Raw genomic sequence first — 118570 nt, forward strand, 5'->3', positions numbered from 1 at the left:
AGGTGACACCATAGAGGTGCAGCAGGATGACATCATATGCATTTGAGTGGTCACCAAAAGGTAAAGGTGTTTTACTGGACAAAACAGTAGATTCTCAAAATAAGTACTGCATCATTTGCATCCTGTATCTTCATCTATTTGTTTGTGTTTATCTATAATGTCATCGTCAACACATTATTATGGATTTGATTTTATCAAATCTGATTTGATATTTTTCTGACTGAATCTCGTCCTGGGTCACTGTTTGAGGGCGTCTGATTCAGCCTCTCTGCACAAATGTTTCTTGCCTGTTAAAACTTAATTCAGATCAGTTTGAGTTGATCAGCCTCCAGCTTCAAACTGCATGCAAGTGCTTGGACCTGGACCCTGTCAAACTTGCTTAAAGATCTAGTTAGGATGATTTTAAAGACATACTCCAAATGTATTACAAACAAACCAAATTGAAAACAAACTTTATTTAAAGGCTAAATAAACTGTTTAGCTTGAATACATTGCTTATAAAGATGCATGTCATATACTATTTGTGAAGAGTTTAGGGACACAAAGCACCAAAAGAACAGAGTAAGAAAAAGCAGTGATGAAACGGACACGTGGATCCTGTGCGGTCAGTCAGTACTCATGTTCCTCTAGGTCAGAACACTGGCAGGAAGCAGTGGTGCCAATGAATACGGTAAAATATTCAACTGGATATCTTATATCAAACAGTACACTGGTGAGGCTGGTGTCAGGGAGGGGTCCATTTACCTCTTTACTCATGGTAGAGTCCATTACTGCATTTTACTGTGAGGTGTTCCTGACAGATACAGTGTGTTACAATAGAACGTAATGTGACGATAAAAAAACCACTGACAAAGTATACAGCAATACACACAAGTTAAGAAAGTCCCCATTATTAAAAATGACTGTATTCAATTACATTATATCATACAAGTGTTACTGTGGCCCACCCCTGTATATTCAACATACAGTGACATGCCAAAATACGTTAGTGATGGAACAAGGCTAAAAAGCTCTGGCGGGATGATGGGTCACTGGTACCACCTTAGAAACAGGATTCAATACCAGGACCAGGTTTTATGACAGTACAGCCACTGGAACAATTACAGAGTCCAAGGATTTTCAGTGTCAGGCATTAAATGTTGTATAACATGCTTTCTTATTGTTTATGCTTTAAAAATATCCAGACTGGTTCTCTTCTGCCTAAAACTGACACACATCTTCATTCTTTGATTGCTTTGCTCTGAGGAGCTTCGTGACTTGACAAGGAGCAGTAAGAGGATGCAGGTTACACCCTGAAACGTTGGAGGAAACCTGTCAAAGCTTCACCACACAGAAACTGCTGCAGTGGAAGCAGATACATTTTTGTTATAACCACCGTTGTCTATGGATAAGAGCAGTCAATAGAGGGTAGATTACATCACCTAGAAGAATGTACGACATTTTACAGACAACTATAGAGAAAGATTCAGCATTTCAATCTTCAGGGCCTGTGGCAGCTCCTCAAGTACTTCAGACTGTTCATGTGTGATCTGCAAACACATCACTCCTCTGTAAAAGTTTAGTCTGTTCCTTCCTGTGAAGGTTAGAATGTTAGAACAGACTGCCCACCTACCTGCCCTGCTCTGCTTTTCTATGTGTTTTAAAAAGTGTTTTGGTGACAACAGATTTTACTGCATTTTTTTCATTGGACTTTGTACAGTCACTAAACATATTTTCCTGGCCTCTCTGGGGTTCCTACAAGATGATGTTGTCTCATCATAAAGTTGTCAAGACAAAATTAATAACTATACAAACAGAAGCAAAACAGGTTCTCCCTGAAAGACATTTCACTATCAGTAACCTCTTCCTCCTGATGTCTCTGAGCCTCCAGGACAGCATCCCCTCTCCTCACACAGCTGTCCTGTCGATTCCCAAAAGTATCTTCATAAAATATCTCAGAAAAAAGTCACACATTGTTCAGTATCACTCCCTCCTCTACATATCTTACACCTCTGCTTCTTCAAACATGTATTTTACCCCAAATCATTGCCACATGCCCAGGCTAAACCCCCCAAATCCCACCACCCCAGAACGCCAAGAGGAAGAAGGGAAAACAGACGCTTTCTGTTGGTTTTCCTTTGTCCCTGGGCTTCTCAGAGGATTCTTCGATTCAGTTCTTTGAGAGGGTTTTATCCTCCAAACAACAAACTCTAGATTAACACCCTCTAGAAGGAGCAGTCAGTCTCAGGAGGCTTTGAAGGGGTCTCCTCTGAAGGGGTCTCACGGGAGATCCCAGTATCTCCATTCTCTGGTCCATTGCTCAGTGACATCTTCTCCAGAGCTGCAGGGGGGGACACAGAGTCAGATCTTTAATTAGCACTAAAATGATCCTCACTCAACTCATTCAAGAGTATGTAAACTCTTGAGCTCCACAGGAACTCGTAACTCCAGCTGTCAGAGGACTGTAACGGAGGAAATATTCTAATATTTCCCTTTAAATGTTGTAAAGCAGAAGTTCTGTATAAAGTAAGAAAACTTTGAATGACTGAGTGAATTGACTGACATCATCATTTCATCAAGGACTGACATAAAAAGTTCAAATTATTGAATAAAACAAATACTGTACATTCTACACAATGGGAATAAAACCTTTGTCAGTTCCATGTGGTCAGGCGGAGGAGCTGGGCGTCAGTGACTCTGCAGCGCAGGTGTAAATGTTGGCAGGTGGATTCTGAGTGTCTCTAGAGTACAAAATCTTCTAGCATTCTACCATATGAAACTTAAACCAGGGAGCAACACAGATATTTTTCAACCTGGTCCTCTTCTCATACAGTAACTGTGGCCTTTGACTACAGGTCATTTAAACTTTACACCTGAACCCCCTGTTGTAAAAACGTGTTAAACACAAACTGTGATAATACAAAGAGGGAAACACAGTACAAGCATTCTAAAGCTTACTACATGAGGAGAACATTTGTATTTCAGTAGTTAAGAGCTGTGGAGGACTTTTTATGGATCTTGTTTGGTGTTTGGTGAAGTTTTGAAAACCTACCCTGCAGAGACGCAGAGCTGTTGCTCGGCGGCGCTGTGCTGCTGTCGTCCAGTTCGTCCAGGTAGAGTCGGTATCGATGACCACTGTCATCTTCATACTCCACATTCTCATCATCGCTGTCCACCTCTGGAGCCACGTACACCACTTCAAACTCTATCTGTCCTCGCTGACACACACACACACACACACACACACACACACAGAATGAGCACTTAAAGAAAAACATTGTGTGCATGTGTGTATGTGTGTGTGAGTGTGCGTGTGAGTGTGCGTGTGTGTGCATGAGTGTGAATGAGTGTGTATGAGTGTGTATGAGTGTGCATGAGTGTGCATGAGTGTGCATGAGTGTGAATGAGTGTGAATGAGTGTGTATGAGTGTGTATGAGTGTGTATGAGTGTGCATGAGTGTGTATGAGTGTGCATGAGTGTGTATGAGTGTGTATGAGTGTGTATGAGTGTGCATGAGTGTGTATGAGTGTGCATGAGTGTGCATGAGTGTGCATGAGTGTGCATGAGTGTGCATGTGAGTGCATGTGAGTGCTCGTCTGGGCTACCTGCTGGGACAGGATGGTGACAGCCTCCTTGTGTTTGGCGTCTCGCAGATTGATGCTGTTGACGGCGAGGATGGCGTCTCCTACATGCAGACCACCACATCTGTCTGCTGGCTGATTTGGATGGATCTCTGAAATCAAAATGGGAACGCCGTGCTCCTTCCCACCCTGACGAGAACAGACACACAACACTTGACTCAGCTCCTCTGGACGAGAGCTCCTACTTTGAGACAATTTCATGATGATGTCAGGGATGTTGTAGTCACGTCAGGGAGGCACTGACTCTATCTGTACAATCACTCACACCTAACCTGGCATCCAAATCCTCTGCAGTCACACATCCATGTTTTGTATGTATATGAACTGATGAACGGCACAATCAGAGTTGATTTCAGTTTTATAGCTCATCTCAGCTTCAACATTTCTGCTTATCACAGCAACACAGAGCGTCAGTCTCGACCTCCAATCCCACTACAGATCTGTAACACAACACAGGCTGCCACTATCCACCGACTGTAATTAGCTCCCGTGTGGTTTTTGTGGTTGCCATAGTCACACAGACAGCAAGTCGAAAAAGTTGAGCTGTACAGCTGTAAAAGTTATTTTACATACTCTTAAGAGGCAAATACAACTCAGCTACAATACAATACTAACAGACATTAAAGGTTCTGTTAACTAGATTTGAAACAATTACACAGCAGCAAACAACTATTTTCTCTGTAGAGATGTATTGGAGTCATGGTGTCCTGAGCAGAGAGCGAAGCCACACCCCCCCTGTGTGTTGTAATCTGAGCTTCTCTGGTCTTTCTTTTGGTAGCTGATCTTGTAGTGTGTCCATGTTAGTGCATGTGAGTCCCTCCTTTTAAACCTCCCCACGTTGGCCCTGCCCACAGGTGAGATGTCACAGTGTAGTGCGTAGCGTTCAGGTAACAGTGACCTTCCAGAATTTCTTCCACTGAAGACGAAACCAGGTTTTAACCTAAAAAGGCTCCGACAAAGACAGAGATGAGACCAGAGCACAGGAGGACTGGACTGAGGACTACAGGCTCAGATCCTGGTTGGTTGGTGAACTGTAAAAACATCCAGAAAGTTTTTGCAGTTTTTACCAGCCCCATCAGTGTCATTTGTGCAGCTGGTCCCAGTGGATCAGTCCAAGGCTGAAACTCTTACTCAGTCAGTCCGTGGATCCAGTCCTGGTCTGGTTTTACTGAGATGGAGAACCCTATGAGCTGCTAAAGGCTCCAGCCGGACTCAGAACTGGTTTTCTTCTCCTCCATGTGTCATGCTACATAATGTCTGTTTTCATTAGTGACGGCTACAGTAGCATGATAACGTTAGCTGACTGCTGTTACCAATATTATGAATATGTTCCGTAAATGTTGCTATCGCTAGCTAGCTAACTGTCTGCATTGCTGTGGAGCGTATCACAGCGTGGGCTAATGGTTGTGGTTAGATTGTTTTTTCTTGGCTCTCGTGTTCACAGTAACTTTATGTTTAGTGACACTTTCACTGGGCTTCATAACACCTTACTGAGAACGTGAATGGAGGGGGAGCGTGGGGTATGGCTGGCGAAGCATTTGTTTTGGTCTGATATCTAGTGGCAATGATGATTGTTTACAGAACCTTTAAAAATGAGCCTATTCTCAAATGTCACTGCTCTGTAACTTTAGTTCATGCACTTCAAAATGGAAAGAAATGAACAGTGATGTGACAGCCTCATGAAGCTGAGTGACGTCTCTGAGTTTGCTGCTTAGAGGACCTCATGATGCCAGGTTTAAGCACATCCTGAGAAGGTTGGAAAAGTCAGTTTAGCTGGTGCTGTGTACATGATCCGAATGGAGCAGTTACTACAACAGCATCTGTTCACAAAAGACTTCACAATGCAGCACAACATTACGAGAAGCCAGAGGTTAGTTCATTCCCTGCTGCCTGACTGTCATTTGACTTTAAACACATGCTGCTGACTTTAAACACATGTTCAAAAGGATCTTGGTCTAACTTAATGAGGCTGTCACAGCTGCTCTGAGGAAGAAAAAACAGCAGGGTCCTCTTACTGTGATGGAGATCCCCAGCCCCTCATGATCATCTTTGACTAGCACCACCTTTCTGATGGGGCCCACTCCCTGGGTTTTCTTCAACATGTCTGGGTCCTGAAATGACATGAACACATTCAAAGCAGGCACAGACAAAGGAACCAACAGTCTCAGCGGTTTTCTGTTTTACACTCACGTGCCCCACGGGGGCGGGGAGGGGTTTCTTAGGATCATTGCGACCTCTACATGCTCGGATCACAGTCTTATGGCGGTGAAGGTGGATCTCCGCCTCCAGCTGGTTCCACAGTTTGTCATGTGCTGGTCCTTTCATGTCACGGCCTAGTAACTGGATCTGCTGCACCCTGAGAGACAAGTCACAGTCTCATTTCAGGCAGTCCAGTTTTTTCTCATGCACATCCATGACAACACTTTCCATGGCAACATGACATAGAACAAGACCTTCATCTTGATGTGTTTCCTATGGCTGTACCTACCAACATTTATTACAAGCTGTGCATGTGAGACACCAACTGTACTGTGCGTTACCAGAGACAGTGGTGTGTGTGTGTGTGTGTGTGTGTGTGTGTGTGTGTGCATGTCACAACCTGCAAGATGCAGTCATGACATGTCGCAGTGTGCAGCTGAGATCAAAATAAAGGCCGACTTCAAAGATGGTTGTTATGAGTACTGAGTACTCATGTAATTAAGTAGTAATGAGTAGTGAGTAACTAGTCCTGAGTCAATGACAGAAGAAGGCGGCGGCACAGAAAACAATAACAACAACACGTGGAATGACAGCAGCAGGTACTACAACAGGTGAGGAAAAAACACCTGGGATGTGGAGATCTTTAGCAGCTCAGAGGCAGACATCAGGTCTGGACAGAGTTCAGGCTGAGTGAGACTATCAACATGTCGTCACCATGTTTCTGCTACTGTCTGTGAACTGAGACACTGACCTCTGTTGTAGCTATGCTCCTCACACACCCTTCACAGAGGCTAACGTTAGCTACTTAGTCCCACACTGGCAACAGTCCAGTCTAAACTCCTGAAACAGTTACATGGCATACTGTGACCAGGTATAAGGGTGTGGAGGGATGAAGAGAGAGAGATCATGTCTCAACACATCATGTGTAAATGTGTCATTTCAAACCTACATGTGTGTGAACTGAAGAGAGTTTTTAACACAGATGGACTAAAGTCCCCAATGATACTACTGTGGACCCATTTCTCTATAAGCAAGAACACATTGTGTAGACGGCCCCACCACTTATTATTATATTTGTTAATCCTCAGTTAATATATCATGTACAGCTCTTACCTGCCAGCCAGCTCCTTGTCCAGGTATTTGGCGGCCAGTCTGGCTCCGTACACCTCGGCCTGCAGTACAGCCATGTGCCTGCGGAGGGCCTCGTTCTCCTTCTTATAAAGTTTCACCTCGGCCTCCAGCCTGGCCTCTGCTAGTTTCTCCTTCTTACTGGCCTCAAGCTCCTGCTCCTAGAACAAGTACATCACATGTGAGCTCAACACACAATAACAGCAGTGCACTTCAATCTTACCAACATCCGCATTGCCTAATGTCAGTTCACACACACCACGTTTCCGGTAGCAATGACCATGAAGCCCTGAGAAACAGTTGCAGCTCATCCAGGTGTGTCACTTTTCCAGCTGTGTCAGGGTCAGAGTTTAGCTTTGACAGTGTGGGAAGGTTCAATTCAATCAGTGCAACTAACAGTAAACACAACAATGACATTTTATTGCCATAATGTTGATTACTGTGTTTGCAGCAGCATTAGTCCAATACCACCCCTCCTCCCCTCCAGCTCTGTTTGGTCTCCTCCAAAGAAAAGTTTCTGACTCTTCAGCTGCTAAAAGCTTCACTGTCTTCACCAGCTGGTCAAAGATTCACTCTGTTGGCTGTTTGGTAAGGGTGGCACGGTGATGCAGTGGTTAGCACTGTCGCCTCACAGCAAGAACCCAGGTCCTAGGGCCCTTCTGTGTGGAGTTTTCATGTGTCATGTGCGTAGGTTCTCAGGTACTCCAACTTCCTCCCACAGTACGCAGACGTACACGTTTGGTCTACAACTGCCTGTAGGTGTGAATGCGAGTGTGAATTGTTGTTTGTCAGCCCTGTGATAGACTGGCGTCCTGTCCAGGGTGTACCACCCAATGTCAGCTGAGATTGGCTCCAGCCCCCCGCCCACTGCAACCCTGTACCCTAGCTAATGCATGGCTGTGTGGTGCTGGGCAGGTGGTGGACAGTTTCACTGCTGTACCTGGACATGATGCAGGTTTCAGTGATGAGAATGAACCTCAACAGTAAAACAATGAGTCAGCTGACTGTGCCATGCCCAGTGTGTGAATCCAGCCTGAGCAGAAAATGAGTGGGTGTCAGATTATTTCCTGGAACTACAGACAGCAAAGTCACCAGTTATTGAGTGGAGTTGGATCATTATTAATTTATTTCATTTCTATTTTAGGAAGAAACATCCCAGTTTCTCCAGCAGCAGGAAGTTTGTCACACTCATCTGCGACAAGAGAGTGACAGTTAAAATGTGAATTTAAGTGGATTACAGGGGGCAGTCATATACAGTTACAGAAATATTCTGTAACTTTAATGATGGGTTTGAATTAAAAACTTAGATTATCTGTTATCCAACAGACTGAAGCAGTTCCTCAGGGTCCAGCAGAGGACGCCCTTCAAAGACATTATCAACTTGACCTCATATTCTCATGCAGATCAGATAATCACACCACGACAAAGAAGGAAACACCACAGTCCAGGCAGAAAGACCTGATGAATGTACATGTGTTTTCCTGGTTTACTCTCAGTAATGGTAATTTTAATTCTGTGCGGTCAATCCTGTGTCAGAGGAAAATAAAACCACGTTTGACGTGTCTTTGTGTGAATGGTCTCATTAACCCGGTGTGTCCCTGTGTGCTCTGAGAAACACATACACCAGTTGAGTCAAGTGTAGCTACACAATCTACAATACATCCAAACTAACTACTGTGTAAATCAGATTTTCTGCAGAAACACACCCACACACAAACTTACCATCTCGTCCACTGTTGGTGCAGACTTTAGGGGAGAGGAGGCAGAGGAAGAGGAGGAGGAAGAGCAGAGACAAGTCAGAGATTAGAGAGATTCAGGCATCAGAGACTGTGGTTAGAGTTAACCAGTCGGTACAAGTGGCAGACACTTTGAAGCCATGTGCACATCAGAACTGGAGGAATTAAAAACACTGGAAGCAGTGGGAGAGCAGAGCCACAGCAGCCACGTCATACACACAGCTCCTTGTCCTTATGACATACATGTGAAACTTTAATGACTGTGTGTTGGGCTAGGAATGCTTAAACACTAGTGCACAGCAGCTACTGGTGCTGACCACATCCCAGAGGACTGAAGCTGCTGCTGGTCTTCTTTCATTTCCCAGCTGCAGACAGAGGGCAGGTTTGACACCAGCAGGAGGTCGTTATATTATTATTATTCAATTATTTACATAAGTTTTAATAATCTTCCACAGGCAGCACCCCAGTGATGTATAAATGCATTAGCACTAACTGCATGACAGGCTTGTGCAGGAAAAGTGACACTGACACAAATATACTGAACAGTTACATGTGCTCACATTCAGCACAGAGATGTGAGTTCATTCAGTTATTACAGTCACTGTGTTGGAGAGGGAAAATGCAGAAGAAGAGAGCACTGAGGTTAGAGGCTCTGCAGTGTTACCTATAAAAATATAAAAATATGGATTTGTTAAAGTGCAGAAGCTGGGAAACGTTGGTTCATGTCCTACACTAGCAGCTGCTCCTTATATACATGGGTTAGTTTTCACTTTTGTTCATTACCTCAACAGCAAACTGTGGGAGGTCTGTTCACTTAGTCAACAGTCAATATATCAAATACACCTGCTCGACTGACAGAGAGCTGCTGCCCAAAACATCAGCTGCAACAAATATGACCCAATGAGTCCTGGTTCCAGACTGTTCTCCTGGGAACACTCAGAGCTTCAGAACTGGATCAAATATAATGTGCTTCTACTCTGTTTTAAGAGGCTCACTGTGAGTTTCCTCTGTGGTGTCTTGGTGGTGACTGTCGACCAGAGGTTATAACACGTCCTCTGAGCAGCTACGTCTTCAGGACAGACTGGAGGCTACAGTGGGGCTAGCCGGTTAGCCAGCCATGTGTGTTATCTCCACCTCTGGAGACACCTCTTCATGCCATTAACTTTGTATTTTTTTTCTCTCCCATAGTTTGTGCTTCTCCTCTCTCTCCCTCTCTCTGTCCTCATTCTGCAGGTCTCTCTGCCTCTGGAGCAGCAGGATCCAGATCCACCACTACTCATCTTTACTATTAACCACTGTTATCTGTCGTTATTATTGATAACACCATTACCTATACAGCTGTTCCTGGTCTCTCTCTCTCTCTTCTCTCCCCTCTCCTCCCCCTCTTTTTATCTCCTCCTAAACCCAACCGGTCGAGGCAGACGGCCACCCACCCTGAGCCCGGTTCTGTTGGAGGTTTCTTACTGTTAAAAGGGAGTTTTTCCTCCCCCCTGTCACCAAGTGCTGCTCTTTCTCTGTAACAAAGTAAGGTCTTGACCTGACCCTGTAAAGTTCCTTGAGATAATGTATATTATGATTTGGCGCTATACAAATAAAATTGAATTGAATTGAAATTGAATAGATGTTGGTAAGTAGAAATTGAAGCTTGATGCTGAACTCTCATTTTTTCCTAGAACAGTGGTTCCCAACCTGTGGGCCGGGGCCCTGTGGTGGGCAGCGAAGGTGGCCGACAAATCACTTGCAACAAAGAACAATTTGTTGTTGCTGCCAAACCACATCGGATATTTGTTTGCGACCTCGGTCTGAGTGCTCGCCAAGCGATCACAAAAAAAAAAAAAAAGAAACTAGAGAACCAAAATGGATAACTGTTTACCTGGTTAGGCCTCCATATTGCTGAGAAGTGGCTATGAGCTGGACAGGGTTGGAACCACTGTTCTAGACTGGTTAATGCTAATGTTAGCTATGTAGCAATAGCAAAACTTACAAATGGCTCCTTTAACTCAGTTTTCTCTGGAGTGACCAGGTTAAGAACTGCAGCACCCTCGGGTCAACTGCAGCTGTGGACCTGTCTTTATGTCCTCTGTCTCTCTGTATGTCTATTGTCTCTCACAAATAAAGGTAAAAAACTGCACAGCCTGAACTGACCCAGGGCTGTGAACAGCATCCCCTCCTCCCACCTACCAGTCTGCCTTTGATAGTGTCGGAGTCTTCAGCCTGTCCCTGCTTGGCGTGAAGCTGCAGCTGGAGAGCATGAAGCTGCAGGAGTTGGTCATGGACCTCCCTCTCCACCACTGCCCGCTCAGCCTTAGCCTCGTTCAGCTCAGAGCGCAGGTCCACCAGCTGAGCCTGGAGCGAGGGGGGTGGGGGGTGAAAGGAGGGAAAGAAGTGTAGAAGGAGAGGGGTGATGGGGAGGGGGGAGGGAGAGGTAGATATGTCAGTCAGAGTCAGTCTCTGGCTTCAGTCCCAGCAGCACTTTCTTATAGGGGCAGACCACCTGTCTTCAGGTGCTAAGTGGTCTGTTTACATCCTGATGTCTCCTTCGGCTCTGAAATTTCCTTCCTCATGCAAAGCATTTAAACCCTGCATTGTCCACGAGCTTGTAGTCTTCCCACACACACACACACCACAGGCATTATTAGTTCAATAATAGTTCAACAGAACTGTTTGAGGGAAATAATGCAGCTCCTACAGCAATAGCATCTATAGCTCATCTTTGGAGGCGACCATTACAAACATACAAAACAATGTTACAAACATTTGTATCATAATGTGTCTGAGCACACACTGTGTTTTCTAACAAAGAGCTGCAGAGTGTATTTCATCACTTCCACATTCAGCGTTTGACAGGTCTCAAAACACACCAGCAGGGTGTGATGCACTGCTCATGAGGTGAGGTTACTGATCCACAGATGAGGTGACACGTTGTGTTTTCCCACAGACATGGTAGCTGGCAGTTTTAAATTTTCTAACTGCAAAGAAGTTTAGAAAGATACAGAGGGAATGATTTAATGCAAGGTTAAAATCATGGATCTAAAATAAAGCAGCCCAGGACGAATGTGAGGGGCAGTCATGTGTCAGTCACACACATTAGACAGGATTATAATGTAGGCTGCAGTAGATAATGTCACACTGTCAACTGCAGAGGACGATGCTGGACAGTGACCTGCAGGAAGACTGTGGGGCAGCTCTTCATCACAATTTATTGTCAAAATATGTTAATAAATGATGATGAAGATGATGACGAAGATGATGCGGTGAACAGAATATTAGTTTTTTTTTTAAAGTTCATTTCTGTATCATATTTAACCTCGGTGAAGTCACTGCACAGTGGAGATGTGTCTCCCTGTTGTTTGTCAGTAGGATGCACATGAGCATGCACACGGGTGGCGTCACACTATTCCTCTGACCCACAGGGAGCAGTAATGCACTGAGATGAGTATCAATGAGCAAGAGGTAAAAACAGAAGAAGAGTGCTAGCGAGTAGCCTCTCGTCCCCGCCCCTTCCTGTCTGTGCCATTGAACCCTGAACCATCAGGTTTGTCCACAGAATGTAAACTGTGAACAAACCTGATGAAACCTGAAGATGAGGCCAGGAGAGAGAACCTGCTGTACTGTACCACAGCAGCCACTCGGAGGATTCTTGGCCTCCAGGAGACAAAAGTACATTTACTGAGACAGTAGCTATCCCTGAGACGTATTTCACACCACAGAGTTGTGGTTCTGGAAAGACACAAGTTTAGACAGGACTCAGAGAACTCATTGGAGGTCAACACGCTGAGAGATCAAGTTGTGGAAAAGTGTGCAAAGAAAAAACTGCAGGACAAATGAAGTGACTCTTGTCTACGTGGTAGAAGGGGAGGAACAGCCTACATATTTTTCAAAACTGTGAAAACAGCAACACAGGAAGGAGGACATGTTCATGGCACCAATGACGTGCTAATTTCCATGTCACACGACACAGGAAAGTAAAACATTTATTTTCAAGTGAAGGGAATGGGAAAGTCTAACATAGCAGACTCACTGTCACGAGGTCTCAGACTCTGAAGAAAGTGGACCACATGAGGACGAGGCAACACGATCTACAAGCTCTGACACTGGAGGACGTTAAACATGATGACGGAAACAGGAAAACAACAGAACCAGGTTCCACAAGAACTACATATAACAGATGCTTGTGGACATTTGATGGATTGATACTAAAGGGACAGGACTGTTACCAAACCAGAGAGACCCACCAGTATCTGAGAGGCAAATTCTAAAATGCTGAAAACTGATCAGAAACTGTTCCACCTGTGTGTTCAACAAGACGCTGCAGGAAAATCAATCTCTTCAGCCATTCAAACAGACCCTGGACCCGGACCCAGACACCAGACCCTGCACTACCTCATAGGTCCTATACACAACAACTGCATATTGACTCTAAGTGACTGTCATATGTCACACCTAGAGGCACCTGTCACAAATGACATATCTTCAGCTGCAGTCATTAGGAGCTGGTAAGCACATCCTCCGGAGGCGGGGTCACTGATATCTGGACCACGCTCCACTAAACTGGAAATGCTTGAGTAGGATTTCATTTGACAAAGCGTTTCTGAGATGACACAGCTTCTCTAGCCTTTAAAACTCTGTTTTAGCAACGCAGGAAACTCACAGACCAACTGCATGTGCTGTCAATCATATCAGCCCATCACTGCGAGACAGTGAGTGAAATACACAGAGGAGAGACCACAGACAACAGTCAGAGGAAAAAGTGGATATAAGAAGGAAAGAAAGAGGTGTTCAAGTGTTATTATAAGACTGGTTGAGCCTGTTCAGATGTGATATGGAGTTAAATAAAAAGGGGGGGGGGGGGGGGGGAACTCAAGCTGCACTTTTTATTTCAGTTTTCTGAAATTAAGCTCTTTATCTTTAGATGCACATTTTCCCTGCACATAATCCCTGCAGTTCACTCCAAACCCCCAAACAACATCCCAGACCTTTACCTGAGGACATTTCTGTCAAACTGGACCACTTTGAATTGTAATTGCATATACACCTATATACATCACAGACAATGACAGGGAATTTGAAGGACAGTCCCACAACACACAGAATCAAGCATCAGCTTATTAAAGAATAAAACGGCCTCAGAGATCCTGAAAGTAAGACTTCAGAGCAGCCGAAAGTGAAGGAGAGAAATGGAGAGAGCAAGATCCTCAACACCCCACAGAGCATGAGAAGAAACAGCAGCCAAACTGATTGGACGAGACATCCATACCAAGTTACCACACCTTGCTGAGGGACATGAAAAGACCAGAGGCATCCAGAAACACCCCACACAGGACACAGACAACATGAAAGAACTGTATAGCCGCAAAGTTGGTTGACATTGTCAATGATAAACTGGACTCTGAGTTCAGAGACACACCAGGATTACAAGGTGCGTTAGACATTGCCACACTCCTGTGGTGATGGACCTGGAGGCTGGAGAGAGTCCACAGGAAGCTGCATCCATTCCAGACCATCAGAGAGTCACCAGAAGAAGAGGCAGTCATCAAGAAAACAGCCAGACACAATGAAGATCAACAGGCTGAACCGGTTCACGGTAAGAAATACTGACTCAGTAAAGACTGATGCGACTGTAAAAACCAAAAGAAGACTTTTCCTTTGTCGTAATGTTCAAATGTTTCTAACTTAGAAAAACAGTAGTGACAGTTTTAATTCTAACAGGGGGGAATGTAGCCGATCATCTCGCGATAACTGAAGTACGTGAGAAAATGTGGGGGCGAGAGTGGAGAGTATGGAATAAGATGAGTAATAAAGGTAGGTGAAATAAAGGTCGCGTCGTTATTGGACGACACTGCAGTCGTCAGTACTGTCAGTGGTGTCACGGACAGTGGTGTGTGACAGAACCAGGCTGGATGTGTGTGTGTGTCGCTGGGACAGGAGCGGTAACGTTACAACGTCATCATCAGTCACTTCTCCATCTCAGCAGGGAAGTGAGCATGTCTCTGTGACGGTGACTAACGTTTACCGTTAACCGTTAACCGAGCGTCCTGCGGGAGTAACTAACCTCTAGCTTATGGTTGAGCTGGAAAACCGTCTGGGTTTTGTGACACAGCTGAGCGAAACAGGAGCTTAGGCTCGTCATCTTCTGCCGACCCTCGTACGTAATGTCGACTTGATCCGGGTCTATCTCTCCAAGCAGTAGATCCACGTCCACGAAGGCCTTATCAAACTCTTTCTCCAGCACTTCTAGCCAGCGAAACATGGACATGCCGGGGCCGAGGCCCGAGCTGTGGCCCGCCGGGGAGCATCCAGCCGAAGCGGACATGGCTAAAACACAACAGAGCCCTGACGTTAGCGTTAGCTCACAAGCTAACTTTAAAGGTGACTAATGTTAATGGATCCCCTCTCTGCTGACCGCTGCTGGAATAACAGAAGAAATGACAATGAAACCCGAAGACTACACTTCCTGTCGGTTGGCGGAGAGAAGTCTGATAGACTGCGTTTCTGATTCCAGTGGAAAACACAGTCCAGGACCAGGAAGTCCCTCATCAGACCGACTGTGTGAGAGGCAGCAGCTAGTCTGCCTCTCTGCAGGGAGAAGCAGTGGATAGCAGAGCCCGCTCTTCTTCTCTTAGATGATTAGAGGTTTGGACACTGTCTTACTGCCCTCCACAGGACGAACAACGACGCGACATGAATCACAGTTGATAAAAACATTGTGCTCCTATCTTTCAATTTTAATTCAATTCAATTTTATTTGTATAGCGCCAAATCATAATATACATTATCTCGAGGCTCTTTACATGGTAAGGTCAAGACCTTACTTTGTTACAGAATAAACCCAACAGTTCCCACAACGAGCAAGCGCTTGGTGACAGGGGGGAGGAAAAACTCCCTTTAACAGGAAGAAACCTCCAACAGAACCGGGCTCAGGGGGGGTAATGATGAGTAGTGGTGGATCTGGATCCTGCTGCTCCAGAGGGAGTTATACCTGTAAGGGAGGAGGATACAGTTCCCACAACGAGCAAGCGCTTGGTGACAGGGGGGAGGAAAAACTCCCTTTAACAGGAAGAAACCTCCAACAGAACCGGGCTCAGGGGGGGTAATGATGAGTAGTGGTGGATCTGGATCCTGCTGCTCCAGAGGGAGTTATACCTGTAAGGGAGGAGGATACCTATCTGTCTTACATTTACTACACTTTAGAAAATATGCTGGACTGTCTCAGGACAACACATTCACATCCCTACAGCTAGCAAATATTTATTTAACCCATAATGCCCCAGCCTCCCCAACCCTATTTAACTACATGCCTTTGGTTTCCATTATAATAAATTACTTTTTGACCACAGGGTGAAGACAGTAGAAGACTGTCCACTTTTTGCCTCACATTGTAATCACCACTCCCTCTCTCTGCCCTCTCTCATTTCAGCTTCCCAAAGGATACATTACCATCTACTCCACTTCATTATTGCTGATTTTGCAATACAAGCTGTCACTTCATTAGCCTCATCTCCAGCATGTTCAGGGACTCTGGATAGCCTCACTTCACAGCCCAGATTTCAAACTCTAAACAAACTGATTCAGATCTCATTAAGGTCAGATTGAAGTCTGACAGAAGCGCCAGCTCAACATCTGGGAAAAATGACCAACACACTCCATCTGCTATTGACAGCCTTCTTTTTCTAGTCTCAAGTTTTCAATCCACTGATTGATTTTATCCAAAAAGTTCTTACCAGATGTCCCTTTAAATAGGCACTGAGTTCTAACTGCTCTACAGCAGAATCTCTATGTATTTGGTTGCGCTGTATCTTTCAAGTACTGTCTGAACAGCAGAGCCATAAACAAAACATCCATAATCAAATACCAGCTTTATTGTTGCTTAATAAGTACAAACACTAACATCATAATTACATGCTAACAGAAAGTGGAGACCAACACACTTAATACAAATCGGACTGATGGAGTGCCCAGCATCTTCTCCTCCACCTCCTCCCTTCACCTTTTCTTTGACTCGCTATTAGTAGTTAGTGGTGATGTGACATCACTGCCACCTAGTGCACATTTTGTTGAATTAAGCAACATGGACTAAAACATTCTGTAAACATCAAATTTTTTCAAAACTACAACCAGCCAGTCAGCAATGGATAATTATTGATATTTATTCATATTTTATTGATCTTTTTTTTGCACAATGCACGTTGATTAATAATAGAGCTTAACTCATAGAGATGAATTTGTATTTTCATTATCATTATATATTATGAGTTGTTACTGACTTTATGTTTTATGGTGTTTTTCCTGTCTTCAGTGGCACCATTGAAATATTGTGATGGGAGTCGATGCTGGTCCCTAGAGAAAAACAGACAGTCTGATCACATGTGATCAACTGTTCTGTGGTGGTTCTCCCAGGTCTGATTAACACTTCAACATACAGCACCTACACTCTGAATTACAAACCTTCACTTTCAGCTACATTATTTAGTTTAATTCTTTTTTTTATCTATATAAAAGCATCCTGGAGCAGTCAGACTCTCCTGGTTGTTAGCAGAACTGTAACTGTGTTACACTCTATGAAGGAAAGACTTCATTAAAGATGTAATTTTCCTGAGTCACCATGAAAGTTTTTTTTCAGTTTAACTGATTAGTGAAAGTAAATTTCTAACACAACAACAAAATCGACACAGTAACACCAAGTAAAACAAAATTCTCAGTGTTTGTAAAAGCAGAAGAGTCAAGAGCAGCTGCCTGTGTGCTCTCCCGTCAGCCGCCTGCCCTCCTTCTGTCTGGCCTCAGTGAACTCCTGCTTTACCCTCTGCCGTAGCTCTGGACACAGCAGCATATCCAGCGCCGTCATGGCCAGAGCCTTTGCTGTCCTGATGGTGAAGAACTGGGCTCTGTCATCACCTGCAACCATGACACCAACACAAACACACTGTCAGCCAGGGAAATCAGAGTAAGTCAGACACTGATGTCTTTCAACTATCACAAGGCAAATTACTGTGTGTGTGTGTGTGTGTACAGGGTACACACCAGCAGCAACAGTATATTCCTCTGTGTGGTTGAGAGCATTAGAACCAATGTAGAAGTATGGGTGGATGCCAGGCACTACAAACGTCACGTTGCCAAAGTCTGTGGAGCCTGAAGGGCAGAAAAGTGAGAAGGTTCATGTTCAGAAGTCACTGATCATCATCCCTGTGTTTAAAGTCATGGCAAATATCCTCATTTGCTTCCCTTAAAGTTTACAAGTTGAAAAAACCCACAACTAATACTCAGTGATTGAAGAATGTTAAGGTGGTACTTAAACTAACCCCAGACTTTGAAACTCACTATAATGTTGACATTGTCTGCTCCTGTGTGTGTGACTTTGCCCTCTCCTACATATTTCAGTCAGCTCTTCATTTCCTCCTGCTCTCAGCATTGATACTGTGTGAGGTGCAGTGTAGAGACACAGAGGACGCCCACGTACCAGATTCATTACTGAGGACGTCTTTATCTGTGGTGAAGTCCATCCCCAGAGCCTGTCCATTTCTCTTGTACAGCCCCTCCAGCGTTGCATTGCGTAGCATGTTGTCATATTTATTTCTTGCAAATTCTACTTCAACCTGAAAAGCACATAGTTTAAGTTAAAGCTGCAGGCTTGTTAGAGGGACTGGGCTATAAAACCTTTAAATAAAATCAGGTATTGTTTATTTCTACGGTCTTGCCACAGCAGCTCTGCTGTACTAGAATATCAAATTCTGAAAAGCTGAAGCTAATTTTCCTTAATTACCAAAGAAATACAAATGATCATCCTTTAAATCCCCTGTGGGACAGACCTTATCAGGTCACTTTATCACACATCCAGGTCAGCTGTGGTTCAGCTCAACCTGTGCCAACGAGCTTCTTCATGTCAAAACACATGTTTCGACAGCGATGATGTTTAATCTTATAAACCCCTGCAAATTGGAGATTAGCTGAGCCTGTTCTAAATTACAGGTAAAATACTCAGTGATACAGCAAAGCACCTGTCTGTATAGGATTAAAACATTTCTACTGGTAGTATCAAAGCCGCTGGGTGGGGGCTGTGATGCAACTCATCCACTGATCAGAAGGTCCTCAACGCATGTGGAAGTGTCCTTGGCCAGAATGCTGAACCCAAAATTTCCTCTGATGGCCGTTCCTTCAGTTTGTGAGTGTGTGTTTGGTAGAAATGCTGTATCAATGTGTGTGAATGGGTGAATGTGGCTTGTAGTGTAAAGTGCTTGAAGTGCTCAATAAGACTAGTAAAGCTCCATATTCCGTTTACTGCGGCATCACATCCATGTGAACATCACATCCTCGATCTGTCTTACCTCACAGCCAGTTGCCATGGCAGCTGATCGAAAACACCTCTCAGCTTTAGCCTTCAGGACAGGAAGCTCCGAGCGTGAGGGGGTCCTCAGGTAGAACTCCAGCTCAGTGAAGGCAGGGATGATGTTGGGCTTCACTCCACCATGCTTTATGATACCTGCACAACACAACATGATTGAATCCCAGCTGTCTAAGCTCCTGAGAGCAGCGCACGTGCACAGAGGAACATCAGCTGTTCACCATGAACTCTCCAGTCGGGCTTCATCTGCTGTCTGAGCACCGACAGGTTGTTGTAGCACAGCACCGCTGCATCCAGTGCATTGACTCCCTCCCAGGGGTAGGCTGATGCATGAGACGCCTTACCATGGTACTTCACAGTTACACTGGAAAACATGAGACCACACCTCAGTCTCTCTGCTTCTCTGGTTTACTTACAAACACCACAGAGGAAAACAGATACATGAGAGGAAGCTGCATTAGTTTAGATTCACTTCTGCTGCTGGTCCAGTGTTCTGCAGGGAGCAGCACTCATGCAACATCACAAGTTAAATATAGTTCATAACCCAACAATAAATGTTGTACTTTGGGAAAGAGATTGTTGTATTCAGGACCTTTTCCATTCTGTTCTGGGCCTGAGTCATGACACAGGTAAAGCTACATAAAGAACAAAGTGCTGTAGCAAATTATCAGGCCTGGAATGAAGAACATGTGCAAGTACATGTAAACACGTTCACATTCACACATATTCATACAGGAAATGTGTGCTGTAGTAAAGCTTACTCATGCTCAGCCACACAGGGCAGGTATGTGGCATCCTCCTTTGATGGATGAGCCATAAACACCACGTCCAGACCATCAAACGCTCCCTCCCTTATCATGTCAATTTTACCTCCACCATCCTCCTCAGCTGGAGTCCCCAGCACTGTCACCTGTGGAGGTAAGTCCAGTGTCTACGTTAGTGTTATTGATCACACCTGAACAACCTGCAAGTAACATTTCTCATGAGCTGTTTAAAATGAGCTAAATGAGAGAAAGAGACAGAACCTCAGCATGGATCAAACCAATGTCTGCTGATCTCAGACTCTGAAGTCAAATATAAAAACTGGAAACTACGTGTGGTCCTCTGTGACTATGATAATTATTTTCTAAACTGTTTATCTTATCTTTAAACAGCACCAGATTAAAGCTGACATTCAGCACTATCAGCACTATCACTGAGCACAGTGCAGCTCAAATAAAAAACTGGACACATGATGCTTTGGGTTTTGACTCATTTCCCAGTGGCCTCCTAGACTCTGCCCTGTATTCTTTATTACTTCTTAAGAGGAGACTCACTACTTCAGGTGGTTGTTGTTAAATTACTATCTGCCCAAACAAACCAAACTACAAGACTTGATAGAAAGAAAAAAAAAACAGTCTTAAACTTGGATGAACACGTGTGAACATATGAACACAACATGTTGTGTAGTTGTCCTACCTGCACGGGGATGAGGACGTTCTGTGCGCTTTCCAGCACAGCTTTGAGCCCCAGAGCCGCAGCAGCTCCAGCCTCAGCTATCAGGTTGTGTCCACACGCATGTCCAATATCAGGCAGGGCGTCGTACTCACACAGGAAACCCACGTTGACCACGTCTCCCTGCTCGCTGCCTTCAGCTCGCCAAGTGGCTCGAAATGCAGTTTCCAGTGTGAAGTGGCTGTCGACCTTCCAACCTTGCTCCTGACTGAAAAACTCCACCAATCTGTCATGAGCCTTCCTCTCCTCATAAGCCAACTCCGGATGGCTCCATATGTCCTGACTGAGGCTGTGCAGCTTCGCTCTGGCCTCATCTACACAGCAGCCAACTCTCTGTTTCAGCTCCACCAGCAGCTCTGCTCCGTCAGACATCTTGTTCCATTCAAAAAACTTTATTTACACTTACAGTGATGAGTAGCTGGCACCACTCGTGTGAGGATGGTCCTTAACCTTTGTACTCACAGTAGCTGTAGGTCTCCCTTTACAGCCAGAGTCATGCAGACTCACTATCACATTACAGTGAACTGCCCCCAGCACAAGGCCTAAATTTGTAATAGTCTATTTTCAAATTAGCAAACACACAACATTGCATACATACAATATGTGTGTGTGTGTGTGTGTGTGTGTGTGAGTGTGTGTGAGAGAGAGGGAAAAAAAAATTATATATATATATATATATACATATATATATATATATATTGCCCCTGTCCCAACTTTTTCTGGAAACGGGTTGTGTGTACGCGTACACACACGCACACGCACACGCACACACACACACACACACACACACTCATGAGGAGGTTAAAGGTTCCCTCTGGAGTTTTCACATAAACAGACAGATAATGTTTCCATTCAGAGTCTGAAAGTCTAACTGAAGAAAGTTATAGCAGGTTCTAGGATGTAGGAACTATAAAAGAAGTTCATGTGAGGAACTAGCACATTATCAGTTGGCTCTGCACAGACTCCAGTCCTCATTAACTAACACATAATGAATAAAAACCATGACATTCATAACACAAGCTTTTATTTTACTCAACCACAAACTCTTTTTTTCACGCCTTGATTATTCATCCACTGATCTGGTCAAGTTGGTTTTGACAATGCCTCCATCTTTCTGTCCCCTCAGACCTGCCAGGTAGACCTGAGGCTTGGGGACGTTGCTCTCACCATCTCTCTTGCTTTGACAAGCAACGTCTTTAGGCAGCCAGGTCTGAGTGATGTTCTCCCGCCTCATGTGGCTCAGATCAGTCTGTGCTGAGTGTGTCGCTTTGGTCAGAAGATCAGCCTGGAATTATGAAACAAAACACCAGTTAGTCATTAAATTAACGAGCTTCTTCATGTCAAAACACATGTTTACGGTTTTTTCTTAATACACTGAAACATGATCACACCTCAACACAGCACAGTGGTTTGTCTATTCTCTGGAACATGGTCACAATGACAACTGTTTCATCTTTTGTCACGATGATCACAAGGTCAACAGTAGAAATAAAGATAGGAAGGAATGACCTGCACTGCTTTGCCGGGGCACCAGATCTGCACAGTCTAAACTCCAGACTGATTATCTGTCTAAAACTACACAGTATCTTCGGACAAAAAGAGCATCTTGTGAATTCAGGCTCACTAGTTTGATAGCTTTTCTTCTCAGCTCCCACTCGTTCCACTCATATGACTTAACGATGTTTGTCTCCACTGGGTGTGTGTTGGTTTGTGTGCCGCTCTCACACTTAGTGATGGGTTTCACCAATAAACTCTCTCCTGGCTGCATCTGCAAAACCAGAAGTCAAACTACTGTCACAGTGTACATATATTACTGTACATATATATAATATTTACCACCACAACATGCCACAGCGACACTGTCCATCAAATAGTGGGTTTAAGGAATGAATATGAAGGTGTGTTTAGGAGCCGTTACTCACCTCAGAGTACGGACTGACGCAGGAGAACTGTTGGTGCAGTTTGAGGAGCTGAATGAGCTCAGGGGAGAGTTTGGCTTTTTCTGCAACCTCTGAGATGAAGGTGTCTGGACAGGAAGCAAATTTCAAGGCAGCTTGTTTGGAGCTGAAAACATAGAGCTTCTCTTTATGCCTCAGGACTCCGATGTGTGGATTACCTGCAAAACAGGTGTCACATACTCAAATCCACACAGACCACATCAGGATGCTCATCATATTGTGTCCCTTTGAGAGAAATCATGATCAGAGGGCAGGCACATGCACAGATAGACCTCAGGTGGTGCTCAAGCACCTGACCCTTTGGCCCATGTCACAGGACATAAATTATGAGAACATTTCACATCACATATACATGGTGCCCAGGCTATGCCAAGGCACAGGAAGGAAGGAGTCATTAGAGGGTGTCCATCCAATCTACATGTGCTTTGTTTGTCTTAGTTCCTTTGTGAGGGGAGCGTCCAGTTTCCTGCCTCAGAATTGGATCTGTTTTCTGCAGTTTGCAGGTATCATACCTGAAATGGTGGATTCCCACTTTCACACTGGGACTGAGTCACAGCACCAAGTGAAGGAGTTCAAGTATCTTGGAGTCTTGTGAGGGCAACATCCCTGTACTGGACTGTCAGGGTCTTTTCTGCTGCTTCAAACTGAAATGAGTCAGTTGGTGGTTGGGGTTTCTGAATAGTGTGCCTCCTGAACATCTGCCTTTCCCCAGTTGGATATGTCTGGGGAAAAGCGTGAGGAGACACCAGGGTAGACTGAGACACTGGTGCCGGATGACATGGCAGGGAAGAGAGCCCCCTTACTTGACCTGCTGCCACTGAAACCTGAATCCAGATAAGCAGCAAAAAAAAAGGATGGATTTAGGGTCGAGGAGGTTGCTCACACGACCCTCTATGAAACCTGGTTTGTTTGAAGCAAGCTGAGGCTTTCACTCATATGCCTGAATTTGACAAAGAAGGGACATCCACATTCCCTCCCTGATGTCAGACTGGTGCATAATGAGAACTGTACCTGGAAGCAGAAGCCCGTCTCTGCTCACGAGCGTGTAGCCACAGACTCCATTATACTGAAGCAACAGATCCTTAAAACTGGCTGTTGTTTCAGGCAGGAGCCATTCCTGTGTCTTCATCTCCTCTGGAACAATACGCTCGTCTGAAAGGCACAGTGAAGAAAAACTGCTGCATTTAAGCTCAGCGCTTGGATTCATTCATTCATTCATCATTTCAGAGGCTGACATGTCTGTCTGTCTGTCAGCCATACCTGCAGACTCAGTCATCCTCTGCTCATCTGTCTTCACCTCTGACTCCTGCACCAGACCATCCAAATAAGCTTCAGAAAACATGTTGGCCTGAGAGGCGAGGAACGGCTGCAGATTGAGCCTGATGTTACTGAGGAAGTTGAGCAGCTCAGCCTCATCCTGGAGTCCAGACCACAGCTTTGATAGGGCCTTGAATCGTGGCTGAAAGACAATATGACAAATGACAACGATGAGGCTTTAGAAATAACAGAAACTGACTGAATTATTGTTCTTTCAAAAACACAGGTACACAGATGCTTCACAACTGATGAAAAACGTCCTCAATGAAACTTGATCGTACAAGTGAGAGGTACCACTATGGGAATCAGCCTAACCAGCTACAGACTCCAGCTCTGTGCTAAACACACACACACAGAAAACTGTATAAGTCATTTCAACTCACTCTCAAAATGAAAGCAAATGTGTTTTCCTCAAAATGTGGAACTATTCCTTTAAGAGATGAACTAACTAACTAACAGCTGCAGTTCCTCTAATGAGTCTGGCTCGAACAGTGGGTCAGTCCCCATAGACTCCCATGTTAAAATGTCCAGCTTTACAGCAGAAAGAAACATGTTTACAGCCTGGTACAAAAACTGTTTTGGTCTCTAGAGCTAATTTCCTCCTTCATGACAACTGTATGGGCTGAATTTTATATAACTCACCTGTTTACATTATATTGAGGACTAAAGTTATGGAGAATAGAGACATGGCCTCTTTAAGTGACAGGTGGATTCCATCACAGTTGGCTAGCTGCTCAGTGTCGAGCTGTTAGCTGTCTGCTCAGTGTCACCTCAGCTAATTCAGTCACTGGACGTGACCTCTTTGTGTTTGTGGCGTAAGAGCCTTTTGGAGGATTTTCCATACAAAGATCAGACAGATAATCTGACTTGTTCTTGGTAAATTGACAAAGAGAATGTCTGTGCTCCTGTTTTCTGCAATGATGTTAGCACTAATTAGTAGGTAACAGTGTCTGTGCTCACCATACGGCTTGTAATTTTAGCTTGTCAACTAGCTAATAAGCCAGCAAATGAATTAGCCTTGAGTTATCCTTTAAGCAAGATGCCCAGCTGTGCTAATGATGCTAACGGGATTATATGCTTGCCACAGTTATTAACCAGCATGCACCGAGTCACACCCCACCTCTCTGCCCATTTAGAGCCATGAGCCAGAGTCAGAGCCTACCAAGATGGTGACAGTGGAGCAGCTCACTCTGAGCTTCAAAACCGCTCTTCAGAAACCTGTGGGTGACGTCATGGAGGCTACATCCATCTTTATTTTAGTCTATGGATATGACAGGTCAGAATAACAGTTGCAGTGACACTTACAAAAACCTTTGCAGTGGGGATGGCTGTCTTCGACTGCACGGTGTCTTTCAGCAGCTTCATCTGTGATGACAACTCCATCTGCAGGGATTCAACATGCTGGGCACATGCACGTGCATCATCCTGGTGGTGAAAGGAAAACTTCCACTAAGGGACGTAACACATGATTTCACATGTCCTCTTTTACTTAATATGCTGCAAACAATGTGTATTGATTATACTGAAGATTGACAAAACCTATATGAGAATACCACAATTACACAAACGATAAGTAGCAGCTCCCAGCTGCTGTTGCTTCACCAGTAACATTTTGAGGAAGACTTCATGTTGTCTGATGTTGTAGAGAGCCTGTTTGAGGAAGACGCTGGGCATGTCACAATCTTCAGCCTGACTGACAGCATCCGTTAGCTTCTCCAGCACAGCTGTGTATTTCCATGCCAAACACTGAGACACAGTCAGCTCCTCTTCTATGCTTTTACTGACGACTGGAAGAGTTTCATTAAGAGCCACAGGCACTGCAGAGAGGAGTAACAGGAGGTATTATAATTACTGAATGAAGTACTGATGAAGATAACCCAGGCTGATGATGTAGCTGAAGACACAGCGATTGTTATATCGTGGAGATCCTAGCAGGTCCTCTCCCTACGAGAACTTATTAACCTGTAACCTACACACTGTGCTCTGAATGCTGTCACCTGGCTGACGACTTTAAACCCACTCTTCCGTGAACCAGCCCCACTTTGTGATCTCATCAGGAGGTAGGATTTCTACATAAATACTTGTCATAGCTTCAGTGTGAATATTCTGAAAAGTGTCTTGTTAACTCTGGTAATGTGTCTTATCTGTCAAAAAACACTATATTAACACTAATATTATTTTGCCTGATCACATCTCATAGTAACATTACCAGGACAACAACACAGTGCTTTATGTCAGTATGCTGTTGTATTGTACTTAGTTCATGGAGCTCAGGCTCCTCTCCTCCCTTCTTGCTGGCTTTGTTGAAGAGTCGGATCCCGGTGACAATCATGGTGAGCTCATTGAGCTGCTGCTCCTTGTCCCTCTTTAAGAGCACCATGAAGGCTCCCAGTTCAGTGTGGGGGAAGATGCTCTGCAGGGCAGCTGGGACAAAGACAAATCAAGAGTCAGGATGCAACATCTTTATAATAATGTGTCCTGCATAGCCAAAAGTATGTGCAGGGATTTACTCCCATTCAACACCAGCACATTAGTGAGGTCCAACACTGATGTTGTGTGGCAAGTTCTGGATCTAAGTCCATGTTCGTGTTCATCAGGTTCTGGATAGGGTTGAGGCCAGGGCTCTGTGCAAGCCAGAACTTCTGGTCAGACCAGGACTTCTGATCTGCACAGTCTTTATGGAGTTGACTCTGTGCACAGAGGTATGATCATGTTGAAACAAGAGACAAACACACACTGTTGACACAAACAAAGGAATGGATAGGTGGATAGGTCTGTCCACACACTGCCTGAAGCTGTGCTCATACCTGTTAGCAAAAGCTAGAAAGTAAACTTTAATCAAATGACTCAACGTTTAACAGTGACCCTAAAGCACAGGCTGTGATTTAAGAGAAAACTCAAAGTGTACAGTTGATTGACTGATTGATTGAGGAGAGAATGGCTCACAGACATGGCTCATGCTGTTTGAGGTACAGGAGCACCATCTGTGAGTTGTTAAAAGGGTGCCACTGCCCTTTATCCTACTTTCCTACACAGCAGTGTCATTTAACTGACTATAGTGAAAGAGCAGGTTGGTGTTAAACCTGTGGCCTCTTGGACAGTGTTGGCGTCTGCAGGTGAGCCCATGCTGGAGCGCAGCAGGATGTAAGTGATGATTTTACGGTACAGAGCATCTAATTCCTCCCGTGTTTTCACCCTGCTGTCAGTGATCTCTCTGCTCACTGCGTTTAGCCTGGACTCCACCACTCTGTGGATTTCCTCAAGAAACTCACCTGCACAGACACAAAGTCCCTGCTTAGTCATGACATTCAAATCATAACAGAATTTTTCTTACTCATTTGGGTGAATATGTGTAAATAAATACACAGTACATAAAAAAAGAACAATAGAAATCTCAAATCAAAACTGTATTAAATTGATTTATGTCTCTATTTATTGTAATATTTTATTTATGATGTGTATTAGTTGTTTTGACTACTGCTGCAAATCAACTTTCTGATCTAACCTAATCTGATCTAAAGGAACAGCCAGTCAGGGTAAAAATACTAAAACATGTAACATGGTGCAGTTTGTTTTGTACTGTCTGAAGTCTGTCTACATCTTATTGATTCGTACTGAAATAGAGTAGTGATTCATTTATATTGGGATTACATTTTAGCTGAAGGGTTTTGTGTTACAGGATAAAAACGGCACATCTGGCAGTACCTGTTCAATATTATGAACATCTGTCCTGTCAGAGTTAAATTAAAAAATGATTGTGAACTGATGATTTTCCATGTAGTTTTTGGCAGCTGCTGTTTGGTCAAAAATTGACAAAAAGCGTAATGAACTACCCCGAAGAATGTTAAGAATGTACTTTGAGAGCAGACAAAAACAAAAAAACATCAACACCATTAATCCACTAATCAACAAAAAATTTATTCAAAAACATTTGATTTATTGTTTATTTTATTGTTTCATCATCAAATAAAATGCCCAATTCTCTGCTTTTCTTCTCAACTGTGAGGACTTCCTGCCTTTCTATGTTATGTCACTAAATGTTTTCATCAGTTGGACAAAACAAGACATCTGAAGATGTCAGTGATGGACACTGTTTATTTATCCATTAAAAACAAACAAACAAACAAACAAAAAAAGATTAATTGATAATGAGGAGAATTATGAATAATCAATAGACCCACACACAAGTCAGGCCCTCAGAGTGCCAGAAACTTCAGACTCATGATATAAAAACTGCTTTAATCAGTGTAACAGCAAATTCATTGGGTTTGTGTGCCAGGCTCAAAAGAAATCTGAAATTATCAGTGCAGCAGCAGAAGACATTAGTATGAAAGTATCTTTTTTACTTACGTCGGGAGGTATAATTCAGATCAAAATACACCTGCATTTTGATTGTGTCAAGGGAGGGGCTGCACTTTTCCATGAGTCTATCCAGACACAGCTGTGACATGTATTGCAGATGGAGATTAGAAACTAGAAACCACATCCTTTGTATTTACTATAAAAACTTGATACATGTTTTTTTATACATCAAAATGCATTTCAACATAATGAAGAACATGAAAGGTTCATTTACAAAGAGCCAAGAAAAAAAAAACAAGCAACAGTCATCAGTAACTAACCTCCTCCAGTTTCTGGATATCTTGTTTGGTCAGTGTCCGGTCAACATTAAATCCATGTCTTGGGTCCAGCACAACAGATTTCACCTGAAGATATTGAAAAAGTCACCAGGAAGGACAGCACAATATTTTATTCTCAGAAGATGCAAAAATGACATTACTCATTTCACACATGACTGTATGTTAGTGTCATCAAAGGTTTCGTGAATAGCTCAGAAATTACTTTCTACCTTCCTTACACAGTGTGTACGAACTATGGAGCATTAACATCTACCGTTAGTTCGCTAGCTAGCTTTCATTTAACTCGGGTTACTGACCATGAAGGCCGCCAGGGTGTCGGACACGACATGTCCCCTCTCAGCGCACCCCTGCACTATTTCACGGATAATGTTTTTAATCACACTTTCTGCATGAGCGCGGGACATTTCTACCGACACAAAGTACCTAACTCTGTCTTAACTACAGTTCAATGATGCAGCTAGCCACAGCCAACAGCTTGTTGATAGCTGGTTGTCATGGTGACAGTTTAACGTTAGTTTCCGCTTGACTACGGTACAGCATTACGTCTCTAACTTTGTTTGCAGAAGATGAGTTACACGTCACAATACAATTAAAAATAAAAATTATTATATGCATACAAAAAAAAAGTTATACGTGTTTTCAAATAGGGCCTCAGGAACTTCGTTATGGTTGGTAGCACAACTTTCGTGCACGTCACACATTCTTGACCCATAGGAACCCTTGCACTTTAATAAAGACTACATAAAAAGACACAGTAACACCATATATATTCTTACTTCGCCACAGAGGGTAAGTGGAATAAGCCATGCTCTTTTGCAGAAAACTGTTTATTGAATTTAAGTTTTGTTCAATTTTAAAGTTTGGTGCCTGATGATGTATGATTTGGTAACTCAGAGGTCACTTGATTTATCATGTCCCTTGACTCTTTCCTTTTAACTCTTCCTGTTGCTAATTCTACAGTCTTTTGCCATGGATGTAATATTTAGCGCACAATCAGACTGAGATATTGATGAGGTCTGGACCAACGGCAACATAAAAGTTTGTCTTTTCAACATTTGATGTTTTTAAAGATTTGTTTCAAAATATTTAAACCTCCCACCCCAATGATGATCAGCAATTGGCATCGTTATGTGCATCAATGACTGACATTTGATGCACATGGATGGATCATTAAAAATTCTCTTTAGATATTTCCTCCTTAGCCAGGGCACTCAATCCATTTACTGAAAAATAAAGACCATGCAAAAAAAAAAAAAAAAAAAAATCAAATCACAATTTTATTAAAAATTATTTAAAATTTTATTATAAAAGACATGACATAAATAGCATGGTTTAGCTGACTGACTGTTACAGTCCATTAACAGGAGGAGGTGGCCAGACGAGGCAGAGCCTGCTCTCTGAAGGCAGACTGAGCAGCTCTGCCCTCACAAGAGGATCACACTGGAGCTCCCACAGTGACATTTCAGTCATCTCCATCCAGAGCTGAGCTTCAGGTCATATGACAACCCCATGCCTTTGTAAACTGCCTTTATAAAGAAAAATACAAAGAAACACATGCAGCCACAGGAGTACATGCAAAAAGGTGCAACTAAATTACATGCAACAAATAATTTCATGCAAAGGAAAAGTATAAATACAACAGGGCTGACAAAGGTTTTTCAGAATTCATGGTAAATGCAGCAGCTTTGGCTCCTGGAACACCTTTCCAAAAATAAACACTACTGTGCAAGTGTTAAAAAAAATCCACACAACTAATGTTCTCAGCCCAGAAGATAAAGACACAAAACACAGCAGTAAGACACTGCACTCCAACAATATTAAAGAGAACTGCAAATGAAGACAATACACAAACACTGCACCTGCAGCAGTAGCATTAGCATTAGCGTCACCTTCTTCTGCAACAGAAATAAAGTGACAGGCATTACCAGATCAGCACTGTGCTTCATTCCCTCCAACTGCATACAAACCTTCACCAACCTAAAGGCCACTCAGGTGGAGAATCAGACATGACTCAGCTACGGCTGTTCATATCCCACAAACCCTCACTTTCCTCCTCTCAGTTCACAGAACTGCAACAACAGCAAACACTGATCTTCTGCTTTGACTTAAGAGTCACCATATTTGAGGAGCATTAGAGCCACTGCTAGGACAAAACAAGTGCTGAAGTCATAATGTTACAGTAAAACCAGAATCTATTTTTTTTTTAAGTTGACAGTGTTATGACAAAAAGTCTCATGAGTCATAACATTACAGAGGAAATGAGGAATATTTTGGGGGGAAAAAAGCTGTAAAGTTATGACTACAAAGTCGCAGTTATGAGCAAAAAAAGTCAACATTACAAGTAAAAAGACAAAATATAAAGAAAAAAGTTGTAATGTTGTGTTTTGTGTTACATTTTAAAGAAAAATATTTTGCAGACAGATAAGTCATAACTGTTAACAGTGTCCCTAATGCACCATCATAAAGATCATACAATGTTGTTATGAAAAAGTTTTAGTTGTGAACATTGATCCACCTTTAAAAAATGATCGCAACCTTTGCCATGTTTAACACATAACACAAAATGATTATTATATCAAATTTACTTTAAATTGTATAAATTAAGCGATTTGATAATAGATCTACACATATGTATGCGTGTGTGTGTGTGTGTGTGTATATTTATATTTATATTTATATTTAGAGTATATATTTAGAGTTTCTTCTATACGTCCCTCGGTTACTTCAATCCCAGGCACTTAACCAGAGACACTGATACACTAACTCTCAGGACAGAAATACATTCCTACAAAGGGAAAGTTAAGACAGTTAAAGGTTCAGAATGTCATCCTTGGTGGATCTCAGTAGATTAAGGCATAAAGCAAAGACCAGGTCAACAGAAACCTGCACAGGTCAAGATCCACCCTGATGACAAGGGTAAAGTCGAGTCCACAGAAGAACTTTAGACATTTAAAAAGGTTGTAATGGCTCGAACCAGTCCATGGCACTGCATCAGAGCACCAGCTGTGTGTATATTGCACTGGGTGAAATAAATTTAAGGGTCCTTTGTACAGGAGTCAGACCTCAGTGGTCCTCCTCAGAAGCACTTCCTGAAGACGATCTGAGGGCCGAACTCTGCATATTCCTCCTGCCTGATCCATGCAGAGCTGAAGGTGGGCAGGTTGGCCAGCACTGCTCCTCCACTCCACACTGAGAAGTCTCTGTCTGTGGGGCTAGTGACACGAACACTCTCCCCCATGTCAGCAGGTACCAGGTGTTTGATTTCGGCCTGGAGCCGCTCAGGCAGGCCGGGCATCAGAGTGTTCCCACCTTCAGCAGGACAAGAAAACACCTGCTTCACAATGGTGACAAAGCAGGACAACCTGGCACAGAGCCGTCACACTGTAGTGTTACACCTCAACAACAACCAGCTGTTACCTGACAGTACAATGTTTCCCAGGAAGCTGCACCGCAGGTCAATGTCTGAGCTGAGGACTGACTTGAAGATGCTCTCGTGCATCCCACAATGCTCTTTTCCAATGAGCTCGGGTTTGAACAGAATCTCGGGGGCCCTGGATGAATTGGACACACACACACACACACACACACACACACGCAGTGTCCTTCTGTCTAACAGTTCCCATCGTTATCAGATTCATCATTAATGAGAATTAATGAGAACGTAAATTGAAAAATATCAGGGCTCCAGTGTTAATACTGACTTCATTTATAAAACGCCATTCAGTGGAGTGACTGTCCGTCTAAAGCAGGATCTGATGTGTGGTTACCTGAACCGCTCTGAGCTGAGGGTGACGATCTGTCCGTCTGGCATGGTGTAATACATTTCCCTGCAGGAGGACCCCCCCTGAGTCAGCTCAGCTTCATAGTCAAGAGCCACACGGCAGCACATCTCCTTCATCTCCCTCACTATCTCCAGCTCTGCTGTGGTCCTCATGCTCACCCCCTGCTCCTGCAGAAGCTTTAATCACATCAAAATTCATTCAGAGACCAGACCAGAGTCCACTCAGTCTGTCGACTGTGCCTCAGCCCCAAGCCCACTGCTTCCTTCTGAAGATGTGTTTTTAAAAAACGGCTCACTGATATACAGCTTTGATAAAATTAAAAATAAAGGCAGTATTTTTCCAAAATAGCTGGAGTTACTGTAGTTTTTAATCAAATCAGCGGATTAATCCATATTTGGTGCTGTAGTGAGTATGTGTGGCAGCAGGACGGTGTGTGTGGGACTGAGTCTAAATAAACCACAATGTGTGTTCATGGGGATCAAGGAACATGTGACCAAGTGAGAATTAGAGATGTTGAGTTACTGAAACAGTGGAACTCAGAGGCTCAGACACATCAGGCTGTCGATACACACACAGAGTTCTGCTGAGAAGGAAAACAGAACAGCACCGGACTGACTGATGGATCGGCCAGTCACACCACTGCCTGCGTACAGTGGTAAAACAACAGTGTGTTGCTGAATACCTTTTTAAGCTGCATTGTAACATCTGCACCAGCCAGATGGAAGCGATGCACTGCGTGAGGTAGACAGTAGCCCTCAAACACAGGCACACTGTGGCTCACTCCGTCTCCAGAGTCAAACACCACACCTGCGAGGAACAGTTGTTTTTAATCGAAGATACAAAACACACAGAACAAAAGGAAACAGACACATGAAGAGAGCAGAGTACCTGTGGACCTGCCGGCGGCGTACAGGGCCAGCACCGCCTGCATGGCCACGTAGGTGAGGGGAACGTTAAAACACTCAAACATGATCTCCACCATGCGCTGTCGGTTCTCCAGCGGATTCATGGCTGCCTCCGTCAGAAGAACAGGGTGGTCTTCTGGATCCATGCGCAGCTGCTGGAAGGCATAATGCCAAATCTGAAACCACAACGCTCATTAGTTTCAAGGCTTTGTTTTATCATGGAGGGACACTTTTTGTCCAACGGCCAAATTAAGCAATTGTGACTGTGCACCTGCTCTTTTTTTTTATTAACACGCACGCACAGTAAAGTTGACTTTACTAAACATGTATTTGTTGATATAACTTCCATGACGTTGCACAAAAAACAAAATAAATATTAAAAACTGAGCCTGCAGCTCACCTGTCTGTGACATAAGAGCTCACCTGTCTGTGACATCAGAGCTCACCTGAGAGCCTGCAGCTCACCTGAGAGACTGCAGCTCACCTGCCTGTGACATCAGAGCTCACCTGTCTGTGCGTCTTAAATATAATAACAGATGTTGTTTTTGTCCTGTGAAGACGTTTTCTTTTCTGTGACAGCTGAAACTTTTAAACATTTCCAGCTCCACTGCTGCTGCCAGGCTCACTTGAACACCACATCATACAGTGTGAACTCGAGGGTTGCCAGGTATGCTCAAGTACCCCCCATATCTTTGCAGTAAACGCCCAAACCTGGCAGCTCTGCAGAGATTTCACCAACTATGTGGAGTTAAAATGAAAAAAATCATTTGACATCGGTAAAAATATTTTTAGGTTGTAAGTTTGTAAGTTAGTAGGGTTAAAGGTTTTCCTGTGATGACATCACAGATACACAGTATACCTGCTTCTCTGGGATTCAACATAGAGGTGTAGTAGTTGCACAGCACAAGTGCAAGTCACTTTGAATGAATAATTGGTAGCGCTTAAGTGAACAGTGACATCACATCATCACCTTTTCCATTTCATCCCAGTTCCGAATGATCCCATTCTTTATGGGATGCTGCAGAGCCAGGACCCCTCTCATGTGTTGAGCCTCGTGTCCAATATAGATCTCCCTCTCAACGCTACTGTTCATGACATCCTACAAAGACCAAACACAAAGCTCTGATCAGAGAGGCCGCACTACAACACCTTCTCTAAAGGTCATGATGGAAATGAGAAGCACCCTCACCTCATACTTGGGCGTCCCAATTATTGTTGGGAACATGATGTTGGGACGGTCTTGATCTGCAAATCCTGCTTTCATCAAACCAGACCCAGTGTCCAGCACTATGGGGGTCTTAAAATCCATCATCTGCAATTAAAGCAAGAATCCATCAGTTTGAATGAAATGAAGAAAACAATGCTGCTGCTCACTGACATGACCTTTAATCACTTAGCCAACGTTTCAGGAAGTACACTTTTTTCTTAGAGTGAGATGAGGACATGGATCTGTGTGTGTGTGTGTGTGTGTGTGTGTGTGTGTGTTCAGTACAGGGCTGGACATGGTTAGCTTGGCTTAGCATGAAGAATGGAGGCAGGCAGAAAGAGCTAGCCTGGCTCTGTGTGACTGATGTAAGTATTTTCCATGAAGCTGAACTAAACTTCTGTTGCTATAAAGTTTCTCCCTGTGACTGATGTTAGTTTGAAGCACTGAGGTAAAGTGAAAGGTCTAAATGTGGCCTCTCATCGACTGAACTTAAAGTGGCTGATCCAGACTGTACCTCTCTGGTGTCCATGTCCAGCTGGGTGTGAAGCCCAGGTGACCCAGAGCCTGAGATCCTCAAGACCTCAGAGTTTTGATAACCAACCGGCCAGTCTTCATTTAGCTCAGCCTGGTCTGGAGGCAGCTGCTGATGTGGGCACTCATCTGGAGGGGAGACAGTCTGGATTTCCACTGCTGCATGCAAGTCTGTCTGTAGTAAACCTGCAGGTTCCACTGATTCATCTTTAGATGTCATTTCAGACCACAGGTCAAAGGACGGGCCACATTTCTGTGAGTGGTTATTGTTGTTGTTGCTCTGTTCTTGTACCTTTGGCCTGATAAAGTAGAGACTGACGGCTGGAGTCACATTCTCTGATCCAAATGATTCATCTTGTGGATCAAGTTGCACAAAACAGGGATCCGGAGCTGCTGAAGATGGATCTGGATCCAGCAGCTCTGTGGAATGAGAAGTTGTGCATTGTGTGAGGTCATCGTTCACAGGAAGTAAAGCTTGTCCACCCGGGTCAAACGCTCCACCCTCTGGCCTCATTTCAGGGGTTAAAGAAGCTTCTGGTTTAGAGCCGTCTAATCCTTCACCACAGACATGTCCCTGAGGTTCGATACCCAGCTCTTCAGAAGGTTGCTTCAAATCAAAGGTATCACTGAAGTTACATCCAGATGCAGCAGCCTCAGAGGAGGGAAGCTCCTGAACACCATCCTGCGATATGGTCTCTGTACCAACACCAGGAAGCAGTTTTGCCTGAGGATTTTCAGTCTTACAGGTATCCTCATTCAGGTCTACAACTGTGGACCGTGTTCTATGTGATCTGTTAGAGCCTTCTGATAAAAGCTCCTCACAGAGTGCTTGGTCCTCCTTATTCTCACCTCTAGCCTTGTCCATTATAGAACATTTGACGACCTTTCTAGCTCGGTCTTTGTGCTTCTTCACTTTACGCTCTTTGTCCAAACTCTTCTCGAGGTTCTCCACCTCTCTCTTTTCCTTCTCCAGTTGTAACCGGAAAGCCTCCCTCTCTTTACTCACACTCGACGGCCCGTTTGTATCTGCAGGGTTTCTCCCCAAGAGGTCCTCACCTGGGTTTTCTTCACAGCGCCGCAGCTTGTGGATCTTCAGGTTCTCCTCCATGATCAGTTCGTCCAGAACGTGGACGGTCCTTAGCTCCGTCAGCAGGTCCGGCCTGCTCTGAAATGCTGCTGTGTCTGCTTCAGTTGCAGCGTCAGTGCAGCACCCATCGTCTTCAGAAGTCTTAGTTTCACTTGCAGATCCAGTTGATCTGGGTTCACTGAGGTTGTCAGGTCCAGCAGGGTCGAGGTAGTCCCCAAGGGCAAGAACACCAGCTTCAATCAACTCACTGGATGACATCTTTAAAAAAAAAAAAAAGAGCACATGCAGATAAATCATGACACTGCAGGTTTATACAGGTTGTATGAACCATGGGTCAATGATGGTAGACACTGTTCTGTGGTCACAGAGGCCGACAATGTACAGGAACACAGATGAGACTGGTTTAACAATGGGACTCAACAATAGTCTGACTTCAAACAAGCACTATTACATAAAGAGATTCATGCATACAGTACAGTCTTTCTGGATACCACTGATGGTGTCAATGAAACGACTCAATGAAGACTGTGACTAAACATAGAACAATTTTTGCCTAAAAACATGTGAAAGATTGACCAACATTATTGTTATAAGTTCTGTTCAACAACAACCCATCTGCAGAATCAAGCCTTTATTGATCCGGATCAATGACTGTATATAAAATGGACGTAGACTCCGGGTCTATCTAATGACCATTGGTGGCGACTTGTGAAAAGAAGTCTGATTGAATTGAAGTCTATGTGAAAATGTCTCTACTTCCCACTTGATATATTACCATCCTGATGAGTTTGTGTCTCAGTCTCTAGTTTCAAGTCTTCTTCAATACAACATGATGTTCAGTTTTTAAATTATGCTCCATTTAGAGATAAATAGACCATAAAGTAGGGGATGGATTAGGGCGGGACTACTGTGTGATTGACAGACTGTACCACACACGGCGACCTGCCTGACAATCAGGATAGAGTACAGAGCAGGTCAGATCCACCTTCACACCTCCTCAGCTCCACCTTCTCCTCCAAATATGGTTTCTTCTGATATCAAAAAACCAAGATGGCGACAGACAAATTACAATCTGGAGGCTGTTCACAAACCAGTGGGTGGCATCAGTGTGTCAACTCTTGATCCTGATCAGTGTCAGAAGTAAGTTTCAACTGTGCGTAGTTTGACGTCCTCACTAATATTATGTGCCCTGAGTGCAGCAACATCTCTCTCTCTCTCTGAAAATTGAATTAAACAAGCTGTGATGAAAACAGATTTGATGCCTCAAACTGCAATTTGGCAGTTTACAACATGCTCAGGATGCTGAATCCCAAACCGACCCTGCTGATGAACCATCAGTGTGTGTGTGTGTGTGTGTGAGTGTGTGTGTAAGAGAAGCGCTGTCTGACTGTGTGTGTGAATCTGACCTGTAGTGTAATGCGCTCTGAGTTGAGTTCATTTACAAATTACCAGCTGATACTGTAAGGAAGACAGACAGACTGCTGACTCTGTCCTAAAAATTCACTGCAGAAAACCTCTTCAGGTTTTGTCGATGAAAACTCACACGGTTTTTAGTATTTCACAAAACTTTCAATTTCAATTCAATTTTATTTGTATAGTGCCAAATCATAATATACATTATCTCGAGGCACTTTACAGGGTCAGGTCAAGACCTTACTTTGTTACAGAGAAAAACCCAACAGTTCCCACAAAGAGCAAGCGCTTGGCGACAGGGGGGAGGAAAAACTCCCTTTTAACAGGAAGAAACCTCCAACAGAACCGGGCTCAGGGTGGGGGGGGGGGTCTGCCTCGACCAGTTGGGTTTAGGAAGAGAAAAAAGGGGGGGTGGGGGGAGGAGAGAGGAGAAAAGAGAGAGACCAGGAATAGCTGTATAGGTAATGGTGTTATCAATAATAGTGACAGATAACAGTGGTTAATAGTAATGACGAGTAGTGAGTCTAATCTAAAATCAACACAGTTGACTACACAGTAAGTTCCAGAAGAAGAAGTGATCCACTTGTTTGGACCAATGAAAAGACAAATGAGACACACAAGAGCGCTGATATGAGCTGTGAGACCAAGAGAGCGACACCTTAAGGACTTGAGTTCATCAGTGCTATCAAACCCATGGTCACTGATGAGCAGCATCACAGTGATGAACTTACCACACCAAGCTGGTCCTCACTGTCCCACAGAGGCCAGGGACTGTGCCCGACCTCTGACCTCAGCAGGGCCTCCAGCACGGCCTCCTGCGCCAGAACATTTTCTTCTTCCTGTGAGAGACGTGTGACTGCTGTTCAGATCGAGTCAGGAAAAAACTCAAAGTCGCATCAATAATACCCCCACCCCCCCACACCTCTTACCTCCAGAATTTCATCAGCCCTGCCCAGGATCTCCTCCACCTCCCTCAAACCCTGCTGCTCCTTCTCATCCCAGTCCTTCTGGGAGATATCGATCACACTGGAAAAAAGCAAACCAATGTCCCAGTGCGGAGATTATTTTAAACCCGTACATCAACAAATGACCTCCTGTTGCTTACTTCAGTCACTTCACTGAAAGCTAACGTCAGTCTGCAGCTTTTAGATGCTTCAACCTCTGGTTTGGTTTCTTTTCTTCTATGTGAGTTACTGTGAAGTACAAATGATTGGTGCATGAAAAACACACCTGCACAGAGCTGGTACATGTTTCATATTCAGTTACACAATACCACTTTTTAAAATGACCAAAACAGGAAGCCCCTCTGACTCTGCAGCACTTTAAATCACCAGTCAAGAGGAAATACTCACTCACTCACAGATGAAACTTTACACTCACATGCACTGGACTGACCACACTCAGGGGTGTTCTTCTACAGTCTCACTCAGTCTGGTTTGACCTGTAGTTTATGTTAAATGATGTTCTGCCGTGCAACTGAAAACAGTTAACCTGCTGGCGCCGTCTCTCCTCTGCCTGTGCTGCTGTTTACCATCATCTCATAACTGACCACCGGTTCAACATCACTCCTGTTATAATGACTGCCCAGCCCTGCTCTGTAGCTGAGGCTCAGCAGCCTGTCAAAGGGCTCTCAACCCGCACAGACACAAAGACGCTCAGTTTACTAACTAACTAATTTGTATTTTCTAACTACAGTAGTAATGTAGCCAGAGCCAATTGTGGCATCTTTAGCCAATCAAATGACTTTCTCAGGTCACAGGTTAATTTAGAAAAAGTCCCGTTGAGGTCCGGACCAGTCGCTGTGCCCCCCCCTGCTTGGGAGCTGGTCCTGGATGCTCCTGTATCTAATGTTGTGTCTCTGTCATGATCTACATTGATTGTGGGAGGGTTTCTCTCAGCTCATCAAACTCATCATCTGAGTGTTAATCTTTCAGCAGATGCTGTCTTCAGGCGAACATTGACCCTTTTACAGGATTCTCTGATCCAACTGCAGAACTGTATTTTCTCTTTCACCCTCTCAGTGCCTGGGGCCATAGAAATATCACAGAGTGACAAACGTTTCATGGTGTTGAGATGCTAACGAGTGTGAGCTCCTGTGTGGTATTTATCTGACACCACCTCAGGGACTGTACTTTAATATATTATTAAATCTAATGAGCGCTGTGGCCTCACAGGAACATTACCTTTCCACAGGATCCTGGTCCTGGTCATGGAGGTCATAAGAGTCCCAGAGAAGAGTAGGACCCCCCTCTGTGGTGCAGATGGACTGGTCTCTTCCATCTGTAATAGTGCTGGAGAGTATGTGGCTGATGGGACTTAATTCAAGATCCTCCAGAACGCAGCCTCGGCTCTGTGGCCCTGTGGGCTGTGTGCTGCACAATACCTCCTCCATCTTTGTGGGTGGATCTCGAGACCTGTTGGGGTTGGCATTGGTGTGGGGGTCTGAGGGATGGAAGAACTGTAGGTTGGACTTGTGCGGCGTGGGGTTGTGTGTGATGGTGACGGTGTACATGTTTTCCAGATCATCTAACGGCAGGCTGAGCCAGGGATTAGTGGGCAGTGCGGCTGAGCGCTTCACTTTGATCTCAAAGTTGAGGGAGTCCTCGCTCACTTTCGGGATGATCTGGATCCTGGCCTTTGATGAGCTCCCCAACGAGCCGCAGTCAAACTCCAGATCTGAAACACTGGAGATGTTCTCCTCCTGAATCAGAGGATGGCTTGTGGCAGGTCTCGCAGAGTCCCTGGTCCCAGCTGATCTCGACAGACCTTCCGCTCCTTCCCTCCCCCCCCAGGCCTCCAGCTGGCTGCTCCCTGCTCCATCGAAGCCTGAGTCAAAGGAGCTGAGGGAGGGGGGTTTGCCCTCAGCCGACACCAGCCCAGAGACGGCAGTCGAAGGAGATGCTTCAAGAGGACGGACTGCTTCATTACCACTCTCACACTGAATGAGACTGGACTCTGGGGGGCCATCCTGAACATCCTGGGCTGGTCTGTCTGTGGCAGTGTCACAGGACTGACTGACATGGCGGCTCCGCAACAACTCATACTGCCACTGTAAGGCCTGCTGGAGCTGAGCCACAGCCACAGGCCCCGAGGAAGTTACAAGTTTCCTCAGGGTCATGCACCTGAAGGATGAAAACAGATTTGGTCACGTAGCTGCGTCAGTAACCCGGTCGTCTGTTCAGCCACATGTCTACAACTGGAGCAGATGAAGATGTAAGCATGTGAGGTGACAGGGTGTGTATCACAGTACACACGTTTTTGTTATTGTGAATCATGATGACAGATTTTCTGCAAATTCAGATGAGAAACTGAAGGACGGAGAAATTTTAAACCATTTCACAAGGTTTACGGCACAGACAAGAAGTCATAGACCATATTCACACAGCGGCCATCTTCCTCTGACGTCAGCCTGAGAGAGGGACACCCTGAACATTTCAGTGTCTCTGAAGAAACCCTGTGGCTGAGATAGTGAAAAAAACTTGACTTGTTTATCTCCACTTCTTCTGACCACACTGATAATGTGCAGATGAATTTGCCAGAATCCACAGAGGATTAAAAAAGGATCCAGCAGTTGGACTGAAGCTCATTGTTGAAGGTCAGACACTGAAACACTCAAGTTTGCAGTTAACATAAAAGTAAAGGTGACAAATCATCCACTGGTCTGTTCAACATGAACTAACGTTATATAGTTTCATGATGGACCTGCATCAGTGATGCAGTGATATGACGACAGCGAACTGAACCCATCTTCGCTGTGAAATGAACCCTTGTTTCTGAGCTGTATCATGCTGTGAGCTCAGCGGATACAGTCCGTTTGTTTTGTTTTGATTTCAGTCACAGTTGAGGATCTCAGTTTCACCTCTGTCAGGACATGGGTGCACCTCAGAATCTGTAAAAACGAGCCCCCCCACAGGGTTCAGGTAATGAGTCAAGTCAGTGACAACAACAGGTTCTTGTTTGTTCAGCAGTTTGTTAGATTCTTTACATTTATATGACTTGATCACTACCTGGGTCACAGCAGTAACACATGAGCTTCCTACCCTCAGCATGATGTCAGAGGAAAATGGTCGCTGTGTGAATATGGCCTGGATGGAACCAGAATATACTGATCTCCATGACAACTGAGCAAACTGCTGATGAAGACCAGGTGGTACAGTTGAAAGATCCAGGAGAAAAAGCTAAAGGTGGACCCTGAGATTAGTGGAACTGATGAGCGGTTCAGAGACAGACAGACCAGCAGCTCTCTATCTCTCTGGCTTCTGACTCTTCTTTCACATCCCTTATACTATATGTAGGGGTGTGTGGTATTGAGGATCATGGGATTTTATTGGTGCTGGTATCATGACGACCCTGATGTCACAGATCCATAAGAAACTACTTCAAAAGCTAAGGCCAGACCCGAGACCACCACAGGCTTCTCTTCAGTTCTCTCACCGCTGAGACATCTGCTTGCCTGCCTGCTGGACCGTGTCATCTGGGATGACGTTGGACAGATGAGCCAGATGAACCAGCTCCTCCACATCTGGTGGACAATGCTTCTTGAGGAAGGTGGACAGTTTGTGCCTCCAGGCAGGGATCGGCCCCCGGGTCCTCCTCTGCCGCGGCTTGGGAGCGCCATCTGCATTGACCCCTGACAGCAGCTCCTGGAGGAAGTTCTCACAGAGAACCAGAGTGTACCAGGTGTTGGCCTGTGAAAGGAACAGGAACCAGGGTCAGGATACACAGTTCAGTGTTGTCTTGAAAAGGAAACGTTTACAGGTGACCTCTCAGGTTCAGCTGACACCAACATGCTGCAAGCTTGCTGTTTTCACCTATCGACTGGCTGCCAATCAGAACAACAGAATCATCATCATCATCATCATCATCATCATCATCATCATCATCATCATCCCACTGAACATGTCCAATGTGAAGAAGCTGGCAGAGAGAACCAGCTCCACACCGCTGACCTCATCTGTGTGTCTGCTTCTACTTGATCTGCAAACAACAAAAGGTCTCATCTAAAATATTTCACCTCTCATCCTTCAACTGACACTTCATCTGCTTTCAGTTTTTACTCAGTGCCAGCAGCTCTCACGGCTTAGACACCTCACAGTGACACTTTCTTACTGCTTTCCGTCCTGAGCTGATTCCTGCCATTTCACTGATGCCTCAACTCCTTTCACTTCATCTGCTTCAACTCAAAGAAAAATCTCTCACAATTCGAACCCGTCCAAAGAAATGTTCACCTTCAGCATATCAACAATTAACTAATCGACCAGTCTAACTGCAGGTGAGTGCTGGTGATCTGACTCACCCTGCTGAAGTAGTGGTGGTAGTTGGAAACTGCTCTGAGAGTCTGGAGGATGAAGTGAACAGCAGAGCTAAGTTTCTCCTTCAGCCTCTCCAGGTCTGAAACCCAACACTCCCTGCTGCGAGCGTCCACCGGCAGGAACTCCGCCAACCTGTGGATCACATCCTCTGCACAGCGAACCAGAGCCTGACAGGCGGGAGGGAGGGGGTCATTTTGACTGGACAACAAAACTTCACATGAATTACATTTTAGGGAATGTGACAGTGTGAAGTTAAACTCATATTAGAAATCCAGCGTGATCACAAACAACTGGACTGAACAGAGCACATTAACTAAACAAATACCACAGCAGGCGTGTGAATGGACGCCTCGAAGTGGGACACTGCCGCCACGGCCTTCATGGCGTCCTTTGCAATCCCTACTTTGTAAGGCTGGAGCTTCTCCTGAAAGAGACATTCGATCTGTTCTGTGATCTGTGAGCACAAGGAAACACATCAGTTACTAGAGGAGGAGTGACACCTTCACCACAGCTACTCATCAGACATTTTACAGGTCGGTCTGTCACACTGATGAGGTCATCACCTGGACCTGCTGTGTTAAATCCTTCAACATCCAGTGACAAGCACCAGAATCAGATTCTCTGGATGTGACTTGGATTTTCATCCACCACACTGACACTTTTAATCTGAAGTGATGTCAGCAGGAAACAGGTCAGTTTAAACCTTATTTTACTCATTTATGTCTCTTAAGGCTTGTGACAACAATTATCCTGATCTTTCCCACCATGTGACATTTTTCATAATACTGAAATACATTTTATTGAACTGCTGTTTAGTGACAGCATCACTTACACCTGAAACATGAAATACAATATAATTATGTATTATATAAAAAAACTTTTCCATTTAAAAACATTTAAATTAGTATATTTTGCAATATAAAAGAACGTTGTACTAGGGCGCCTCGGTGGCCCACCTGGTAGTGCGTGTACCATTAAGGCTTAGTCCTAGCTGCAGCGGCCCGGGACTCGTATCCTAGCCGCAGCGGCCTGGGACTCCAGTCCGACCCGCAGCCCTTTGCTGCATGTCATCCCCTCTCTCTCGCCCTGACTTTCCTGTCACTCTCTCACTGTACCTATCTAATAAAGGCATTAAAAGGCCAAAAAAATATCACTTTAAAATAGGAAAAAAAAAAGATAGTTGTACTTTGCCATATTAGGACTTGACTGTATTGAGAATGATACATGTTCTCACTCTGTTATGTCAGATCATATTTTACATTGTGATTTTAAAACTGTGCTGCTGAGCAGAGACTCTGGAGTTCTCAAAGACTCTAAACTGCCACAAACCAGACCACAGACCTCCATCTGATCTGATTCATGCTCCCAGTGTTTCAACCCATGACCCTCACACATTCTGTCGTTGTGTTACTGATGGATAAAATTATAGTGAAAAGAAATGATTCCCCTTTTTGGTGGGGACCCCAGGAACCTCCTCAAGGACCCCCGGGGTGACTGAGAACTTGAGGCTCACCGTTACTATGGTTGCCTGATGATTTGCATAAATCCATATGTTGTTTGAATAGATCACTTCCTTGACAATTCACAGGCAGAAAACCTTTAACGTGCAGGCAGACCATGACCCTCAGGTGGTCTCTGTCCTGATGTCACCTGAACCACAGTGACTGGACAAACTGCAAACAGCTGTCAGCTGACTCACCTGCAGAGCATCCTCTCGCAGCTGGAACACCTGCAGCTGCAGACGGGCTTGTGAGAAGGCCTGCTGCCAGAGCAGCTCCACCTTCTCCACAGCAGCAGTTATCCTGCACCAAGCAAAGAGACCTTTAGCAGCTGCTGTCATCACACTCCTTACAACCCACTGCACCCTGCTGGGTGCTCACTCTGACACTTACAGACTCATGTTCACTAAACGTACAGACGTAGCCTGGAGGTTTCCTGCTGTTACACACACACGTCAGTGTTTCCACATGACCCCATGTAAACGCTGGTTTTACAAACACAGCAGAGGCTGTGGAGCTGAGGATCAGCTGTGTGGCTCCTCCTACCAGCCAAGTGTCAGTGTCTCCTCATTATGATGTCACAGTGAAGTTGACCTTTGACCTCTTGGATATAAAATTTCATCACTTAATTTAATCCTGTTAGACATTTGTGTGATAATTAGTGTGTTGTTATTGGTAATAAACTCAACTGATAGGCGTTACTTGACCCATCTGTGATGCCTCCTGTCACAACAGTGAACTCTTGAGGTATGGACACAGTGATCTTTGACCTCTGACCACTAAGTTCAAACCAGTTCTTCCTTGAGTCCAGGTGAATGTGTATATCAGAGGAGGGTCCCTGAAGGCGTCACTGAGACATCAGAATGAGACAGACAGACAACCCATAATGCCTCTGTCAACAACTGTCACCAGCACAGAGGAAGAATGACCATAGACAGGTATGAGCAAGATTAACACAGACTTTATTAGCCAGACTCCTGTAGCCACTGTGGCTCTACCTGCTGTACAGCTCAGGTCTCTTGCATCACTGCTGTACAGAGCACACAGACGTGTCACATTAACAAGATTAACAGAGTGAGCAGTACCTGCTGTGGTTCTGCAGCATGTCGAAGGCCGTGTGGATGAAGAGGGCGGTGCCGGCCATCGCCTGGTAGCACGGCTCCTTCTCAGGGTGACGCAGCTTCCCCACCACACGGTCACAGTGCCTCAGCAGCTCGTCCAGCCCCAGTTCCCTGCACACCACCACACAAATGTTAAAGTCTCAATTTGTCACTTTTCCACATCATCTAAAAACAACTAGACCTGTGTTGTTACATGTTGTTGTGTCAGACAGCTAGCCAGCTCAGTTACACACCAGAAACAACATTTCTGAATGGATGCAAATAGCTGTGACTGTTTGGTCTCTAAGTGGCACAAGTCATTTCAGGGCATCCAGCCTTCATCACCACCATCTCCTCCTCCTCCTTCTCCTCACCAACCGGTGAAGTTACAGGACACAGGGTCACAGTCTCCTACCTGAGTTACAGTGTTGAATAATGACCAGAAGAACATTATGATGTCACAGTGACATTGACCTTTGACCTTTTGGACATAAAAGTCATCACTTCATTTAGTCCTTACAGACATTAGAGTTAAATAGTGTCATAAGTAGTGAATTAATTCATGAGTTACAGCCAAAAACATGTTTCGTAAGGTCAAGGAAGAACACTCCATAACACTGAACACACAACCACACAGTCTGACACTCAGCTCATCAACCTCCCTTTGAAAAGACTTATCACAAAAACAAGAGAAAATCAAAGTGATCAGTTTGTTACATCTTTGCAGCTAAAGGAACCAACTCATCACAGATCAATAAGTGCAGTCAGACGAGCAGCTGACCTCCTGAGCTGCTGGAACTTGGCCTCATTGGTGGAGCAGAAGTGTTGGAGCTCTCTGAAGGTGCTGGGCAGTGGCAGCCTGGACAAAGACTGCAGGGTGGAGACGTACGAGGGCAGCCTCTGGACCACGGACAGGAACTCCTGGAGAAAGACATGGATCTCCTGCAGGGAGGAGCGTGGAGCCAGAGGCATTTCAACATACAGGTCAAGTAAACAAGACAAGGTCATAACTATTAACAGGCCTCGTTCAGACCTGGTATTAACATGCGTCCTCAGAGATCAGAACACAACTGGTCAGCTCTGAAAACATCTATTCACACCTGGCTTTAAAATCTCCACATCTGTCTCCAATGACCACTTGTGATAAGATCTCACTTCCCTGCTTCATATGCAAATAACCAGGTATGTAGTGTTGTTTTTAGCCAATCAGACAGAGGGGTCCGTTGTCAATATGTGGTCCCATGTGGCCCAGACCACCTCCGAATCTGGTCAGAGAGATATGATCTCAAATGCTTCCTGAATGCGTCCTGGGTACCTGTACTTAGAGCTGACCACCTGTGACTGGATCACTCTGGATGGATGTTAAAAGCAGGTCTGAACAGGGCCTGACAGTCTCATTTAGGGCTAAGTGATATAAATAACATCACAATATCTCCATATTTTGAAATCTCCTCTGAAGCTTTTCATAAATGCACAATTTAACCCTTTGATGCATTTACAAAAGTCCCCACCATGATGATTACAGTCCCTGCAACATCTGTCTGCATTAAAACATTCTTGTTTAGTGTTCATTCTTCAGTGGTTTGTACTGGAATAATTTGCAGAAAGTGGGAAATCGGACCCAAACAAATGACAAGAATCCAGGAGAAAGACATTTAACACTTAAGGCCTGAAACACACTGCCTGCATGCCGTGTGCAGAAAGTCTTGATTTCATTTCAGCGACCATGATAAAAGGTTAGAAGGGACTCAGGTCCCTTCTAACCTCTGCCCCATCCTCTGCCCCACTGTCATCAGACTGTTCAACACCTCAGACAGAGACAGAGGATCATCATACTGACTAATGTTCTTTTTGCAAATATCCTGCTGGACAAGTTCATTTCCCCAAGGGGATGAATAACGCATCCATCTCTTCATCTATCACATGTGACGCGTGCAGTTCTCAGCATAAATACAGACATAGAAAACCTCTGATGATGGAGATACTGACATGATACCAGCAACATTTTATAAAACTGACACCTGTCACTATAGTTTCAATGTGTAGGTTGAATCTGAATTGAAAAAATACTTTCAACCATTTTAGCAGCTGTATGTGGAGACCACGGGTTCTCTGTAGGGTCACAGCAGAAACCCAGTGGAGGCTGAAATCATCTTAGAGTTATAGACAGACAGTAGCAGTGACACAGCCACCACACACACACAGTGTTCTGGTGCCGCTTCTTTTCTGAACCACTTCCTCCGTCTTCAGTTTCCGTTTGTAAACACGGATTCACACACACCTCCTCACCCATGTCACACATGCACCCAGGAGTTTTCTGGATGGGCGGGGGATTGTGTCTCACAGACACACTTACACTTGATGTTGGTGCTATAGTCATTTACTACATCCCATGGGGAACTGGCCACAACACAGTGAGTATATTCAATATAAGCCCTCCCTGCCCCTCCCTCTTACAATAACAGACTAATGTAAGACTGCTCTGATTTACACACAGAAGCTGCCCCCAACCTAAATGTAAGTCTGGTGGAGACTGTGTCTCTTGCTGTGGTTAATGAATCCTGACATCGTGGCCAAACGCCCCAGTTCAACATGACTGAATGTATCATCTAATGGAAAGAGGCTCCTTTCACTTGCTAATAAGGTCAGCTGATTACATAAGGCATTCGCACAAGCTTCACCAAGGTAACAAACAATGGATGCAGGCCGCTCGGATGGACCTCATGAATGGGTTCACAGATAAACCGTCTCTGATGGAGGGAACTGAGCATGCTCTCCATCACAGAGGCAACGCTGACCTGGAAGAAACACTTCAGCTGCAGCAGTGTACATCAGATAAACAGCGTGTGTGTGTGCTACTGTAGACATTAGACACAGACACAGACAGACGCACGCACGCACGCACGCACGCACGCAGAGCAGGACAATGTTACTTTGTGTTAAGCCCACTGATGGATCATGAGACCACTTCACTAGCTCTGCTTTGAATCAGACTCAGACTGGTTCACTTGATGCCAGTTTATTTCCTGTATATTCATGCTCATAATAGTTCATCTGTCAAATCATTACAGGCTGTTGCTGAGTGAATGTGTCACAGATCACAGATCAGCATCATCCGTGTCTGTGAGGCCATGTGTTCAGCTGCTGGTGGCTTCAACTTTCATTCACAAAAATCTCACTCTGGAGTAAAAAACAGACAAACTTCAGAGCAGAAATCAAACAATCAGATTAACAAACTGCTGAAGGTGTCAAACCTGTTGATACAGGTTTCCTGCATGAGGCTCACCATATTCTATGTGGTTTAGATTTTAGCTCAACTTGTTAAACTTGCCGATGGATGTATCCTGTTCGCACACAGAGGGAATGTAGCTAATCACCTTTCCTCCAGAATACTGGAGCGTCAACATTAATGCACAGTGTATGGGTCATAGTGTAACTGTGCAGGGTGGGGTTTATAAACAGGTAAATGTGAGCTGGTTTAACAGCAACCTGTCAGTTTGCTAATCATAGCATCTGATCAGCCGTCACCACTGCAGCAGCTAATCTAGTGGTAAGTCCTACATTAAAGTAAAGACATGACTCATGTTAAAAATAAGGTAGAAATATAAACGACCTTAATGAAGGAGACCCAGCTCTGGTGACAGTAGATCAGGTAGCCCCCCAGTGATGCTGTGAGCTGGCTGCGGTCGATGTAGTTGGACAGCTCCGAGATCTCTTTCAAGAAGACTTTCTGAAAAAGATGAAGTCAGTGTAACTCTTCGAGGTACGTACACACACACACACACCTATCTTTGTGAGGACACTCATTGACATAATGCATTCCCTAGCCCCTTACCCTAACCTTAACCATCACAACTGAGTGCCTAACCCCAACCCTGACCCTAACCTTAACCTAAACCTAATTCTAACCATAACTCTAAAACCAAGTCTTAACCCTCAACATGTGATTTTAAGGTGTCTCAAAAAGTGAGGACCGGCCAAAATGTCCTCACTTTCCCAAAATGTCCTCACTCTGTTAGTAAAATACTTTTTTTGGTCCTTATTATGTAGCAAGTACAAGTACACACACACACACCTTGAAGGAGGCAGAGTGAGACTTTGCTGGAGCCAGGAGTTTCTGCATTAGCTTGACAACATCTTTCTTCTTCGGCTGAACGATGTAAACACTGTGAACCGTCCGCTTGTGTAGCTGAAGGAGGGACCAGGAGAAAACTGATATTAACACTGAATCAAATGATGTGAGTTCTTAAATAGCAGTTATGAGTGAGGCTCTTCTCTATCCCAGCAGGTTGTGATTATAAAATAAAATGCATTAACATGTGGCTCTGCAGGCCGACCTCAGGACCACAGGAACCATTCAAGGTTTTTTCTTGCTGCAGTTGAAAAATGCAGCGTCCCCAACATAATTGTGCTCATTTAATTTAATTTCACTGAGGCTTTTCTATTAAATAACCCAACATGTGACCAGTCATGCATGTGAGCCCCCGGCGCCTTTCTCCCCTCACTGGGAAATTCCACTGTGACAGACATGTCTCTGAATGCAACTCCCAAACACTTCAGGAAAGACTCTGCAAAACACATACATGGGTCACTCTTCATGCCCCATATTAAATTCTGCTGTTAGAGTTTCTCCGCCCCCAGGAAATGACACATGAGAAGAAGCTGAGCTGACTCCAGCGGGCAGCAAGTCTCCTTGTTGTTTAACAAAAGGAAACTGAGGTGAAAATGTTGTGGTGCCAGCGAGCTGCAGCAGGACGGGTCCAATAAACGTCAGCGGTGTGCAATCATTCAAAAAGACCTCTTCATTAACACTGACGTGGAGCATCCCAGTGGCCTTTGGGTTTACAGTACTGATTATAGTGTTCCTGGTTCAGGTCTGTTGCATGTCATGACTGTCTTTCTGTCCTCACTTCCTGTCAGTGCTCTTTTGTCCTCAGAGGGAGAATCCCATATTTATCTATATTTGTCAGAATTGAGTTATTCACATATTTTTATTCTGTGACGACCTGTTCACATTGTGTGAGACGTTTGTTTTTTTTGGTTTTATGCATTTTTGGACTCCTTGAAACAAAAAGGTTGTATCTCCAAAGTGGAACTCTAACTCAGACTTATAAGGTTCACTTCTGAGCAAATCAGCTATTAGAATGTGAACATGACGACCAATCAGGTTCTGCGTCTCTGGCTTGTCCCCTCACTGACAGCTGAAAAACAGGCAGACAAGAAAGAAAAACTTAACAAATTGCAAGTTCAGTCTTTGTTCAATTTTCGATTTTTTTTGAGGAGCATATTTTCACTGTTAACAATAGTCTACGTTTGAATTTATCTTAATTACGCAATGAAAATCAATTTCATTCATTCATCTTTTTTTCTTTCCCCCCAAAATAAGACTATACATGTTTTGGTGCATCAGAGTCAACATTTCTGACATAAAACAAAACCTACCACTGCCTCTGTCCTGACCTGCTGCACTTAGTTGCTGTCTCACCAAAGGAAACTAATGGTTAATGGTTCTTATATCTAATTGGCCTCTGCACTGGACACAGTATTTAGTACTGACCTTTATACTTAACCTGCAATGCTTTTTTTGAAGAAGGTGACTCACCAGACACTCTGTTTCAACACCAATGTTCTGTGTTAAAACTAATTATGAGTAAACTATTTACTTATTTTTATGTTTTGAACCTTATAATTCCAAGATTATAGAGTTCATTTGACCTGTTCCAAAAACCCCATTTACAAATTTAATAGGATTTTGACATTGGACATGTAAAATACATTCAGAGTGTCTGTCACTCTCATGTATGAAAGAGACCTGTTCCAAATATCAGTTTTTCTATTTAGAATACAAAAAATTCAAAGCTCAATATCTCAAAACCGCTCAGATAGAACCTGATAATTCCAGGGGATAACAGTCACACATATTAATATATACATTAATAAAACATTTGACTGTGGCCTTTCTCTTCCTTTCACACAGGAGATATGACCTGATCCTTTTCACATGAACTGAGTTTTAAAAAACAGGCACTGATAAAGGATCTATGTATATCCGTTTCTACTGCACCAAACTCTGTCAAATAATTTTTACCAACAAGAAGGAAAAAGATGTTCACTGACAACCTCATCCAGATAAAACCACTGGGACTTGGATAAAGACAAAAGAAACATCACATGAGCACAGAGAGAAACAGAACATCATTTCCACTCAGAGCTGTTCACCACCAACATGCCTGCTGGCCTCAGGCTACCTGCCCCTCTGTATCTGTGTTAGTGGATTCACCATTGTGTCAAAGATAAAAACACCAACAGCTGTAGATCTCCAACATGTTGCACCAACAGTTAAAATACACACATTAACCATTTTACATCTTTAAGACCTTGTGTGTCCTCATTTTTTAAATGAGGATTTATGTGACCTGATGATGTCATTAGCTGTGTGTGTTTTTTAGAAGCTCTTTGTGCTTCACAACGTTGTTAACAAAACAAAGTTTCTTCTGTTTCAACCATCTTCCACTGAGCAGCGCAGACATGCCTGACGCTGTCCACGCTCATGCAGAACTGTGGACACTGTGCATGTTGCACCATGTGCTGGGTGAGCAGCTGTCACTGAAGTGAACAGGGACCATTTGAGTCCAGGATCCAGCTCCACCCATTTTTTTGAGTCATTACTGTCACATGGATCAGAACAACCACTGGAAACATGCTGCAGGCTAGTACCCAGAGCAGCACCGCTCTGCCATGACAGTACCTCGAGCAGGAGCAGAGTCTCAGCGATGAACCTGGTCGTCGGGAGCGAGGCCTGTCTCAGATCAGCCACCACTGACACCAAGCTCTCCTCCTCCTGCTTCTTACTGTTGAGAACAATCCAGCCATCAGCACATGTGGTTCTCCCACACACACACGCACATAAACACAACACAAGCTTGTCTGACTGTACATACTTGTGCAGACAGAGAAAATAATTTATGAAGTCCACCACTTCTGCTTTGCTGAGTTCTGAGGAGAGTTTGGCTTGTCCATCCACTGGGAACACAATCAAAGGGCAGCCATGTTGATCGAAAGCACCTGGAGAGACAGGTAACACAAACTGTCTAAAACTCACAGGGTTCATGGTAAAAAAAAAAAAAAAACTGGTATCTGGTAACCATACTAAGTTAAGAACTGAATTATTTTGGTCTTGCATATCCACTGGTGTTTAATGCAACAAGTTCTGGTCTCATTCTTGCCAACAGAACTTAAAGGTCCCATATTTTACACTCAAATGTTGATCTCCATCAGAAGATATATTTGTGGTTTTAAGAACCAAAAACCATCTCAGTGTAGTTTTACATCTCCTCTCTCAGGCCTCTCTCTGGAGCTCTAGTAACAACACGACAGTCAGCCAATCAGAAGAGAGGATCTGAGTCTTTCTTTCTCTTTTCTCTTCTGGTAGTGACTGCTTTGTTGTGACATCACAAAGTTCCAGAAGTCCTGGTTTTAAGGCTCAGTGTCTGAATACAGGCTGTGTGCATTTCTCTGTGGACTGAGGCTTTGATACTTTCACAGTATTAATATAGAACCTAGACCTGCTTTATGATCACAAACACATGGACATCTACCTTCTGTATGGACCTTTAAAACTCCAACATGATCATTGTCAATGTTATCATCATGTCACTTCACACAATAACTGTTACAATAAGTGTTGCGTTCACATCCCAGTCCCAGCTAAGTCTGCCTCTGAATGCAGCTGAACATGTAGACCAGGAGTGATGTGGATTAATATCTACCAGGGAACAACACAGCTCCAGAGTCGAGCACATGATCAGCAGGCAGCGGCGGGGAGGGGACACACTCGCACTGCGACCCCGGGACGTCTGAAACAAATGGTTATTTTTACTGAACAAACGCTCACAACAGAAGGTCCAGCAACCGCTGCAGTGTGCCCACAGGAGGACCCGCTCCAGCAGAGTCCTCAGCCCCTCAACACCTGTCTGATGAGCAGGAGCCCTCAGAGTTACCCACACCAGAACAGCCCCACGTTTATTACAACTTGTCCTTCTTACCTGTTGCGTGTCGGCTCATCTTGATCATTAGCACAACTGTTTCCTCCTCGTAGCGTCAAAGCAAACTGTCCCTTCACTGTGAACCCGGACCAGACCACTTCACTGCGGTGCCGGAGAGCAGGACCGGCAGGACCGGCTGGACCGCTGCTGCCCGCCGCCTTGCTCCGCCATGTTGCGTCTAACCAGCCGCGGCTATCTGCGCTCACCCAGCTGACGAGATGCTGCTCGGTTCATTTATGAGGTGGAGAGGGCGGAGAGAGGAGGAGGACGGACTCAGACTGAGACAGTCCAACCACGTCCGACCATGGACAGGGCCGTAACCAGGGGGGAACCTTGTCCCCCCCTAAGTGTTGTCAGAGCCCCTCAAGTGAAGTCTGTGTTTTGTTTTGTTTTATTTGGTTTGTTTGCATTTTATTTATTTATTCAGTTAAATGTTCATTTAGACCTTCAGAGTATTTCTCCAAAATGTATTTCCCAACACTGAGGTAAATGATGTCTTCCACTGATTCAGTTGGTTGCACTCTGCCTCAAGACCAATCTGGCATTCTGCTGCATTTTACTCCTTCTTCTGTAACACAAAGGAAAGTACACTTCCTGGCTTTCCCGAGAACCTAACATTAGAGAGGAAAACCACTTTTCCCAGTCGTCTGCTTTAGCAGAAGTGAACTTCCTAAGCATGCTTGTCAGGGTTGAGTTGTAAGGTCGAGGGTTGTCAAGATGCTTCTGACTTTTAGATAAAACACACCTGCTTCAGTGTGTCAGGCAAAACATTACATTTTCAATTGGTCAAAAATTTCTGAAGGAATGTCCATTCTGTCCATATGCTATCTGTCTAACTGGAATGTATTCATTATGTGTACTGGACCAACAATCTTCATGTCAATACAGCTGAGGGGAACATCAATAACAGGCAAAGGCTGAGGTGGAAACCTGCGTTTGGATTTAAAGGCCTTAACAGAGTCAGACAGTCTTATCCGAGGGCCCTGTAATAACTTACCTGCCTACAAGCATTTCCTGTGTACGAGCTGCCAAGTCATTCAAGTCTACATTTACACTGACTGGTATGACTGCATGCCTCAGGGGAAAATCATGCCGTCTTTGTGTAACTTACCTAAAAGTCATCAATCAATCAAGTTTGCCCAAACCTGTGAGAGCTGCTGCTCAGTATCAGTATCGAGAGGTGCAGAGAGGGACAGTCAGTGCTGTATTTCTGCTCATTTCTCAGGAGACTAAAGAGAAAGAGGAAATTATCTGTCCATATGGAGGAATGTAGTTACTTTCTAAATGTAATCAGATTAAGATCTCTTGCTTCAGATTGTGATTCATGCTGTTGATTTTTTTTCTACGACTTGCCAAAGTAACCAGCTGATCCTGATTATTCCACACTTAACTGTGGTGTCTTGTGTCATCACACGCAGATATTATCAGAATGGTTAAGTCTGTGTCAGCGTGTCCACACTTTAAATATCATTTTAATTATCACACTTGTGATGCACAAGGGTCTGTTTTAGGGCCATGGTTGATTTTAATTGATCTAGTGACCCGACTAATGTTTGTAAATTGTATCTGATATTTTATCTGCTAACATGCTTTTATTTCATTCTTAGACAAACTTAGAGAAAGTCTCTTTCTTAGAGAAACTTCCCCTCCAGTCAAAAATGTGTTTTGTTTATTGTTATTTAATCTGGATGTAAACGATGATGACTAAACATAATGTGGTTTTGATAATGATTGATATCAAAATAAAGGAAAAAGAGACATAATTATCCAAACAACATACTTGCTGAATGTCAGGATTACATTCTGTTTATTTATAAAATAGCTCAGATGATGGGGACCAAACAGAGCCCCTTTCTACCGTTCAGCCAATTCCAAATTGCTCAGTTTACACAGTGTTATCTCAAAACCTCTCTCCCTTCTGTCTTTATGGTTATTTCAGAATATCAAAACAACAAACCTGTGGGACCTGGAAAACAAAAAGATTATTTTATTTTTTGAATAGCAGAACATGTACTATTTTGTTTTCCTCTGTCAAGAGAATAACAAGCTTGGTCAGTGATAATGAAGATTGATATACCTTTGCTGCGGTGGTTCAGAGATCCAAATAAATCATGTTTGTAGCATTTCTTGGCTTTTTGAGGCATCTGTGCTTATGTGTCATCCTGACTTCACCTCTACATGAATGACATGTTTCTTTTTGTTGGACACATTCTTGGGCCACTTCAGTAGCAGCAAAAAGAAACTAACAGTTCATCCAATGACTGTCTCACATATCTGGGTCATGTTCTCAGGGGAAACTTGGCTTAGCTAAGCTTGGCAGAGGTTTCCAGAAACTCCCAGGCATTATGGGAGATGTAGTCTTCCCAGTGTGTTCTACAGGTTTCCACACCCAACTTCTTTAAATAAGACAGAGGACTTTACCATATAATTTTAAAGAAAATATGTAAAAGAAAGACAGAATGATAAGCAGAGGGACATATGCTGCTGTACTGACGGTGAAACCAGAGAAAAAGGACAGCACATTGATATTCAGTATAAATTAACCCACCGATAACCTTATTAACAAAGACACAATGCTGAATTTGTAGCAATTATTGACAAGTGTGTGTATTATTTTGATAGCTTGGACTTGAATAGTTAGTTTTCTCACAATTATGTGGACACTCGTTAACTTACTATACATGCTAGCACAATGAAATGAACTTTTTAGCAAGCTGGGACAGAACCTTGCTGCAGGTTTGCCCCATGTCAGTTTGTTTGAGATAAATTGACTAAACACAGATTTGAGTATGACCCATCTGACCATATGTCAACAGAAGTAATAATTGTATTAAAGCATGATTTTGTTTTTGCATGTATGAGTTTCATCCCTCTACTGTGGATGGCTTCAAGAAGCCTGACCAGCATCACATCGACCAGAAACATAAAAGATAGTAATGATGATGATGAGCTGACAGCTCCCCTGGCGGAGAGGATGGAGGAGTCCAGCAGGAGGAAGAGGGCTGACCTGGAGGACAAGTGCTGCAGGCTCAGTGTGTGCTGAAACTTTTCCAGCCATTCCATGAGCAAAGCCCACACTGGAGGCATCACTGGAGTCCACAGCAAATGAGGCAGCAGGGGCGATCTGTGGACACCTGCTACTTGGGCCCTGGCCAGGACTTGATCAGCCTTGGCTGAGTCACCTGGGCAAACGTGTGAAATGCCAATGATTGGTCCAAGTTCATCAAAAGAACCAATAATTTTTGCATTCTATCTAATATTTACGACTTAGTATCTCATAATTTGGACTTGCATATATAGTTTGTATTTTTATAATGCTCATGTATACACACTCAAGTCTGTACATACACTGTATGGACAGTTATACATGTTTGTTATTGAGGCTCTGTGCTTCAGCACATTCAATTTGATATACTACATTAAAGTACCAAGTCTCAGCTTTGATATACATCAGTAAGGTTTACATCAATATTGGAAGAAATATGTCAGATAAGTCCATTTTAGCATATAGTGCCAACATTGCAAGGGTTAAAAGTAACTGGACACTCACTACTAAATGTTTCTTGGGAAGCTCTGTTGTCATCTCAATGTCATTTTGTGCACAAAGTGCTCGCATGTGGCTCAGAGCTGATTCAGAGTTAATAGTTTCTGCTTAGATTGAGGTGGTGTTGTCTGTCAATACGTAACAAGACCATGCAAGTGAAGAAGATAATAACCGGGCTAAGAGAAATCTCCCAGACACACATCAAAGGTTTGCCAAAATCAAATGTGGCTCAGAGCTGATTCAGAGTAATAGTTTGTTTGTTAACAGTTGTTTAGCCTCTAAAAAGGTGTGTAAAGGAAAACTAGAATATGGCAAACAAACTGGTTAATCAAGCAGCACAAGTCTTGTACAAAAGTCCCTTAATGACTGCACAGTAAGTTCAGAATGCTCTCCAGAATGCAGGTTGACATGTTTCTGTATCAATGACTGACACAGGACTTCATTAGCATAACCTCAGAGGATTCATTGCAAGATACAACCCCCCTGGGAAACCTCAAAAACGGAAAGACAAGACTGCAGTTCACTAAAACAGACACAAAGAAACTGATAGAGTTCTGAAACAAAGGTCAATGGACTGATGAAACAAAAGTCAAGCTTTATCAAAATGATGCAAACTGCAAAGCACTTAGAAAAAGGCAGCTTATGACCAAAGTTACATCCTCATCTGTCAAACATGGTGGTGGTTGTGGTGCAGCTTAGGCATGTATATTAAAACCAAAACCCAACGACTTTCATCATCCAGCAAGATAACAATCCTAAAAACACATCCAAAGCAACCAAAGAGCTAAAGGCAGCTGGACCTCAAAGCAGGCCTGGGAGAGCATCACCAGGGAGGACACAAAGAGTCTGCTGATGTGACTTCAGTCATTTTCCACTATTGAACATGATGATTATCAGCTGCAACAGAGTCATGGTAAACATGTCAAGGAGACACCGACTGTAGCACAAACATATGCAAGTGTCCAACTACTTCTTAACATCGTTTATATTCATGACGGAAATGGGCTATCTTTCATTGCAGCCCGTTTGTCAGGACGGTCAGGACCCTTTATTTTGAAAGTTAAAACCGGAAATTACTTTCCCATGTGCTGGCTCGATGACAGACGTGGTGCTGATGTGAAATAGTTACGTTACACATTTTTATAGCATCATTGCTGCGGGACGAACGACATTTACACATCGGGACATGTTATAAACAGAGTCGATTAGCTTTAAAACGTGTCTTCGAAATATACGTGTGACGTGCCACAGGAGAAATGTAACATTTGCGTCAAGCTTATTAAAAGTCGTCATTGTGCTGTTAGCCAGTGAAGGCTAATGACGTCAAGCTAACAGTGAGCGTGCAGCATAACAACCTCGTTTTCTCAGGCAGGATCATTAACGTCAAGAAGCTGCAGCCATGTGGCTGACCAGCTGAGTGTCATCACCGGCAGTCATGGTGGGACACATCCGTGAGTGGGATCCGTAAGTAACTGACGTTCACGTTAGCTCACCACGACCGCCGTCAGCGGAGCGAGGAGACATGAACACGCCGCTCGGCAGGAACGGGTTGATCGGGCTCGCAGTCGGAGCTACAGCCGGCTTGGGTTTGATTGCCTTCATGGTCTACAGAGAGATCAGTAAGAGAAAATCCCGGAGACTGGCGCTGGAGGCCCGCCCAGCTCCCCGGCTGTTTGACGGGGCGGATGGAGCAGCGCTGTTGCGGGAGACTCTGGATCCTCAGGGTGGGTTGGCTCGGCTCTGCCTGGCACTGACACGAGTTTGTGTTTGTGTGTGTGTGTGTGTCTGTCGGGGGTGGGGGATGGGGGGGATGCCATTACCCCTGCCTTCCCATGCCACTCATATGCACATGGCATGATCTTACCCCCAGCCTTGCAAGCTTCAGGTAGTTGGCCTATAAAGTTGAAGCCCCATCACCGTTTTTAAATGGCAATATTCTGAGGCCACAGTTGAGGAGCCTAAATATTTAATGAAGAGCATCTACTACTGCTTGTTGGCTCTGAAAGGAGCCAGGTGAGGTGGTTTGCCCCCCTCTAAAGATATTGTATACATTACAAAGTGGGAGGAGAACAGGGGCAGACCAAATATATGCTGGAGACATTATATAGCCCATCTGGCCTGGGAATACCTTAGCATCTTCAGATGAGGATGGGGTGAATGATGTCCGGCTAATTTTCTTAGCCTGCTGCACAGGGACCTGGACCTGGATCGACAGGGTCGATGGATAAGATTGACTAAATTGCAGACAAGTCCAAACCCATATGTCTAACACTGTCTCCCTGTGTCTTCCTCCAGAGACAGAGGCCCAGCAGCAGGCTCTGGCAGCTGTGGAAGCAGTGGTGCAGGGCCTGTCCCCAGAGCAGCAGCTGGAGCTCAGGAACCAGCTGGACCAGGTGCTGAGCTGTGTGGCCTCGCTGCGCTCAGAAGTGGCTGAGTTGAGGGGCGGCCTGCAGGACATTGCCCTGCAAATCATCCAAGACGTCAAGTGAGTGACAGTGTGGTAGAATCTGCCCCACTGTAGAGTATGATACTAAATAGTTCTTTTGGCTGAACCATCATAGTAAATGGTGTAGACAGATCAAATCCACAGTGGTTTACTTTAAACTGAGTACCCTGCTCTTCTGATTCAAAATGTATCAGTTTAAATTACAGTATAAAGTAATGATATATGTTTAATGGCGGTCTGCAGCAGATACAGTGTCATTAGCTCAAACTGTGTGGAGTCTTTAGTATGAATCTGAAAGCTGTGAGGGGAATACTGCACTCAGTTTATTTCTTCCTGTTACTCTCAGGTTACTTATTACATAAACACCATGCAGCATGATCCCAATAACAAATGATACTGACAACTAAAAATACATAGTGATGCAGGAAATAATCAAACACATCAATATTATAATAGAAATTGAAAAGCCGGTAGAGAACATTTTTAACTAATGACAGAAAGACACTTTAATGAAGAAAGTATGTATGCTTTTGCTTGTGAACTGGCTTACATATGATAATTAGAAGATAATTTATCTTTAGTCTGTTGTACATGCATGTTTTTATAAAGGTGAGGCAGCCTAAATCACATGATTCTGTCCATAAATATTAATAACATCAACAGACATCACTGGAAAACATCATCTCAGCAAATAGTTCCCCAAGTCAATGTTGCATGAAATCACACAGTAGTTCCGCTCTTGTCAACCACTCTTCATCAAGAGCAGGCTGCAGGACTTTAAATAAACTTCAGTCCACATGTATGCAGGAGCACCTTGGAGTGTGAGCAGGGATCAGATGGTTATAGTGTTCTGGTTGTTGTGAGGCAGCTCAGGATGTTTACAGTCAACAGTAGTTGTGGGGTTGTTTGACTGATGTGCATGTGTGTACCTCCTCCACTTTCAGAAAGGGAGTGGAGGACAGTCAGCGGATGCGTCGGCGCCGTCATGTCATCCACAGAGAGCGCACCGACTCCACCAGCTCCAGCTCCATCTACTTCACAGCCAGCCAGGGCATGGCCAGCACATATGAAGAGACCAGTGAAGGAGGGTATGTCCTGGGATGGTGGTGTCAAAAAGCACTGTATTCACTTGTTTTTGTTTTGGTGTATTCGTCTTTTCTGGTGTCACAGTACATAGTGCATATGATTGATTGTTTTTAAAGCTGCTTTAATTGTTTGTCCAGTTATCAGTATTCATCAGTATTACATTTCATGCTCATTTGATCCATTGAAATATTGGTGAGTGCAGCTTATAAGTGGTGATCTGTTTTTGTTTGTAGTGTCTTTGCTAAGTGAGGCAGATGAGGGGAAAATCATCTGCCTCCTTGATACTTGAAGATTCCTAGAGTGATGGTGTGTGAGTCTAGCAATGCTCTGTGTAGGACCAGGTCAGGCTGAGATCCAGGTCTGATCCAGCTTGTGGGCGTTGTTGATAGGCTTTTTAAGCTTAACCAACTAATTCCTGAAAGACAATTACAAACGGTTAAATGGTGCCATGTGTGGCAAACGCTGAGTAACACTCATTCCTGTCAATGGAAAGGGCACTGTGTTGATAAAATGCAAGGTGGGGCATCCCTGGTTGAATAGTGGTCTTACTCCCAAACTGATGTTCACAGTCTTTAATTTGAGACATTCTTTGTACTGTAGTTCACTTAATACACCATGAACACACCGGAAGAGCTAACAGAAAGAGAGAGCAAAAATAAACACATTACCATTTTCTCATGTCATAACTTTATTTTTATTGTTTTTCATTAACTGATTATTATAAGCTATTCTCAATTCTGAAATTTAAACAGTTTTAAGATGATACAGTGATCAAAATAATCTTATTTAATCAATAAATAATAAATGTTCACGTTGTTTGTTCCCTACCGGTAACGTAAACAAAAACGTACTCGTGCCTCAGATAAGAAACAGCAATTTAGCTAGCTTAGCTTACACAGCCTAATTTATAACTGTGCTGCAGAACACTAAGAACGCACTGCAGTGTCACACAAAACGTAAAATAAAACACACACCATCCTTGTGCTTCTATCAACCAGATGCTGAACGAACTCACGATATCAAAATGTCCTGTAGAAAGCGCCATGTTATCTGTTGACATTCTCTCTTGACTTCCGTTTGTCTCGCTACCGCCATTGTACTTCAAAATAAAAGCATGACCGTCGCAATAAAACCAGCAGAACAAACAAAAACCATAGGCCTCAGTAAATATGTATAAAATCATTAAACATTAGGCTAACTCATTATGACATGAGGTGATTAAATACAATCCAAGACGGCTGGTTTGTTTAATAGATTGAAGAGTTTGAAGGTTTATCAGATGCCAAGAGCTCAGTGTGGCCTATCAGTTTATCATTACTTTAGACAATCTGGTGGTAAACAGTAGAAATACATTATTCACAGCATAAGATAATCTACCAGGAATGCACTTCTTGCATGTATTTGATTGGCCAACACGTTGCTACGTTGTGTTGCAGCAACAACAGCTGACAAGCTCAAGTGGGTTTTTTTTTCTGGTGTCCTCTGCATCAGCAAGTCCCATTCAAATGAATGTTTTCACACATTGCTAATGTTGGTTTTTCTTTTGTTTTCTGACCTTTATTTTACTGAGACAGATAAAACAAAAACTGTCTGTATGGAGAGATACCACATGGGTCAGAAACAACTTTTTTTCTTAGTTTGGTGAAATTAACCCTTTAAAGAGCAAAAGTATTCATCAGTCAATTCACTGTAAAGCAAAATTCCACGTGTGGTTTCTTTCCATATGTTTACATCATCTCTTAGCCAAATGAACAGTGAATAAGTAACAGAGGAGCCTTCATATGTCCCAGGTACTCCACAGCCTACGCTGAGTCAGACTACACAGACCGTGACACGGACAAAGAGGAGGGCGGGCAGCAGCCGGAGCAAGAGTCTGAAGAAGAAGAGGAGGACAGGAGCTGTGCCACGGTCCTCACCCTCCGCCAGGAAGACTCTCAGGAAGAGGAGGTGGAGGAAGACAGGGAGCTGGAGGAGGGGGAGGAGGAGGATGATGATGAGGGGAGGCTGCAGCTGGTGACTGAAGTTCCCAGTGGGGAGCTGGCTCTCCTCCTGGCTCAGAGTGACATCCTCCACACAGGAGACGCCAGTCTGAAGGCGGAGGGCTTTCGACTGCTGCTGGACAACAGAGCAGAGGTGAATCAGCTGACTCTGACTCACTGCTCTCATGACACTCAACTAGTGCTCAAACTATTAATTATCATAATGACAATAATGATAAAGATGATTTATTTTGTTTTACTTGTTAGAATACATGATTATAAAGTAGTTTACAAAGGGCAGGAAATAAATAATTCAAGTCAAAACCTCAGATCAAATTCTAAAAACAAATGACAAATAAAATACCTTGTACACACTTATGTACACATGCACAGACACACACCAATCCAACCGCATACACTTGCTGTATTGCCAGATTGAAATACAGTGATAAAGCCTAAGATATTCAACAGCTGATATAAAATTAGATAATGACAAACATTTATAGATAAAGTAGTTTTAGCCTCATATTTCATTAAGCTTCCCTATGTCTAAAATATTCACATGGAAATACTGACCATAATAATGATTCTGAGTCTGCAGTATGGAGACAGCAGGGAGTTTCTATGGCGACTGGCTCGGGCCTACAGTGACATGTACGAGTCCACGGAGGACAAACAAGAGAAGAAGACCTATGCACAGCAAGGTAATGGAGACACATACACATACACACACACACACACACACACACACACACACACACACACACACACACACACACACACACACACACACACACAAACAAAAACACACTGATAGAATGATTATTATGTGTTTACTCAGAATATTCAATCAAATTAAAACAGATTGTCATTGGAGCCTAAAGAAAAATACATTGTGCTGACTTACATTTTTAAAAACTGGAGCAACAGAGGAGACATTTGGACGTGCTGCTGGAACACAGGAGTCCTGTTAAAGACTAAAATCCTGCAGTTTCAGGTTATTGGGATTAACCTGTGAGCTGCTGTTGCAGGTTGTGAGGAGGCAGAACGCGCCCTGAAGAAGAACGGCCTCAATGCTGAGTGTCACAAATGGTAAGAAGACAAGGGTTCCTGAGCTTTGACCCAGCATCTGGATTTCACCTCTGTAGATATTTCTCCCTCTCTCTCGCTGAGCCTTTGGTCATACTCTGATATCTCAGTGATTGTGTGCTTGTGGCTGCAGGTTTGCTGTGCTGACAGGACTGACCTCCCAGCAGGAGAGCATGCACGGCAAACTGAAGAGCAGCCACATACTGAAGGTACGGCAGGAACAGGGACGCAGGGTAAAGCTGTGTTGGATTCTGTCGTAATAGGTAAACCTGGGTCAGCCGACCCTCCTTCATGACCCTCCTCTTCACAGGTCAGATGGCCAGCTTTGGTGAAGTGCTGTCACTACCAGGAAATAGAGATTAGATTTGTTCATGTCAAACGTCACAGAGCTTGATGATGGTGGAAAGCAACTGACTGTATGAGGAGATGTACATGCAGAAAACTGAACTGCACAACATGTGACTACAAGTCACAATGTGAGGGACACAACTTTGAAGGTCCTATATTTCACACAGTTTTATTTGAAGTGTTGCTCTCCATCAGAGGGTACATTTGTGGTTTTAAGAACCAAAAACCATCCCCGTGTAGTTTTACATCTCCTCTCTCAGGCTTCTCTCTCTCTCTGCAAAGCTGGATGGTGGGTCCATGGGGGCGGGGCTTGGTGCATGAATGAGGGAATTGACTGCTTTGTTGTGACATCACAAAGTTCCAGAAGTCCTGACGGCTGGTTTTAAGGCTCAGTTTCTGAATACAGGCTGTGTGCATTTCTCTGTGGACTGAGGCTTTGATACTTTCACAGTATTAATATAGAACCTAGACCTGCTTTATGATCACAAACACATGGACATCTACCTTTAGACTGGATGGAGCTTTAACACAACATCACTGACACAAATAATTGTGTAGATGGAGCTCAAACACACACATTTACTTTTTTTTCATCATCTTGTATTTTATTTTACTTACTGACTGAATTGTTTTATTTCTTTCTGCATTATTTCTAAATGTCTTTGATAGCAGCAGTTTGACAGCTGTCTGCATGAATCATGGCTCAGACGAACTCAGATGTCTGAGCAGGTTTGTTTTCTTGAATTGTTTAGTGAACTTGTCTGATCTGTCTCCTCCTCCCAGGAGCACCTGGACCGCGCCATGGCCCTCAGAGACGATGACCCCATGTGCTTCTACCTGCTCGGCAGATGGTGCTACGAGGTGACAAAGTGGCTGTGCTGTGTGTTGTGTGTTGCTGACTAAAGGCAACCATGTCTAAAGTCAGAGTGTTTCCTGGTTCATCTATGTCTCTGCAGGTAGCCACTCTGGACTGGTTGGAAAAGAAGGCAGCTGCTGCCCTGTACCAGAGCCCCCCCTCCTCCACACTGCATGATGCCCTGGAGAACTTCCTGAAGGTAGAGGTTATGCTGCCACAGTCTATGGGTGTTTTCAGACCTGGATTTGGTCCTCTCTGGTCCAAGTTGGTGGATCAGATGTTGACTTGTTCCATTTTCCAAAAAAAAGTTTGACTGACAGCCATGTGAGAATGTTCTCTGCTCTGATTGGACAGATGTGTGTAAAACAGGAAGAGAAGAAGAAGCTACGTCACTGTTAATCCACCTCCTCACATCCTAGTGCACAAAGCACACCTGTCAATTCATGTTTTCACATTTAAGTCCCTCTAACTTGTGTGGTTGGAAAGCATTGTCTGCAGCAGTGAAACAGACCAGAACCCACAGAGAGAAGAGATCTGTGTTGTGAGATGTCAGGGTGTGTTACTGAGACAGAGACAGGTCTGAATTTAATTTAGTTAATTTTCTCCTGATCTGTCGGTCTGAAGTGACAGACATTTCAGCGTCAGAAGGGGGGGCATGTGACACAGTTACAGGAAATGATTTACTGGGATAAAAAAAAAAAAGTACTGTGCCTTGTGTATGTTCTGTTATTTTTGCCTGTATTGATATTATGGCAGTGACACAGGAACAAATGTTCCTGACTGGAATCAAACCAGTGACGTGGTCCTTGTCTTAAAACACTCAGTCACCCACAATGCAAAGGTGAACTTGGCTAAGCATTCAGGTCTTGGACATGTGATTGTTGACACTTTGTCTTGTGTGTTGTGAACCTGCAGGCAGAAGAACTCAGTCCAGGTTTCTCCAAGACTGTGAGACTTTACATCGCAAAGGTAACGTCACTCTACACAGGATACAGTGATACAGTGATACAATGATACAGTCACACAGTGATACAGTCATTCACTGACACAGTCACACAGTGATACAGTCATTCACTGACACAGTGACACAGTGATAAGGTCATACAGTGATACAGTCACAAAGTCTGGATTTCACCTCTGTAGATGTGATAGTCACACAGTGGCACAGTGATACAGTGACAGTGATCAGAATCAGAATCAGAATCAGTTTTATTGCCAAGTATGTTTTCACATACAAGGAATTTTTTCTGGTGATTGGTGCAATTGATCAGCAACAGTGGGGCTCTCTAGCCTTGTTGATGAGGCTAATAGCAGATGGGAAGAAGCTGTTTTTGTGGCGAGAGGTTTTGGTCCTGAAGGACCGCAGCCTCCTGCCAGAGGGGAGTGTCACAAAGAGTTTGTGTCCAGGGTGGGAGGAGTCAGCTACAATCTTCCCTGCACGCCTCAGAGTCCTTGAGGCGTACAGGTCCTGGAGGGACGGAAGATTGCAGCCAATCACCTTCTCAGCAGAGTGGATGATACGCTGCAGTCTGTTATTGTCCCTCTCCGTGGCAGCAGCGTACCAGATGGTGATGGAGGAGGTGAGGATGGACTCAATGATGGAGGTGTAGAAGTTCACCATCATAGTCCTTGGCAGGTTGAACTTCTTCAATTGCCTCAGGAAATACATCCTCTGCTGAGCTTTTTTGATGAGGGAGCTGATGTTTAGCTCCCATTTGAGATCCTGTGTGATGGTGGTTCCCAAGAAGCGGAAATGCTCCACGGTAGCCACGGGGGAGTCACACAGGGAGATGGGGGTGGGTGGGGCTGGGCTCTTCCTGAAGTCCACTATCATTTCCACTGTCTTCAGAGCGTTTAGCTCTAGGTTGTTCTGCCTGCACCAGGTCACCAGACGCTCAGTCTTCCACCTGTAGGCAGACTCATCGCCATCAGAGATGAGTCCAATGAGAGTGGTGTCGTCTGCAAACTTCAGGAGCTTGACAGACTGATGGCTGGAGGTGCAGGTGTTGGTGTACAGGGAGAAGAGCAGAGGAGAAAGAACGCAGCCTTGCGGGGATCCAGTGCTGATGGTCTGGGAGTCAGACACATGCTTTCCTAGCTTCACGTGCTGCCTCCTGTCAGACAGGAAGTCGGTGATCCACCTGCAGGTGGAGTCAGGCACTCACAGCTGGGAGAGCTTGTCCTGCAGCAGAGCCGGGATGATGGTGTTGAAGGCAGAGCTGAAGTACACAAACAGGATCCTGGCATAGGTCCCTGAGGAGTCCAGGTGCTGGAGGATGAAGTGGAGAGCCATGTTGACGGCGTCGTCTACAGACCTGTTGGCTCTGTAGGCGAACTGCAGGGGGTCCAGGAGTGGGTCAGTGATGGATTCGAGGTGGGACAGGACAAGGCGCTCAAATGATTTCATGACCACAGAGGTCAGGGCAATGGGTCTATAGTCATTTAGACCTGTGGGCCTTGGTTTTTTGGGGACAGGGATGATGGTGGAGGATTTGAAGCAGGCTGGCACGTGGCAGGTCTCCAGTGAGGTGTTGAAGATGTCTGTGAACACTGGAGACAGCTGATCAGCACAGTGCTTCAGGGATGATGGAGAGACAGAGTCAGGACCGGCTGCTTTGCGGGGGTTCTGCTTCTTAAAAAGCCTGTTGACATCTCTCTCCAGGATAGAGAGAGACGTTCCTTTGGTAGAGGAGGAGGAGGGGGGTTCTGATGTGGCTCTGATGTGGAGGTTAGTGTCAGACTTGTCCCACTGTCTTTCAAAGCGGCAGTAGAACTCATTCAGATCGTTGGCCAGACGGAAGTCGTTAATGGAGTGGGGGGGTTTAGGTTTGTAGTTTGTGATCTTTCTGAGCCCTTTCCAGACAGAAGCAGAGTCGTTGGCTGAGAACTGGAGCTGAAGTTTCTCAGAGTACAGTCGTTTAGCTTCTCTCACCGCTTTGCTAAACCTGTACTTGGACTCTTTAAACCTGTCCCTGTCCCCGCTCCTGAAAGCTTCCTCCTTTTGCCTCCTGAGCTGACTGAGCTTAGCTGTGAACCAGGGTTTGTCATTGTTATAACTCACCCTGGTGTGTGATGGGATACAGCAGTCCTCACAGAAGCTGATGTATGACGTCACAGCCTCTGTGAACTCATCCAGACTGTTGGAAGCAGTCCTGAACACCTCCCAGTCAGTGCAGTCCAAACATGCTGCAGATCCTCTATGGCTTCACTGCTCCACTGCTTCGATGTCCTCGCAACAGGTTTACACAGTTTTAGTTTCTGCCTGTATGTGGGAATCAGGTGGACCATGACATGGTCAGAGTGGCCCAGTGCAGCCCGGGGGACGGCGGGATAAGCACCACTGATTGTGGTGTAACAGTGGTCCAGAGTGTTCCCCTCTCTGGTCGGGCAATTAACAAACTGTCTGTATTTGGGCAGTTCGTGGTTGAGGTCACCTTTGTTAAAGTCACCAAGGACAATAACTACGGAGTCCGGGTTGGTCCGCTCCACACACAGTATCTGGTCTGCGAGCGCCCGCTGTGCCTCCTGCACGTTGGCCTGTGGTGGGATGTAAACACTGACCAGGATGATTGAGGTGAACTCACGGGGGGAGTAGAAGGGCCTGCAGTTTATGATGAAAGTCTCCAGGTCAGGAGAACAGTGCTGCAGGATCACTGTCACGTCTCTGCACCAGCCACTGTTTGCATAAAAGCAGATTCCTCCACCTTTGGTTTTGCCGGACAGCTCTGTGTCGCGATCCGCTCTGAAGAGCTGGAAGCCGGCCAGCTCCAGCGCAGAGTCCGGATCGATCCACACAGCCACGTCTCTGTGAAGCACAGGACGGAAGATGAAGAAAAGTCTCTGTTCTTCTGCACCAGTAGCTGAAGTTCATCCAGCTTGTTGGGCAGTGAACGCACCTTGGAGAGAAAGATACCTGGGAGCGGTGTGCGGAGTCCGCGCCGGCGGAGACGCGCAAGCGCACCGGCACGTTTTCCTCTCCGGCGTTTCACTGTGAGAGCAACGGTCAGTGACCTCTGACCAAAATGTCCAATAATCCCACAGATGAGTCGAGAAAAGTAGGAAAAAAATCCACTGGAGTTGTTTCTCTGATGTTAATGAGCTCTTCTCTGGTGAAAGAGCTCCGGAAACCAAAGCAGAAAACTGGATTTATAAAGAAAATAAGGCAAAAAAATGCGCACCAACACACCGAGGCAGCCATCCGCGGCGCCATGGCAACAGAATCAATTGATACATTGATACAATGACAGTGATCAGACGATTAAAGGCAAATCAATAATCAATAAATAGCACTGGGGACAGGGAGTCATTTTCAACACTAACACATCAGGGTGTTTTCTATCCTCTCCTTCACTGTCAATTCATCAGAGCAATAATGGAAACTAATCACTGTTTGACTTGCAGTGTCACCAGGAGCTGGGAAACATCGTTGAGGCCTCAAACTGGACTGAGCTGGCTCTGAAGACGTCCACAGACACTGATGATGTAAGAGCTCACATGTCCTCTGCCCCCTCACCTCTGCATGATGTTCAGCCAGATGGTTAAATGTTTATGTTTGGATACTTAAGTTTGAACAGAGCTCCGTGCTGCAGATTGTAATGAAAGCAAATAAAGTGAATTTTTAGATGTGTCTCTGAAATAAAATTAAAGACTCAAATTATTTGTATTCATTATTTACTTCTTTTCACTTCCCAGGATGAAGAAACGTCTCAACTGGAAGCTCAACTTCACATCCTAACTGATAGAAAAATCTGAACAAGTCATTTCTACTGACCTCCAACAGATGGAGCTGCTCAGCACTGATTGGCTTGTCAGGCCGCCAACTGTGACCATCCAATCAAACGTGCTACACAAATGGCACACTAATTCTTCTTTCCTTCTATTGGTGGATATTTTTGTTACTATGTCAGTGTGACATGAAATGGAGTTTATTGATGTTTATCTATTTTAACTTTATTATGGCTGAGTCGTATCAGTGACTAACAGATTGTAGTGTATGTGAGATCTTTAATATTGTTTCTAACCGTTTGCTTTTTTAACAGAAAATTAGTGAATAAATACAAGTAGGTTTTTCAGCAACATTATCTGACTGCAGCGGAGTTAGATCATCTAAATGAATTATTATTATTATAACATCATTACATGAGAACCATAGTGAAACACATCTGGAATTTCACCACCACGCTGAAGATTCTCTGACATGACAGAGAAAATGATCTGGAAGCAGTTTTGAGAGAGGAGGGGGGACTGTCACCACAACAAAGAAATCTAATGAACTTTTCTTTTAACACTTCATTGATGTAGATGTAGTGATAACACTAGTATTATGGTCTGAGTATCTGTTTCAAAACATAGTGGCTTCTTCCATTTAACAACTCCCCCAGTAGATAGTGCAGCACTGAGCAGCTGTACTGGACAGTGTGCAGGTTGAATCTTTGCAGACATATGCAGCCTCCTGTTTGTTCCTGACTGTGAAACGTGTCCCAGTGTTTGTGTTTTAACATGTGTTATTTTCTGAAGTGAAAGTAAAGCTGCAGTTTTCTCTCAGGTCATTGGTCTGTGATCTAACGTCACTGTCATGGCCCTTTGTGTTCTCTATTGTCGGTGAGAGGACAGTATCATGATCAATGAAACGTTAACATGCACTGAAGAGACGCATGGATTACAAACCTTGACACCAGTAGTGCACGTGTGTAACTAACCATCCACAGGAACAACATGGTAACAGCTGACACAGTATAAAATCCTTCCATCCTAATGATGCTAACAAGTGGCTTTAATAGTAAAAGAAATTTAATTTAGCTTTAAACATTAATAGTTCTGGTGAAGACAAACAGAAGAGAGACCTGACAGTGGTGACTGACAGGAAATTAAAACATCACTTTATAGGAAAAAAAAAAATAGCTTCACTGTTAGACATCCAGAGAAGACACAACTCAACAGAAAAAGTATGAAGATCAAAAAAAATCACACAAACTATTTAACATAGTTTTTACAATAGTTTTTTTTTTAAACCATTCTTGATGAAACTGCAGGAGAATGAAACTGGAGACATTTTCTCTAATCATGACTCAGTATTTCATAATTACAAGATCTCTCACATTAAATGTCTAATAAGTGATAAAGAACTCACAATTACCCAATAAATGTCATGCTGATATTTTTCTGTAATTATGAGATTTTTTGGAATTAAAAAGTCATGAGTTGCCAATCCTTAATTATGAAGTAGGATCTCATAATTATGAGATACATGTAACTGGGGGAAAATGTCAGTTTCTTTTTCCTGTGCAGAAAACTGAACTGTTCATCCTGCTGTTGCATGACGGAGCTCCATGAAGCCAGATGTGCAGCCTGGACCATCTCAATGAAGCCAACTCAAAATCCCATCAGTCTGAGGCCTTGTGTGATGGCAGTTGCATGGGGCACTATAGTCCAAGAGACATGTGGGCAGGTGTGACACTGTTTCTCAGCCTCCACCCGCTCAGTCCTTGGCGTCGCCCACTCCGTCAGCATTAATGGCGAACATGGCTTCAGCCTCTGGCAGGCAGGGCGAGTCGTAGATTTTACAGATCCTCGTCTCTCCTCGACCTTTCCTCAGGTACAGACTGAAAATAAGACCAGTTTTAAAAAGTGTTACGTGTGATGAAACCACGGCATCATCAAGCTGCAGCTTTCTATGTACACTCACTCCCCCGCGCTCAAGTATACTAAACAGTCAACATGGACACCCTGTGTACACAGGACAATAAAACAAAATCTCACAAAGTAAAAAACAGAGAAGACACTTTGAACATTATAAAGAGCAGATTGGGGCAGCCCAATGGCGGAGTGGTTAGGGCGCGTACCACATGAGCGGAAGCTCTTAGCAGCTGAGCGCCAGTTTGACTCCCGACCGGCCCAACTCTTTCCTGCGTGTCATTCCCCCTCTCTCTCTGCCCCTTTCCTGCCACTCTCTACTGTCCTGTCAATAAAGGCAAAAAATGCCCAAAAAATATCTTTTAAAAAAAACATAAAGAGCAGATGAGAGATGATGATGAAATGGACAAACACCAAGAAGCTAAAATCAGAAAAAAGAGCTCAGGATAAAAGAGCTAGCATTCATCTACATTCTCCACTCCACTCTGATGTGTGTGTAGCATGTAAGGGTGCAGTCAGTGGAGGACTCAAACAGAAATCAGTTGATCTATGTTCAGATTCTGCTGCTGTGTGTCCCTCTGAGAGGAGCCTTTCACCTCCTTCTGATTCAAATACTTATAGAGAAATATCAGAGTGTGAGCCCCCTCTGACTGACAGGAAGGGCCAGCCTACGCTCCTGTAGGACAGTGATGAGTCCTTCAGCTGTGATACACAACCTCCACTGACTGATGCTCAGTCCAGGGCAGACTGGGTGGGTGACTGCACTTCAGTGGAAATTTAGTCATCTGCTTACAGCACCCTAAAGAAAATCTTATTTTCTCATCACTACACGGTTTCACTTTTGTCAAAGTGTGCTATGTTAGGAGACTATGGCGGCTGTGGAGAATCAAGGACTGATTCAAAGTGTCTGTCATGAGGAAGAGAAACATGAATCTTCTCTGCATCACTCACCGTGTGGTAGAGGCATGAGCCAGAATGTTGCCGCCGATTGGTTTCTTGGGATCTGCAGAAAACATAGCTGCCCCATCCACCTGTGCCACGACCTGGTTGGTTATCACCACGGCAACACCAAACTGTTGTGACACAGATCAGAAGTTACAAACAACTCTGAAACAACCTGGGTCAGCATGCGTCACATATGTAGTCTGTTACATTCAACATTGACTAAACTAAAATAAAACATCACAGTATCCTGGATACATCATGACATCACCAGACAAACAGAATATCTTAGGCTCCACCTCCTCTGTCCAGCTGCCTACCTCATCTGCCAGCCTGAGCAGCATGCGGAGGAAACGTCCCAGGTGTCCCTGTCTGGCCGACAGCTCTCCTCTGCCTGAGTAGTCAGTTCTGTACAGAGCAGTGGCACTGTCCACTATCAGCAGAGCATACCTGTTCACAGGTAGACAGAGTGTGTGTGTGTGTGTGTTTGCTGCAGGGATACACATCGGGACCAGGATCCTCCTCATTCATACTGAAATGTTACTACAAATAACTGCTGTTATTGGACATAATCAAGATACAGATACAAAGACACAGCTGTCCTGGGACATGCTGCCTGCATTCGTGTGCACGGTGGCCACAGAACGTCTTTCACTGCGGCTTGTTAACAGGTTAGCTCAGCCACACAGCCAACATGAGATGCGTGGCTCGAGCCTCCCAGCTGTGGTGCACTGTCTTGCCTGTTGTTCACATGATGCATATGGTTCCAAGCAAAAATAGACCAGGGAAAGATCTGTTGGTGTCATTTACATCATACTAGCAACATCACATAAAACTGACACCTGTCACTATAGTTTCAATATCTAAACTGAAAATGAAAAATATAAATATTATTTTGAGTGGAGACAGTGGAGACCACATAGAAACCCAATGTAGGCTGAAATGATATTATGTCAATAATTTGAGAGAGAGAGAGAGACAGAGAGAGAGAGAGAGAGAGAGAGAGAGAAAGAGAGAGAGTGTGTGAGTGAGTGAGTGAGTGTCTTGCTCTGAACAAGGGTCATAAGGAAAACAAACCAAACATCTGATTATTGATGGTCTGTATCAAGGGTAAACTCAATGTAGAAAGACAGCAGGCAGCAGCAGTGACCCAGGCAGTGTGTCCCAGGCGTTAGGGTCTGAGGTTCTGAGCTCTGGACCGGGTCCTCATTAAGGATCTTTATGTACTTTGCTCCGTTCAGCTCTCTCTCAGTCCTGACCCTCCATCCCCCATCAGCCTGATGCTGATGCTGCCTCCTCCATGCTTCACTGATGGGATGGTGTTATCCAGGTGATGAGTGGTGCGTGGTTTCCTCCAGACCTGACTCTTAGAACTGAGACCAACCAGTTCAGTCCTGGTTTTATCAGACCAGAGAATCTGGTTTCTCTCAGTCTCAGAGGCGCATCAGGTCCTTGGTCTCCTCTCTTCTCCCTGATGGCAGTCCAGGTCCAGCTGTAGAGGAGTCCTGTTGTTCCAGACTTCTTCATGTCAGAATGATGGAGACCACTGAGCTCTTGAACCTTCACCGAGCCTCGACACAATCCTGTCTCTGAGCTCTACAGCAGCTCCTTCCTCCTCATGGTTTCTGGTCTGATCTGTATCATCACCTGTGAGACCTGATATAGACAGGTGTGTGTCCAATCAGCTGACTTCACTACAGGTGGACTCCAGTCCAGGTGGAGAAACATCCCAGAGATGATCCAGAGAAATGGAGGAACCTGTGTCTTAGTGTTTGAATACTTCTGCCAATGTGAGATTTCAGTTTTTACATTTTAATTAATTCACCTAAGAGTTTATCAACATTTATAAAATGTGAAAAAGTGAAAGGTCTGAAGACTCTATGAATGAAACGTGTGGTTATACATAATAGTCTGTCAAGCACAAGTTAATACTTTGAAAGCACACACACGCTGTGCTGACTGACCTGGACTCAGCCATCATGGCAGAAGCTTGATACAGCAGCTGGGTCTGATGATCTGTGTTAAAAGCTCGGGCATAGGCCACGTTGTCTAGAACGTCACTGCCAACCAGGCCGTACCTGACGACAGAGAGGCGAGACATCACATGGGACATCAGGACATTTACATTCTACCAAATGTTTTATTCCTGAGGGGGGCGGGACCTCAGCTTCAACAGCTGATGACATGCTGACTCACCTCTCAGCTACAGCGAGGAGTCTCTCTGGTCTGAAGGTTCCCTCTGTGTCAATGTACATGGCTTTACCTTCTCCACCTCCCTGATCAATGGGCAGCTGTGGACACAAAGGACAGTGGCATCCCCTTACTGCAGTAACAGGTTGTTTGTTTAAGCACCTGATACTGTACAGTCCTTAAGGACCACACACCTTCCTCACTGGATTTTTTTTTCTTTTTTAAAAATTAAAGGATGAAAGTTTTCTTTGCCATCTGCCTTGTCAGATTGTTACACAAAGCTCTGAGAGCATCACACAACTTGTCGTGACAGCACTGACGCTGCCTCAGCACACTATCTTTGGACTGTACCTGACAGGTGACAGCGAGCGTGTGGCACAGCTGGGTCTTCCCTGTCCTAAACTCTCCAAACATCTCTGTGATGGAGCCCGTCTCAATCCCACCTGCAGGGGAAGCAGGAATCAAATGAGCAGAGTTTTGCTTCCACATGTATTCACTGTGTTCACCCAAGACAACCTGATGAACATCTCGAAACAGGAGCTTGGGACAATGGTTGGCCCAGTCTGTATCAGATGGTGTTTTCCCACAATGTACTGTCAATCAGGGTGAGTGTGACCATAGATGTACAGACCTTGTAGTAGTTTGTCAAGCTCCTTGGAGCCCGTAGAGATCTGGATGATTTCTGCTCTCCTCTGGTGGAACTCAGTGGCTGTAGTGAAGCCCATAGGAACCAGTTTTGCTGCTTCAGTCTGGCAAGGAAGAAATAATGAAATTTAAAAAATGACAAGATAAATAAAATCTCAAGTCTAGACATTGAAGGTGTAGTGTAACACAACTACTGCTTGTTCTATTTCTCAGATTCATTCCTGAGTGAGGGAGAGAAGCTTATATCTGTTTCAAACAAATTCATCCGTATCCAGGTCATAATGAGGGTGAGCCACTAATTTACAAACTTGGCAATGACTACAGCCCACAATTGCTCGTTTTCTCCAATTCTCATTTACTAATTGTAGAATCTGCACAATAAACCCACTGTCATTTAGGAAAATCTCTGTCACTATTAAAGATTACTGCAGATGTGGTGACAGCAGGAAAATGAAATGCTGCATCAGGACTCTGCAGCCAGGTATCATGAGTTACTGTGGGACACTGAGTAAGAAAGCTGTTGTGGTTTCCTACCAGAATTTTGTCAGCTTTGGCCTCACTGATGCCCTTGATGTTCAGCAGCTCCTTCTTGGGTGCGTAGGCCACCGCCTCAATAGTGTGGAACCCTGCATCCTCCAGCTTCTTGATGTCACTGGCACTGATCCCACATTGCTGCAATGTGAGAAATTGGAATGAGAGACAGCCAAAGTATGATGGAAAACCAGTCGGGACAATAAGTTTGAAATTATTACAATATCACATTTCCCAGTTCTGCTCAACAGCATGACAATAAATTCTGAAGATATAGTCAATTAAATAAACACAACCTGGGCTTTTGTTAGCAGCAGAAAAGAACCGATTCATTTTAAGATCAACACTTCAACACCATTCTGAGCTGACGAGCTTCCTCTCTACTGTAGCAGAGGTAGTGACAGTGTTTGCTGCAGGAATGATGGTGCTGAATCAAACTCCACAAAAAAGGATCAAACAGCAAAATGCACTTAGTTTAGAGGTGCAGAACATCTCCTGAGAGCTGCAATCACTTTAGACTTAAGTGCCTACTGCAGCCACAAAGATGTGACGCAAGATGTAACACCTGTCATAAAAACAGACTCTAAATACCCTCTTAGGCCATTTTAAAGGAAACTAAATTAAATGGTTTTACAGATTTTAAGATCCTGCAGATACCTTATTTGGTGGTCTAATCTAAACAACTGTACTGAAGCTTGCCACACACAAACACATGTATATATTTATAATATATATATTTATAATGGGACGACTTCTGACACAGTGTGTCAGCAACCCTCTGTGCTTCAGAAAGCTTAATTTGAAATCAGTAGTTGTTTGGTGTTGGCGACATTCGAGAAAGAGACCTCAGAGCTGTAGCTGGTTCCCAGGTGCTCCTAAATAGTTAGGACGGGTCACATGCAGCAGAGGAAGGTCCTCACAGGAATCAGTACAGAATCTTAAATCAACACGTCCATCTGCTGCAATTTCAAGCTGAGAGAAGGGCAGTCTCCCTATTCACTCTGCACCTATAGTGGGCCCCTGACCAGCTTCATGGGAGTTAAATAAGGACTAAAAGGTGAAAAGTTTCCACAGCCCACTTCCCACTCATTTCAAACAAGGTTACATCTGCTAAAGGAAGAGGTTGTCTCCATGTTTATAAGTGGTAACTTGCCCCTCAAACCAATTGCTCTCTGAGTCAGGAAAATTGGAAATTACATTTCTTCAAGTGCAGGACATTGAAGAAACTGTTCCAGAGGAACAAAGTGAACAAAGACTAGTTACCTCCAGTCTGCACAGAGGCTGTGGTCCGTAGTTCTCTTCCTCCTCCACCTCTGCCTCCACCCTGGCCTCACTCCTCATAGCCATGATGTCTGTATGAAAATCTGGTCCTCAGAGAGGGAGAGGAAACTCAGAGTTATCATGTAAGAACTGGGTGACGTCATGGCAGTAAGTGTTGCCAGGGATTCACAACGCCATCACATTGCTGTCCTGGTCTTACAGACTGTGTAACACTGGAGGGAAACAGGTTTCTAGACAGTGACTGTCTCCGCTGAATTGTCTCTGTACACAAGACATTTGTTCTGTTCTTCACCTCTAGGGAAGTAACACGTCGTTAGTTAGTTGTTGTAAGACTGTAAATATCAAAGTGACCTTGTAAGTTTGTCACACAGTTTTAGCACAGACTTTGCAAAATTAGGCTACTTCAAGCAAAGCCCTCGAAAGTTAACAGACTAAGGTTGACACATTTTACATCGAAAAGATTTGCTTATAAAGTCAAACAAGGTAAACCAGTGTATCTTCCGTTGTGAACGAGCTTTATTTGAAGTATCATTAGCATTTAATAAAGCTGTTAGCTTGCTAGCGTTGGTGTTGTTTTCGTATCGGTCCTCTGCATTTAGCCTTACCCGTAAGCCAACTGATAACACTGCTGGACGGCAAGCTAACGAGTTCAACACACATGAATACTTAGGTCTTAACTGTGTGTTGTTATCATGTGCCAACGAGCAGCCTTTACTCTGACTTTAGTTTACAGATTGTTCTTACCTGCCGCTTCGTGTTTCCCTTCAAACTCCGCCGTTTGATAACCAAAGATCCCGCGCGCCACGCGCAGTACGCACTGATGACACGAAATGACGCTGGACGTAAAGAACCACCGTGACGTCACCCACTGGTTTGTAAACTGTTCATGGATGCGATGTGAAAAAAATGTGACAAAATCATCAAAACTCAAATCTCCACAAACAGACGGAAAAACAGAATTGACAGAGTGTAGTAAAATATACACTTTTCATATCCCATAGGTAATTTATTTTAAAAATCTAACACAGTTTAATTAACGAAAATTAACAGTGTTAGTGTGGTTTATCCACACTAACACTATTAATTTTCGTTTATATATATATATATATATATATATATATATATATATACACACACACACACACACACACACACACACACATATATATATATATATATATATATATATATATATATATATATATATATATATACATACACACATATATCATATATATATATATATCTTTTTACTGAAATGAAGTGGCATATTTGTACATATAAGGATCCCACAGTGCTGTTGTTAACCTGTCCAGGAAATCACCTATTTTCAACTTCACCTTCTCAGATTAACCAGCAGCACCAAATATATTTCAATTCAGAGAGCACATTTCATCTGCTCGAAGGACAATTTCATCATATATCAAAACGCACGGTGGTCCTCACATCCACATATTCAGAAACTAGGTGCCCATTTTCCCTTTATTTTATTTCTCTTTATTTCTCTTTTATATGTCTCTCTTTAATTATATAATAACAGTTCTCGGGTGAAAATTGTCACAGCTTTGGGCCTGGCTAGGTATCTCCGCCGTTGTCACTTTTTTTTTTTCGCGCGAAATGCATTCTGGGATACTTACCTGTCCCAAGCCATGGATGTATTATAAGGTCTTATAATACATCCATGTCCCAAGCCCACACAAATCACGTCCAGAGCATATATGTCTTATAATACATCCATGGTCCAGAGCCCTTGAACGGAATATTTCTCACTCCTCACCAGATCTCTCCACTCTGTATGTGAGGCCACTGCCGCTCTTGCCGCTCACCTGCTCCATGCCAACCATCCACCTTCACCTCCACACTCCACCGGCCACCACCAGGATCCCTTACCCCCCTGCATTCACACAAGAACTTTCTCTTACTGACTTTGACTCTGTGTCTGACTCTGTGTCTGAATCTGCTCTGGGGTCCAAATGGCAAATTTACCAGAACTTAACACTTCTTAGTTGAACTTGTGAAGTTTGGAGAAGTTGTGGAACTCCACATTTGAAAATATTAAATTGAAGTCAGTTTGGAATTATAGTAAGAAAAATTGTGTTATCGTCAAAATACACTTGATTTATCTTGTAAACCAGGTACTGTCAAACTTCACAGACGATGTTTGATGGAAAGTGTGTACTTTGCAATTAAGAAACTGATAGTATTTGTCATTTAGAATAGAATAGAATATAATAGAATAGAAAACCATTATTGTCATTGTACAAGAATACAACAAAATTAAGGTTGCTACAGCTGGTCAGTGCAAGGAGTCAGAGAGCTAATAGCCGTTGCGTCCATGCACACTGCCATCTTCATCATTCATTTATTTTATGAATGGAATGTTTTGTAAGATGTTAACTGGCTCAATTATTCAGAAAAGAGACATATTTTTTGTAGGAAGAATGATATAGATTGTAAAAAAATATTTTGAATCCCTTTTTTATATGGAAAATACAACATACACCAGTAAAAATTGACTAAAATTAAAATATTATTCAAAATATTTTATTCAATCCAAATAACATTCAGACACGATATTTCTTCATTCCATGGATTGAAGAACAACAAAGCGATAAAAACAGTGCATTGTTGTAAAGCCTTAAATATTTTTCATTAATGTCTTTGTTGTTTGTTTCATGTTACCCCTATGTATATCGCTGGTTTTGAAAAATTGAATATTTTTGTTTCATTATTCTTGTTTGTATGTTGTATGCGTTTATTTTATTTTATTTTTATGTATTGTCCATATCATTATCTTATTTCAGAAGGCTGTTTACTCCATTTTCACAGTTTCATTTTTAATGAGATGAAATGGAAAATGTTTGAATAATACTTAAGAAAAAAAAAGTAGGTGATATGAGAACAGGACACAGGATCTAAAAATGGCGCCTGCTCAGTCCTAATGGAATTGCTAATAATAAATGCTGGTTGCATTTATTATGAGAACTGTGACTCTGAACCATGGATGTAATATAGTGCATCCATGCTCTCTGTTATGGTGAAGTTATTAGGGGTCTATACTTCCTTAGTGTAGGTATGGTTTAGGCAAGTGAAGCAGCAGGATCAGAACTGAAGTTTCCAGTTGCACCTGGGAAAAGAGAAAAAAGGACTTTTGGATTGGAGTGGGACAACACACACTAGGACTGAGACGCCAGAAGTAAGACACCCTGGAGACAAATGAGACTGGGAAAATGGAGTTGACATTATCACAAACTGTTTTGGTACACCTTCTAAACTGAACATCCACACAGAAGAGCAGACTGGAGTGACAAAAAAGCTCCCATGGGTGGGCTATTCTTAGAGTCAGTCATTTGTAATTAGCTCTGCAGCAGTGTGAGGGGTGAGTCCCTGCTACGTACCAACTCTTCAACACTACATAATATGGTGCAAGTTTTTTAAATGACGTGAAATTACCATGATAACTAGCATATGGAGTTTACATACTACAGGAAACTTTGCCTCTGTAGGCACCATGTCCATTAGCATTGTTGCTTTTTCGGATCAGTTGATTAAAGACTTCTGTGGTGTTCATCAAACATTTTACTGACATTTCTGTGTAAGTCCTGCTACACACTGTTCACACACTATGCACAAAACACATGGATTAACACACATTCAACAGTTCTCACTAAAATATATTTTTTAAATTCAGTTTCAGTCAGAAGTCATTCAGCAGTTATTTTCAGTTGATGCCTCTAGGTGACTCCACATAGACAGACAGACAGACACACACGCACATACACAGCTGTACACACAATCATGTTTAGTTCACTTGAGAGGATATTATGTTGATTAATTGAGTAGTTAGACAGTTAATACTTTATTGATCCCATGGGAACATTTTAAATAGTAGTCAAATAGCTCACCAATGTGTGCAGTTTAGATTCAAGTCTGTGTCATGATCCACTGACTTTGACCACAGTCTGATGGCAGAGGGAACAAAGGATTTCCTGAACCTCTCAGTCCTTTTTTATAGGAAAACGACCAAATTCATGAAATGTAGTAATGTGGAAGTATAACGTAACATAAAATGGAAATACTAAAGTGAACAGTACTTGAGTAACTGTACTTAGTTCCTTTCCACCACACACACACCCACCCACACACACACACACAGCTGAAACTGCAGGTGAGTTCAAAGTCCTCAGACATTTTAACTGGACAGAGCAGAAGGAGGGAAACTGCAGGCTGAGGCAGGTGAGTGTTCATTCAACATTATTATTATTATTTCACTGTCAAAGTCTCTGAGTCAGTTTGTCCCTGTGGACTGTGGAGGGAAGAAGAGTCACAGTGAACTTTTGTCCACACAGAGACACTGAGAGAAAAGGAGATTAATAACCTGTGTGTGTATGTGTTTCATCTCACAGTCAGTGTTACTGGTTTCAGACTGACTGAAGACCTGAAAATGAGTAATCGTGTGAAAGAAGAGCAGGACAGAGCAGAGTCTCCAGGATCCAGCTGTCTGTCTATGAGGAGTGACCTGTCCAGACATGATCCTCCAGACTTCAGTACTGAACCTGGACCCTCAGACACACAGTAAGAGAACTGCTACAAATCTGCACAAAAAAAAAAAAAGTTGCTTATAAAAATTGAAATAATTAATCACATACACATATAAAGAATAGTTTGTTTTATTGGCTTGATGTAAATAATCTATTAATTTTAACCTTAAATGTTTAATTGCATGCAAACCATTTTAGGGTTCTAGCAAACTGGTCATTTTAAATTGTTACAAATCAAAAATAACTGTTGTCATTACTTGAAACTCACCTTAAATAGATTTTGATCAATATTTTACTTCGAAACTCTCAAACATTTATTGTCCCGTAAATTGAACTTTGTACATCTGTTTATAAAGATGAAAGGTCTCCTTCAACTTAATATCAGAGATGAATACTACTGATATCATCAAGAATCATAAAGTGCACTATCCAAACAACAACCTCTTATAAAAGGGTCCAAAGTCTTGGTTGTAGAAACACTAAAATTGAAGTGAGTCAGTGCAACTAAACTGAGCTGTACAACTGGGTGCTCAGTTAATAAATTCTGGGCTTATCTTATTTCCATGAAGCTCCATCAGGACTTTTTGGACAAAGTCAAAGTGCTTTTTTCTGTCATTTTATGTTGAGTGTTTATTTGAGCCTGAAGAACATGGCAAAAACTGTTACAACTGAGGGCAACTTCTTCAGGACCTCGGTTCCTTCCATGACTATCCTCATGTCTTTGGGTGGATGGAAACAATCCTCCTTCCCAGTGATAAAGAGCCATAGTTGCCTGCTCCAGGTCTTCATCCTCCTATTCAAGATATCAATACTTATGGATTTACATATTTACTATCACTGAATCATCTTACTTTTGACAGTAGGCTCTTGCAAAGACACCAAATACCAAAAAGAATAAAGAATAACACCTATTTGACTTTATGCATAATATTTGCACTGCATGACTTAAAAACTGATCTTTACAAGTAAAACATTAAAAAATTAACTGATTTTAAAACAATTTTAACATTTACACGTACAAGTACAGAACACAGAATTCAATCAACAAACTAATTATTTATTTAAATATAGAGTAAAGTGATAAAGTGTTGTTTTAAAACTAACAAGAGAAAAGTTTCTTCAAATTCTCATAAAATATAAGCTTTGCATGCAGATGACGTGAGAGGAGCATCATAGGAATAAATGACAATAACAGATCTGTGGATATTTCTCACTTTGCTCTGATGGTCTGAAGAACTCTCTCCTGCTCTGTCTGTCTGTCTGTCTGTCTGTCTGTCTGTGTGCTGTCAATGTTTTATCACGCAGCAACCTTAAACCCTAACTGAGTGTCCAGTGGTGTTATTTATACTGTTAGAGACTGTACAAGCTACTCAAATATTGTTAGATTTTCTGGTAGATTTAAAAAAAAATGCAAGTGTGATATGATGACATGATATTCAAGGAGACTGAGCTCAACTCAGTGGGCTTTGGCCCAATTTAACCCCTGTGAGCCAGTGATGGAGTGAGTCAGGTGGACAAGACGTTCAGCTAACATCAAGGTTAAGAAATGGTACGGTCCACTTTAGGGGGGTCTGAAATCGTATTATAAAATTCTCCAGGCATGAATATGGGAAATATGCTGTAATATATACATTTGCAGGTAAGGATATATAAATGTTTCAACCAGCAATCACCTAACATTGACACCTTGGCAATTACTTAATTAATACCATATCACCTACTCATGAAAACCAGTGATCACCTCTATTTTAGAGCAATTACCTAACACACACTAGATGCTGCTAATCTTACTTATCTTAAAGCTCATCATTCTTGCTTCTTCTACTTCCTGTCTGTATTATTGCAAGGCATTAATATGTTGCCTTTTCTCAGTTTACTTTGTCAGATTCATTGGCATGTAGGTCAATGTGCTTTTACTCACTCTGACATCACTGATTGGGTGTGGCTAGATCACTCCCTCACCTGGCCTGATGGAATGCGGCTTTATTCAGGCCTTTAAGGCAGATGATCTGTGACAGTATTTGTGAGGCCCTAACTGCACATCTGTCAACACAGTCATCCTTCAGTTCTTACCCTCATCACCTCGCTATAAACACCTCCGAGTTGGGATAGGTAGCTGCTGGTTAGCTCTGTTTTCTTTGTGCTACATATTTAATTACAGATAATTATTGTCATTTTATTTACATTAATTATCTGAATGATGAAACTGAAAAAAATACTTTGTAAATAATATAGTAATTTTTCTGTCAAAAAAAAGAGAAATTGGCATAATTTGTATAATAGGCATTCTATTTAAAATAACAGTTGGGTTGTTAATTTACAGAAAATCAATGAACAGTAATGTGTAATTTTACAGAGTTCTGTATACAATGCAAACAACAGGAAACTACTGTAAACATTTGTCATTCGCATTAATACATACATTAATTCACTTATAGAATATATTTAATCACATTAACAAATAGTGTAGTTTAAACAGTATAAATAAAGTATAAATATATAGGCTAAGATTCTGCGACCCAGCCACGACACGAGAGATGTGTTTTCAGTGTTTCAGCTCTAATTGGTTAACATTGGCGGTAAAATGAAAACCAAGACATTCCGCAGCCACCACCGCACACACAACACATCCACTGTGTCTCTGGCCTTATACTTTAAAAGCCCAAACATACACTTAAATGTAATACAGGCAGTAATACACTGATAAAAAAATACACATTTTAAACACATTTAAAGATGAAATGTATACCTTTAAGAAGTTACAATAGTTAAAAATACAATTAAAAAAAAAATTAAATCAGTTAAACTGACTCATTAAACTGAAATGAATACACTTGAAAAGTATATATTTATGTAATTAAAAATATATTTAAAAGATTGCACTTTTAACAAATGCACTAAATTACAAATTAAGTTGTGTTATCTTATCAATATGATTTGGAAAAAATTACTTTGAATTCATTGTATTTCTGACTCTTATGAATTATGTAAATGACTCGGCAACTTGGGCGGAGTTGACTTGGACAAAGATGGGGCCTCTTGAGAGGTTGAGTAGGAGGCAGACAGTGAGAACTGATCCTCTTGGGAGGCTGTGAAGGAGGGTGACGGCATAGACAGGACCCCTTGGTAGGCAGACAAGGAAGGCAGCCCAACTCGTGACAGGAGATCAGGGGCAGGAGGCAGCTGAATTGCTGACTAGAAATCAGGAGCTGATGTAGGCTGGACCACTGACTGAGGATCATAAGCTGGAATCGGCCAGGCCTCAGGCTGGGGATCAGAAGCTGGAGTCAGCCGGTCAACTGACTTGGGACGAGGAGCTGGTGTCCACCAGCCCGCCAACAACGCACAAAGAACTAATGTAACGTTGACTGGGACCCCAACGCTGGAACTGGTAAGGCATCAGCTGGGACCCTCAATGCTGGAGTAGGCAACGTGTAGTCCAGGGTGGTTAAGTAAGAAATGGACTCAGGAACAGGCGGGAAATTACCTGGGACCCTTGAAGTGGGAGCAGGTGATGCATCAGCCAGGGCTTGAGAGGGGGTTGCAGCCAAATCAGTGGTCTGTCCACTGACCATGGTTGCTAAAACAGAACACTGGTTACTACTGAGCTGATGTAGGCCAGACGATAGTCAGTGGACACCACTGATTTGGCTATGACCCTTGCTGCAGGGCAGTCAACCGGGCCAGGAACAGAAGACGAGGCACTGACCAGGACCAGGACTAAGTGTCAACCAAGGGGGCTCAGGCTGGTAGCTGGGAGGCTCAGCTTTACAGGGGGCTAAGGTGAAAGGCTAAAAAAAAAAAAATGAGACCAGGAGCTGAACTGGAGCGGTATTTCCACCTGAAAAAGGCTGTGTGTTTAGCCAGTCCTTAGCCAGGATTACACCTCCAAAGAACAGTCAATAGCTCAATGAAAGCTGGTTTTACATTTAAGTAAGTCCCAGGGAAAAGGTAGGGCAAGAAGGAACATGTCTGATGGGTTCATGTTGCAGCATTCTGGTCTGTTCTTACTGTTATAAAATGAATGATTTCTGGACACAAATGCAGAGAAACTCAAACAAAAGCTGATAAGGGCTATAAAGGTTGTTTAATCAACGCTTGAAGTTGAGGATTCAGATGCTGAGCAGTGTCAGTGTCTGATCCTCTCATCTCACCTTTTTATCACTCTGCCTCTTTAGAGCTGATGTGAGGCAGGTCATCAACAGCTGGAGACACATTTAATGACTGACTGACACAACAGTGTTGTTTATGGATGCTGGTGTGTTGCTTCCATCCTTCACTGCAGTGTGATGCTGGTTGGTGACATCAGCTGAGAGTTCCCACAATGCCTCTGTCATCAGAGAAATGATCAGTGATCAATGTGATATGAATAAAAACATGTTTTTGTTTGCAGAGGTCAGAACCGCAGACAAAGACCAGAGTCTGCAGGATCCAGCTGTCTCTCTATGAAGAGTGACTGTTCCAAACATGATCCTCCAGACTTCAGTACTGAACCTGGACCCAAAGACACAAAGTAAGAGTTTCTACTGTAAACTGAGTTGAAAATGATTCAGTTATTAGACATATGTGAAGGAAAAGAGAGAAACCAGAGACCAGATTCATAAAACTCTGTAGGTTCACAACCAAAACTCAGACAGAAACATGTGCACACACACACACACACACACACACACACACACACACACACACAGCTAATCAGATATATGAAGCAGAGCGCTCTCATGTTACTGTTTCATCAACCTGTCATTGTGAACACGAGCCTGATCGCCACCTCCACAGTTTCAATAGATGGATTCAGACACGCCCACAATCAGCTGATTTCATATCAACTCCTGTGTGTGCTCCACCTGTCTGTAGAGCTGTCAATGAGCAGGACAGAGAAGAAACACAGTATCTCCATGTTGGAGGGGACACTTTAATGATTCACACCTCTGAGCCTTTAAACTGAAGTCACAGTAAAGATTAAAGCAGATACAGACACACTGTTATTTTGAAAAGTCAGCAAACATGTTGATGAGAACCAGACAGTTGAAAGAGCACAATGCTGAATTTAAACAGAGAAGAGCCCAACATTTACTGTTGTCTCTGACTGTCTGATCTTCTACACATAGTGAACCAGAAGAGTCAACACAACATTTATTCAGAGCTCAGGTAGAGCTGCTGAAAGCTTCTGTTGTCAGGTTCAGTCTCCTCACATTGGATTATAGCTCCAACACTGCTTTATTAGACTGAACAAGATCAGTCATTTGATCAGTTCATTAGTTAAAGAGCAACATGACAAAGAGCTGATAGGACTCAGATCAGAATCAAGATCCTATAATCTAATAAATAAGTCAACTAAATGACTCAGTGACAGTCTGAGAGTCTTGGAGAATGGTTCTCAGGAGGAGACCTTAACAAGAACCCATCACTGAGAGTAATCAGGAAATAAATCCACAGCGTTGTCACATGGGAGGAGCAGTTTTTCACATGTCACCAGTTGAGACCTGAGCTCAGCGTTTGCTTCAGTTCATGTAGGTTCACAACTAAACAGAGACAGAAACTAGACCGCTTTAGGACCAGGTTTTCATTCAGCTCAACACTCTCCACTCATCTTCCACTACTTTCTTTCTCTCTCCTCCTTGGGTGTCTGCCCCTATGGTCTTCTCTCAGGCCAGCTCCTGTTACCATCTTGAGATGGGCAGTCAATGGGAACAGAGATTCGGAGCTGTGACTATGACATGTTAGTGATAAAAAAATGTCTTCACAGAAAGAGAAAGAGGAGTGGTGCCTCTGTGGAGGAGCAGCTGTTCTGCTGTGCTCTGTGTCAGGATGTTCTAAAGGATCCAGTCTCTGGACAGTGGGTCTGCAGACAGTGCATCACCTCATACTGGGACCAGTCTGGTTCTTCAGGAGACCCCTCCTGTCCCCAGTGTGGAAAAAGACCCAGACCTGGACTGCAGGCAGCCAGTCAGAGCAGCACTGTACAAAGTGAGAATGAACATTTTTCTGCTGATATCTTCATTTCTGAAACCAGGACCTGTTGTTTTCTCCAGTGTCAGTTGTTCTATCACACAGCACTGACATTTCAGATGATTCTAAAAACCACAACATTAAAAAGCTTTTCTTTGTTGCTCTTTAGTTTTTCTGTAGCTGATGAAAAATAATCAGCAGATTCTCAGATTCTCTTTCTTCAGTCTGACATGGTCTCTTCTCTTTCAGCAGATAGTGGCCTGCAGGAGGTTTTAGATCAACATAAGATCAGTCTGAGAAGCAGATGTGAACGTGTGACTGAAGGAACTGATGGAACAGGAAGTGGAACCCTCCTCAACAGGATCTACACTGAGCTCTACAACACAGAGGGACAGAGTGAAGAGGTTAATACCCAACATGAGGTGAGGCAGCTGGAGCGAGCTTCCAAGATGAAGACCCTCTATGATGCTCCAATCAAATGCCACAACATCTTTAAAGCATTACCTGACCAACAGAGACACATCAGAGTGGTTCTGACCAACGGCGTTGCCGGTGCTGGAAAAACCCTCTCAGTGCAAAAGTTCACTCTGGACTGGGCAGAGGGCTTGGAGAACCAAGATGTCAGTCTGCTGGTTCTGCTTTCGTTCAGGGAGCTGAACCTGATCAGAGAGCAGCAGCACAGTCTTCTCAGGCTGCTCCATGTTTTCCATCCAACATTACAGAAGGTCACAGCAGAGCAGCTGGCTGTCTGTAAAGTTCTGTTCATCTTGGACGGCCTGGAAGAAAGCAGACTTTCACTGGATTTCAACAACAGGGAGGTTGTGTCTGATGTCACACAGATGTCATCAGTCAACCTGCTGCTGACAAACCTCATCCAGGGGAACCTGCTTCCCTCCGCTTTCATCTGGATCACTTCCACACCTGCAGCAGCCAATCAGATCCCTCCTACATGTGTTGACAGGGTAACAGAGGTACGAGGCTTCACTGACGCCCAGAAGGAGGAGTACTTCAAGAAGAGATTCAGTGATGAAGAGCTGTCCAGCAGAATCATCTCACACATCAAGAAGTCCAGGACCCTCCGCATCATGTGTCAAGTCCCAGTCTTCTGCTGGATCACTGCTACAGTTCTGGAGCACATGTTGACTACAGAGCAGAGAGGAGAGCTGCCCCAGACCCTGACTGACCTGTACTCACACTTCCTGCTAGTTCAGACAAAGGGGAAGAAGCTCAAGTGTGATGAGGGACATGAGACGAGTCCACAGGAGCTGATGGAGGCTGACAGGGAAGTTCTTCTGAAGCTGGGGAGGCTGGCGTTTGAACATCTGGAGAAAGGAAACATCTTGTTCTACCAAGAAGACCTGGATGAGTGTGGTCTGGATGTCACAGAGGCCTCGGTGTACTCAGGACTCTGTACTGAGATCTTCAAAAGAGAGAGTGTGATCTTCCAGAAAACAGTCTACTGCTTTGTTCATCTGAGCATTCAGGAGTTTCTGGCTGCAGTCTACATGTTCCACTGTTACACCAACAAGAACACAAAGGTTCTGGAGAACTTCCAGGGAGAATATGTTGATTTGACCCTGGATGTCTTCCTGAGGGCAGCCATGGTGAAGTCCCTCAAAAGTAAAAATGGTCATCTGGACCTGTTTGTTCGCTTCCTTCATGGCCTCTCTCTGGAGTCCAACCAGAGACTCTTAGGAGGTCTGCTGGGTCAGACAGAGAACAGTCCAGAAACCATCCAGAGAGCCATCAAGAACCTGAAGGAGATGAACGGTGATGAAATCTCTCCTGACAGAAGCATCAACATCTTCCACTGTCTGATGGAGATGAATGACCACTCAGTTCATCAGGAGATCCAAGAGTTCCTGAACTCAGGGACCAGATCAAAGAAGAGACTCTCTGAGATCCACTGCTCAGCTCTGGCCTACATGCTGCAGATGTCAGAGGAGGTTCTGGATGAATTGGACCTGAACAATTACAAGACATCAGAGGAGGGACGGCAGAGACTGATCCCAGCTGTGAGGAACTGCAGAAAAGCTCGGTGAGTCCGAACATGATCAACATAATTATTGATCAGTGGTTTAGTCAAATTCAGATAAACACAGTTTATTTTCATTATTCTTGGTTTTACATTGAAAAAAAAGTAAAAAGTCAAGTTTATTTGCATTAATTGTCAGATGCTTCATTTATTTGTTGATGTTCTGTGTTGTTGTATTAAGCATTTAGTGTCTCCAGAGGGAGCTGTGTGCAGTCTGATAAATGTCCTCAGGTGAGGTCACCTGAGTTAGTGTGGGCGGAGTCTGAAGACAGAGACTGAAAGGGGGGACTTAGAAAGAAGTGAACTTATCAGACCTCTGTACCCCCCCCCCCATCTCTGATGCAGGGCACACACTAATCTAACAGCCAACTGTCACTGGTTGAGTTGCATTGTGGGTAATGTAAGAAGAAGGAAGAAGTATGTGTGATGTCTCTGGTTCAGCTTTGTTGAAACTGTCCACAGTGACAGTGTTACAGGAGAGCAGTGATGACTCTGTGGAGGTCTGTATTCAGGACTCATGAGATTTCTATGACAACAGTCGTCAGTGTTTTATAGTGAACAGTGAATCTCTAATGAGCAGGTTCTAGCAGGTGTTTAGTAAAGTTTGTATAAGATCTTAATCGTTGTCCAGAGACGACTGAAGTCATGATGAACATGAAGGATGTTAGGGGACGTCTCCCCCTCTTTAAATCACAGGGGACAAAAACAGTGGGCTCAAATTAAAGCTGCTACTTTGCACTGTTTGATTCTCTCCAGTGAAGTGTGTGTGTGAGTTTATCAGAACAGCAGCTCTGTGGTAACAACAAACACTGATGGGATAATGGTTCATTATCAATGAATCAATCAATCATCATGTTAAAAAGTCATCACGTTAGTGAAGTGACTCAGTCGTGTCATTTACCAACATTATCTATTTAAAGTTCACAGACATTAACACAAACTACTGGTCATATCAGACCGAGAGTGTAGATTTAAAACTGAGTTATTGAACTGATCAAGAGTGTGATTGATTGATTATTGAACCTTTCACTCTGAAGAGTGAACCTCTGTTTTTTTAGTGTCAGCTTAGTGGAGCTTTAAAGTCTTTCCATATATTGTGTTAAATAAGTCACAGGTGTATTCTCTCTTACTGCTGTAGAGGAGAGTTGTATCAGGAAATGTTCAGCCTCAGCCAAGAACACAGGTCTGAATCTATCAGAGCAGAATGGAGGATTCGGTCTTCTTGTACACACCAGAAGTCAACGTCATGTTCTTGATGCAGCAAACAATGCAGCGAACAGAGATTGAACTGTTCACCAAGCTGAGCTCTGAAGAAATGTTGATTTTATTCTAACAGATTTTATATTTTCTCCAATAACAGACTTATTGGTTGTCGACTCTCAGAGACTCATTATGAAGTTGTGGCCTCAGCTCTGAAGTCCAACCCCTCCCATCTGAGACACCTGGACCTGAGTGGAAACAAGGACCTACAGGATTCAGGAGTGAAGCAGCTGTGTGCTGGACTGGAGAGTCCAAACTGTAGACTGGAGACTCTGGGGTCAGTTCACTGACTGTTACTGTTGTAGATCTTATATCTTTAATCCACAACTGAACCTAATTAATCTTCACTCAGAAGTTGAATCCATCGGCTGTGAATTAATGAACTAATGACATTTTAAATCACAACAACATACAAAAGATCGGAGCAACTCTTTTACTCTCTTTTTAATCTACATCTGACTTTGTGCTGCAGCTGCACAAATAAAACCAACAGAGTGAAAATAAAATGAACTCTTCCTCATCATCCAGTGAAAATCAGTTAAATGAATGTCTGATGTTTCTGCAGGAGGCTCTGAACATTAGCTGGAGGTGAAGTGGTTGTTGCTGCAGGTCACAGAATCTGCTGTAACACCGGTGGTGCACTGAGGCCAAGAACTTGTCCTCCTCTAGTCAACACAACAAGTTCTTCTTTAACATGATAAAGAATCAGAAACTTGTGGTTCCTCCTGTAACAACAACAGTTTACAATTGTTTCATTGACTTAGGATTATTTAACTCAGTGTTTGTTGGTAACAGCAGTGTCGCTGAGTTATGGGCCATTATTTGGGAAAGTGGAGAGAGACAGGAAATATGGGACAGAGAGTGGCAGAGAGACTTACAGTAAATGGTCCAGATGGCCAGGAGTTGAACCAGTGACCTGCTCTTCATGTGTCATACTGTTTGGTAAACAGATTTTCTTGACGTTGTTAAGAGCAAAGCTGCACGACTGAGAAACAGATGCAATATGGTTTGAGAAGGATAATTGGTCGTCAAACATGATGACCAGGTTTCTTGCAACCGTAGACGGGTTAAGGGACGAAGAGGCGATTTTGATATCAATATCATGATGAAGAGACTGATTGGCCAGGATGACTAGGAGTTTAGTCTTTGAGAGATTTAGTTGAAGGTGGCGTTCCTTTATCCATGCAGATATGTCAGAGAGACAAGCTGAGAGCCGCACAGAGACCGTGGGTTTTTCTGGTGGGAACAGGTATAGCTGGGTGTCATCAGCATAGCAGTGATATGAGATGCCATGTGAACGAATAATTGGACCCAAGGAGGTGGTGTATATAGCAAAGAGGAGGGGGTCCCAGAACCGATCCTTGGGGGACTCAAGTTGGGAGGGGGTGGACTAAGGACATTTTCCCTTGCCATGACACAGTGAAGGAGCACCCAGTAAGATAGGATTCAAACCAAAAAAGGGTCCAATGCCCATGGACATATCTGATTATCAATCATTTATCTACATCTTTTATTCTTATTCAGGTTGAGTGACTGCAGGTTGTCAGAGATCAGCTGTTCTACTCTGGCCTCAGCTCTGAAATCCAACCCCTCTCATCTGAGACACCTGGACCTGAGCAACAACAAACTGAAGGATCTAGGAGTGGAGGGTCTGTGTGGTTTTCTTCAGAGTGCAGACTGTAGACTGGAGACTCTGAGGTCAGACTCCATGTTTTATTTTGGTGCTGAGATGAATGTGATGTGAAAATCTGTTTTCTTCTCTGGTTTTAGTCCTGTGACTGTTTCTCTTCAGTTTCACCTCATGGCTTTTTAAAAGAACAACAGAAACACATTGAATCTGTCAGACAATAACCGATCTATAATCAATAGCTGATGGTTCCACCTCTCTTCTAAGGCTCTGTGATGTTTGTAGTGAAATATTCAAAGCCAACATGTCATGATAACACGTTGCGTCTCTGTTGGTTTCAGCTCTTTGAATCAGTTTGACTGTGTTAAATATTTGAAGTCAGTCTCCAGGTTTTTATGTCTCTGTGGTTCATAAACTGCTTCATCTAACATGTGTTTCTATAGATTTGTTCTCATGTCTCCAGAGTTCAGCCTCACATTTGTTGTCTTTGAGAACTTGAGGATCTTTAGTAGAATCTCTAATAAACATGAGTTTGTATAGATGGAGCCACAGGATGGAGCTGGCAGAGGTGGAGTCACTACATCTTTACTGAAGCAGCAGCATGTTGTCATTATTATTAATGAGAGCTGTCACTGTTTGTATTTGACAGCTGCTTCCTGTTGGTTCAGGTGTTTGAGTTTCATTTTCTAAACTTCTACTTTCTAAACCTTCTTCAGCTCTGAACAGATGATGAAACACTGAACAGACAATGAAACACTGAACAGGTTCAATCAGAAACTTTGTCTCCTAAACTCACATCTTTTATTCTTTATTCAGGTTGATAAACTGCAGGTTGTCAGAGATCAGCTGTTCTTCTCTGGCCTCAGCTCTGAAGTCCAACCCCTCTCATCTGAGACACCTGGACCTGAGCTACAACTGTAACCTGCAGGATTCACACCTGAAGGATCTCCGTGGTCTCATGGAGAGTCCAGACTGTAGACTGGAGACCCTGAGGTCAGTAGAGGGGTGGAGTCAGTCCATGCTGCTCTCAGCAGTATTGTACTAAACACAGTTAGTATCAGAGCAAAGATCCAGTGTTTCCTGTGAACCTCCAACCTCCTCAGTGAAGCTGTGATTGGAGAACGGTGACAGGCCTCAGGATTGGACAGACAGACAGAGAGAGAACAGTCAGCCTGAAGCTTGTTGTGATCATGTCTCTGTACTGATGTGAAGTCAGCCGTTGTTGTTGTGATCATGTGTACAGTAAATTAGGTTGATTACAGTTTAAAAGCCTCTCAGATGGACAGAGACAGTGTCCTCATTCATTCTGAGACTGTTTGTTCTTTCATTTCAATACTAAACAACTGATCAGTTTCATCTCTGTCACAGCTCTGAGTTCAGTCTGAAGGAGCCTGACAGTCGCTGTCTCTTATTTCAGAGAAGCATCATGAAGTTTTGTTACCATGTGGTCTTTCTACAGACCAGAACCTCTGCTGAAGTTCAGTATCACATCTGTATATCTGTCCATCTGTCAGATATCTTCAGTGACAGCCTCCATGTTCAGTCAGGTGATATTTCAGAAGCAGGTCAGATGTTGATCAACACACAGAGACTCTGTGTTTAAAGTGACATCAGCTGACAGGTAACAGGAGTGAATCCATCACTGACCTGTTGCTGATTCAGCACTTTGTTTCCACTGTGCTCTGAGTGAAATGTGCAGAGTGAACAGACTTGATGCTAAAAGTCTGAGCTTCCAGCTCAGTGTGTTCACTCCAACACATTAACATGAGATCTGAGAGGAAGCAGCTACGCTACACAACTGCTGAACAGGACTGAAGTTCCTGCTGCATCACTGACTGATGAAGTGAGTCTCTGTAAACACTGATTAATCTCCTCTGTTTTCTTCTTCTTTACATAGATGGAGGCCTTTCTAAAGCTGAGAGTGGAGGAGAGCTTGATCCAGCAGTGACTGACAGAGGAATCAGAAGAAATGGAGATGTGTGAGAAGTGAAGGGCAGAGACTCTGGAGAGCCCCCACAGCAGAATCCTCTGTGTCTGAGGCAGTATCCCACAGGTTGAGGCGACCGACATCTGGAGCAGAAGAGCTGAGATCTCATATAGGGTGTAGCACCTCCACTGGTGCCCAGTTGTCAATGTCCTAGAAGACCTAGCCATTGTCCAGTGGGGTTCTACTACTTGTACAGTCTGTAATCCCTTTAGCCTTTGGCTTGTCTGCTGAAAGCATCAGCAAGAGTCTGCTTCCATGGTGGTGTTGCCTTGTCCCTTGGCTAGCATTAACTTCTGGTGCTCTTTCACGTAAAACCTCAGTTGCTTGATTAAATTAGTTGTATTCTATGATGCAACCGTACTTCCACCTCTTGGCATGCTGGCTTTACACACATTACAAGTAGCTGTCTTGCTCTTTGATGTTTCCAGGCGAAAATATCTCCCAACAAACAGCATTTTAGTTGAGCCAACAGCTAATTTTACACACTGTAGTTGCTGCAGGTTCATGGTAAGATGTGGAATGGAATCTGAATCAGTGATGTGTCTCATGTTATGTGATGGCCTTTTTATATACAGTCTATGGTTATGGAATAGTGAATGACCTCAATATTGGACCCGATACTGATATAGGATTGGATCGGGCCCATCTCTACTTTAAGGTGTGCGAGGGTCCTCTCCACCTCAATGTGGCCACCCACAGGACCATTGTGCATCTGTTCCATCACAGAGGTGCGGTATGTGGGGGGCAGCAGGATCCCTGTGTCGGGCGTCCCCTCCCTTCATCCATCCACTTATTCACTGGCACTATGTTGGGGTCAGTTAATCGAGCACAATTCAGCTGCTCAGTCGTCCAGCCACAGAACAGGTAGGTGTGGGATGGCTCACTCAATCCATGGATGTTTGGATGGGACAGTATAGTCACAGTCTGAAATGAGAGGTGAACTCAACTGCTGCTAGGACCTCTCATCTGGTGGTGCAGTAGTTTTACTCTGTAGCTGACAATAATCTGCTCCTGTAGGCTAGGACCCTTTTCTCATCCCCTTGCACTTGGGACAGAACTTTACTGATTCCCCAGTCACTGGCATCAGTGTCCAAGAAGAACTCACCACTGTCGAGGTGATAGTCAAGAACAGGTGCACGATTTTTTAGTTCTTTGAATCCCGCCTGGCATTCACATGTTCAGTTAAAACGTACATACTTCTTGGTGAGTTCATGGAGTGGCTTGGCCACCACGGCAAAGTTTGGCATCAAGCGTTGGTAGTATGAAGCCAGAACTGCTGAACGTCTTAGATGTTTGGGGGTGTAGGCCACTCCATCACTTTCTGAACCTTCTGAGGGTCTGACACCTTTGAGACAATGATGCCCCAGGTAGATGCCCCACCTCCACTGAGAACAAACAGCATTTGGAAGGTTTCAACTTCAGGTTTTGCATAGGCTGGCAAAAACCTGGCTGAGCTGACCCTTGGCACTGAAGCATCATGATGTAAGGCAGAGCTACAGTCCTGAGCTTGCACTTTATATCCATGTTGCACAGACTGGGGCATGCATGGGGTGATGGGTGACATGGCCTGCTGAGGGGATGATGTATGGGTCATGGCAGAGAGGGTGTCAGTAGTACAACATTGACAGTTCATTGGGGGAAAAGGGTTCATTAACTGGCCACCAGCATTGAGAGTTGAAGCTTGAGTTAGGTTATTTTCCATTCCATAGGATAAAGCTGCATTTTGCTGTCTTGTTCACAAAAAGCTTTAAACTCACCACTTGTTGCCTTCTCCTCTTTTGTCTGTGTTATGAAGGGGTTAGTATGTGCTGACGGTGGTGGTGTGATTGACCATGCTGCATCAGGCAGCGATGTCTGTGTGCAGGCTGCTCCACCTGCAGTCTATGTTAGCTTCATGCTAGACAGGAAAGGGTTTGTGCTGCGTCCATTATCTGCATACCTGCCATCCCTTTGATTAACTGTCAGCTTGAACAGTCTCTCTGATATCCGCCCAAAATGGGTTTTTCCTGACATTATGGCTCCTTAGGTCAACATGTCACTTAATTCCAGCATTAGCATTACCTCCAAGCGCCATCATTTTCCTCACCTGTCCACTGCAATTTTCTTCCTTTCTTTTCAGAGTGGACCCCGCACAAGTTGCCAGTGTTCTCTACCTCCACCTGTCGTCAGGCTCCAAGCTGTAGAGGAGAGCGCTTGGGTTATTTACAGTGGTATGAAAAAGTTTAGGGCACCCCTGGCAATTTCCATTATTTTCATTTATAAATCATTGGGTGCTTGGATCAGCAATTTCATTTTGATCAGTCAAATAACTGATGGACACAGCATTATTTCAGTAGTGTAATGAGGTTTATTGGATTAACAGAAAATGTTCAATATGCATCAAAACAAAATAAGACAGGTGTATAAATTTGGGCACTCCAACAGAAAAAAAAAATCACATCAATATTTAGTCAAGCCTCCCTTTGCAAAAATAACAGCCTCTAGATGCTTCCTATAGTCTCTAATGAGTGTCTGGATTCTGGATGAAGGTATTTTGGACCATTCCTCCTTACAAAACATCTCCAGTTCACTTAGGTTTGATGGTTGCCGAGCATGGACAGCGCACTTCAAATCATCCCACAGATTTTCAATGATATTCAGGTCTGGGGACTGGGATGGCCATTCCAGAACATTGTACTTGTTCCTCTGCATGAATGCCTGAGTAGATTTTGAGCAGTGTTTTGGGTCATTGTCTTGTTGAAATATCCAGCCCCGGCGTAACTTCAACTTTGTGACTGACTCTTGAACATTATTCTCAAGAATCTGCTGATATTGAGTGTAATCCATGCGACCCTCAACTTTAACAAGATTCCCAGTACCAGCACTGGCCACACAGCCTCACAGCATGATGCAATCTCCACCAAATTTTACTGTGGGTAGCAAGTGTTTTTCTTGGAATGCTGTGTTCTTTCGCTGCCATGCATAACGCCCCTTGTTATGACCAAATAACTCAATCTTTGTTTCATCAGTCCACAGGACCTTATTCCAAAATGAAGCTGGCTTGTCCAAATGTGCCTTTGCATACCTCAAGCGACTCTGTATGTGGCGTGTGTGCAGAAAAGGCTTCTTCCGCATCACTCTCCCATACAGCTTCTCCCTGTGCAAAGTGCGCTGAATTGTTGAACGATGCACAGTGACACCATCTGCAGCAAGATGATGTTGTAGGTCTTTGGAGGTGGTCTTTGGGTGTGGTTGGAGGTGGCCTACCACTTCTGGCCTTAACAAGAACCGTGCCTGTGGTCTTCCATTTCCTCACTATGTTCCTCACAGTGGAAACTGACAGCTGAAATCTCTGAGATAGCTTTTTGAAGCCTTCCCCTAAACCATAATGTTGAACAATCTTTGTTTTCAGGTCATTTGAGAGTTGTTTTGAGGCCCCCATGTTGCCACTCTTCAGAGGAGAGTCAAAGAGAAGAACAACTTGCAATTGGCCACCTTAAATACCTTTTCTCATGATTTGATGCAGCTGGCTATGAAGTTCAAGGCTTAATGATCTCACCAAACCAATCAGTTCTAAGTAGTTACAGGTGTTCAAATCAACACAATGACAAGGGTGCCCAAATTTTTGCACAGCCTATGTGTGAAAAACATCTGATTTAATTTCATACAACTGAATATTGCTACACTAAAAATCTTTGTCTGGAAAATACCCCAGTACTCAGCTTTTATTAGAAAATTAATGGCATGCCAATATGATCATTTTCTGTGAAGACATTGTAAATTATTATGCAGCCTCAAAGGGGTGCCTAAACCTTTTCATACCACTGTATCTTGGCTCATTACTTAGCTTGAAACTAGCTTCAGTCCGGATCACTCTGCTCAAGAACAATGAGACGTTGCAGTTGCGTTCAGAATACTTTATTCCCTCACAGGCAGCGAACACAATGCCCAGTCTTGTAACACTTTATGCCATTATACTGAGCTTATCTAGACAGATTTTGCTGACTACTTGTACCATGCAGTACCCTCTCACTCACACACACAAGGAGGTCTCTTCTTCCCATAACACCTTGATGATTACATCACACACACGAACAGGTAACCCACAAGCCCCTGCCCTTAAAAGGGGAAGCTGGGCCGGTGAGTATAAAGTATGCCGTCGCAGCAAACCGCACTGAAATGATAGCTGACAGCAGGGGAGAAAAGACAAGATTTGGAAGTATGACAGGGACAATGTGATTGGCTGGTTGAGATTGTGGTGAGATCTGATTGGTTGCCAAACACCTGAAGTCAGCTTATTACACAAGGTGAGAGAGGGAGAAAATGAGAGAATTGTGAATGGAAGCGGAAAGATTTCTCCTGATTCAACTTAGAAGTTTAATTCTGAAAAATGAAGATTAAAAAGAGCTGTAACCAAAATCAAGCAGAATAAAACAAAACAATTCCTCAGCCTCCACCTGGTGAGGTTGTAGCTGCTGTTGGCAGGAGGCTCATAGTTGACGTTGCTCTTAGTGTATTTACTGCTGTAGTGGACAAAGCTGGTCTGGCATTAGTCACAAGCCATTAAAGACGTTTCTATTAAGGACATGTAGAGTTATGCATCCAAGAATTTCACCGTCTTACTCTTCCCACCATCAAACTACCAAATTGAGCAAAAATAGAGACAAAGGATCCGTCACTCACAAGCAGACCAGCTTTTAGCACATCAGAGAGCTGTATGTACCAGACCATGGGTCAAAGGGTCAGCTCCAGAGGATCAACTAATGGACACATGGCAAAGGTGAAAAAGAGAAAACAACCAAACTCTCCATTTTGTAATAGTAGGATTCTGTCTCTACATCAGTATTTGATTGTTACTTAGACAGGAAAAGTAACATCAAAAGAACGGTACATTTCAGCAGCCTGTGTAATGTTGATAATATAATTTAGTTCAATCTGCAGATTTCTATCCTTTATAATGACTGAAATGTAACATGTAGATTTTACATTTTTTCAGTTGCTAACAAGCATTTGTCAATACTTAAGTATACAATATCTGACTTGTCAAAACTCTTTATACTGTCTGATTATGGAATGCTCATTAGTCCAAAACGCCTAATTTGACATCTGCTTTAATACATACAAATTTGCCCGTCTAAAGACAACAGAAAATACCGTCTTAAGATTCAATTAAGTCTTAAAATGACCAACAATGCTGTTTCGAATGTCTAAAGGTGTAAATTTCTGAGGGGAAACCCTACATAGTTCTTAATCACTTCAACCTACCTATGAATTGAGTTTTAGGAGGTTATATTGACATTAGAAATATCAGCATTTTTATAGGCTACTACTTCATGAGAAAAATGTAACTTCAGTATCATAATTTACATGTTTATTTAATGTGGTGTTTGTCTAAAAGCCCACCAAATGGAAGTATTAGAGCACATACAGTAACCTGTTGAATTTCGAATAGACTGGAAGAAAAAATAATTTGGGTTCCATGTAAACTGTTTAAGATCTTTTCTGATGCATACGTATTAATGCAGATGTCACATTAAATGTTTTGGACCAATCCGCGTTCCATATCTGATTACCAAAATGCATCTTGGCCAGCCTAACCTCCAAAACTCACTCAAACACCAAAACACTCTAAAACATCTCAAAATGAGCTCGTCCAGCTTTAACACTGGCAACAATTCTCAGTCAGAAAGCATATACTGTCACTGTAACACACTGCCACAATAACGCACTGACTTTAAAAACAGTTTGAAGTTTTGATAATTTTTCACATCAATCAGTATTTCATTATAGAATAACACCTTTCACGTTACTTACTCTTCAAGTAACAAGAATGAATCAGAAATGCAGCAATTTGCTTCAATATCCTTTATTTTTTCTGTCATTGCATATAGTCATTTATTTGAGCAAAATTTCTGAAATTCCTACAATAATAATTACAAAAACCTTCAACAACATACTGTATACCTGTACAATATGGATTTGCACACAAGTTCTCATCAACATCACATCTTATGTTTTACGTCTTCTCTGGTGATGCATCTTCTGAATGTCTAATCACACCATGGCACTCTTCGGGAGAAGAGTCTCCACATTCATGGCATCCAGTAAGGACATCTGGTCATAAACCTTCCACCTCTATGCAGAGAAACTTTGTGTGGACTGGCCACATCATCCCAAACAACAAAGGTAGGGGAGTTTCTCTCTTCCGCTGGCACAAGTCAATAACCAGGTCATCCAGAAAAGGAATGAGCCTCTCTGCATTGTTGGGGCCAATGAGTGGTTTGTGTAACCATCACTAGACAGTGCTGTACTAGGGCTGGGTACAAAGCTTCGATATATTTGTGGCACCAACCGAAATGCTTCGATTCTACCAAGAAACAAACTAGTGAACTGGCTCACGTGTGTGTTTGTGTTTTTTTTCCCCACCATGTAAAAAAATGCCTAGGAAATCAATAGTGTGGCTCCATTTATACAGTTGGTTAGCTTGTGCTTGCCCATTGACTTGTCCTGGCTAAACAGCAGTTATCCTTTTTTTTCTCTTCACAATTAGCCTCTGCCTCTGTATTGTGTTTTTGTTGTTGTTGAAAATGATTTTAAAACATTGGTATCAAAAAAAAGTATTGGTCAGTAATGAAGCCAAGGTATTAGTACTGATGCTGGTATCAAAAAATTTTGAACGATACCCAGCCCTATGCTGCACACATTGTGATGTTAGCTCCTCTCTGGCTAGGACAGCCACGGTTGCTCTCTGTCCAATCACATTTCTTCCCCCGTGACGTGTTTTTATCAGATTGAATCCAGCTTCATCCACAAAGATGAACACTGTAAAAATAAAATAATATTATAATAAAATTCATAAAGGATTCTACAGCGTAAAACTATTACTTTACAGATTTTTCCTAAATTATTACGGCCAAACTCCTTCAATAAAGTGGCCCCACTAAGGTTTCTGCCGAGAAAAACTGTTATTCTACAGATTTTTCCTAATAATAAAAAAGTGTCAAAAGTGTTAATCAATAAAGTATTAATACTTGCTAAAGATTGTAAACGTTTTACTTTTGAGAGACGAAATAAAAAACAGATTAAAATCATCTCAAACTTCAACTTGCACTATTTGAGTTTACATATTAATATTGTTCATAAGTATGTAATGTTGAAAACCTGTAGAAGCACAATCTAAATATAATAGTTAATGATTCAGAATTTTGTAGAATGACAGTACAAACCTTAAATGAAACACAACATTTAATATTTACTACTGTACTGATTAACAGTAGAATGATTTCTTCAAATTCTCATAAAATAGAAGCTTAAAGATAACTGTGAAATACCCTCAACTGAAAACATAAAAGCAAGCTGAAGAAATTCAATTACAATTAAGTTTTCCACTGGTTCAACTAAAGTGCAGTTGGAAACCTAATTACAAATAAAGTATACACCACTATTGACTCTATAACACTTTTATTTAATGTATTCAGATGTAATTTTATAATATCAACCAATTATTTTTCAGAGCCCCCAATGATTTGAAAAACTAAAACATTTCTCCATTTCATTCATCTCACATGTTAGAGTAACTATCATTGAAGGTCATGATTTCACCTCATAAACAGGTGGGCTGTGGGGCTCAGGGTGTTGTGGTGTGTTATTTTGTAGCTTATATTTTCCAGTTCAGTTTTACTAATATTCTCTGCATTGTTGTGACAATATATGTGGATAAACATTATACTAAATTTTATGTCAGAATCCTAACTATACATTGTATTAATGAGTAAAATCAAAACATACCACAAAGGTCAATGAATCTATACCAGAAGGGACAGTGGGATGTTGCAGATGAAGAACAATCCTCCTTCAAATCAAGTAATCAACTGGATCCTTGGTGCCTCAGGGAGAAAAAAAAACAAGATTTACTGAAAAGTCTTTAAAAAGTGTGATTTAATTCTTTAACCATTAATTTAGAAAATGTTTAAACAGATCTTATTTTAATTTACCTTTGACCACCAAAATAGTTCGTCCTCATCAATCAGTTCATCCTTGAGTCCAGATGAACGTATGTGCCAAATTTGAAAACGCTCTGTCAAGGCGTTATTGAGATATTGTGTCCACGAGACAGTCAACCCAAATACAATATCAGCTCTGGCTGTTGCTGACGCAGAGGCATAAAAACATACAATCACTGATCGAAGAATTTCACATGGGCAATCATTTTTTTGTCTTATTTGTTGAATCTGTCACTATATTCTGACAGTCATACATGAAGCAGGTCATTTTGAAAAAATCCAGCTCCTCTGGCTCCACCTACAGCTTGTAATGTGATTTGCAAAAATCAACCACTCCCGGTTCAATACCACCAATCAGACCCAGGGGGAGTGTTGGCTGACTGTCAATCACATCTTGTGCATGCACTGCAGACTTACTTCTGTGTGTTCCATTCTTTCTGGCGTCTCCAGTTGCTGTGGATACTGTGCTTGTGCACCTGAGCTAAGATGAATGCACGCTCTCTGGCGTGCACAACCTCCTCTGTAGTCGGGAGACAGGTTTGGAGCTCAGCAGAAAGTGTTTGTGGGGGGGGGGCTGAAACTTGTAAAATTTTCTGCCCACGTCCCTTTTTGCAAGCCTGCCGACTACTGCTTTAAGGAACACAAGATAAAGGATGATGATAGTAGCTATGGTCAGAGCATTATCATTCAATCTGTTGGATTAATCAGGATAAAAAAACAAAAAAACATGGAAAATAGTATGATTTATATTCTGTACTGTATATAAGCACATGGGACTTTACATACACAGAAAGTGATTATAGATCTAAATTAGGCTACATTATAACTTTTCAATGAACATTTTTCATTTTGTTAATTACTGGCAAGCAGTGTTACCACTCACCAAAACTGCTGACCCTAAAACAAAAGTAATAAACATTTACATTACTTTACTTCTCAAATGTGTTTGCCCCCACCAGTGCTGAATGCTACAATCACATCATAACAACATTACATTATATCTAAGCGGTTAATTAGCCAAGCCTAACTGTCACACAACACCATAGTCTAAGTGTAGAAGGGGCCCTGGGTACTTTCACCTTGATTACCATAATAACCAAATAGAAATTGAATTACTAGCTTTAAATTTGTAATATTTGACAGTGCCTTCACTTAACCAGAATATGACTCAGAATACAAATTTTAATCTTAAATTTTAGGAACCACAGTGAGAGAGGAAGCAGAGTCTGGGGCAGCAGAAAACAAAGGAAGCACGATCCATGATAGTTTCTTGCAGTGCATCCCTGCACCAACCACCTATGCACATTAAAAAACGCAGGGTTCTGTCTTACATCAAGTGCAACCCAAGTGTTTTTGCTAGTTTCAGAACAACACAATGGTTACTTCCCCATCTATCAAGCTTGCTGCTTAAATATCAAATACACTTGCGCCCATCTAAGCGCCATTGGGCGTGTTAGTCTTAACATGAGGTGAGGTGTATTGTTAGCGTATTGCTATCTTAAGGCAGCAGAAAGTGATTGAGCAACAAAAATCTGGTCTTAAGTCAATAGCCCAATATTTCACTGTTATTTAAAGACACATTGTCAGGAGAGTAATATACACCTATGATATCACAACACACATACAGAATATGCTGAAAATGTGCTTCAGATGTTTGGATAAATCCAGATGAACATTAGAATACAGCCCACAGGAGGTTGGTGCATTCTTTGTGGTATATTGTGTGTTGCATAATGTTAAGAGAGATCCATGACCCATGATACTCTGCAAGCGTTCTTTCTTACCATCCCCCAGAGTGTTTGCCATTCATCACCAAAATTTGTCTAAAGTCTTATAACAAACTGAAGATTTATTCACACTTCTTATTGTATAATGTAAGAGAAGTCTAACGCTGTGAATTGTGCCATTACTTCATTGTGGAGCTGTGTGCAGCGCATTGATTCACTCAGCCCTTCCTTGCCCCTCAGTGCCACATTATAAGGACGCAAAATAATTTTTTTGCTGAGGGCATATACAGAAAGGATTTTTGCAGGATGTTGACACTGATATGAAAAGCAGAGCTGTGAATGGCGCACAGTGATGATTTCGTTTGGTGTCTGACTTACTCTGATGTGTTTCAATAATTATTTGACTTATGTAAAATTGCACAGAGGCCTTGCAACTTATGATATGGAATTGTGCCTGTTGGTTATTACTCACAAATTCCTGAGTTGTCATCTGGAACACTGTTGAAGAATAAGGAACTGGATGATGCCCGACAATGAATCAATCAAATAATTGATTGATTCATTATTGAATCAATCAATTATTGATTGATTCAATAATGAGACATTATTGAATCAATCACTTTAAATGAGGGTAGATGGATAACTCCACCTTTGAAGTAAAGAAATCAGAAAGAATAATATAGCCAAAGAAATTAATAGTATGAATGAACTAAAAACTTTAATGGTTTTAGAGGAAGAAGTAATAAGATTGAAAAAACTGAAGGAAGACATAGATAATATGTATATTGAAATGACCAAAGGAGCCTTTGTACAAGAGCAAAATGGTTGGAGCAAGGGGAAGGGAACTTGAGCTACTTCTTAGCCTTAGGGAAACGAAACTACAAAAGAAATAATATTACAGCCCTTAAAGTTAATGATGATATTATCTCCAACCCTTTGAACATCTCAAAATTTGTTGGGTCTTTTTGTAGTAAAATATATAAATCCAATTTTCAAATCAGTGCTTGTGATAAACTTATTGAGTCAGTTAGAAAATTTACACCCACTGTTTCAGGACACTTTAAGATGCAATTTGAAAAATCTTTTACAGAACAAGAAATCTCTGAGGCAGCTCACTGTATGAAAAAGGGGAAATCACCAGGCATTGATGGTCTCCCTGTTGAATTCTATTTACATTTTTGGGATATTTTTTAAAGCCCCTTATTTTAATTATTTAAAGAATGTATAATGAGAAATGTCCACAACAATGAAACAGGGTATAATAATCCTAATCCCTAAACCTGATAAAGATCACTCTCTGATAGAAAATTGGAGACCTATTACACTCCTGAACATAGATTATAAGATTATTTCTGTAGTTTTTGCTAAGCGTCTTAAAAAAGGTGAAACACAAACAGGCCTTATGACCAACCATCATATAAATTCTAATGTAAGACTTTTTCTTGATTTACTAGATCACTCTGATAAAATTGATACTAATGCTCTTATATTATTTCTCGACTTCTATAAGGTATTTGATACTGGTGAACATTGTTTCTTATTTAAAGCAGTTCAAACTTTTGGTTTTGGTGAAAACTTTGTATCAACAATTGAAATGTCCTACACAGCAAATTCTGGCCTTTGGAATAAACTCTCAGAGTTATAATCAACTCAGTTTGAGAGTACATGTGAGACCATCAAAAACACTCTAGGGCAAAGTTAAAGTAACACTTTTCTTTGAGTTATTTTTTAACCCTTTAGAGTAAAATGTAACTCTTACCTTGAGTTAATTTAAATGTGAACTCCTTCATAGTGTTAAAGTCAACACTTCAAAATACATTTAATTTAACACTTAATTGAGTTATTAATTCAAAATACTTTAGATGAAAATGACTACAAAGAAACACCATATTGATTACTACCTGCCTAAATGTGTAACAGGTTACATTTTGGAGTTTACAAGTTATTTTCTTAACAGTGCTAACACATTAAAGCATACATAAAATCACATTTAAAACAAACTGCTACGACAGTTTAACGATTGGGAAGTCTTAAAATACAAATGACAAAATAAATTTGTACATTTCAACAATAGTGTATCCCTATGTATTACAAAATCTTAGGAAAGTGCAAACATAAACAACCTTGTTCAATGTACATAAGTCTTATAAGATTAAAAAATCTCTGTATACTGGATTGTGTTAACATGAGGTAGACTGTTGACTTTAAACATCTAATTAACATGCACATGAGAGTCCAATTCCAAACAAAACACATTGACATATTCAATAATACAACTCTGACAACATAAAAATATGAATCACACCCATAGGACATTTAGACATCACACCATTTGAAATGCCTTAGTCTCTCCCTTTCAAGATCCAGTTTCTTCCTAGGGTTGTCCATACTTCTAAATAACTATTCTATAGGAGCTCTGGAGGCACTATCAGCTGGCATTAAGTTTAATACTTGGTCCTTAATATTAGACTGCACATCTCCCATAAATTCCTCTAAATTCTTAATTGTGGAAAGAACTACAGTATAGTTTGGCTATAATGGAAGCACACATATCTTTGATGTGAGTTGACACTGAAGGGCCCACTTTAATATTTTGGCAGTAAGATGAAGCACTGAGAATTATTGTGCTTTCAGAAGGGGTCTAATGAGGCACCTGTGTTGTCAGTACGAGCATGTATCTGATTCACATGTCTCCTAAATCCTGTATAACTTGAGAATTGCAAGCAACATCCTTTTTGACCACATTTTAGTCTGAATTTTTTCTAGGATACAAACCATGAATTAGTCTGAGGTGCCTGAACAACAGTAAAACTGTACCAAAGATGAAGCACAAGGGAAATATTTCAACATTTTTGCTGCTTGTTACTGCTTGTTCAACAGCGTTGCTCTCAACTCTTTTACTTTGGAGTTTCTTCTGTTGTGTCCATATCAATGTTGTACAGAGTAGTCTGCAAAAATGTGTACAGACTGGACAGAGCATCCTCATATTTCACACTGAAAACAAAGTGTGACTTGAACAACTCATCAAATGCACCCAAGGATGTATGTGACTGACATGAGAGAAGCTTACTATTAAAGACTATGTAGAAACTGAAAACCTCTGCTTTTGAAGTCCCCGTGGCCAGCAGATAGGGCTAGTGGTTTCCTTAAATTGTAATAAGGTGATCCTCCAGGCTCTGGCATGTAGGAAACACGGAGAAAAGCATTTACATATAAGCCATTAGTTTAAAAATGATGCATGAAGCACAATATTTAGAGTTCAATTGTATTGTCTTGACAAACCTTGTGAAATTTCACCAACTGCGTCTCTGACACTGATCTTCTTGGGCTGCTTCCTTCCTGCTGGCAGTGAAGTGACAAGATGCAGCAAAATAAGAACAGACGCCATGTTGCTGTCCCACTCTGCACACAGTGTAAATAAAACCATTTACTTAAGAATGTCTGTCTTCACATTTCTACCTTGAGGAGGACAAGGTTGCCTCTGTCTTCTGTTATTCATCTAACATTTTTAACCTCAGTACTCTGAATGGGCAAGTCATTACAAACTTGTGCTGTGCATTGGTCAATTCCACAAACAAGATGGGGAATTGTGGAGCCATAAAAACATGAATATTTCAGAGAAGAAACATCATAGAACTTCAAGAGCAGCAACAACATGATAAACAGCATACATGATGTAGATGACACTGTCAAACAAGACTGTCAAACTATATGCTAAAGTCCAGCTGAAATCACTTTCATCATCCCTTTTTGTAGTCAAAAATAATGTCAAAGTGTTGTTTAAATGTATTGTTTTTTTAGGAAATATCAAATTCTCCTTTCTTCTGCAAGCTGTTAGGATTTTTTGACAACACATTACTACCCTAATGAATTATGACTGTTGTAGTACTACCTGGCTCATCAGCAGTATCAGATTCTTCATTCAGGGCGGATTTCAGCTGTTTTTTCAAGAGAGGCGTCTCTCTGAGGGCCCTAGCCTTTTGGATGATCTTGTCTTTAAAACAGGTGTTGCATTTCTCCAGGAACCGGGAAGTAGTCTCTGCTCCAAACATCATCGTGAAATCTTGCAAAATCTAATAAAGGGAAGGACTACTATTAGAATCACTTAATATAAACTGAGTATTTTTCACAAATGTTTTTCAGATTCATTTAAAATTTGTTACCTACCAATCCCTTGGTGTCCAAGAAACGAGGAAACATTTGAAGTATGTCTACTGATTGCTGTGGATCATGGAGCATCTTCTGACAATAGTGGAATCTTTCTCTCATCTTTTGGAAGACGAAGTCGCGGTCAGTGGTGTGGTGAAGAAGAGACATGGCCTCCATACATTCATCTCGCATTTTCTGGTCATCTATGGAACCAAATGTTCTCGATGAGGGACCTCCTTTTAGCACTGCTCTGATATGGTTATGGTTTTGGATTGATGTTGCACAGACTTGACACACCACTTAAGAAAGCCTGTGTTGCTCTGAATGTCATAGAAATGTTCCTGAAAATAAAAAGAGAATTTCTGGTTGAAATGCACACAATAATAGTCTATGTATGCTGCTTATATACAAAAGATCAATTCAATTCAATTCAATTTTATTTGTATAGCGCCAAATCATAATATACATTATCTCAAGGCACTTTACAGGGTAAGGTCAAGACCTTACTTTGTTACAGAATAAACCCAACAGTTCCCACAAAGAGCAAGCGCTTGGCGACAGGGGGGAGGAAAAACTCCCTTTTAACAGGAAGAAACCTCCAACAGAACCGGGCTCGGGGTGGGCAGCCGTCTGCCTCGACCAGTTGGGTTTAGGAGAAGATAAAAAGAGGGGGAGGGGGAGGAGAGGGGAGAGAAGAGAGAGAGAGAAACCAGGAACAGCTGTGTAGGTAATGGTGTTATCAATAATAATGACAGGTAACAGTGGTTAATAGTAAAGATGAGTAGTGGTGGATCTGGGTCCTGCCGCTCCCAGGGCAGAGAGACCTGCAGAATGAAGACAGAGAGAGGGAGAGAGAGGAGAAGCACAAACTACGGGAGAGAAAAAATAAAGATCAGTAAACCACAAAGTAACTACCATCACTATTTCACACTATGGCTACAATGCAAACTCACATATCCCTTTTTTGAATATGGGTCCTTCAAAGATGGGAAGAGTGACACAGTCCCGAGGGCATGAGACTCCTTTGTAGCTTTACTTACAGCTCTCCTGCAAAAGCAGTATTGTTTGTGATAAGATTCTTGACCCCCATACAAATGAGAATTTTATGTTGTTAACGTTGAGTCTCTTTCCACTTCCTTTTCACACATGTGAGCTACAATGATGTTCACCAATAATCGCCTGGTGGAATCTTTCAAACTCCCAGTATCTTCATATTCTTTAATCACAGTCATCCTGCCGGCTTGGATGTGAGAATCTGTCCCACTGTCTACATTTGGTACAAAATAAAAAACAACAATGTACAACAAAATACATATTTTTTTAACAACAAGCTCAATCTATTGATTATACAGATGATAAATTACAATTGCTTTTTCAATTCCTTAATTTGTTAGGCTGGGGTCAGGTAAACTAAAGAGCAAAGTGTATAAGAATGTAAGTAATAAAATTACATTTCTTGCATGGGCGCTGTCCATGAAAGGTTGAATAGTTTGACATCCAGGATCACTTGTGTCACTGCTTATACTGCTTAAAGTTGAGACGGACAATGAATCTGTTAGACTAGGGAAGCAAGGCCCTTCACCGTCTTGCTGCTGGACAGTCAAGTCTGAGGATCACAGATAACAAAGTCAGGATACAGGGCACACACAATCAAAACCAACCACCAAAAAATATCATATATGCTAGGGTGCCATTGAGGGCCAACAAATGTCATATTTTCATTCCAATCATTCACCTCAGCTGGTGATTTTACAAACAAGTTCCTGCAAACTTCTGGAGGGAATTTGATTTGATGCAGTTTTAAGTTAGAATGAAAGCCTGCAGACCCATCCAAGACACATGCTGTCTCATCGCTTATGTATACCGACAACAATTCAATATTTTCTCCTATTAAGCATTAGAAATTTTATGATAACTATGTGCTCGATAGTCTGACACTCTCATGGGGTAAGCTGTGATCACACAACAGTATACATTTGGTAACAGTGTAAATTCTGGTTGGGAAAAATAACCTTTCTCCAATCTGTGCTCTTCTGACATCTATAGTACTGATACAGAGAAATAAAACTAACTTCAACTGTAGTATGCATTTTAGAATATTTTATGTGTTGTTTGTGTTTAAGCAGAAGCTCCACCTAGTGAAACTATGATATTTTATAAAATCACTCGCTCATAACAAAAGATTTTTATGCGTTAGCACAATGTAGCAATACTTTAATTTACCCCAAAGTCACAACTTGCCCCATAAGATCAGATGGATATGCTGAATTTCATTATTAAGTTGTGTTCTTGTGTAATTCTGCTGGTTGGAGGAAATTCACATGATACAGATTGCTGTTATCTGCTAGCTCAGAATATCAGACAAATATTAACACAGTTTCTTTCACAGTTAGTATTCAAAACATTCACTATGTTTGTGTACTATACAAGGTGTGTCACGAATTCCGTCAGGTCTGAGCAGCCAGCTGTATTCTTGGAAGCTTCTGCTAGTGGGAAGTCTACAATGCACAATACATGCGATTTATTGTGGAGAGATTATTTTGTTAGCTGCTATCTCAGAATCAGAATCAGAATCAGAATCAGAATCAGGTTTATTGCCAAGTATGTTTTCACGTACAAGGAATTTTTTCTGGTGATTGGTACCGAGGCAGCCATCTGCCCATCCCCACCCCCCCCACCCCCCCCCCCCACCCCCCCACCCCCCATTAAAAAAAAAGGGAGGGGGGAAAGGGGGGAGGAGGTGATTCCAGTGCAGACAGGCAGCCAGCCTCGGCCGCTGCCATTAAGGCGCAGCCGTTGGACCCCGCCCGCCGCACTGGATGGGAGGAAGCGGCGAAGGCGTGGGATGGGGTTGGGGGTTGGGGTGAGTTGCATATGTACATGTAAGAGGTGTCCGTGAATGTGTGTGTGTGCATAGGCCTGGAGAGTCACTTCGTCTAGTTCACAATCAGTGCCTCAGTTCGCAGGGTGTCATCGCGATAACACAGCAAGTTGCCATGGAGACATCCTTGTCTCAGAATATCAGTCAAATATTTACACTGTTTCTATCAGAGTTAAGATACAAATCTCTCAAAGCACACTGGCAAAACAACACACAAAACAACATAAAACAGAAATTTATGATCAACTTACCATCATCAGTGTAGATGGCAAAACACACTTCTTTGGCTGTGGCAAGTTCAGGAAAGACATCCTCATCCACCTCTATGGCCTGCTCATCTATGACTTCTAGCTCTGTATTTTCTGGCAACTGGAACTTGTGCTACACTGAAACATAAAAATCCAAACATCATTTACAAGATTTTTATTACTTCTTACATACTTAACTTACCTGCACTGACATAATCTGAGAAGCTGACTTCTTCCAGTTTCACATATTTCTTTGTCTCTCAATGTTTCACCTTTATCAACATCTTGACCACTCAAGGATAAAAAATGTGAACTGTCACTGTAACAAGTGTCTTTATGGAAGCTGTTAATAGCATATTAATACCTTAACATGTTCATGCCTTGTGTTAGCATGTCTTCATTATCCACCTCAACTGTTTGCTTGTTAGCTAGGCTAGGTTTAGCAACTGAGGCAAGTGTCCCCACCACTTACTTGAAAAATTGTCTCTCCAACACTGGAGACTATGTGGTGTTGCTGGCTAAGCTGTTATCTTAACCAGAACTGAAGGAAAGTTTATGTGGCGGTACCTCGTCGACATTCCTTCTCTGCAGGTCCGGTGTTGTGTCCATTACCATCGCAGCCGTGCAGAGTCTACCGCTAAAGCAAACAATGCATGTCCAGTATATACAGTCAAGCCCGAAATTATTCATACCCCTGGAAAATTTTGACTTAAAGTTACTTTTATTCAACCAGCAAGTTTCTTCTTGATTGGGAATGACACAGGCGCCAAAAGTGACACCTGTGCTGGCCAGGAGGATAGTGAGAGAGGTGAAAAAGAATCCAAGGATCACCACCAAGGCCATCCTGGTGAATCTGGGCTCTGCTGGTGGCAACGTCTCAAGGCAGACAGTCCAACGGACACTACACACTGCTGGGTTCCACGGACGCAGACCAAGGAGGATGCCACTTCTCCAGATAAGGCACACAAAAGAGGAAGACTTCTGGTCTTGTGTTTTATGGTCAGATGAAACAGAAATTGAATTGTTTGGCCACAATGATGTATCCTTCATTTGGTGTAAAAAAAGGAGAAGCCTTCAACCCTAAGAACACCATCCCCACTGTCAAACATGGTGGTGGGAACCTAATGCTTTGGGGGTGTTTTTCAGCCAATGGACCAGGTCCTAATCACAGTAAATGGCACCATGAAAAAAGGGCAGTACATCAAGATTCTCAACAAAAACATCAAGCAGTCTGCAGAGAAACTTGGCCTTGGGCACCAGTGGACATTTCAGCACGACAACGACCCAAAACACACAGCAAAAGTGATGAAGAAATGGTTAGTGGACAAAAACATGAACGTTTTGCAGTGGCCCAGCCAGAGTCCTGACTTGAATCTGTGGAGGGAGCTAAAGATCAGGGTGATGGCAAGGAGACCCTCCAACCTGAAAGAGTTGGAGCTCATCGCTAAAGATGAATGGGCAAAAATACCAGTGGAGACATGCAAAAAGCTGGTCAGCAAGTATAGGAAGTGTTTGATTGCTGTAATAGCCAATAAAGGCTTTTCTATTGATTATTGAGAAGGGTATGAATCATTTTTGACATGCCACTTTTTGTTGAAATGTAAATAAAAGTTGAGAATTTTTTTTTTCCACAGTGATGCCTCTTGTACATCGTCTTATTATCTTCTGGGAGGCGCCTGTGTCATTTCATCAAGAAGAAACTTGCTGTTTGAATAAAAGTAACTTTAAGTCAAAATTGAGTGTATGTAAGCAGAAATAGAAACATTGTAAGCTAACTTTGAATAACTTAAAATACACACAAAAAAGAATCAATGAGTATAGCTTTAATTCGCCAAATCATGAAGTAAAATGCGCGAAGCCAGTACGTTCTACTATTTAGGTGCAATCATTAACTTCAGCGGCTAGCTAGTAAGTTCATCCAAGCAAAAATACACAAATATATTACGCTGAAAGAGAATCCCTCAAAGCGTAACATAGAGTTTGAGGAGTAAAATGACTACTTGCCGTGAACACTGCTGGGCACAGCTGCACCACAGCCCAGTGCTGATTCAGCTCCTCAACACCCAGTGAATGAACAACCAAATTTTACTGCGCCAAAGAGCATCCCTGAACACCAGCCGTAGTATAAATGACAGAATAAAGTCCAAAATCTAACTCTCTCACACATTTTGGGGGATAATTTGGCAAGGGCAGAAAAGTAAATAATTACCTTAATTACCTTAAAAGATGTAGGTTTTTATTTCGTCTTGGTCATGCACTGGCTGAAATTACCACCCGGTCAGCCTCAGTGTGAGTCTCCGGTTGATCCCGTGCGTCCTGAACTTTAATAAAATGATCTTTACATACTGACGTGACAGCACCGCCCAACTGCTTCATCCATCTCATCGCCAACATAGGCTATACCGTCGGCTTATGAGGAGGCAGTACTGATGCTTCATACCCGTAACACCTTAATTCACACTTTGTTTGGGGAAATTGATATGGATAATAGCAATATAAATAATCAAGATAAAATTACAATTCAATTAAAAAACGTATTGCAACTAATAAAAAACAAACAAACAAACAAAAAAACCGCCATTGATTTGTACTTGATTGCCATGTTCATTAATTGAGGGATGAGCTGTGTCTGCGCTGGAACGTCTGTGTGCGCATGACTCCAAGCGCACAATCTGAAAGCACAGTGAAAATTCAAACACTGCTGAACATTTACAGTAAGTTTTTAACAAGCCGAAGCTACAGCAGCGTAGTGAAACAAGAACTGTTTGTAATGGACCAATCCGGATCCGAGATGGACAACCCAACCGTCATCACACTGCAGTACAGTGGAACATGTTAGCTGCAGGGATTCCCGACTCAGCCACAACAGCTATCCTGGCTGACTTGTGTACAGAAGTGGTACAGACACTCTGTACAATCGCTTTGAGAGTTATCAAACCAATAATTGAGGAGAGTTTTCAAAGGAGAGAATCTCAGACTGATATAAGCAGATCTCTGGAGAACCTCAACATAGAAGTGAGAGACTCTCTCTCTGGTAGCTTTGCTGTCGCTCTTCATGTCCCAGAGGAGAAATGTGAGGGTGCTGAACAGCTGACGGCACTAGTCAAGAGGGAAGTTTCAGGGAAGGTAAACTCCATTGCGTCCTTTGCATTATTATTATTATTATTATAATGCATCATTGCAGCCCTGTTTGGCCTTCACAGCCTGCTATTTTTGTTAGTGGCTCCATGTCCAACATTACGTCTCTTGGTCAAATCGTTTCTCAAACTGCCAAATATCTGACAAGATATTTGAAGAAGCTGAAATTCCAGTGCCTGGGTGAGTGTTGACATCCAGAGATTACTGAGTCTGCCCCACACAAAAGCTCTGAGTCCACACCAGGGATCCTTGAAATAGAGGAACCAGAGAAATGTGAAACACCCCTGAGCATAAAGTCCAAGATCTCTGTCCCCTCTGCCACTAAAGTTGTGACTGACATTTTCATGAAATGGTCCATCGAGACACCAGATGTGACAGAAGAGGGCAAAGATTCTTCCCTGTCTGTCATGTCTCTGGATGCTCTGGATGCTCAGGATGCCGCATCTGATATAGTCAAAGCTATACTAGAGGATCTGCATTATGATAACTTTGAATATGTTGCTGGATGCAGTGAGAAAAGCAGCTCACTGACACCTCATTTTAATATGAGTTTAATTTTTAACAAGGTGAAAGAGTTTCTTTCAGACAGAACCACTGATGCCATCCAAAAATATTGCAAACGCAGCTTTTCCAGGTTTGCCCATGAACAGTTTGACAAAGTGATGGAAGCGCTGAAGAGCAAGTTTAAGAAACAAGACTCAGAGTTCCTGGTGAGTCTCAAGAAGAGTTCAGTGTCCCCTCAGCTGAGACTCACTGAAGATGAATACCTGCTACCAGGAGCTATTCAAGAGTCTCCAGTGATTACACCTGAAGCTCCCAGTCCAACCAGCAGGACGAGTGATATCAGCCTGAAGACAAAGAAGTCCACAGTTAGTCTGGAGACCATAAAAACTAATGTGGACAGCTTGGTTGACAAGCTTCACCAGCTGGAGGATCCTGCAGGACAAGCCAGCAAAACACCAGAAAACATCAAGGCCAGTGACAAGATCAGGAAGTTTTCAAAGATCGATAAAATATGTGATCATCTGATGGCTGGTCGGACATATCAGATTCCCACAGTTTCAATGGACAGATTTCTTTCTAACTCTGTCATCTCTGAACTCAAGAGGAAGGTGGGCACCATTCAGTTAAAGTTTTCTCCTGAAGTTCTTTACACCATGACAGAGGACACTGTGGGAAAGTTTTTGCAGAAGTTGCAACTCTGGTTGAACAAAGAGCCATCAGAAAAAACAAGTTTCAGTGAGGAAGTGTCTAGTGCACTATCAAACATCCAAGATGTTATCTCAAACATGCTGTCCACACCAGAAACAAATGACACCATTGCGCCAGAGTCCCCTGAAGTCAGCGGCAAGCAGGCTACACCTTATTCAAGTCAGACACCACCTCCATATGAAGCTGCACCATCTGAATCCTTCAATGATGATGCTGTGAATGTCAGGGACCATGTTGATAGTTGTGACTTGGCTCCAAGAGAATCTCCTGAGAAATACTCAGAGCCTCCACCAGTTTCTAACCCCAGTCCTAAACGATGTCAACACAGTCAGGTGTCAACCCATGAGGAGCCAGGTAAGGAGCTCTTAGCAGTCATCTGATAGGTCCTCCTCTATACCACATGAGATGACCAATGACCTCATGACTGCTCTTCTCCTGAGGCTCATCACAAAAGTCCTGAGCAAAACTGAAGGATCCCTACAGGCAGTAGACATCACCAAGCGTCTGACAGATGTGGTGCACGATCAGATGCGCAACTCTGATTTCAGAAAAACCAAGGACAAGATGAAAAAAATCAACAAGGCTATGACTAAAGATCTTTACAAGGAGTTTGGCTGCCCAGAGAAACTACTGGAGGCTGCAACAGCATCAGATGACCCATCTTTTGATGATGCTCTTGCAAAGTATCTTGAAATCCATGTGAATGCCCTCCTCAGCCCACCCAAGAAGTCCAAAGTTGCCAGGTTTTTCTCAGCTATGAGGAAAGCTTTGATCAAGCCCTTCAGGTGGTGCATCAAGGGCAACTGTGATGACTAAATCATCACCATCACCCCATCATCCCATCACCCCATCACCCCAACCCCTCGCCCCCTTCCCCAAAACGGCATACATCTTGAAGGTAACCAGAATCAGGTTCTCAAATCCTCACACTCACCCTCCACCTCACCTGACTTGTAGTAGGTCAGATGATATGGAGGGTAGTTGAAAACCTAGAGAACTGCTTTCTTTCAAGATGAATGCCATCAATAGACCTTTCTCACAGCAGACATTTTGACACATTATGGCAGTTGATACACCTTGATTATTTCCAAGTCAAAATGTCTGCTGTGAGAAACGTCCAGACCAGCACGGTGGGTCAGTTAACCACTGAGCCAACGTGCTGGTGTGGGTTTACTCTGGGTGCTCTGATTTCTTCCCACATTTTACATTAAAAAAATAAAAAATTATAATTACATTTACATTTTAGTTGTGTTTTTCTCTTTGTCTTTCTTTTTAAAGGTATAAATATTAAATTCAGTCTAAAAAAGGCAGACTAAAAATGTACTGTGTCTATGCATCAAGTGCATGTTTAATGTTCACATTATTACAACAAGATGAGCTTCACAGTTGAAGATGTGTGGAATTAAAAGGAAGACATGAAGTGCATTTTCCTCTGCTGAAACCTAAACACCCAAGGGAAAAAAGTGCAGTAGGTCTCCAGTCTCTATCTGTGCTTAAAAAGGCTTTAGTGTGTATACTTTATTGTGTTGTGCAAGTAAATGTTACACTGCACAACAAAATTGATTCAAATCTGCTTGTCTCAGACCCTGTGCTCTTAAATTTGCCCCATCACTGTCTAACACATTAACAAAGCTGGTTCATAAAATGTCATCAAACTGAGAGGCTTCAGAGAATCGCTTCACACAGTTATAATTGTAATGAAAAGATGATGTCAGCTAAACATCAGAGGTCCAAGTGGGATAATCTTTATGAAAACATAATTAATAAGAGAAAGAAAAAAATTGTTTTAGCTAAGCCTTTGTTTTAATATGTTAATAGTTAAATGCTAAGAGTAGAGTGTTGCAAAAATGTAACTGTTGTGCACAGCCTGTTCACCATTCAACTAAATAAACTGTTCAAGTAGTTTCAGACATGTTTGTTTGTGCTGTGTCACTGCAACTAAAAAGGTTTAAGGCAATTAGTTTCCTTAAATGAACTCAGTAAACACAACTAAGTTCAAAGTTGTCACAACCTGAATATAGTGATAAATCTCAATGGAGGAAAAGAGTAAATAAAACTTAAGGTAGAATTTGTGTGTCATGTAGTTATTTTACTGAGTTGTTTTCACATCATGTAGTTTAGTTGCAGCTCCTCACTGTGACCAGCTTGTGGCAGTAAACACTCAGTTCAACAGTAAAAAAGAGGCGCTTTTGACTTTATGCAGCGCTCCTCCGTCTGGCAGATCATTGTTACATATGGGCACCAACACTGTCGTTTTCATTCCTAGCAAGAAAGCTGTAAAACAGTTTAGTTCAGGAGATGGTTATTGAAAAAGAAGGAATGCTCTTATAGATCACATTTTTTAATCCTTTAGATTTCATTTTTGTCAAACTCCAGATTTTTCAACTCCAGAAATTTGCTGTGTATAAAAATGTCAACAGTTGTGTTATGTTGTTTCCAAATACTACAAATAGATTTCCTGTTCTGAGATCAGTTCGTCAAGGATGTCCAATTTCACCTTTCTTGTTTCTGATAGTGGTGGAATTACTTTCATTGCATATTTTACATAATTCAATTATTAAAGGCTTATCTATTTTTGGTAAAGAAACCCGACTGAGTCAGTTAGCTGATGACACAACCCTTATTTTGAGAGATAAACACCAGATTGAACAGGCTATATGCTTAATAGATCAGTTTTTGGCTTCATCAGGCCTAACAGTTAATAAATCCAAATGTGAAAGTTTATGTTTGTATGAGACTGAGGAAACATCTTTATATAATATACCCATTAAGAAGTATGTTAAATATCTTGGTGTTCATGTTTGTAAGGTAAAATGGATAAAAAGAATGTTTAAAAGCACCAAACTCATCATGGTATTTCATCCCACATCATATATATAAAGAAAGGAAGCCTTTACTTTTTGCTGAGATCGTGATAATGAATTTTTATATTGCTTCATCTCTAAATACCA

General features: G+C 42.8%; 7 protein-coding genes across 15 annotated transcripts; 2 read left to right on the forward strand and 5 right to left on the reverse strand.

The window, feature by feature from the left end:
• Positions 1 to 435: 435 nt before the first annotated feature.
• Positions 436 to 15306, reverse strand: gopc (golgi-associated PDZ and coiled-coil motif containing). Of its 2 annotated transcripts, XM_071478381.1 has the most exons (9): positions 14737 to 15306; positions 10866 to 11030; positions 8671 to 8694; positions 6934 to 7109; positions 5812 to 5977; positions 5637 to 5732; positions 3586 to 3750; positions 3032 to 3197; positions 436 to 2320 (listed from the first exon to the last, which is right to left on the reverse strand). In XM_071478381.1, the coding sequence occupies exons 1-9, from the start codon at positions 14995 to 14997 to the stop codon at positions 2205 to 2207; spliced, it is 1335 nt and encodes a 444-aa protein (XP_071334482.1). In that variant the 5' UTR covers positions 14998 to 15306; the 3' UTR covers positions 436 to 2204. The 2 variants fall into 2 exon arrangements, with proteins under 2 accessions (XP_071334482.1, XP_071334483.1); XM_071478382.1 differs by lacking the exon at positions 8671 to 8694 and having other exon boundaries at positions 14737 to 15272.
• Positions 15307 to 16523: 1217 nt separating this feature from the next.
• Positions 16524 to 21023, reverse strand: LOC139621649 (peptidase M20 domain-containing protein 2-like). Its single transcript, XM_071478383.1, has 7 exons — positions 20479 to 21023; positions 19782 to 19930; positions 19242 to 19384; positions 19004 to 19158; positions 18139 to 18274; positions 17703 to 17810; positions 16524 to 17576 (listed from the first exon to the last, which is right to left on the reverse strand). Exons 1-7 carry the CDS (start codon positions 20884 to 20886, stop codon positions 17404 to 17406), a joined length of 1272 nt encoding a protein of 423 aa, XP_071334484.1. The 5' UTR covers positions 20887 to 21023; the 3' UTR covers positions 16524 to 17403.
• Positions 21024 to 21505: 482 nt separating this feature from the next.
• On the reverse strand, positions 21506 to 28949 carry cfap206 (cilia and flagella associated protein 206). Its single transcript, XM_071478375.1, has 12 exons — positions 28726 to 28949; positions 28412 to 28495; positions 28140 to 28230; positions 26873 to 27061; positions 26046 to 26213; positions 25392 to 25606; positions 25095 to 25214; positions 23733 to 23931; positions 23484 to 23624; positions 22437 to 22630; positions 22139 to 22282; positions 21506 to 21799 (listed from the first exon to the last, which is right to left on the reverse strand). The coding sequence occupies exons 1-12, from the start codon at positions 28831 to 28833 to the stop codon at positions 21578 to 21580; spliced, it is 1875 nt and encodes a 624-aa protein (XP_071334476.1). The 5' UTR covers positions 28834 to 28949; the 3' UTR covers positions 21506 to 21577.
• A 746-nt stretch (positions 28950 to 29695) lies between these two features.
• Positions 29696 to 57944, reverse strand: LOC139621637 (uncharacterized). 4 transcript variants are annotated; one of them, XM_071478356.1, is made up of 24 exons: positions 56861 to 57944; positions 53311 to 56492; positions 53035 to 53121; positions 52207 to 52330; positions 52014 to 52116; positions 49341 to 49454; positions 48879 to 48995; positions 46047 to 46207; positions 45251 to 45397; positions 44366 to 44468; positions 42992 to 43090; positions 42651 to 42833; positions 41789 to 42042; positions 39538 to 40476; positions 38284 to 38380; positions 38086 to 38193; positions 34838 to 36199; positions 34306 to 34428; positions 34087 to 34215; positions 33100 to 33292; positions 32894 to 33018; positions 32197 to 32387; positions 31847 to 31980; positions 29696 to 31738 (listed from the first exon to the last, which is right to left on the reverse strand). In XM_071478356.1, the coding sequence occupies exons 2-24, from the start codon at positions 53336 to 53338 to the stop codon at positions 31506 to 31508; spliced, it is 5154 nt and encodes a 1717-aa protein (XP_071334457.1). In that variant the 5' UTR covers positions 53339 to 56492; positions 56861 to 57944; the 3' UTR covers positions 29696 to 31505. The 4 variants fall into 4 exon arrangements, with proteins under 4 accessions (XP_071334457.1, XP_071334456.1, XP_071334458.1 ...); XM_071478355.1 differs by having other exon boundaries at positions 42992 to 43120; XM_071478357.1 differs by lacking the exon at positions 39538 to 40476 and having other exon boundaries at positions 42992 to 43120.
• Positions 57930 to 70207, forward strand: rmdn3 (regulator of microtubule dynamics 3). Its single transcript, XM_071478379.1, has 12 exons — positions 57930 to 58578; positions 59150 to 59339; positions 60245 to 60388; positions 62177 to 62519; positions 62967 to 63069; positions 63397 to 63457; positions 63588 to 63663; positions 64586 to 64663; positions 64759 to 64857; positions 65574 to 65627; positions 69060 to 69140; positions 69351 to 70207. Exons 1-12 carry the CDS (start codon positions 58377 to 58379, stop codon positions 69408 to 69410), a joined length of 1491 nt encoding a protein of 496 aa, XP_071334480.1. The 5' UTR covers positions 57930 to 58376; the 3' UTR covers positions 69411 to 70207.
• A 187-nt stretch (positions 70208 to 70394) lies between these two features.
• Positions 70395 to 77774, reverse strand: rad51 (RAD51 recombinase). 2 transcript variants are annotated; one of them, XM_071478391.1, is made up of 10 exons: positions 77625 to 77774; positions 76863 to 76963; positions 75603 to 75740; positions 75055 to 75172; positions 74775 to 74866; positions 74430 to 74524; positions 74198 to 74311; positions 72554 to 72683; positions 72243 to 72364; positions 70395 to 71260 (listed from the first exon to the last, which is right to left on the reverse strand). In XM_071478391.1, the coding sequence occupies exons 2-10, from the start codon at positions 76944 to 76946 to the stop codon at positions 71137 to 71139; spliced, it is 1017 nt and encodes a 338-aa protein (XP_071334492.1). In that variant the 5' UTR covers positions 76947 to 76963; positions 77625 to 77774; the 3' UTR covers positions 70395 to 71136. The 2 variants fall into 2 exon arrangements, with proteins under 2 accessions (XP_071334492.1, XP_071334491.1); XM_071478390.1 differs by having other exon boundaries at positions 76863 to 76969; positions 77625 to 77771.
• Positions 77775 to 80883: 3109 nt separating this feature from the next.
• On the forward strand, positions 80884 to 97009 carry LOC139621639 (protein NLRC3-like). Of its 4 annotated transcripts, none has more exons than XM_071478367.1 (9): positions 80884 to 81116; positions 81287 to 81455; positions 85815 to 85934; positions 87171 to 87391; positions 87626 to 89411; positions 90769 to 90945; positions 92193 to 92366; positions 93112 to 93288; positions 94193 to 97009. In XM_071478367.1, exons 2-9 carry the CDS (start codon positions 81325 to 81327, stop codon positions 94206 to 94208), a joined length of 2802 nt encoding a protein of 933 aa, XP_071334468.1. In that variant the 5' UTR covers positions 80884 to 81116; positions 81287 to 81324; the 3' UTR covers positions 94209 to 97009. The 4 variants fall into 4 exon arrangements, with proteins under 4 accessions (XP_071334468.1, XP_071334467.1, XP_071334465.1 ...); XM_071478366.1 differs by having other exon boundaries at positions 81306 to 81455; positions 87623 to 89411; XM_071478364.1 differs by having other exon boundaries at positions 80885 to 81116; positions 87623 to 89411.
• The last annotated feature ends 21561 nt before the right edge of the window (positions 97010 to 118570 follow it).

Source organism: Trachinotus anak, unplaced genomic scaffold (assembly GCF_046630095.1).
Source record: "Trachinotus anak isolate AG129_WGS33_773 ecotype Australia unplaced genomic scaffold, CSIRO_AGI_Tana_v1 ptg000005l, whole genome shotgun sequence".
Taxonomy (NCBI): Eukaryota; Metazoa; Chordata; class Actinopteri; order Carangiformes; family Carangidae; genus Trachinotus; species Trachinotus anak.

Coding starts and splice junctions, on each gene's coding strand:
- gopc (XM_071478381.1), bottom strand. CDS start 14,997: ATGTCCGCTTCGGCTGGATGCTCCCCGGCGGGCCACAGCTCGGGCCTC. Junction 8,695..10,865: donor ACACTATCAAAGGCAGACTG/GTAGGTGGGAGG, acceptor TCTCCCCTAAAG/TCTGCACCAACAGTGGACGA. Junction 5,733..5,811: donor TCCCCGCCCCCGTGGGGCAC/GTGAGTGTAAAA, acceptor ATGTCATTTCAG/GACCCAGACATGTTGAAGAA.
- LOC139621649 (XM_071478383.1), bottom strand. CDS start 20,886: ATGTCTGACGGAGCAGAGCTGCTGGTGGAGCTGAAACAGAGAGTTGGC. Junction 18,275..19,003: donor CCATGGCAACTGGCTGTGAG/GTAAGACAGATC, acceptor TGTGCTTTTCAG/GTTGAAGTAGAATTTGCAAG. Junction 17,811..18,138: donor CGTCCTCAGTAATGAATCTG/GTACGTGGGCGT, acceptor TCTGCCCTTCAG/GCTCCACAGACTTTGGCAAC.
- cfap206 (XM_071478375.1), bottom strand. CDS start 28,833: ATGTCCCGCGCTCATGCAGAAAGTGTGATTAAAAACATTATCCGTGAA. Junction 27,062..28,139: donor TCTGAATTATACCTCCCGAC/GTAAGTAAAAAA, acceptor GTGTCTGTGCAG/GTGAGTTTCTTGAGGAAATC. Junction 25,607..26,045: donor GCCTGAGCTCCATGAACTAA/GTACAATACAAC, acceptor TCCTCTCTGCAG/TGCCTGTGGCTCTTAATGAA.
- LOC139621637 (XM_071478355.1), bottom strand. CDS start 53,338: ATGATCAAGATGAGCCGACACGCAACAG. Junction 38,194..38,283: donor GGGCTGATGAAATTCTGGAG/GTAAGAGGTGTG, acceptor CGTCTCTCACAG/GAAGAAGAAAATGTTCTGGC. Junction 36,200..38,085: donor GTGAGGACCAGCTTGGTGTG/GTAAGTTCATCA, acceptor TTTTTTTTAAAG/ATGTCATCCAGTGAGTTGAT.
- rmdn3 (XM_071478379.1), top strand. CDS start 58,377: ATGAACACGCCGCTCGGCAGGAACGGGTTGATCGGGCTCGCAGTCGGA. Junction 60,389..62,176: donor GAAGAGACCAGTGAAGGAGG/GTATGTCCTGGG, acceptor CATATGTCCCAG/GTACTCCACAGCCTACGCTG. Junction 64,858..65,573: donor CCCTGGAGAACTTCCTGAAG/GTAGAGGTTATG, acceptor GTGAACCTGCAG/GCAGAAGAACTCAGTCCAGG.
- rad51 (XM_071478391.1), bottom strand. CDS start 76,946: ATGGCTATGAGGAGTGAGGCCAGGGTGGAGGCAGAGGTGGAGGAGGAA. Junction 75,173..75,602: donor CCAAAGCTGACAAAATTCTG/GTAGGAAACCAC, acceptor CTTCCTTGCCAG/ACTGAAGCAGCAAAACTGGT. Junction 72,684..74,197: donor GCCATGATGGCTGAGTCCAG/GTCAGTCAGCAC, acceptor ACCTGTGAACAG/GTATGCTCTGCTGATAGTGG.
- LOC139621639 (XM_071478366.1), top strand. CDS start 81,325: ATGAGTAATCGTGTGAAAGAAGAGCAGGACAGAGCAGAGTCTCCAGGA. Junction 81,456..85,814: donor CCTGGACCCTCAGACACACA/GTAAGAGAACTG, acceptor TTTTGTTTGCAG/AGGTCAGAACCGCAGACAAA. Junction 90,946..92,192: donor TGTAGACTGGAGACTCTGGG/GTCAGTTCACTG, acceptor ATTCTTATTCAG/GTTGAGTGACTGCAGGTTGT.